Source organism: Cavia porcellus, unplaced genomic scaffold (genome assembly GCF_034190915.1).
Source record: "Cavia porcellus strain 051 isolate PalLab524CR breed Dunkin Hartley unplaced genomic scaffold, mCavPor4.1 scaffold_19, whole genome shotgun sequence".
NCBI lineage: Eukaryota > Metazoa > Chordata > Mammalia > Rodentia > Caviidae > Cavia > Cavia porcellus.
Genome location: NW_026947502.1, coordinates 16,843,415 through 16,987,593, shown reverse-complemented (window position 1 = coordinate 16,987,593; position 144,179 = coordinate 16,843,415). Strand labels below are relative to the sequence as shown.

The following is a 144,179-nucleotide window of genomic DNA, read 5'->3' as shown; positions in this document are numbered from 1 at the left end:
TGTGGGGTTGATGTATTTAAAAATTATCTTTAAATAGAAAAATTAAATTAACACGATGGATTGGTCAGTTCATAAAAATATTAGAATTTAATCATGTATCTCATCTAGGACCAATAGTTCAGATTTTGCTCATGCAGTCACAATGACTTTATATAACTACTTATATAAAGAGAATCATCTGTATCTATGCTCCTGTTGTTTTAATCTAAGTGCCAAGTACCCCTGCTTTGAAGTCAGATGACCTGTATTAAAATATACACACACTCCTGAGTTACTCTATAAACTTTCTTTCATCTGTAAATGTTAATAACAATGCCAATGTTGCTGATTTCTTTTGAGAATTAACTTTGGTTAATACAGAGTACTTGTTTCAATACCTTGTGATAGCAATACATGCCCAATAAATTAATATTTTCTAGTGATGTCTTTTTAATTTTAGAACATGGATGAAATGTTCCTTGCATTCTGTCTTAATTGGATTCAAGGTAGATCAAGCTAGAAGTGGTGGCCTAAGGCAATTGCTGTTCTGAGACCCATTTCTCCCTACTGTAGGAGAGAGAAATTTTGTTTTTTTAATAAATTTGGGGCACTCTTCTACCTTCTGGCAGATTTGTGTTTTCCCCTGACATTTTGAATGTGACACCTCTTCTCTACTCTGGCCATTGCAACTGTCAGTACATTCAAGTAAGCTTGCTGGCTAGGTCTCTTGCAAAGGAGTACTTCCAGACCTGCAGTCAATTTTTCAGTTTTAGAAAAACCTCAAAGTTTTCCTACATGGCAAAACTTTTTTTAAATCAAATGCTTACCAGTCACCTCAAATTCTAAGTAAAATCTGGGTGACATGAACATCTGCTCATTTATTTTGTGTGGAAACTGCTCCAGGAAGTCCTCGCTCTCTTAAGCTTTAATTTTGAAGACCCTTCTGGACATATTTCAGGTTGTGTGGGAAGAGAATTTTTTTAACCAACAGCACAGGATGTCACATTATTATGCTGCACCTGCTCCTTTCAGAGGCAAGGTCTCCAAAATGAGCAAAAATTTGAGTTTTATAATCATGTAGATACTTGGCCATTAAGGTGTATTTTTCTTGTTGTTTAACTAAAGACAATGACCAAAGGAGTTTAGATTTTGTTTTTAATGTGTTTTCTGGAAAAACATTATTGACACTTCAGAGTGTCTTATCTTGGGTATGTGTGTATTAAAATTATAAATATATATGTATGTGTGTATGCATATATATCATATATATTATGCATATATATATATATATATATATATATATATATATATATTATGCATTCCTTCTCTCTTTCTGCAACTCTTTTCTTTCCCAGTTATCTCCAGTAGGAACATGGAGGTATCTGTGGCTTGAATCACCAGTGGCCAGAACTTGTCCTTGACTCCTGCCATGCTACTGAGGAGGAGGAAGTCTCCCATCTCTCCCCTTTCCCCAGGACCCTCTTCTCCACTTCCTGCCATGTTTATTCCTAGCTCTTTACTGAGATAGAATTGACATGACAAATTGCACATATTTAAGAAGTACATGGGTTGTTTCAAAGCACATACACATTTTGAAATTTTGTAATCAATCTAATTAATATATACGTCTCAGAAGTACGTTTGCGTTAATCAAAATGAGAACATTAATTCTTTCTCTTTTAAAAAAATTCAAGTGTACATTAATTCTACAATAATTCTCCGGTAGCTATTCCTTTTGTGTAGCACCGAGTTTGGACTTCATGACAAATATATCTACCCATGGCCCTAACATCACCCACCTTTCTGCTTTCTGTTTGTGAGTTTGACTTAGTATCCATAGGGTAAGTGTGATAATGCAGTATTTGTCTTTCTGTGTTTCAGTATAATGTCCTGCAGGTTTATCCACATTGTGACACATAACAGAATATCCTGCTCCAACCTGAATAGTGTTAAGGTATTACATGTGTGTACACACATCTGTGTGATTTATATGTATGAATGTACTACTTCTATACATATACATACATACATGCCACATGCTATTCACTCCTTCAGGTATTGATGACAGTTAACAATCTGTTTCCATTTCTTGAAATATTGCTAATAGTGCTGCAATGAACATGGGAATGCAGATGTCCTTTGACACAGTGCTTTCATTTCATTTGTTTTTTTTTAAATTTTATTTTAAAAAAAGAAAATTTAGAAAATAAAAACAAAAAGCAAAGGGCATAAACAACAACAGAAGTTTCAAAACAATAACAATACAGGTCTTCAAAACGGAATGAAAAAATTTACGATGGTTGTTATATTGCATATTGTTTGCTTTGTTCAAATAAAGAGAAGAATATTTAAAAAAAACAAAAAAGCAGGAAAAAACAGTAGAACAATACCGAATTAAAAAAAAATTATCATGGTAGAATCTCTAGTTCTTACATTTCTCATTGTTGTCTTAAAAGTTAATTGACAAAGTCACAAAATCAAAGCATAAATAGTGGCTAGGCGCTCAAACATTGATAGTACAAATCCTTCTGTTCAGTGATCCAACAGAAATTCAGTAATATGGTCATCTATCTTATACACTATACATGCTGTTATAATCTTTAGAGCACTTCCCTTTCACTTTCACAGAATCTATTATACTTTTGGATCTCATTATTCTCAGTTTTTGTTTCTTACACTAGTGAAACAATGTTATATTTACTCATGTGAGGCTTATTTCACTAATGAGGATATTTTCAAGCTGCCTCCATTTATCTATAAAAGCCTCAAGACCATCCTTTTTTATAGTGGAGTAGTATTCTGTTGCATAAAAATACCATATTTTTTTCATCCACTCTGCAGTTGATGGGCATTTTGGTTGTTTCCAAGATTTAGCTATCACAAATTGTGCTGCTATGAACAGGGGTGCACATATATCTCTGTGACATGACCTTTTCAATTTTTCTGGGAAAATACCCAGGAAGGGAATAGCTGAATTAAATAGAACTTCCTATTCTAGCTTTTTGAGGAATCTCCATACTAATTTCAACAGTGGTTGCACCAGTGTGCACTCCCCCCAACATGGAGCAGTGTTCCTTTTCCTCACATTCTTGCCAACTCTTATTATCAATTGCTTTCTCTGTGGCAGCAATTCTTACTGGGGTGAGATGAAAACTCAATGCTGTTTTAACTTGCATTTCTCAGATGACCGGTGATGGAGAACATTTCTTCATGTATTTATTTGCTATTTGTATATCTTCATCTGAGAAATGTGTGTTCATCTCCAATGCCCATTTTTGGAGAGGGTATTTTAATTTGGGCTTTATGTTTTTCGCTTCTTTATATGTTCTGGATATAAATCCTTTGTCTGAGGAACTTGATTAAAATGCTTTCCCATTCTGTGAGGTTTCTTTTTCATTTTGTTGGTGATTTCTCTTGAACTGCAAAAACTTTTTAGTAATATGAGATCCCAGTTGTTGATTCTTTGAAGTATTTCCCATGAGATTTGCATTTTATTCATGAGTTCTCTCTCTTCCCCTATGTCTTCAAGGCCTTTACCTAATCTGTCTTCTAGTAGATTTAGTGCTTCTGTTATAATATTTAGATCCTTGATCCATTTTGACTTTAGTGCATGGTGATAGGCATGGGTCTACTTTCAGTCTTCGGCACGTGGTATGCAAATTTTTCCAGCTCCATTTATTAAAGAGGCTGTCCTTCTTCCAGTGAACGTGTTTACCACCTTTGTCAAATATAAGAGGGCTGAGTGTCTTTGTAGTGGTGTTTGCATATTCTAATCTGTTCCATTGATCCTTAGATCTATTTCTTTGCCAGTACCATGCTGATTTTATGTGGCTTTGTGATATAGCTTCAAGCTAGGAACTGAGATGCCTCCTATCTTGCCTTTGTTGCCTAGAATCACCTTTGGTACTCTAGATTTCTTCTGTTTCCAGATGAATTTTAGAAATATTTTTTCTAGATCTGTAAGGTATGTTGATGGTATTTTGATTGGGATTGTATTAAATCTGTAAAACAGTTTTGGGAGTATGGCCATTTTCACAATGTTGGTTCTTCCTAACCAAGAACAAGGAATATCCTTTCATTCTCTAATATCCTCTTCAATCTCCTTTTTTAGAGTAGTATAATTCTCAACATATAGCTCTTTAACATTCTTGGTTAGGTTAATTCCTAAGTATCTGATTTTTTTAGATACTATTGTGAAAGGTGATAGTTCCATAATTTCTCTCTCAGTGAGTTTTTTGTGTACAGAAATTTATTGATTTTTGAGTGTTGACTTTGTATCCAGCTACACTGCTGGATTTGTTTATTACCTCTAGTAGTCTTCCAATGGAGTTTTTGGGGTCTTCTATCTAGAGTATCATGTTACCTGCAAATAGTGATAATTTAACTTCTTCTTTTCCTATTCTTATTCCTTTTATTTCCTCCCTCCTGTCTGATTGCTCTGGCTAATATTTCTGGAACTATATTGAACAGGAGTGGTGATAATGGACATCCTTTTCTTGTTCCTGATTTTAGACTTAAGGTTTTCAGTTTTTGTTCATTTAGAATAATGTTGGCTGTTGGATTGTCATAAATCACCTTTATGAGATTGAGGTACATACCATCTATTCCGAGTTTCTGTAGAGTTTGTATCATGAACAGGTGTTGGACTTTATCAAAAGCTTTTTCTGTGTCTATTGAGATGATCATGTCATTTTTAGTTTTGGTTCTGTTGATGTGCTGTATTGTATTTATTGATTTGTGTATGTTGAATTATCCCTGCATTGCTGGAATAAATCCCACTTGGTCAAGGTGTATTATCTTGTTGATGATTTGCTTCATTCTATTTGACAGTATTTTATTGAGAATCTTTGCATCAGTGTTTATTAGTCAGACTGACTGTAGTTCTCCTTTTTGTTTGGGTCTTTCTATCATTTTGGTATCAAGTACTTGCCACCAAGAATGACTTAGGGAGGACTGCTTTTCTTGCAATTTCATTGAAGAGTTTAAGGAGTGTTGGCATTAAATCTTCTCTGAATTTCTTATAGAATTAAGCCATGAATCCATCAGGACCTGGGCTTTTCATTGTTGGAAACTTTTTAATCATGTTTTCAATTTCAGTAGCTGATATTGGGTTATTCAAAATTGTTATATCTTCTTGATTGAGCTTTGGTAGTTCATATGTTTCTAGAAATCTGTCCATTTCCTCTGTATTTTCCACCCTATATAAGTAGAAATTTTCAAAGTAGATGTTCATGATCTTTTGAATTTCCATGAGATCTGTAGTAATTTGCCTCTTTTTAGTCATTATTGCATGGATTTGAGGTTTTTCTTTCTTTTTATTGATAAGGTTGGCTACTAGAGGTTTATCAATTTTGTTTATCCTCTCAAAAAACCAACTCTTTGAATGATTAATTCTTTGTATTTTTTTGGTTTCAATTCCATTAATTTCTGCTCTAATCTTAACAATTTCCTCTCTCCTATGAGCTTTGTGTTTGACTTGTGCTTCCTTTTCTAGGAGCATGAGTGTAGCATTATGTTACTTGTGTTCATTCTGTTTTCTTGATGTGACTATTTATTGATATATGTTTTCCCCTTAGGACTGCTTTCCCTGTGTCCCATATGTTACAGTATGTTATGTCTGCATTTTCATTGTATTCTAGGTATTGTTTCATTTCTTCTTTAATTTCATCTGTAACCCACTGGTGGTTCAGAAGGTTGTTATTTAATTTCCATGTATGGATGCAGGTTTGGCAGGGTTTTTTTTTCTGTTGATTTCCAATTTTAGTGCACTATGATCATATATTATGCATGGGATAATTACACTCCCCTTATAGTTACTTAAGAATGTTTTATGAGTTAATATATGGTCTATTTTGGAGAATGTCCCATCTGCAGCTGAAAAGAATGTATATGCTGATGTGGTAGGCTGGAACACTGTGTAAACATTCACTAAGTCCATTTGTTCACAGGTGTGACTCAGGTCTGTTATTTCTTTGCTGACTTTTTGTCCAGTTGATCTATCTCTTTGCGACAGTTGTGTGTTAAGGTCTCCTGAAACAATTGTTATCTTGCGTTTTTGATGCACATTAGTGTTTATCTTATATAGTTGAGTGCTCCTGTATTTGGTGATATATATTTATAATTTTTAGATCTTCCTCTTGTAGTTTTCCACTGACAAGTATGCAGTGGCCTTCTTTATCTCTTTTAATTGATTTAGGTTTGCAGTTCACGTTTTCTGAAAACAGAATAGCTATCCCTGATTTTTGCTCGGTTGCTGTTGCATGGAATACTGTTTTCTACCCTTGACTTTAGTCTATGAGTTTCTTTATGAGTCAGATGAGTTTCTTGTTTACAGGATATTGTGGGGTCCTGTTTCTTGATCCATTCTGTCAACCTGCTTTTTTTGACAAGTGAATTCAGCCCATTTGCGTTTATGGATAACACTGATATGTACTGGTTTGACTTTGCCATATGATGTTCCTATTGTTGGTTTCCCACTTTCCTCCCTTGTTTAATTTCTTGTCCAGCCTGGTGGTTTCTTTCTGCTGTTGTTCTGGAGATTGTGGTCATTTTTATCTTTTTCTAGTATGTCTTTCATCTCTTTCTAGGGTTAGTTTGGTAGATATGAATTTCTTCAGTTGTTCTTTGTTATGGAAGTATCTTGTTTCTCCATTACATTTAAAAGACAATTTTTCTGGGTACATCAGTCTGGGTTGACAGTTGTTTTCTTTTAGGGCTTGAAATACTTCACTCCAAGCTCATCTTAATCTGATGGTTTGTGCTGAAAAGTCTGCTTTGATTCTACTATGCTTTCCTTGATAGGGGATTTGTGTCTTCTGTTTAACACCTTTTAGTATTGTTTTTATTCTGTATGTCTTGAGTCTTAATTATTATACATCTGGGTGTAGATTTATATTGGTTATGACTGTTTGGCATTCTATATGCCTCACTTATTGTATGTCAGATATTTTCCCCATGTTTGGGAAATGTTCTGCTATTATTTCTGTGAATAGCTTAGTTATGTCCTTTGTGTTGTCTCCTGTATCCTCACTGATGCCTATTAGTCTTACATTGTTTCTCTTGGTGTCCTATTGAAGCTGCTGCATTGTCATTTTGTGCTGCTTTGCTGTTTTTATAAGTTCTATCTTTTAATGGTCACTATCTGCAATCCTGTCATTTATATCTTAAATTCTATCCTCAGCTTCATTTAAATGGTTTTTCCAGCTTTCAATAGAATTTTTTGTTTCTTGGATATCTCTTTGATTTTGTTTCATGAATTTGGCTTGTTTTCTACATTGTTCTGCAAAAACTTCAATCAATTTCCCATGCTTCTGTATTTTTTATCTATTTCTTCCCTAGCTATGTTGAGCAAATCCCTTACTAAGGTTGTTATTTCTGTCTGTACGTAAGACATTACTTCTAATTTGATTTTCTCTATAGTCTCATGGATTTGTTTCTTTGCTTCATTTGCTATCTTTTCAGAGATTTCTGGTGTATGATTATTAAAGTCTTCCATTTCATTGTCACTTGTTCTTGCACCTGATGGACCAGATGTTTGAGATTGTATTTTGGTTTTTTGTTCAGTCACTTTCACCTTCTGGGCCAATATCTGGTTATTTAATCCCAATGGTTACAAGTGTAGACAGTGGCTGTTCCAGGGTCCCTCTATGTGGTTGATGTCAGCCTGATTATTGGGTACATTTGACTAGTACCTACTGAGATACTCCATCTGGGCAAGCGGCCACCAAGTCTCCCATCAAACCAGCATTGCCAGTCCACCACAGTTCAAGGTTCTGGGAGAAAGAGCGGGAGCAAAACGTTCATAGCAGTGCAGCGGGTGGAGCCAGGGTCTGTGTGGTGGTTCTGTGGATCTGCACATGGGAAGAGCATGCTGGGTCAATGCACAGCTCAGCAGCTTGAGCTAAGAAGGAGCACAACAGTCACCTCTGTGCAGTAGCAGGGGAGGGCATTGACGTGGGAAAGTCTGTTACAGCTGCCTGAGCCAGGGTGGAACTCTGTGTTTTTCCTCCACAAGTCAGTGTCTGCAGATGTCAGGGGTACTGAGGCCCTCAGGTACACCCAGCAGTGTGAGCTGGGGCAGAGCTTGGTGGCCTCCTCAGTGCAGCACCTCCCCCCACACAACAATGGCCAAAAACATGGGATACCCAAGCATGCAAGCTGCTTAGGAAACAGAGCAAGGAATCAGCACCTGCTTTCATTTCCTTTGGAATTGTACCCAGGAATGAGACTGAGGACCACACAGTGGTTGTATTTTCAGTTTTATGAAGATGTTCCATAGTGTTTTCCACCATGAGAGTAGTAGTGTGTTCCAAAGGTGCACAAAGGGTTCCCTTTTCATTACATCCTCACCAATGTGTGTTGTTAACAGACATCAAACTGGCATGAGATGGTATCTCATTCTGGTTTTGCTTTGCAGCTCCAGAATTTCATTCTTAATAACCAATGTGTTCACTTAATTAATGTTAATTTTCACAATAATAGATAATTACAGATCTAATATATTACTCTGCATGTCAATATTTTATCTCCTTTGGGGCTTTAGGAATAAATTAAAGCTGTGACAGATATAGCAACTTAAGAAGTAGCTACAAAACAGTAAGAATCTGTTATCCTCCATCCTGGGAAAAGATGCCTCGCTCATCTACCCATATATGTTTTTAGTTATGTAGCAATATAGGTAGCAATAGAGTTAAAATGCAAACACAGCTCCCAGTTTTCAAACTAAAAATACCTTTGGAGAGGAAATCCCAAAATAGAACTTTATTCTGAAGGCTGTAGTTTGAAAAGTAAGACTCAATACTAAAATTGTTCTATTTTGCTCTTAGAAGAACCTTGAATACTATTAAAATAATATTAACCTATTCTATAATATTAAATTAAAATATGGCTCTTTAAAAATTCTAAGAAATTAGGGTAGAAGGATTAGCATATGTTAAAAAAAACAACAAACAAGTCAAAACAAGCAAAGAAAGAATGGAAATCCTTAGACAGCTTGGGTGCTTGTGAAATAGCATATGGATGCTCAGCTTTTGCCCCACTGCACTGTTGTCTGGGGCAAATCTATGAGAGAAGGAGTCTTGGAGCCCTGGAGTCTGTCTAGCCAGCAAGCATAGTCACTCAAAAATCACAAAGGGAAGGGTTAGACCACTCTCTGTCATGGTAATTTAGGGAGCATACAGGCTCAAGTAGGAAAAGAGAACCTAAGGGACTCCCGGGAGAACATGGTGGACAGATAGCAGCAGCTACGGAGGCTCTCTGAAAGACTCAGCTTAGAATTCAGGAATGGTGCGGACTAAGGAGTCATAAGCAGGTGGAGATATGCTCTGCTGACTCCGGAACGAACTGGGCTGAGAGAAACCAACTTGGAATGCAGTCCTGGTGCTAGAACAGGAACAGAGGGGCCTCAGTGTGGAGGGTGGAGCCCACGCCATTGGAAGCCGCGATTTGGGTTTCCCGCCATGCGGCGGCTGTGTCTACATCGGCTAGGCAGGGAGACAGATGCGCGGAAGCTCTGAGAAGGGAATCGGCGAACGGAGTGGAAAACAGGATGGGCGGGGAGCCGTGCATTGACTTGCAGTGAGGTGAGTGAGAGAAATTGACACTCTTCCCACGGTTTGGGAGACTCCAACAGAGGACATTCTGGGACTAGGCAGACTTGCAGGAGCGGGGCACTGCAGCGACCTCAGCCACGTATCCCCTTCTCAAGCGGGATTGGTGAGAAATGCCTAGCCTACGTGACACTGCTGGCAGAGATCCAGTAGGCTAACACAACCCAGATCCCAGAGCCTGAGGGTGGCCTGGAGGGGCGGGCCCTGTGTAGGCTGCCTGGTCTACAATTTCCTGATGTGCTGCAGTGGGCGGGAACACCTAGCAGGCACAATTCAATCAGGCTGTGGCTGACAGGGAGGGAAGCTGGGCCTCCTATATAAGCTTGCATATATAAGGAACAAAGAATATGGGAAGAGGCAGCAACAAGAAAGGGTCCTGAGAAACAGGCAATAGCAGACACCGCACCAATAGACATAAAGCGCCATCTAGAGAGCCTCATAGATCAGTTCAGGAATGAAGTTATTATGACCTGAAGCTAGAAATAAGCAAAATAGTTAGAGAAATGCTAAGCACCACCCAAGAAAAAACAGATGGTGGAATGGAAGAACAGAAAAAGAGGGGAGAATTGTTTGATGGAGAAAATAGAGAAAGCATAGAATACGTGAAGCAGGTTCAAAGAAACTACCAGGAAACTAAAAACTCTATCGAAAACTGGCATAACAGCTTGAAAGAAACTAAGGACAGACTATCTGAACTGGAGGGCAGATTTGTAATATGGGAGAATGAAATGAAAAACTTCTTAAAAGTAACAAAGAAACAAACAGCAATAATACAAAGACTAGAAGATGATAAGAGGATCCATAACTTAAGAATTCAGAGCATACAAGAAGAAGTAGGGACACAAACAAATGAGCTACAAAAGGTACTCACAGAAATAATCCAGGAGAATTTTCCTAATTTAGCAAAAGGTAAAGATACTCAGATGTATGAGGCATACAGGACCCCAGCCACCTACAACCCAAACAGAGCAACACCCAGGCATATAATAATAAAAATTCCAGAAATTCAATACAAGAACAGAATATTAAAAGCTGTCAGAGACAAGAAACAGACCACTTACAAGGGAACACCCATCAGAATTACAGCAGATTTCTCTGCACAAACCATCAAATCACGAAGAGCGTGGGGGGGAAATAATTCAAGCTTTGCAAGATAATAATCTCCAGCCAAGACTGATATATCCTGCACAACTATCCCTGGAAATTGATGGAAAAACAAGGTGCTTCCAGGATAAAGAGGAACTAGGGGAATTTGCAACCACCAATTCAACTCTACAGAGAATACTGCAGGATATTCTAAAAAAGAAAAATACAAAGAATCCAGAAATAGTGGCAGAGAGGTCACAATGAATGGAGCAGAAAACAAATTGAAGAAGACAAAATGACAACTAATGACAGAAAAAGAGCTCAACAGAAATGAGGCAGAGAAGATTGGATGATAGGAACAGCTATTTTGAGAAAATGACATCTTAATAGGTAATACTGATTTAGTATTATCTTGTTTTGAAGTCTCATCAAGCTTTTGTTTTTCTGTCTCCATTGGTCTAAACAGGTTGTATCTTATTGGATTTTATTGTGTACGATAGTGTAAGCAAAAACTTTTAAAGACAAGGAGATTATACAGAAACCATTGTTCATTTTCTGTTAGTTGATTCTAAATACCCTGTAATGCTGTCATTCTCTTAAATGGTTTTACATTGTTTTGATATACTTGATGCTACAGTATACGAAGTTATACTCAAAGATTTTAAGGAAAGAGACAATATGGTAACTACCTTTATGTCAGGATTATCTTGTGGTGAAACACTATTCTGCTTAAATGGTTATGTTTTGATCTGCGCTGTTTTGCTGTTATGCCCTCTTTTATCTCAATCTCCACTTCATTATTTACTTTTTTATTTTTATCCTTTTAATTAAGGGAAAAATAAATTAAAAATAGCAGGATATATTATAGTAACCCACTTTGACTTTCCATTATCTTGATTTAAAGCCCTGTATTATGCTCACCATCTTGTGTTTTTTTTTTTTTTTTTTTTTTTTTTTATTTAAGAGGAAAAAGAGAAAAACACAAAACAAACCAAAGCAGTGTAAGGGTACACGTAATACAGAACTACAAAGAAAAAAACAAAACAAAACAAAACATAACATAACAGTAAGAAATCACCTGTTAGTAGATTACATATTATCATCTTGAAAATAGTTGCTCAAATCACAGTATCAAAGAATACAAGGTGGACATTCAAACAGGGAGACTGCAAACAGCTGTGTTCAATGATCCAAAAACATTGATATAGTCAGCTATTTAACACCCCTAAACACACTTGCTGTTATATCCGTTAGAGCTCTTTTTTTTCCCTCTCTTTTTTACAACAAAATTTACACATTTTGGATTTTATTACTCCTTAGTGCTTATTACTTTTTTTTGGTGGGGAGGGGGAGAATACAGTCAAATATGGCAAAACAAAGCTGTCAGTCAATACCAAGGATAGACATAGCACATGGTGTAGAACAGAGTACAAGTTTATCAACAATGGTTATCAACGTTGTCCCTTGTTTCCTTAAAAAGAATTGTCTATCTCATTAGATATTATAAAGTTGTTTTTGACTGATGTCCCCCTATTCTGTTTTGCTTGATAGTACCAGGTTCGAAAGTTTAGGCAACAGCTGTGAAGATAGTGAGATTCATTATAATGCCCATTCTCGGTGACTTTTATCTACTTTTGAAGACCTACAATGTTTCCAATATTTTGGTTTTGTCAGTTTTGTTCTTTACTGTTTTGTTCAATTTTATTATAACTGATGTTATAGGCAATTCTATTAGAGATAGCGGGAGGCATTATGGTAACGATTATTGATCACCTAGTATTATGCTTTTACATTATCTATTATGTCCACCCTTTTGATTTGATTGACTCTGTTCTGTTAGGTCACATTTGATTCTACTCCCTTCCAAAAAAGTAATAAGAATGGTGGGAGCAACAAAACCCAAAATGTGTAATTGTCATTGTACAAAAGAGAGGAAAAGAAAGTGCTCTAAACGATATAACTTCATGTATATTTAAGTGTATAAGATGGAAAATGATATCACTGAGTTTTATTGGATCATTGAACAGAACTGTTTGCAGTCTCACTGTTGGCATGTCCACTTTACAAGCTTTAATTTTGTGACTTGAACAATTATTTCTAAGATGACAATATGTAATACATTAACTAGTGATTTCCTACTGTTTATTTTTTTCTGTAAATCTGTATAACTTGTACCCTTTCTCTGCTTTTTTTTCTCTCCTTAAATTAAAAAAAAACAAAAACAAACAAACAAACAAACAAACAAACAAAAAACGGAAAAGAGAGAACCAAATCTTTTCTGGCTGGTTCACACTGGATTTCAGATACTGGTTACACAGTGCATCTCTGTCTGCAAGTCCTTCTGTGATTGCCACTGCGATACTAGCCATCTATTTTCCTCTTGTGTCAGCTGCACTTTCTTTCATTGAGTTTCTTTCATTTGCGTTAATTTACAGACGCTCCTCAACCCATAATGGGGATGCATTCTACAATCATCTGAATGTGAAAATATCATTAAATTGAAATGCATTTAACACACCTGGACTGCTGAATGTTCTCATTCAGCAAACAGTACCCAGTAAGGAGGGGGTCATGTAACCCTTGATCACGTGGCTGGATAAGAGATAAAGTTGGATCCCGTTGCTCCCCTGGTTGAAAAACTTTCATACCACTTATCGCCAGTTCTGACAAAAGTCAATGTTTGGATTTTGATTTTTTTACTGAGTATATATTGCTTTTGCACCAAAAAATAAGTCAAACCATTCTATGTCATAAGTAGGTGATCTCTATTTACTCTTCTGATTATAAATTCAATGTCTGGCTTCTTCATTTCACTTCTTGAAGACATTGCATGGTTCAAAAAACAAGGTCAGCAGTTCTTTGATAAGTTCTTTCAGAGGTGCTGCTTAAAATAGAGATCATTTAGATTAATCATGACATCTTTGCATAATTTGTCCCTGAATGTCTAAATCAATGGTGTCCAACTAAGAATGATTTTGTACTTCTCTTGAGAGAACTGTCCCCATTGTTTGAGAAATGTTGGGCTATCACTCTTCGTGAGCAGAGAAGAGAGATACCACTAAATTCTGTGCAGTGACCAGAACAGGCCCTTAGAGCAAAGACTTCCCCAACACAGTGTGTCAATGCCAAGGTTAAGAAACCTTGATCTAAATATGCTGCCTCCTTCTTCCCTTTGGCTGTCCTTTTCCAGATTCTCTTCATTATTATCCCTGTAAACTGTCCCAGACGAATTTTAATCAAATTATTGAAAGGTGTTCAGGCTCATACCGAAAGCTATTAGAATAAAAAAAAAAATACAATCATACAAGAGTACGATTTGAGAAGTACTTTTCTTATACCCAGATGGAAAAAATTAATTGTTAACCTTTTTCTAAAAGTCTGCCAGGAAGCGTATGAATGGAAGAGCTAGTTATGGGCTCAAACCTTTATTCAGAACCCCAAGCCATTTGAAACTGATTAGGAAGTTGGAAAAGGAGGTCTGAAAATTGCATCCAAAAGGAACTTTTGCTGCTGCCAATGATTAAATAATTTGTAGCTCCTTGTACGCTTGACCTTAAATGCTTCCAAGCAATATAAATGTTCCTACCTCACAGAATAGGCCTCCTGTTAACCAGTAGTAAATTAGGATTCCTCCTCCTTCAACAGGAAACTGCTCTATGTGTCTTCAGCAGCGTTTCTCAAGGAAGCCCAAATTACTTCCTGCCCATTTTATCAGCTCATCTGTATAGAAATTGGTCTCAATGCAAAAGCTTGGCATTTACAGCTTCACTGAGAGTTGCTCAGCAGCAGACATCATAAGCATGCATCCATGGAGCGTGCTGTCCATACAGAATATGCTTAGCATCCAAATGCAGCATGGGGGAAAGAACAGTGCCCACATCTGGGAGTTGTGGTATTAAACAAATACAGCTTAAAGTACCATACAATTTTCATTTATAACATCTTTCTAGTAGACACGACCTCTTAATGAGGAAAGTCTTAATTATACTTCCAAGTGAAGCATTTATCCTGATTTACCATGTATAAGATTACTAAGTAAACTTTTAGAAGCTAGTTATTTAATTAGAGGATGTACAATAGTAATTTCAGTTATTGTTATAGATCAAGCAGTACTATGATGTATGTATACCAACATTTGCAGAATGGAAAACAGGAGGAAATAATAATTGTGGTCTGTATAGCAGTCATATCCATAATGTATTACATGCTTAATGTATGTGTTACAGACTGGGGTCCTAGAAAGTGGTGACTCAGATGAAGATTAATGCGCAAGACTGTTGGGGCTGGTTGTTATGGAAAGGTAGCAAGCAGCTTTGAGCAGAGACAGATGCTAAGCTGTGATGTAGTCCAAGAAACTTCCCTAGACCTGAGAAAGCCCTTTGTTGTGATGGCAAATTAGAGGAAGGGAATGAGGCTCTCTCTCCTATTACCATTAGCCCCTAATACAGGCTACTCTTGAGAGAGACTTGAGTTTGAAGAGGAGGCCTGCTTCAGTGAATCGATCTTTTGAATGTTATCACCTGTATTCAGCCAGCAGAGAGGCACTAAATCCATCATTCCATCATGAAGACACTCCTCAGAGAACCAACCACGATGGGACTGGAACTGAGAGTTGCACCCTTTGTGTGTGTGTGTGTGTGTGTGTGTGTAGGGTTTAAATTCTGCCAGTACAGAAGGAAGGCAGTGCCCTTACCCCAGCTCTATAGAATAAAAAAGCAGGGCCCATGAATGTTTCACAACTTGGGATCAGCATCACAAAAACACGCCACGGTACACATCTCCCTCTATAAAACTGATCTCAATTACTTATGTAATCATTGGGATAAGCGGCATGTTGAGAATTGAATTGAGCCAAATTAGTGGCATCATGGCTTAGACATATGTTCCTGTTTAGACTACACCAGTGCAATTATTACTAACGCTGCCTCCACTCTCAAAATGTACCAGTTTAGAGAATAGATTACAAGGTCATCCTTGGTACAACCAGCGTTGTGGCCACCAGGGGGCAGTGCACACAAGCTGGATGTAAACGCAGCCTGGGATGGCAAGGCCAGAAGAGGACTCAAATTCAAGAACAGACCAGGGATTCTGGGAGCCAGATCCCCAGAACAGCAACCTCAGTCCCACCCATGAACTGGTTAGAAATGCAAATTACTACTTGGCTCCACCTCAGAACTATTAAATCAAACAGTTTGGGGTGACATTCTGTATTTCTATATTTTAAGGAAGCCTCAAGTCATTTGATGATTTCCCCAACTGACAGTGAAAGAATTCAGAAACTGACAAAGGCAAGACATCTGAAACTATTTTATTTTGCCTGTTTGACTTTTTCTTTTTCTTTCTTTCTTTCTTTCTTTCTTTCTTTCTTTCTTTCTTTCTTCTTTCTGTTTGCAATTGTTTTCACTACAGTCAAGAAGGATTTCCCAGCAAATACAAAAAGAATTCAAGGATGAAATGCAAGTTTTATACTTCAAAATTCCCTACAGTGCTGTGACTCACCTAACTTAGCAGATATTCACAATTTCTTCCTTCTTGTTTGTATTAACTTGGGGAGTCGGCTGTGTGGCCTCAGTAATCAGGTTTCCTATGTGAGCTGTATTAGGTAACTGCTGCAGATATGCCGTTATGCCCTTTTTCTCCTCCTTCTCCCCACCCCCCTACTCCACCCCCCACCGACCATTTTTGAGATATTTTAAATAATTGTATGACTTTAGGCAAGACATCAGACCTTTGTATCTTCCCATTCATATATACAAGGGAAGGATTAATACTGATTTTACTTATTTCATGGCTTCTTTTTAAAGATCAAATAAAATTACATGTGTGATGTTATTTATAAACTGTGAGGTGCTATGTAATCATAAGATGAGAACAGTAATAGCATGGTTCTTATCTAGACATATTTAGCTTCCAGTAGGCACAATTTGCATGTGATTAATTCATCTTTAATTAAGCAACCTTACTAAAATAATAGTTTTCTCATGAATGTTTTCACATCTTGAGAGAGAGAGAGAGAGAGAGAGAGAGAGAGAGAGAGAGAGAGAATATAACCAAAACCCAGGCATTTTTTTTTATCGAATATATCTAGTTTCCTCCTGGTGGTGAGAATAGCAGCTAAAGTTTCAACAAGCATTTACCTTGGAAAGATGCTTCTGGTCCCTAATTCTTCCTGCGCACTATGGTTTGTGCATTCACAGAGTACCAATGGAAGAAGGCAAGGTTGAGCGAATAAAGAACTGAAAAAGTCTCCCCATATTTTTAGAATTATATGGGTGTTTGTGAAGCCATCTACAATAATATAAACCAACCCATATAAACTCTTAAATCTGTGTCGGTACTAGCCACGTCCTGCACAGAGCATGCACGATAGATCAACAACATCAGCTGTCAGGACAATACACGCTGGCCCAGATGAGGGAGAGGTAGACTACAGCTAAGGACCAGCAGAAGGTGCTGGCTTTTCCTCTAAGGGAGTTCAACTGTGATGATCTACAAAGTTTTCCGGTTAATTCTTTGGTCCTTTTCCTTCAAAATGAGCTAGATGTAGTGTTTTACTTCTGATAAGTGGAATATAGTGGGATTAATGGAATGTGACCATGATGAACCATTGAGGCTTCTCTAGTGAACTCTATCTTTCTCTGTTCTCTGGTGAGAGTGAGCTGCCATGTAGTAAACAGGCTCTCATAGTAAAGAATTGAAGCTTTTGGTCAAACACCAGTCTAGTCATAAACAAATGCAATCACAGTCCAATTTTGGCAGCCCCCTACTGCCAAAGGCACCCACATAACTTAGTCCTGGATTTCTGGATCAGAAACTGTATGATTTTAAGTTTGCTTTTTCTTTTCTTTATACTGAGAATTGAACTCAGTACCTTGTATTTGCCAGGAAGGTGCTTTGCCACTGAACTATATCCCCATCCCGGGTATGCTGTTTTAAGCTATTAAATTTTGGGAAAATTTGTTACAGGGCAATACATAGCTAATACATCTTGGTACAAATATTGCTATTTCTATTAAAGTCTTTAATTTCAGCTGAAAACCAGCCCTAGAGCGATAGGAGTACATTAGACATGTAGAGATGGACATTTGCTTGTATCCAATACAAAGGTTTTTACATATGAAGTAGGAGGGTTGAAAGCTTTAAGTCTTCACAACTTGTTCTATTACCTCAGACTTTTATAAAAATATGACCCTGTGATTCATTTGTCATCACCAAATTCAAGCCTGGGAGCTCCTAGTGTATTGCACAGCCTGCTGGTCCTGGGCACTTGCTTAACAGGTGGGCACAGCTGTTGGCACCAAGGTCAGGCTGAACAAAACAGCTTCCCTCCCTTTCTCTGCACCACGCATCGTGTCTGACTTTCCCCTGTGTGCACACTGAATTCTGACACGTTTCAGAACTGTTCTGATGTAAATTCTATACCCCATGCCACGACCACTGTCTTTAACTCATCTTACAATAAAATAATCTGCAAGACAGGATAGAAACTGGACATGGTGATGCATGTTTATTTTCCCAGTTCTCCCAGAGGCTGAGGCAGGAAGAACATAAACTGAGCCCAGTCTGGGTGACCTAGTGACTTAATGAGAGCCTTCCTGCATGTCCCCACGAAAGCCTCATGCTCTCATCATGGGGGATTTGGAGAGATGATTGAATAATAGTGTGTGTGATGCATCTGCAGATTAGAGCACCGATGAGTTCATAGCTAAACGTGATATTGAGGAGTGAATCCTGGTAGAGGAGGTGAGTCACTGGGTGTTTTAGGGCTTACCTCTCTCTCCTCCTGTGACCCCTCTCACTGCTCCAGCTGCCATTGCCATGAGCATTCTCCTCTGCAAGGCCCTTCTGCCGTGCCACCCTTCCATGAATATGCAATATGCAAAGGGACCGCTGAATATGCAAAGGGGCCTTTACAAACTGTGAGCCAAAATAAACTTTTCCTCTTTTAATTATGTTTATATTGTGCCCCACTTAAGGGAAAGTGGCTGAGACAGAGATGAAAAGGGGCACAGTCACCTTAACAAGGAACGCGATCAAACAGTAATGCGGACTGCTTTTCTGAACATAGATGGAATAATTTTCATTGACTTATTTTATGTTAATGCATATCATTATGAAAAATAAAATATCACATATATCCGATGTAAAACTGGTTATAATTACAAACTTTTTCTGTCAATCTCTTCTTGAGTCTCTTTATTCTTTTTCTCAACGTTTGTGTATTGCACACAAATGACAGATGCACACAGTGACAGAGGAAAAGAGTGATCACGATTGGGAATAATTCTACGTATAATTATATATGTATATGTCTATTTATATATATATAAAACTGTTCTTGTTAAAATATTCTGGAAAATCTTTACTTTGTATAGTGTTTCATGTTTTAAAATTGTCTCAAATCAGATCCAATCACTCAGAAAATAAATGAATTTCGAAGTCTTTCAACCTAGAGAGCACATATTTCACATTTCCATGGCTATCATATTGTCTAACGTGCAACACAAACCTTACAAAGACTGAAAACATTTCTATTTTATATGGAGTAGAATAATTTCAAAGCACAGTTAATATGATTTATTCAAGTCATAGCCTTCATTTTCAGTAGATAAAGAAGCAAGACCTACTGGGATCCTCGCATGGCTCCCTCCTTTGTAAAAAGGTACTTCATTCCTCTAGAAGAAAAACTTCTGTCCTGGGCAATGGATTGGGATAGAGACCAACCACACTGTGGAGAAGAGACTGAAATTACACTTTGATCTCAGTGCTCTTCATTGTATTGGCAGCTGTTATTTTATTGGCCACTGGTCAAAGCTGAGGTTGGGTCTGAGGGGCAGTAAGTGGGGAGGACCACTCTCTCAGAGCTCTGGAATGTGCGACTTCTGGAGGAGGATGTTGCTTTTCATTTCAGAGGTGTTGTCTGCTATTGGAATACAGCAGAAAAACTTTGACTTTTTAGTGGTATTTTTTGACACAAAAGCTATTTCAGAAATCATTTCATTGCTGCATGCCCAGCCATTCATCCACAGCAGGCAGAAACTCTGTCAGAATTTGTCACTTTTATTTAAGCAAGGCCTTGACACAGAGCAACTTTATTCTAATCATGCTTATGTTTGATTTGACAGGTTCAGAATATCTTGTGGATCCATTATACATGCTCAGATAGATAATTTATCACCAAACACTTCTCTTTTAGCAAAGATGATAGATTCCCATCTTCTTTAATCCCAATTTCTAGGGAACAAAAAAACCTATATTAAAAATATTACAGTTTTCCAATTCTTTGGGGATAGTGAGAAAAAACACATTATAGAAATAAGGACAATTTATTGTTGGGGGGAATGTCAATCAACAGTAGCACAAAGTGATACAGAATCCACAGGGAATTTAATCCTGACATTTTTGTTATCTCTTTGAATCTCATATTTCCAAGGAAATAGATTGTACTCACTTAATTTTGTTGCTTGAAATTCACCCTAAAATGCAACTTTAAATGTTATATAAATAATAATACATAAACTGAACCTTCTTACCATATATAACATTACTAAATAATCACTTATAATGAGTGATGCATGAAAACACTGTCATACTTGGTTATAATTTCTCATTTATGAATATTCCCACTGATTTATATGCACTATTTCATAAAGTCTGTGCATGGATTACATGGGGTGATATTTTCTCCATGCTGCTGAAGTAGAGAGTGCGTCTCAAGAGCAGTTAAACATCTCATACAAGGTAACTTTCAAGAAAATACATCCTCATGGGTGAATTTTAATACAGACAGTTAGGTAACTTTGTGTCTATTTTCAGAGTCATAGATGCATCAGTGTATGCCTCTTTATGGTGCAGAATTCTGACCAGGCCAATGATACAAATGGACTCTAATTAGCAACCTTTTCTAAAAGTCTCAGTGAGCAACACAGTGCATCAGACATAACTAAGATAGTTGAGGTCCAGATGTGGCAACACTCATTTTTCACAGTGAGTTGAAATCAGAGTCCTCTGGATAAATATGTCCCTGAATTTTCCAAATGGATTAATTTTATTAAGTGACACAACTGTCTACAAATAGAGTAGGCAAGTGCCATTTGTTCTTAAAATACAACCATGTGAATCCCTCATTTTCTATTTTGTCTGGCAGTTGCTTAGACTCATATAATGAGTTCTGGCCAGTACTCCTGGGAGGAAATGTCTTGTGTCATTTGCAGACTGAAGCAGTAACAAAAAAGGACATTACTGAATAAATTGGTGGATTTTTAATAAAACCTGAAGTTAAGTTGATAAAACTTTACCAAGACAACTTCTTTGTCTCCATAATTATATGCACTGCTAACATCAGGGAAAACTGAGTTGGTAATTTTCTGTAAGTTTGAAATTGACTGAAAACTTTAAAAACAAATAGCGTCTTTACTCCATCTCTCACTTTTCCAATTTTTTAACCTGGCAAAACTACAAGATGGGGAAAGGTCATACTTCCAATTAAGACTTTAGGTAAAGAAAATAATAGCATTTCCATGGTGATAGGTGCTTAGATCTTTAGGGTGTTTATTGTGACAGCAAATGTTAATTAAAATAGAGGGTAAATAGCTTACTATTAGTCCCTTACTCCAGTGCTCTTCCTAAAAATACTAAAATTGGATTCAGTTTTCCATTTCCAATGCTCGTGTAAATAAGGAATACTCTCACTTGTTTTGTGTATGTGTGATAAAATCCTTACCTGTACAGTGTGAGAGAAAGACTTATTAAGAAACTCTGGGAAGTGAGGCGTTCGGTCCTTTTTGACAGGCAGTTATTTTATACCAGGAACTCCCCAAGGAAAAAAAACATTTTCAGTGTTTAGAGAATTTCCCCATTCTCATAGCTAAAGAATAACTAGGATGAGCACTGTTGCTAAGTATCTTTCAGTGTATGAGAAAAATCCCACAAAGATTTACCAAGCCCAAAATATTGATGCAGATACCTTGCTCTGATGCGTCAGATATGAAATATGGCTCTTCTGCACCCTATGACAAAGAGCCTCAGAGTGCCGACAGGTGAAAAATGGGAGGGGGAGCTAGGAAATATTTGACTTCTAAAAGGAAAAACCAAGCAACTGAAAAAGCCAGGCCTGACATCAGTTCCACTTTAAGCCATCTAGTATTTTAGAGCCCTCAATTTCTGTATTCTAAAATGCAGGTTGAGAATGAATTTCTGGTGTTTGTAGCTGAAATCATCTTAGTAAAATTTTAAATTTTATCATGAAGATTCACTAATCTGTGTGTCTGATATATATCAGTAATCACGGGTAATAGTTCTTATAATTTGTGATGGAGTGCTGAGAAACAGTCCAGTGTTTTAATGTATAACTTTTCCAAATAACCATCATGCTTAAACTGTATTTCAAATTTAAATAGAGTGTGCCTAGTAGCATTAGAATAATATTAATAATAAGGAGTAGTTGTATTGGCAGTGGTAATTTGTATATTAGTGAATTCTAGGCACTTTGCCAAGCCACAAAATAAAAATTTTATTTTAAAATTCTAACATTACTTCTATCGTGTACGATACTACTGAATGTGTGACAAATTGCTCATTTCCTTCTTATAGTAAGGAAACATTCTCAGTGGGACACCTATCCGTGACTCTAAAGATATCACTACTCTGTTTGGCTGGCACAAGTACTTTCTGAATTATACATTATCAGTGCAGGTATAATATTCTGGTTTCTTGCTTTCTGAACTTAGGAGTTTCTGTAAGATACAATCTCATTTTCCTTATTTGTTCAATGAGAAAGGTTTTTAATATAAAGTGTAAGATTCCCTTCCCACAGAGTTCTATGAAATTAATATTATATTAACCCATATATAATGATTATATTTTTTCTCTCTGTAAGTGTGTGTGTGTGTGTGTGTGTGTGTGTGTGAGAGAGAGAGAGAGAGAGAGAGAGAGAGAGAGAGAGAGAGAGAGACAGAGAGACAGAGAGAGAGAGAGAGAGCGGGAGAGAGAGAGAGCCAGATGGATGGTCACAATCCTCTCTGTACAAAGGGATTACATTGCCATTATAAATTAAGATAGTGAGAGCAGTTTATAGTTTCAGATTTGGGCATAATAATAATATATACTCTGTCATGTAAGAATGTCCCCAAGAAAGCTGGAATCATACTGAAATGAAAAGAGAAACCATTAAGAAATTAGCTTCTTTTAACAATACACAATACAATAACCATTGTTAAATTCCTCTCATCTTGTTTTAAAAATGTACATAGTTATTGTTTTTGTTGTTGTTGTTTTTTGTTTTGTTTGTTTGCTTCTTGATTTTTCTGTTTTTTTTTCCTTTTTCTCTTTAAAATTAAAAAGAAAAGAAATTAGCTTCCCGATGTACAGTTATGTCTTGCTGCATATTTCTCACATTCAGCTGACCTGTGCGTGCACTCACCTATGTGTCCTGGGAGAAAGGACTCCATAGTCTTAGATTGCATGCATGTGAGTGCAACTTCTTGCGACATTTTTGTTCTAATTTTTAAGATTTTTTAATGCCTACCTAGTTAATGGAGTACCATGGCATGATGGTACATTGTATGATGTACATTGTATGATGTCAGATGTATAGAATTTGTTGTTTCCTTATCACTAAGAGGTTTAGCTCAATTTTATGTTGACAGTGGAGAGCTTTGAAATCCTATCCTGTTCTATTCTGTCTCATCTGAGACAGTTTGTAAGAAAAGTTGAGAGCTCTGTCCTTTGAAACTACCAGAAGGTTCAACCCATACAATAACTGGCATATGCACTGGAGCACACAATTCCAGATTCACCAGCCAGCCACACTTAAAACCAAGATTTTTATGCTTCATCAAGACTTTTTTTAACCAGCTTGAGCTCTTACACCTACACTCCAGAGAAGTTCTCATTATGAACCTAATAGCTATTTTCATGTCCTTCTGATACATTACTAGTCTCAACTTGCAAATGAAATTATGGTGGTGGATACTTCCTATCCACACAGGATAACAAGAATGCCTTGTAATTTTCCTTCTATAAGTTGGGAATAACACCATCTCTTTGAAGTTTTGTTAAGAAGCAACATATAAATTCAAAAGCCACCAAGATACTAAACAAAAGTTACATTGTTCACTGCAAAGGGACAGAGTGTGTTTAAATTCCCTGGTTTCCGGGTGATATTCTGATAAAGATAAATTATAAATGAATTATTGAATATTTGGGATAAAGTTTAGCTTGAGGAAAATAGCCTCTTTTCAGAACTCAACAAGAGTAATTTTAGTGCTACTTTAACATGATAGAATGGAGAATAGTAAGAATAAATGGCAAGCTATCAAATTATATCTAAATATACATCACTGATGAAACTTTTAACCTTTAACAGAACTTGCTTTAAAACTACAGTGGTTTACTTTTAGTATCATTCAATGAAAATTATTTATTCACTATTGTGTTTTTCTCTTGATTAAAAATCTAAGTGAAATTTTCTTAAAAAGAAAGTCACTAGACAATTGCAAGAAAAATGACAAGATCAAATGCTATGTAGCTACAAAATTGAATTCTTATATTTCTTTTTTAATATACATGAAAAGATTATTATAAGCAACTCCATACTCAAATATTCAAAATATCTAATAGCCATCTGGGTAGAAGTAGCTAGCTCATGATATAAGACAAGTTATGGTTGAACAATGAAGAAATTCACAGCAATCCATTATAGCAAGTAGAAAATACATAGCAAGATTTAAAAAGAAAACTGGATAATCTTATAACTTGCCATAATGAATCACCCTGTTTTTATAATTTATATTGACAGATGATATTCTTTATATTGACTATCTCTATAAGAGCTATAGTCAAATAATAAGAACTGTAACAAGATATGTAATACTCATATTTATTCTATGTTGTTGAAATACTCTGGTTTACTTTTGTAAGAAATAAAATTATCATTAGTTAAGTTAAAAACCAATAACATTAACTGTGATCCAACCAATCAAAATGTAATTTTCTTTGCAGAACTCCCCTTTGAAACTGCTTTTCTATATGGAATTATGTTTAATCAACCAGTTAGAGGACTTAGACCATCTGATGTTGTATTACTTGTGCTTTAATGAATGCAGTTGTCTTCTAGAAATTTAACTTTTGCTGCTATATTTCCAAAACTGAGACATACTCCATGAAGAAGTGAGTTGATGCCAAAATTTCCAATTTAATTTGAGCAATTTATAAATGTAAATATCCACCAAGCATTATAAACTTCTTTTACATGAATGACTAAATTTAAAAAGTGACCAAACACCTCTTTCATGGATGTGGAGCAACTGAAACTGCCATACATTGTTAGTAAGACTGTAAAACAGGGCAACATATTTGGGAAAAGACTTAGTAGTTCATATAAAATTAAGCATACAGCTAACCTAAGACTCAACAATTTGGTTGCTAGATAGTTACATAAGATACCTGAAACTATCCCTCCAAATAATTTAAAAATAATATTCTCAGCAAGTTTATTTGTGATAGTCTTAAAACAGAAACATTTAATTTTCCTTCATAGAAAAATGGATAAAGAAATTTCATTATATTTGTACAGTAATATACCACTCAAAATACAAAGGAAAAACAACTGACACATGAGAAATCTCAATAGTGATGCCCCTCATCAAAGAAGCTGCATAAAAAGAATATACAATTTTTGTTTCCATTTGTATGACATTCTAAATCAGAAACTCACCTGTGATGAAAAGATTCAGAACAGTGGCTGTCTCTTAGTTGATAAAAGGAAGTTCTTAGGAAGAGACAGGAACAAACTCCCTGGGGGAGATGACAATGTTAGATTTCAAAATTATTTTACTTTACAATAATGCATGCATTTATCAACATTCATATAATGGTACATTTAAGATTTGTGCATTTCACTGCCAAGTGTGGTGGCACATGCTTATAATTCCAGCACTTAGGAGGCTGAAGCAGGAGGATCATTATGAGTTTGAGGACAGCCTGAGCTACACAGTGACTCCAGGGCCAACTTGAACTACATAGTGAGGCACTGGTGAAAAAAAAATCATACATTATGTAGAAATTTAAAGTAAGGCTAAGAGAATGTTGGTTAAATAGGAGGTATATATATATATTTGAATTTCTAAATAATGCATACTTAAATATATATTTACTGTATTTCAGTGTATAATTAGTGCACAGTATTAAAGCAATATTTTAAATGTATGTTTAAGCACATATGAATATACTCATCTACATATAAGCTTAGTAGCTGTGTAGTAGCATATTGAGAAGGTAGATATACCACATTTTTAATAATCCTTTTCTAATTCCTATAGCTAAGTTTACATTATTAACAAAAATGTAACAATGAATATATTATTTTTACAAATCTTTCAAGTCTTTTCATGGACATTGTGTTATATTATAGCAGGAGACCAACAAATCAATGAATCATAACAGAAATTCTTAAAAGATATACATACATACACATATGTGATGTGTGTAAAACCTTATTATGTAACAAATAACATGCATTCTAATGTTGGAAAATTAATGAATATCTTTGTTGGAATAAATACTTGTGCATATAAGTCAAATTAGCCCCCATGTTGAATTATATCATATATATATTCTAACTGGAATAATTACCTTAATGTAAAAACAATCAAAACATTAACATAATAAAAAATATCTAAATATGACTGTTGTATAAGAAACATTTTCTGAAAGAAATCTAACTATAAGGAATTAAAAACTTCCATAAAAATACAAACATTATGAAGTGAAAATTGAGTAGATTGCAAAAGATGATACTTAATATACCGCCATAGCTATAATGCATGCTAAATACATAAAGGAGAAAACAAACCCTGAGAAACAAATATCATGATAAAATAAGGAAACGAAAGGAAAGGAAAATCAACAAAGTATATTAAAAATCAATTCACAGAAGACATCTTAGTGATCACAAACACAAGAAAAGATATTTGAACTTCATGAATAACAAAGGTAAATTTCAGTTTAAAACATAGCAGCACAACTTCATACCCTAGAGAACAGGAAAAATGTTAACATCTCATATTCTTTCTGGTGGAATTGATGCAACTATTTCAGAGGATAATGTTCAATAGAAAAGAAAACTGGGGATTGGATGAACACAACCACTCAGCATTTCTTTAAAATAATATATGCCATAGGTTGGTTTGAGTCATTTGAATTTTTAAAAATGCATGTAGATTCAGAAGATTCAGTGAATTTCTAGAAATGCACTCATGAATATTCTAAGGTATCCATTAACTTCCACACCAGTGACCAATGGTACATGATTTCATTGTTTGCAAACTAATTTAACAAGTACCAATAATTAGCAGAGCCCTTAGAGAGAAACAATTCAGATATCTCAAAGGGACCAGGGAAACACAGTGTATACCTTTGTTTTAATGTCCAGCCTTGTTAAAATTGTACAGGCAAATTGTTTATAATAATATTAACTCTCACAGGTTAATTGAAAGCAGTCCAAAAAGTCAATTATTACTGTTTCAAGGAAATTAAATACAAGGAGTGATGGACAAGTATGATAAATATTTAAATTTTAAAAACATCATAAAAGACACATTACCAAAGAATAAGTATTTTCAAAGCAAGGATATTTCGAAGGGAATTAACGATAATGAATCTTTTATTGTAATATTTTTAATTAAACATTTACCTCATTTTTTATCACCAACATTGATCAAAACTTTATGGAAAGTTTGAAATTTCTGTCAAATAAAAAATATTATTGTGCTTCTTCAGCACAACTGAGAACACTCAAGGCAGAGGACTTCCAAACTGTTTTGGAAAGTGATCGATTAAGTGTGTTCAAAGAGAGAGGAAGTGTTTTGGGAGGAGTAATGACAACACAACTCTTCTCATAATAAATATTTTAAAATTTGAATATTTGCAGCATTTTTCTGATCACATCCAGTATGTTCTAAAGTTTTGTTGGGAAGAAATTCCTTATTAACCTAATCAGCATGACAACTGAAAATCATGTGTGCTGTCTGGCATATATAATATCAATCCTTGATCACCTTTTCTTTCTTGGAGCGTAAAATGCAGGGCTTGTGTGTCACTGTTTCATGGGCATTAATCCTTATGGAACAACATTTCAAGGAATCATTTTTAGCCCTCTGGAGCTGGCATATGAGGGCCACATTAGATTGAATGTTATTGTCCCCAAAATGCATTTACATCCAGAAACCTGTGAATGTGACCATATTTGGAAAAATCACCTTTGCAAATGTAATTATATTAAGGGTCTAGGAATAAAATTATTTTTGTATTATCTATAAAAGATCAAAACCTAGTGGTAAATATCTATTTCAGATATAGACAAAGAGGAGCAGAGTATACATTTGGAAAAGAAGAGAAGGCCATGTATAGGTAGAAAGACAGCACAGTGATGCAACCTCAAAATCAAAGAAGTCAATCCCTGAAGTCAGGAAAACGTGGAGCAGAACAGAAAATAAATACTTTCTCATTCCCTCGGTATGGTACTGCAGACCACCTGAATTGTGAGAAAACAAGCATGTCTTGTTTACAACCAAAGAGTTTGCAGTGACTTGTTGTTGCAACCTTGGGAAATTAATACAATGTACAGACAATCCACCTTCCTAGTCATAGGACCTCCCAAGTGATCAGGTTACACAGAGGAAAAATCTGTGCCCTGGATGACTTGTTAACATTGTTTCATTCTATAGTAATGAGGCCCACACAACTACAGTCAAATAATCGGAGAAGTATGGCTTAAATGGAAGCTATCAGTCACAGAGAGAGGAGTCTTTTCTGGAATTTACACGTGTAAAATATTTGGAAAAATATTTGAAAGCTTCATTTTAGAACATAATTTACTACACTGGTAACTTTTGTCACATAATGAAAAACTGCTTCTCCAGTTCTTTATATGTAAAATACTGAGTAGCTATAACAAAGAACAAATTATAGGGAAATTAAGAAAATTAGGACTGTTATTTAGAAAAAAAATCACTTCATTTCTCTGACTCTATTTATTCCACTTTACCAATAAATTTGTCTGGTGAGATCAGGCTATTTAATTATGAGAAAATATTCTAGGGAATTTCACATTGATGATGTTACATTAAAATAAAATAAATCAAAATAAAAGAAAGCATGGTTTTCAGTTGCCACTAAATGATTTGTGTCTCTTCTTGGGTGACATTTATGGCTCTTTCTATTTCATCTCACCATTCACAAAGAATTAAGCATCTAACTTACTGTTTTGCTCCTCCTAACCCCAAGCCCTGGAATAGCTGTTTCAAAGATTTTGTGGATCACTTTTCCAAGAACGTAGAGTTAGTCTTTTAAATATATCAGTTCTGACGGCCTTTGGCTTACGTTTCATGCCAATAACCTGGACTTTTCTATTATTATCTAGATCCATTTCATCTATTTTCACTGATCCATAATTTCATTACTTCCTCTGACTTATGCTTTAATGCCAACTAGCGTTTCCCAAACACTTCTTCACGGTCAGACCTAGTTTAATTGCATAAGAAACACTCGTAAGGTTTTAAAAGTATGGTCGTGCGTTCCACTGCCTGGAAATCTGATTCTATCTGTCTGCCTTGATTTCTGGAAACCTGTGCCATTTAAATTGACTATGAATTTTCACCACTACTAGCGTCATCCACCTTGTCTACCGTTACTCTCCTGCGAAGACCTTACGGTTCATTAGCTGGCACTGTACCCTTCACAAAGCACCGCACACCTCATTATATCTGCACCAATTCTTTTCCACTCCTTCAGTCCTGATATTAAAGATTAAAGGTGCTTTTCCTTCACCTGCATCCAGGACCCCTTGCAAGCATAGACAATAAGTGATACTATTTCTTTTCATTTTCTTCAATATTTTCTCCTTCATTGACTTCATCAACAGTGTTAAAAACAATGAAAGTCTCTCCCATCTCCCTTCACCTCATTTAGACCCTCTAGAAAAAAAATCCTCTCATCTCTTTTTCCTGTCACAACCAAGTGCCTCAAAAGAATTTTCTACAAAACCTCACTATCTTCCTTTGCTCACCTATCATTTGTGCTTCAGACAACTGCAGTCTGGCTCCTGCCACCTCTGATCAACTGAAATTGTCTACCTATAATCACCATTGACACCCTTGCCACCAAATCCAATGAAAATGTCTCAGCCCTAGCTCTGGTGAACCTCTGTGCACAAGGTCACGTCTGCGTCCACTTTGCCTTACCTTGAAGTCTATTTTAGAGGAGATACAGACACACTGAGAACCCACCCTTCTTGTCATCTACTTCTGAGCCTTTCTATTGGAATTATATTCATTGCTCCTAGCTACATCCTCGTATCAGTTTAAACACTTCTCTTCGGTGATCCTGTTCATCCTGTATTCATGCGTTATTTTACACTCTTAAAATTTAGACAACATGTCCAGTCTGTATCTCTCTCCTCGGCTGCAGTCTGAGTATCCATGCATCTATTTAATATCATAGTTTGGATGCTGATATTACTATTACACATAGGAATTGAGATAAATGAACACTGTGAAGCAGCATTTTTGAGAAGTTCATAGCATAAATTATGTCAATCTTATATGGTAACTTAAATACTACTACTTAAAGGTAAGTAAATTGAGGTTTAGGGTTTTTTAGTAAACTGTGCAGTACATATAACTAGATAGATTTGAATCCCAATCCCACATCTAACTTCTTTTCAGGTTCCAAACTGAAATCTTTCATTATTTCTTCATTAATTTATACAATGAACTTCTTTCCTCATAGAACCTATGTAATAAAGTCTTGTGCTTCTATTTTCTTACTGTCTTAAGAACACAGCACTTTCTCTCTTCCCTACTGGTCAAAACAGCACTAAGCCTGCTCTGCGTGCCCGCAGCATCTTCCTAACTGGTGTCCCTGTTTCGGGTCATGGCCCCTCCAATCCATTTTTCACAATGCAGTCTGAGTGATTTTCCGAAGTCAAATCTGATCACATCACTCTCTGCCTTTCATGGAGCTGTCAGTGTCATTCCACTGCCTTCAGGATGAAGTCCTGATCCTTAGCAGGGCCTGCAAGGTCACTTGTGGCCGAGCATCTGCTTACCTCTACGGTTTCTTTCAAAGCTACTTATTTCATCAGAAGTTCCAATCAAAGGATGCTATTTGAAAATCTTTGAGAGTGCTGCATTTTATTTCATTTCTAAGATTTGAAAAACGTCATTTTCTCTGACCTAACAATTTTACCCTCTTTCCTCATTTAAGAGGTTGACTGCATCTCATTCTGCACGGTTCAGCTTAGACCTAACTTCTTTCTCTGGCCATCTCTGTCCTGTCAAAATCCCCAATGCTCTCCCAGAGAATACTATCATTACCTGGGTTGAACTCTGCATCTTAAGTAGCTGTTTTCCTGCCTGACCTTGTCACTGCACAGCATGTCCCTTTAGGGCAGACATGGTGACTTTCTCCTAGCTTACAGAAGTAAAGCACAAGGGAAAGATTCAAGTGTAAATAAGTTTGAAAATGATCACAGCAAGCTGTTATAGCAGAATAAAGAGGAGAGAAAGACAGAGACAGTCATTAATAAAAACTTCGTGCAGTTTATTACCACTCTAGATGAGTAACTGAGGATCTCTGAGATACAGTGTCAAGTCTGTGTCCCAGAGTTGCCCACACTAGAAAGGGATTAACACTCACACTACCTAATTTGGCCAATTCTGCTGAGTATGCTCAAGCATCAACTTCAATTAGTTATTGATTGAAGACTTTTAGACTGTTGTGTAGGTGCCAAAATGAATTTTGGAGACACAGAGGACTCAAGGCAAAGAAATGCAGGAGGAGAGAATTGCAATACCTGGTGTTGTTTGCCAATGGTGGGCAATAAATATGAGCCACAGTAGCATAGCCAACAGGTTAGCTCACTACATGGGCCTTAATACTTTAAAACATAAGCATATACTACCTGTCCAAACTACTTATTAAATAATTGAATATTTAAAATCAAAAAAGGACAGTCTGTTTCTATGATTTATTCATTGTACTCACCATGAGGCATCATTTCTAGCACTTAGTGCTTACTAGTTACTTTTAAATAATGAATAATTGATGAAGTCCTCACTAAGGGAAGCAGATCATGCCAAAAGTTCCACACTATGAGATTCTAATGTTTTTGTATTTTTAAAACCTCATATGTATCTACCACCATGTCCTCATAAAACCCATTATTTTATTATCTCTGTGGGCATTGTGGAAAGCAAAACATACTCTTTCATCATTTTAACCAGTCTGCATTAAGAAAAAGTAATTTAGCAATGTTCTCTGATCAGCCTCAAGCACAGTACCTGTGACTGATGGGAAAAAGGGCCACCATGACCTAGTTAGTTTTGGGCCCTGAGTCTACAGGGACATTTAAAATCGTACAGTGGCACAGTGCTGTGTAGACTGACTATGGTCACCTGAGCCCTACAATGGTTGGAAATGAAAAGACAACTCCAGCCTCTAGAGCTATTACTCTGCCACTTCCTAGGAGCACTTTTTATATGTTTCAAAAAAAGAAAAGGGACTAAAGCTGGAGGTATGGGCGTGGGAGGGGCTGAGTCTTCAAATAGCTTCCTGAAATGCCATCCTAAAATAGGAAGGGCTTCTGAAAAGCACAAAGGAAATGTGTTTAAACAAAGGCAGAAAGGAAATCCACTCAATTTGTGGTTTTTAGAACATTTAACAGTCTATAAAAAGATTTTTTGGTGAATTAAATGTGTAGCACTATAGTCTACTTAACTGGTATCAATTTTCTTATGTAGAATTTCTTATTTTCTAAGGAAGTTCTTTATAGAGTTTTATTATAACACTTTTCTAATTTAGCAGTATATACATTTTCAGAACATAATATTGATTTGTGTTCATCACGAAGGCTTTTTTGTAAGTCAGAGATATGTTTAAAAACACAATCTCTTAAAGTTCCAAAAAGCACATATATTGTTAGTGTTTTCTTGTGTGTGTCTACCATCTTTCAGCCTAGTCTATCTCCAAACTGAAGGTTATCTTTATAATTTTTCTGATTTAAACAGTACTACTAGATGTACTATGCAGTTTTAAAAACACAAGGTTAGACTCCCAGAGCAATTCCTATTCAACCTGCTCTGTAAAGAGTGACTTTCTGTAGGTGTTCTCAGATGGGTACCAAAAGGCTTGAGAATTCTCTTTGTAGAGCTTTCTTTAGCAATTGAATATGAAAAGAGGTAAGTTCCAGTCCTGGCTAAAGGCCCTGTGACTCTGATCATAGAGGCAGCGTTATAAATCCTTAGATAACTCATATGAAAAATTGGGATTCTAGCCCCCTGGAGAAGATGCAGTCAATTTTTCTGTGTCTAATACATGATTTGCCAAGGTATATAATATCCATAAGAGTAAATAACATCAAACATTTGCTCATTTGTTGAGAGTTGCTGTGTAGACATGGTTTTACATGTCTGTGTTTACAGTGTTTGGGTTACCCTGTTCATAAAACTTGCAAAATGTGCTCATCTACTAAGATAATTTTTAAACGTATCTACTTCTAAATCCGTAGTTAAACTTGTGATCACCTGATCAAATGCACTTTGTAAACTGAATACAGGTCTATTTTATAATATAACAAAGGATCTTTGGGTATGATGAATACTGTATTCATTGCCTTTATTCTCTTTCAAATGCATATGAACACCTGGGATGATTATGTAAAAGGTTAAAACTTGAGTTAATGTTGCCCAAACCTTTTATTAGAAAACTGCTGTATTTTTTCCCAGATGTTACAATTTAGTAGTAATATCAGGCTTAGAATAAAATTGATTTGATTTTCTATAACATCTATTACATTGTGTTGCCTGCCAAAAAATGGGTGTTATCTTAATAGTAGATTAAATACAGGAAATGATAGATAGATATAAATGGTTATAGAAAATCTACAGTTTCAAATATATTCCTTTACATAGTCCTGGAATTTATTGAAATTATATAAATATATATAATTACACACACACACACACACACACACACATATATATATATATATATATATATATATATATATATATAACCATATATCTCTATCTCTGTTATCTATACATGCATAAATGATCGAATAATTTACTCGAAATGCTCCTCTTGTGGTTAGGAATTCTTTTTTCCTTCCTACACATATGCATAAGAATTTTCCTCACTTTCACATCATATAATAGTTTTGATCCTTTAAAAACTGTATCAGTGGAATCTTACTTATGTTAGCCTATTGTAACAAAATACTGCAGACCAGGTGTCCTGTAAACACAGAAACTTATTCTTCACGATTCAGAAGGCTAGAAGCTTAAGTCAAGGTAACACCCTGTTTGGTTTCTGGTGAAGCCATTTTTCTGGGTTACAGTCTGCTGTTTTTGTTGTATCCTTAGATGGTGGAAAGAAAATTTGCTAGTTTCATGAACTTTTCTTATAAAAGCACCAATCTTATTTATAAGAGCTACACCCTCATGACTTAATTACCTTTCACATACCACCTTCAAACATTATCTCTTTAAAATGAGTTTTAACCCTTGGATTTTGCAGGATAGATATCTAATCCATGTAGGTCTACACATTGTGGTTTAACTTTGACATTTTGCTCTACACTACTATAATGAAGATATAAAGATGGCCTACTTCATACCTTTATATAAAGGTTATAGAATTTCAAACTAACCCTTTGAAGGATTCAGAAATTATACTATGGAATAAGAAGAAAATATCATCCATTTATTTTTCTACATCTGATTATATATGAGAGTAAAATGCCCAGAATATTGGAACCTCTCAAAATTGATTTTGATGAGGATTCAAGTTAATTAAGACAAATGTAAATAATTGCCAGTTATCAAATCAAAGTATTTTTAGCCTTGCCTTCTTTGGGCAAATTCTACCTTGCAAAATCCCATTTAAGGAAATACTTTCTTGTTTCTACTAAAACTAATTGAGTCTATTCAATTGCCACTAATGAATAATTGGTGATAATTATGCTTTCTGAAAATTTCATTGTTTTTCAGTAGGTATTATCTTTGATAATGATCTTGCATTAACATCAGAAGTTTACTTTTGACTTTTTGTTCAGTATACCAGTGTACTTCTCTGAAAAAGAGGTTTGAAGGTATGCTTTGACAGATTTTGGTATAAATATGTATGTTCTGTTTACTGTCTCAAAAATCCAAAACAATATGGGTATGTTAAGTGAAAGTTTAATGCATGACAGTATTATTGCATCAGTTTTACCGTTTGATTTTTTATTAGTATAAATTTATGATACATATTGAGAACATTCATTGCAGGCAGCATGTTCACGTACATACATATTGCACATAAGTCCATTTTACTTTCCCCCTTTCTTTTATTTGTCTCTTTCCTTTCTCCCTATGCCCCTGCATTTTGGTCTCATTAATCAAAATGTTATTTCTCTATTTCCAGTATTTTCTCTTAAATTGTGCCATATGGTTTTCATATAAGACTAAATTATACAAGGATTCACTTTCTGCATCTGATTTATTTCATTTAGCTTTGTGATATCAAGGTAAATCCATTTTCCCACTTCTTTATGGTTTGGTGGTACTGCATTTTTCCTCCATCATTGATCCTATGATGGCAGATAGGCCAGTTCTAAGATTGAGCTATTTGTGAGTTGTGTGCTGTAAACATGGGTATGCACAAATCACTGTAATAAGATCTCCTGATTCTTTTGGGGAGATACTGACAAAAAGACAGTTAAGTCAAATGAAATTTCATTTTAAGCTTTTAGAGGAATTTCCATATGGTGGATTTACTACTTCATATTTTCACAAATAGTATAGAGAGTTTCCTTCCCCTGCAGCCTCAGCATCATTTGTTGTTGTTGAGTTCTTGATAGCCTTTCTTTCCAGAATAAGATGGAATCTCAGTGTCATTTTAATTTACATTTTTAAAATGATCAACAGTGCTGAGGATTTCTGTACTTATTTATGGGCTATTTGTACTTCTTCAGTGACATGTCTATTCATTTCATTTTCCCATGTTTCAGTTGAGTCTTTTGTACTAGGAGGCATAAAGTTTTTGAGTTCTTTATATATTCTAGATATTAGTCCTCTTTCAAGAATTATCTTACAATGTGGTTTTTAATTTTTATTTTTTTCATTTAACTCTGTTGGTTGTTTCTTTTTCTGAATAGGATCTTTATAATTTGAAATAATTCCATTTGTTGACTCTTGGTATTATTTATTATGCAATTAAGGTTCTGTTCAGAAAGTCTTTGACTAAGCCTGCATCTCCAAGAGTTCTACCTATTTTATCCTCTAGCGGATTAAATGTTTCTATTATATTTTATTATATTGGCGTTTTATCTATTTTATTTTGATTTTAATGTAGGATAAGAGATATTTGCCTAGACTCAATCTTCAACATGTAGATAATCAGTTTTTCCAGTACTGTTAGTTAACAAGGCTATCTTTTCTCCAGTGTATAGTTTTGACCTGTTGGAAAAATCAGATCCCTAAGTGTTCCTGTGGTTGTTTATGAATCTTCTAATCTGGTTCATTTGTATGAGTGTCTATTCTTATGCCAATACTAGGCTGTTTTTTTTTTTTTATCACTATAGCTTTGTGATATAACTTGAAATCTAGAATCATGATGCCTATTACTTTGCTAATGTTGTCTAGGATTTCTTTTGCTACTATAAGACTCTATTGATTCCATACATATTTTAGAATTATTTCTAGTTTTGTGAAGAATACTGTTGCTACTTTGACTGAGATTGCATTAAATCCTTGTATATAATTTGGGTCATTTTGACAATATTGGTTCTGCCTATCCAGGAACATATGATGTCTTTGGATTTTCTGATGTACTTTTTGGTTTCTTTATTCAGGATACTATAATTTTCATAATAGATGGTTTTCACTTCCTTAGCTTAATCCCTAAGTATTTGATTTAAGTAAATGTAATACATTTAATTTGTTTTAAGCTATTATGAATGAGTTTTTTTCAATTTCTTTTGCTAGTGGGTTTATTTGTGTAGATCACTGCTGATTTGTGTGTATGGGTTTTATGTCCTGATATTTTGCTGAAATTATTTATTAGGTCTAGAAGTCTTTTGGTGGTGTCTGAGTTTTATATGAAAGATCATGCTATCCACACTGATGATAGCTCAATTTCTTCCTTTCTACATATCCATTTTATTTCTTTCTTTTGCCTGATATCGGATTAAAGGTTTCAAGTATTATGCTGATAAGGATTAGTGAGAATACATGCTTTTGTCTTATTCTTAATTTTACAGACAAAGCTTTCAATTATTTCCTATTTGGAATGATGCTGCCAATGGCTTTGTCATAAATTTCTTTCCAGTGTGAGATAAAGTCCTTCTATATACTTTTCATCAGGATATTTATCACAAATAGATGGTAAATGTTTTCAGATTTTCATGGTATATATTAGGATGACTGTAATTTTTGTCCTTGTTTCTGTTCGTAAGATGTCTTATATATATTGATTTGCATATGCTGAACCATCTTTGCTTCCCTTGGATAAAGCCAATTTAAAATGTATGATCTTTGTAATTGTTTATGTTTGCCTATATGTTGTTGAGCATTTCTGTATGTGTTTATTAAGGAGAATGGCCTGCAGTTTTCCCTTTTCTTTCGTTTTCTTTCTTTCTTTCTTTCTTTCTTTCTTTCTTTCTTTCTTTCTTTCTTTCTTTCTTTTTCTTTCTTTCTTTCTTCCTTTTTCTCTTTCCTTCTTTCCTTTTTCCTTCTTTCCTTCCTTCATTTCTCCTTTTTACTAAATGCTTGTCTGATTTTAGTATAAGGGCAATGCTAGTTTCCTGAGATGAGTCTAAAAGTATTCCTTTCCTTTAATATGTTGTGTTCTCATTGTTATTTAATTATTGGAACTTTATAACCTCTGATTTCTTTTATAATTCATTGATTATTCAATAATGTAGTCCTCAATTTGTACATGTTGTATATTTTTTTTCTTTTGGTTCCTAGTTATATTCAGCTTTGATCTGATAGTATGGAGCAGATTGTTTCATTTTTGAATTTGTGTAAGTATATTTTATAGACCATAATATGGTCTATTTTATATTCCATTCTGTATGCCAATGCGACAAATGTGCATTTTTTTAAACACTCTATAGATATCTTTTAAATCCATTTGATAAGTGGTATGGTTTAACATTAACATTTATTTAACATTTACTTTTATTCTAGTTGATCTGTTTAATTGTGAGAGTGAAGTGTTAATATAGTATCCCCTGTTACAGTTATATTGGTCCTTTTATATCCAGCTTTTGCCCCATAAGGTAATGTGTGCACCAATGTTCAGTGCATAGATATCTATACATCTCATCTCTTCCTGACAGATTGTTCCCTTTACTACTGTGTAATGGCCTTTGTCTCTTCTGACCAGTTTTTGCTTTGTAGTCTGCTGTATTTGAAGGTAAGATACCTAATTCAGCATGCTTTTGGACTCTATTTTCATAGAGTATATTTTTCATCTACTCACCATTAGTCTGTGAGCTTTTATTTTGAAATGGATGTGTCTGTTATAGGTAACACATATTTACATTTTTTTTTATAACTTTTTATCGGTACCAGGGATCGAACTCACAACCGCCTGCTTGCAAGGCAGGTGCTTATGCCGCTAAGCTAAATCCCCAGGCCCTACATTTTGTTTTTTGATCCTGTTAATCTATGTCTTTTGCCTGGAAAGTAAAGGCTACTGTCATTGAGTTATTATTGTAAGATATTTACTGATTCCTCTCATTGCTTCATTTTTCCAGTACAGATCCCTTTGTGTGTGTGTGTGTGTGTGTGTGTGTGTGTGTGTGTGTGTGTGTGTGCTGTATATTTTCGGTAATGGTGATGTACTGGTCATATATGTCTTGATCTTGGAAAGTCTTTTCTTTTCTGACAATTTTGGAGCCTAATTTTGCAGATTGTAGAAGCCTAAATTAACTATTGTTTTCTTTTACGGCTTGAAAATCTTCATACCTTTCATAGCTTTGAGATTTATGCTGAGAAATCTATTATAATTCTAATAGGAATACCTTTCTGAGTGTCTTCCTACTTTTCTCTAACAGCTTTTATAATTCTTTCCCTCTGCTGAATTTCTGGGAGCTTGGTTATAATTTGATGTGGAAAATATCTTCTATGGCCATGGTCCTTTACAGTTCTGTACTCCTCTTAAATTTGAATAATGAACTCTTTTACAAAATATGGGTTTCAGTGAAAATAGTTTTTATAATTTTTGAGTCATATTTTAGTTTTTCCTTATTCCTATAATTCTGATATTTTTGCTATACAGTAACTTAGATGTAGCTCACATGGGTCTCGTCATTTTTAGAGCATTGCTGAATTTACAATCTAATATATATAATGTATTCAATTTCTGACACTGTTTCATATTGGTCAAATCTCTCAGTCATGATATTTATTGAATTTTTCTTATTTTGAGTTTCTACTTTCTTTTCTGAACGTCTAATTTTTTACTACACTGATCATTCATATTTATGTAGCCTTATTTACCTCAATTTATTTATTCTTTGTCTTTAAGTTCATTGAAAATTTTGTTAGTGAAATTATCTGTTTAACAAAATCATCCTCAAGCTTTCAAACCATCTTACAAAATTACTTATATTTTTCTTCTTTGAGCTCTTTAAACATTCTGACCATTTGGCTTTTTGAATTCTTTGCCTGAAACCTGTGCTTCAAACTATTCGTAAGATTAGATTCTGAGGGGCTAAGTTTTGGTGAGGCATCGTTTTGACTTATTTTCTTGTATTTCTGTTGTGTTGAAAATCAGTTTATGATAGAAAACTTCCTTCATAATGCATAGATGTCTTTTGTTAGGATCTATATCCCTGTGATGTGTCCTTATGAGTCATTGTTTCAGGGTTCACATTTCTCTTTAACCTACTCAGAGTAATATTTGAGGCTCTTTTTAACACCCAGCCTTCTTCTGGGAGCTTGTATTTGAGGGGACTGGTCAGTGTTTCAGACTGCATTTTTTTTCTCTCTCTGCTACATTTTATTTCTCTTTGATTTCTAGTTTTCATATAAGCTCTTACTTGACTACCAAGGTCTTCTCATCTTTCTCTTTTATAACTTGTTTTAGCCCATGTGGTTGGTTTCCAGCTCTTGGTGTGACTGTGAGATGCTGGCCTTCCCTGGCCATGTTTTCTCTTATCCAAATATTATTTCGAAAATTATATCCCTCACATATTTATTATGGGTTAGGTGCCATGTTAGGCCATACAAAGATCTAGAGTTAAAATTAGTAACCAAACTCTTAAGGAGCTTATAGCTTTGTGAATTAGATTGTATCATTTACGCATTTTACAAATGTGTAGGTGTGCATGGTGAATGTGTATTGGAATGATTCACTCAGGTTACAGTTGATCAACAATCAGCTTCTGTCTGAAAATATTAATGCAAAATTATAGACCAACCTGGTCTATTTGACAAATGGCTCAGCTGTTGTCACTTTAGATTAAGCTGTGCTAATTAAGCTTTAATTATGCTCATCTTCCATGTGTTTACAGAAATAGTACTATGACTTTGCTTTATTTAGCCTTGAACCCAAGATAGAATTATACCCTTGGGCCCCCACTGACTCAGAAGGCCTTGTCGCTTTTTAAGATCTGCAATAACAGATGATAAATATTGGCTCCGAATCACCACCCTTTGCTAAAACGGCTTAAGGTTGTGTTAACCTGCACTGGCTGAGTTGGCATCCTTGCCATGGGACTAACTGGAGGACCTTGTCTGTTTACCCACATTAACTCCCAGCAAGGAGTTTCATAACAAAACATCAGTTAACCACTGTATAACCAACTGGATGAATTTGCATGTTGAACTGACAGCTCTGCATAAAATACATAAGTTTCCAATATTCTAATGCAATACCTTTGAAAACTACTTTTTTCATGAAATAAGAATGTAATTTACAAGCCTATTTGCTTCTTACCTTTGGGAAATAATGATGGTCAGATGAATAATGATTTCTTTTCTACACAAGCACTAATTTTCTAGATATTTGATGGATAACTTCTATTTATTTTTCTCAGTCCATTCTCTACCCTTCTTCACTCGGTGTGGACGTGGAATCTCAGATCTCCAACCTATAGTATTGAGGTTTCTTGTCCTCTAGATTTCCTCCAATTTAACCTGGTAGGCTTATATCATGTAGGAGAAGAGAGAATTCTGGGTACTGCTCCTACACCTCCTTTTTTTTTTTTTGTTTTTTACTGAGGGCTGCTTTTCTAAAACCAAAGAATCTGCTTGATGCCTTTTTTTCTAGTGCCTTTTTTTTAACCCTTTGTTTTGGAGGGATATGGGGCGGGTTATGTGGCAAGTAGAATAATGATCCCCCCAAAATGTCCACATTCTAATTCCTCAAAGAGCTAATGTGATACTTTACTAATTAAAGAAACTTTGCAGGCATGATTAAGGATCTGAAGATGAGGGGATTATGTGGGTGGTTTCAGTGTATTTACAAGTGTCTTATGAGGGAGAGGCAAATGGTAAAAGATAGAGACACAATAAAGGAAATATTTAAGTGATACAATTGCTGACTTTAAAAATGAAAGAGGGCCACTATTCAAGGAATGCAGGAAAAATCAGAACATGGGGAAAGCATATAAAACCTCCAGAAAGTATGCAGCACTGCCTATATCCTGACTTTAGTCAGTGATATTTCCAACCCTCAGATATGATCCTTTGTGTATGTCCAAATCATTAAGTTCAAGGTAATATGTTAGACTGCAGTAGGAAATTTCTTCGGGTAATAATGTCGTTCACTGTTGATGGGCCCATGATACTATACTATCTTTTTACTGGCAATCTTAAATGGGCTATATGTTTGTAAGTAATTGCTTCATTATTTTGCAAATATCTCTTGGAGTATGTCATCTTTTATCTCCCAGGACTCTAATTGCTAAATGCTTGTGCACTTTTATTCAGCAAAGCCTATGTTTAGGAATGCATTGTACGGAATATAGCTGCAAAAGATATGCACAGTGTCTGACTAGATATTCACTATATTACAGAAAATAAAAAATAATGGGAATTTTCATAAATAGGAGACTAGGTAGACAAATTTTAGTATATCTCTGTAACACGTGAATGCCAGAAAACGCTGTGACTCATGGTCACATGCATAGTTGCATAAAAATCTAGCCTATAAAGAAGATATACATTTATATCTATACTTTAGTGTGTCTATATGATTAAATGGAGGAAGGAGCAGAAATAGAAGATATATATATATATATATATATATATATATATATATATATATAGAGAGAGAGAGAGAGAGAGAGAGAGAGGGAGAGAGAGAGTATTGTTTTTGTTTGGTACTGGGAATTGAATTCAGGACCTTGCACTTATGAGGTAGGTGATTGGGTGGCTGAGCTGTATTCCCAACACTGTATATGATATTTTTGAAGGTTAACCTTTGCTAATTGATTAGGAATAATATTATTTCTTTCCAGCTTTTCACATTTCACAAATTATCTACAAGTTTTTCATTAGTGATCAGAATAGAATTTTTAAATCAATGATAAAGTCTCCTTGTGTGATCAAAATACATGGTGAATGTTAAAATTTAAAAAATTTCAAGAAATAGCCATTAATGCTTTCTCTCACCTCAAACATTCCATCATTCTTTACACTTCCTATACTGGTTCAGGAAATCCCCTGCCATGGATGACTTTAGGAACTCTGATTAAAATTACGATGACTGCTGTAGCTGGGGCTGCTGGGCTGAATGCCATCCACAGAAAGACAGTCTCTAAAAACCATTCCAGTGTGATCTCATCCACTTGATGCAAGGGATCTGGACCACATGACTCCTGGTTCTTTCCAAGGTCAAAAGGACCATGAAATGTAAACATTTTGAATCAGTTCAGGAAATTGAGGCAGCCACAACAGTGAAACTAAAGATGCTCATGGAAGAGATCTTCCAAACTGTTTCAGAAAGATGGAAAGAATGATGGCATAAACCAACAGAGATTAGTAGTACAGATATCTTGTGTGTATCTATATATCATTATATATATAACCTTTTCCTTTCTTCCATCTCTCCTTTCCCCATCCCAATTGTTCTTTCCTTTTGAACACTTTTTTTCCCTTTTATTATCACAATATTTACTGTATATTTTGGATTTTATCACTCTTTCAGTAATTTTTTTATATTAGGGAGATAATACAATATTTACAAATGTGCATTTATTTCACTTATGAGTTTGGTCTCATTACCTCCCATTGTTTGATTTTTTTATCATTTCTTTTTATGCCAAAATTTTGTAATCTGAACAACTAGTTCTAGGATAGCAATATGCAATATATTAATTAGTGTTAATTCCCTATCATTTTTTGAAATTCTATCATTTCTATTTTTCTGTTTTACTTTTTTAAAACAACAAAAACCAGGCAAAAAAGAATGATAGTATAAATGCATTTGAAGCAAGCAGAGTATTTTGAGAAGAGTTAATGGCAATGTGTCTTTAATGTAATTTTTAAATTTAAACGTTCACTATTTAAATCATACCTCGTACACAGCATAATGAAATACTTTGTGTTACATAGAAATTATTTTCTGATTTTATACACAATTAGAATAATGATTTTTGCCTACCCAAAATTATTGGAGCTCTATCATAACATTCTCTTTTGTCTCCTCTGTCATATTCTGGATGTTTCAAGACAAAGAATATTGAAATCGCTGTCTTTCTGTGTTCACAGTGCCTTGTGGGATGCCTGTGGCATGTGTCTGCTGAAAGTTTTCTACTAAATTAAATTTATATGTGTTTAATCAAAATTTATTTGACATAAGACTTCATTCCAGACTCATAACACAACCAAATAACAGAAAAAACTAAAACAATTATGAGAAGAATTCATATAGCAGTGAAGATAAACAGCCTGATTTAAGATGCAAATGGATTGTGAATTATTTATATAGTATTCTCGTCACGGCATTGTTCATTTAAAATTTGTTTACTTGGAGAATTGGATGAATGTTAAGTACTTAGATTAAGTAAACCCTAGGATTAAGCCACTCAAAAACTATATTGAATACTGGAACAGATAAAAGAAAATAGCATATGATACTTTGGTAAAATAAAGACGAATTCATGGACCAGGTAGAAGCTTTAATTGAAGATGGGTGAGTCTGTGGAACAGAGAAAGAAACTGTAGAATGTGGCACTTTTTCTGGAGGCGTCTTGAATGAGAACAAATGAGAAAAATGATAGAGTAGAATAGAGTATGAATGTAAAATAAACACTGTAACATCAGACCATAATAAAGAGCAGAGAAGAGATAGCATGGATACATGCTGGAAGAGAAGGGTCAAAACCCCTAATTTTACTATGGAAAACTGGCTCCCTGAAGAAAAGAAAATTTAGGGAAATTCTCATTCAATCCGTGGTTCAGTGAGAATTTTTCTTTTTTTTTTTTTTAAGGGGAAAAATGATAATCATTTTTCTGAGGCACAGAACTCATAATTTTTGTGCCCTTTTTTTGAAACTTTACATCTATCACGAGGGAAATTATTAACATCCAATTATTTTGTGCATTAATATAATTACCTCTTACAATAAAATATGTTACAGATACCAGAATTATCTCCATTTTTCAGAGAAAACTGAAGCAGATAAAACTTACATAGGTTCAAATTCTGAACCTAAAGAATGTTATGCAAGAGCTCCTGCTTCTCCATTTTGTTGTGCAAACAATAATTAAGGGAAACTGCATCATGCATATATGCAAAAGAAAGCTACTACAGATTTTATTGAAATATAACCTCTAATTTTAGAAAGCATAATAGTAGTCACATTATTTCCCACCTCTGTGCTGAAATGGTAGAAAGTGTGAACCTGCAGAAATGGCAAGCTCCTTAGCTGTCTGTGGTTCCATGCCTAAAGGACAAATGGCAACTCCAGGTCTGGTATTTTTCAGATGACTGTTGGCTCTGTTCTGAAAGAGAATTCTGAATGTAGTACGGGTTAGATTGAATAGATTAGTCATCTTCCATAATAGGAAATATAAGATATGCAAAATCCATTCATTCCTCTGTTACTAGACATTCTAAAATTGCTCTAGTGACAATTTAAAAAAGTGAGATCAAGGTCAAAGAAAGGATTCCTTAAGTCTGCCATGTATCAATGTATTAATGGAAAGATTGGACTCCAAAATTTTACTTTCACACCCTGAAACATTATAAGATACTGCAGAAGCAGCAATGCTTAGATAGTTCTCCTTAGTCTACCACTAACTAGCTGTGTGATCTCTAGCAGTTTACTGGGTACTGAAAATATGGTAGAGCCATTGGTCTAGGTCATTTCTTCTTCTACACATTTGACAAAAATCCAAATTGATAAAGCATAAGTAGAAGTTTGTGATATAATCTCCAAAGACCACATCATTTGGTTATTTTAATTTGACCTTCATCACAGACACTACTGCTACCAGTCGGAATCATATTGAGACAAAAACGGGGGACAAACCTGTCATGAATATGCACTCACACTTAGACTGAAGACAAGTCCTATGTGAAAACTGTATTTTTACACATCTGTAAGGTGAGAACTTTTTAAACTGGACACAGAAAACCACAAGGGGCCAAGAGAATGACAGGCAGAGAAAGATTAGGGCAGCTCTGTTAGCAAAGGATCAAAGTATTTTAGTCTTTGAAGAATTTAAAAGACTTCAAGAAAATATGATATGTTCTCGGCATTTAAGCTACTAAACTCCATATATTTTGAAATTTGGGTTAGGGTTCAATATTTTGGAGTTATTTAGGTATTTAAAATAACTAATCTTCTATGTAAGCTTTTTTTTTTTTTTTTTTAATGAGAGATGTGGCTTTTCAACCTAGTTTAAGAGTCTTGATGCAAATTTTCTTTCCAAATGACACACCACGAGATTGCATCATAGTAAGGCAACTATGAATGATTGTTGCTTTTATGAGGGCTATTTTGATGGGGGTGGGATGAGCAGGGAATCTGTGCACAGGAGACATTGGAAACGAGAGAGATCTTTAACCATTTGTTGAGAGTTACTATATGGGGCAACATTGCTACACCCAGTTGAAAACTGGTAAAGAATTGGTGAGTGTTAAATTAAGGATCCAAACTGGAACTACAGAGTTCATATTTTTAACCTCAGTAAAGTCAGTATAGAAGGAGTATGAATATTAATAATATTATAACATATCTGCCTTCCTTATTTATGCTCAAGTGCATCCCTTAACTCTTTTAAAGGGAAGAAAGGTTGCTTGTGAAACATGGTCTTCAAATTCACAAATGAAGCTCATTGATATGTATAGTAAAGAGGATCACAATCCTTAAGAAAAAAGTCCAAACAGACCACTGAGATGCCACTGGGGTGAGAATGTAGAATTTTTATTGTAAAAGTTCACATTAGGCAGTTTCCTTTCTGAAATGTTTTTCAAATACATAGACAAGGAGCAGCTGATAATTAAGGATTAGAATATATAATAGATATCATGTTGCCAATACTATGCACACATTGGAAAGCTAGCTTTTTTTAGTGTCTTCATTACAGAACACATTTCAAGTTGACAGTAACAACAGTTTCTCATTTGTCAACAATTTGTCAAATTTGTCAACAACTCTCCCAAAAAGTCAACACATAATATTTTGACAATTTAGAACAAGAAAATAATTCATTCTATGTACATTTGAGGTTAAATACTACAGCACTGATACATTAAAAGTTTGTAAAATTGGCAGCTAAATGTATTTCAAGATTCAACCAGATGACTTGATGATGACTTTACATGGTTTTATATCAACAAAGCCACTCTTTCTTTTCTATTCTTTTTGTATTATCTAGAAAGTTATGCTACCTATGGTTAAGTTCTGACTCATAGAAATGATTGCCATAAAGAATATCTGACAAAAGACTCTGTTTTAGAAAAATAAGGATTCAGGATTAGTACATGAAAATTGGGCTGAACTCATCACATTTCAAGTCTATGGCAATCACTTCATTTGATTACAGTACAGTCTAGTGAGGTCACTATCCTAGGCTTAGTGGCCTCCATGTAAGCCATTCATTTGTTCTTTCAATTTTTGAATTAGTCCTTAGTACATTTTCTCAAAGTACAGAATACTTCATTCTAAACACTAGCCAGGCATGAATCTTGCTTGCGCCCGTCATAAATTCACAACCAGAATTTTGGAAGGGTCAGAACTGACTCATACCCGACCTGGAAAAATAATAAACTCTATGCCCCAGTAGTCATTTCTGTACACAAATATAGGACAGAGATATTATTTTAAAAGAAATACAGATTTTGCCTAAAACATTTTTTTCAAGATGAAAAAATAGCCACAGTTCATTGGATCCGCTGGTTGTTTCTATATGATCAAACATCACTCACTAATGCCACTGTAAATGGGTGGATCCCTCTTTCCAAGGCAAGCACAGAGAGGTTCACTAGAAGCTTATAAGAGCAACTCAACTCAAACTCTACTTACTGAGTACTGTGTGCTAGGCACTGTGCAAGGTGCTGAGAACCCTAAGAAAAATGACAGAGATTCTGCCCACAAGGCACTCACAGTCACTAAAAGCATATCTTGAGATGGAAAATAAGTTCTGTTAAGATCTATCATCCTAAAAGGAAGAAAAAATAGCAGCAAGCACATACCATTATTTGATACTCCACTTAGGAAACTGGGCTTATTTAGAGTTGGCAAGTGTTGATTATTTAGCCTATATTTTACTTAAAGTTGTAAAATGTCAAACATAGAAAAAAAAAAAAAAACCCGAATCTTCATGCATGAGGGAAAAGGCATTGAAAATTCCTCCCTCCAGTTCAAAACCCAAATCTTTGTAGTTACATTTATAATTATTTTAAAACCCAAAGACACAAAATAAAAGACAGTACATTATAATAACTTCAATCCATTTATTTTGGTTCTAAGGAGAGGCATGCATTAAACTTGAAGCATTCTGTGTTACTGAAATATTTACATCATTGTACATGTGATGTGAAGGAAATTTTCTTCCTAACTTGGGAGAAAGGCATAATAGATTTCTATACTATTTTATATTTAAACTGAGTTGTGATTTTTCTTGAATGATGGATGTATTCTATTATGTTCAACTTTATCACAACTTGACCCCAAGTGAACAAATAATATAGTATTGGATGTCTGCATCTAATTGCATTATGAATCAGGTAACAATAGCACTACTACACAAATAGCTAGAGCTTTCATTATATCAATTGCTATACCTGTAAAATAACTTGCTTGGTTTCAATGTTCTTGCCCTCATTCTACTTTGCCTTGTAGGTTCGAGACACAGCACACACTGAAGTTCAGATTACACTAATTAAAGGAGAGTTGAGCACAAACAATACATTATACAACTTATGATGTTATGACATAAAAACAAACTCAGATCATTATTGACTACATAGGGGATCTTTAATGGACTTAGAAAGCACACTTTCTTTCCATGAGATTCAGAGAAGAAGACTCACATCAATAAAACCCATATCTCTTCACAGGTAAAGATAGGAGACCCAGTAAACCAGATTGAACAAGCAGAAGGCGGTGGGGAAGAAGATCCGCGCATACGAGTCCATTTTGGCAATGCGGATGTGTATCCTCCCATGTCTCCAAGCTCCTGTCCGGCAGTCTTCAAAGCAGCAGAAGAAACTGGCACAGTCCTTGCCATCCAGACATTCATAGCCATATTCCTCATCCCTCTCTTGAAGGTGTGTAGCATTGTTCATTTGAATGGTTGCTGATCTTGGACGGATATCAATGGTAGGGGCCTGAGACAAGGGTAGGGAAAGAGAGGATCAAAGTTGGTTATACTTGAAAAATCTTAGAGTCTGTTTTCACAGTGTCACCAATGTGATGATGAATCTGAAAATGGATACTCAGGAAATTGCTATGATGTGATCTACAATGATAGAATTGAACTCAGAAAGATAGCACATTTGCAGATTTCAAGTTTGAGCTTAAGCAGTGCAGCTGAAAATAATATCAAGCTAGTAGCTACAGCAAGAATATTGAACACCAAAAGAACTCAAAGATTAAAGATTTAAATCAAGCTACATGAATCTTGTAGTAATTATTAGATGTGAAGTTGGTTAACATGAAGGCATTTAATGGTACCGCATGTGAGTGAAACAGAAATCAAAAGGCATCTATTTTGCAATCAAATTTTATATCATGCTTATTTATAGGCAAATAGAAAATTTCATTATCACACTGAGCAAATGTGTTAAATGATGTTAATAGAAAATGTTAAAATAGGTATGTAAATATAAACATTAACCTTCTTGAAGTTATATTACAAAGGCTTAAGATTTAGGGGAGTATGATACTCTGCCTAACATTCTCCAACTTTAAACTTAAGAATGGCAGCAAAGTTTACATCCATATATATGAAAATTTCAAAAAAACAAAACAAAACAAAAAAAAATAAGAGCTTATCAAACTCATTTTGGCATTTGAGGAGAAACTAGTACTACTGAGCCACATACTAACCTAACATTTACTTCCAAAGCAATAATAAAATTTCTACAGAACCAAAGGATTTATTTAGTTTTAATTTGCCTGAGTTAGTTTTAGGACAGTATAAAAACAAATCCTCGTTTCTCTTCACCAGCCATCAAAACTAAATAGAAATCTCCTTGCTGTGTTTCATACAGGCAGCAGGCTGGTAATTGCCAACGATGAAAGGACAGAGGGTTCAACTTAGTCTTTTAAAAACAGTATTTTCTTATAAAATTCACAAGTGCAGTTCAGAAAAATGGGGAGTAAATTTACAAAACCATATTTAAAGTATAATTTTCTGAATCAGGATTTACAGAGCTAAATTCAGTTTCAAGTAGTGATAGCCAGTGAAACTGCATCACATTTTAATCTGAAAAGAGAGGCTCCGATTTGACTTTCACATTTAGAGAGGCTTTGGAGCCTGTTTCTGAATCAACTTTAGAAGTTTATAGAACTTTCTCAGTCCTAAACATGTTATCATTAACAGAAAGCTTAAATGTCTACTCATTAAAAAAAAAAAAAAAAAAAAAAAAAAAAACACTATGTAAGCATCAGTACTGAAATTCAGCAGTGGCATGCAGTGAATTCCCATTCCAAAAACATTATACCTTGAAGGAAAACATCCGAAGAAGCTTTGGATTTGTAGACAGAAAAGAGAGTTGCATTGTTTTAATAAAAAAGAAGGAAAAAGGAAACAGAAAAAAAGAGAGACAAAATAAGATAAATTAAAATACATTTTGAAAACGTAGTAATTAAAACAAACTGAAATTATGAACATAGAAGAAAAGCTCTCAACTTATGTAAGGTATATGTTTAAAGCAGGACAATGGCACTTAGAAATTCTGGAGAAATCATCAATAAATTAACCCACAATGCTCTGACGGCAAAACCAATCTTTGTCAATTGTGATTGAACTTGCTTTACCTGTTGTCCCTGTATAAAAAAATAAACCACTGGTTTATTTTCTAATTGTCATCAAGAAGGCTTTAATAACTCAATCTTGACAAAATGAGCCAAGATTTATTACACAGAAAAAATGAAGTTTTAGCTTCTCACTCGCCATTTAAGCTCTCACTACCTTTTATAAATCAATGAATTTGCTTAAATGGAAAAAAAAAATTCTTGTAATTTCATTTTTGCATTTTCTTGAATCCTCTCTCTTATCTTCTTCTTTTCTTCTGTGCTACTTCTATGACCCTGGTTTAAGAAATGCAACTGTTTGTATTTCTATAACAAATCCACTCTGCAATGATATCACCAGTAGAGAAGGCCACAGGACTTTTTCTGAAGAAGGTGTTAGAAGTGGTCTGAAAGCCAGATCTCACACCCGCATTGTGGCTGGGAGATTGTAATGCAGTGTGTCAAAAGAGCCATCTTCTTGGGAGAGAATGAAATGGAAAGTAAAGGAGGAAAAACAAACAAACAAACAAATAACAAAACAGCACAACAGAGAAAATAAAATGAGGATATAAAATATGAAAAGACAGAGAGGCAAACTGACAGGAAAAGGAAGGATGGCATAACGTATAGCAACTATTTGGGGTATGAAAAAGAATCATTTCTACTTTATTAATCACCAAGGATAATATAAGTCTGTATCTCTTACAAAGTCTCATAGCCAATAAACTTGTACCATTTGCAGAATTTCATGTGTGCTTCTGGAGATGCACCATCATGATGTAACCTTGTAACAACTAGATTCCTCCTTTATGTTTCAGGCTGGAATCAGATGGCTTGTTTATGAGTCAGATAGTTTGCCACCATGTGGCTCTCATGTCTTAGGGCAAAATTCAGGCAAGGTTATAAAGCCAGGGTGTGTGGCCACTACCTTACCTTATCTCTAAGAAGGGTCCTGTGAGCCACACGGTGTGATCAGCTGGTTAAATCATAGCTATATGCTGTCTCCAAAATGCACAATGAAAGACAGGTCCTCAGATATTTATATTTGTGTCTCATCCTGCCTGTTAAAGTTTAGTATAAACCAAAGTTGTCCTACCTTTTTCCAAATCATGTAGAAATTGAAAGGAATCTAGGTTTTGAAAACTATAAATTATCATCAGTTGTCATCACCAACTACTAAAGATAAGGACTTTCATGTGATTTTATGATAATATATTTGGTTATTTTTGCTTGTTAACCTCCATTACTACAAGTCTCATAGTAAACTTATAATATTTTTTTACCAATATTCATCTCATTTTATATATAATCAGACAAGATCCAGGGACATTAAGTAACTTCTCCAAACCATAATGAGTCATTCATTTTAAAAACAAAAACACCCACGTTAATACGTATCCAACAGAAGTCCTATAGCAGCAACACACACATACAGACATACACACACATTCATATACATATGCACACATTAAGTTATGTGCCAAAGTATGATTATTCTTTGTCTTCAAGAACCCAAGGCTTCCCAGTCTTGGTTGAAAGTTTTAATTCAAAATATCCATAATTTAAAGTATATTTTAAAGCAAGCTGGACAGAATGATGAAAATCAATGGAATCTGGGATAATAGCAAATAGAATATCAATAAATTCTTCTGCAATAATTTTAACCATCAACAAAATGAAGACAGCAGATAGTTATATTAGGAAAAGGAGTCTAACTTAGAGAACAAGTCTTCTCAAGTTACTGGCAACCATAAATTTATCTTTATAGCATGACAGAAGCTCACTCATTCTGTTTTCATTTTGAAGCCCAAAGTGCTGAGCGTTCGCATACAGATAAGCTAACAAAACTAAACCAAGCCAAACCTATTCTGCACAAAAATCTCAATGGTCCCAGGGGAAATGATACATACAGGGTTTTTCTTCTTTTTGTCTTTGTCCTTGCTGGGTTTCCGATTGCTGACAAAATAGTGCAGGGTCCCATACTCCACCAGAGCAGAAAAGACGAAGATGAAGCAAACAGATACAAAAAGATCCATTGCTGTGACATAGGAGACCTTGGGGAGAGATTTCCGGGCAATGGTACTGAGGGTGGTCATTGTTAGGACAGTGGTGATACCTAAAGAGAGGCACAGGACAACAGATGATGTTATAGCATAAGCCAGTTGATGACTTAGTCACTACTGAAATGAAACTTCTTTTGTGACCTCTGATAATAACCTCAGTAATTGAGAAAGAAGCTGTAACTAGAATTTTCTCTGTACAAATATTGTATCTACTGGCTATCAGTTATGGTGGCAAGCACTGACTATATACTGGTAAATGAACTAAACATGGAAGGCCCAATTTTGGTATTATTGTATAATTCTAAGTTGGCATTTCCTATGGTAAATGGCAGTATCCCTATTCCAGATGTCCACCCATTTGCCAACACCAAGTGTGTGATATATTTCTCCAGGGAAAAAGGGTCACAGAGATGCCATCATTTAATAGCATGCAGTGACTTACTGCTGACTGAGATTCCTAGAAGATAATCAGATTCTCCTGACTCAAAAGGAGTACTGAGCAACTCACAGGGAATCAGATTAAACAGAAAAGCAGGGAGAAACTAGGTAGAAGAAAAGTAGCATCATTCAGGAAAGGAAAAAACAAACAATTTCTCTGTATTATATAGAACACTGGTAGAACATGCTCAGAAGATCAACGAGCAGAAATGAACAGTTGAAGAAGGATTAAGAGAAGGTAAAAACTGGAATATTTCTTTCTAATCTCTCAAGTTATTGTTAGAGCCATTTTTAAAACATTTAACTATGTTTCCAGGAACATGTGGCTCTCTTGGGTCATTTAATCTCAGCTTAACATTCAAGATTTTGTGGTACATATGGTGTCATGAGATCTCACTGATGGGGGAAAATGGGTGTTAGATGAAAAAACTTCACAGGAACGAACAGGCTTTAGAAAAGAAGAGGAGTAATGAAGGGAAGTATACTAATAAATGCCAATGACCTTACAATGGATTGTCTAATGATCCATCTCTCTTTCTATTTTGTATTTTTTGTGACTACAGGCATGTGTTATTTCATGGCCATTGTAAATTCACAGTTGAGCATAGTTCTGGATTTCAGTACATATTTGTTCAAATAAAATCTGATTAAAGAATCAATGAATAGTATATATGTGAATGATCCAAGAGGCTCACCCTTCACTTGAGAACAGAAATTCATGTTTATATGTACGAGATAGTTTAACAGCTCTTGCCCAGATATGACATCCAGTACTTTACATATTGTCCAACAAAGCCTTTACCATCTCCCTATGAGGAACCTTATAACTGTTATTCTTGCTTTTCCTTTTCTTTTCACATGCAAAGCACTGAACAATGAAAGAAGAAGAATTTGTCCATGGTAGTGTTAGTGATGAGGTAGAAATATAAGCAGCCTGACATCAAATGCTGAACTTCAAACCACACTGCTTTATTTCTGTAACTATATGAAAATGCACCAATAATATGCAGTAATATGCAGTTTGAAGCACCAGGCAGTTGGGAGATACTATAAACCACAGGTGAGATTTGGAGGATTGATGTGGGTCTGAGGGTCTTCTGTGTATTGGCAGGTAGTAAACCCTTTATTAGAGGATCCTAATGGAAGGAAGTTGTGCTCCTGGCATGGATCTCATGGACTATGAGCAATACAGGATGCCAGGATTTAATAAAGTCTCAATAAAAGTTAAGAATTGGTATCATTTATTTTAAGGAATAAAGTTCTCTGTCTTAAATTTAAAAGGTTTAATTAGGTTGTCTAAATATTACCTCAAATCAGAGTTCTTCATTATACCTAATTATAGCTGTTTTTATAAAAAAAAAATTAAACACTAACTTGAAACCATGACCTTTATTTCACCATCAGGCTTCAAGCCAGACTTTATCTATGATGCTTGAAAATGCCTGTACTTAACAGTGGGTAATACAGATGATTTCATTTTAGAAAGCCTGGCATGCTATAGTTTAAGCAAACAAATTCTGGCACATAAATGGTATACTCATTTTGACTACATAGAAGTTTATCACAGCCGTATAATGTGTAATTTTAAATAATTAGTTCATAATATTTTCAGGATGCTGTTTGGAGCCACAGGGAATAGAATTACTATGGGATTGAGAGTAAGTAGAGAAGTCATAGTTTTATCTGATTCACTAAACTAAAAAAATTGAAGCCTTATTATTTTTTTTAAATCTAGTTTTACTGCACAAATAGACTCTACTTTTCTTATTTGAGGTAGATGGAAACTATAACTTTTACCACGAAAATAAGCTTTGCAGGGATGTTGCCTCACATCTTATTACTTGGGTAAAAAGCACTCATTTTTGTTTTCATGCATCATCACTGAAGTATGTTACCATCACTAGCTACCATCTGTGTACCAAACTACATGCAGACCTTATCAGCTTTGGGATGACTGTTCCTCATGTGTGCTCAGAAAACAGCTGGTGTTTGTGCAGTGGGGGCCTATTTAGCTTGCTCATCAGACAAGGTGGGTCTAGCTATTCTTTAGAAACAAACTTAAAATGTGCAGGCACTCAAAACCATCTCCTCTAACTCTTGAATGTAAACACCTAGAAAGATAATGGAACTCAGTGAAAGCTAGTGCAGCATTCTACAAAGTGACTAAGCATGAGAACTATCATTCAAAAAAATTAACACCCAGGCCATGCCTTTGACAATTTAAATAAGAATCTATTAGGTTTCTTTTAATAGCAAAGTGCTAAGCCTTAATAAGAACACTTTCAAAATTGTTCTTTATTGAGCATCCCTGAGTTGTAAATAATCAAGCAAAAGGAGTACCTACATGGTATTCAGGAGTCTCTCCTTCATCCTTTAACTCACCTTGATCCTTTCCTCCAACATAATCTTTTTGCCAGTGGACAATTATTAGTATCTGATTATTTATTTATTGAATGAGCTACCTACATGCTCATATGACGGTTTTGGCAGCAGGAGTCGAGGCTTCTAGAGAAGAGATTAAAATCTTTTCTTTAAAATGCTTTTTGGGAACAAGGTTGACTGGAATATATTGATTTATTTTTCTATGTATTCATAAGCATATACATCAATTAAAAAATCATCAGAGCACCAGCTATGTGGCATGCACTATGCTGGAAATGAAAACCATCTATATTCTGACTTGAGAGATGGATAAATAAGCCTCTAATGCCACACACTCTACTCACTAGTCACAAGAAGCAGGCCTCAGTATTAGGCTCAGTATATTTTGAGGTTGCTTTGTCATGTAGCATTAGACATTTGAATTGCTGAACAGGACTTGTAACACAAAGTACTGTGTATAACAGGAAAAATTAAAATAACTTCATTGTGAAACAGATGGGAAACTAAATTAGGTTTGGAAGAGGACAGATATGCAAAAGATGCCTTCTCCAGTATCATTTCTGCCCTCAGTTTAATGACCTAGTACAATTTATTTTATCAGAAAAAGACTATAGGAGCTATCATTTCTGAAGCTTTGCTCTTTTCGATGTGCTTTGAATAGGGTAACTTTAAGCAAACACTGCAAATAAAATACAGAAAATGAAAACACATTTTACAAGAGGAAACTTGAGATTTCTAGAAAGTAGAAATGGACATTCCAATGTCACACTTTATGTGTGACTCAAATTTCAGATTTGTTAAACTTCAAAACCAAGCTTGGCAACAATTGCACAATTACGTGATTCTACTTTGTGTGTTCTAAGAATCAACAGTGAATAAAGGGGATTGTGGTATAATAATCCATCTTTTCCTTGCTTTATACTTAGTCTTTAGAATTTTGTGTAATATTCTAGACTGTAGAATTACCTAGACTGTAATGTCCCTGGGAGTCTGTTTTATTCTATGTGAGACTTCTTCAGCGTGCAGGAAATGTAGTTTTGGATGGTGAAGAAAAGATGTGAAAATACAAAATTATTATTATTATCTACAGTACACTAAACAAACATCAAGTAATGTGAAAAGCAGTTTTGTTCCTAAAATTTTATAGGTAAATGTATTTTTTTAAATATTGTTTTCCCTGGCTTTATTAAAGAACTGATTACTTATAATGTCATCAAAATAATTATGCACATTGCAATTAACCAGTGTACTGTTGTGTGTTAGGAAATGCATAGTAATTGGCAAAAGAAAACATAATAGCTTGATTTTTAGTGTTTGGATGTTTACAATGTTAATACTAGGCTGACTCCTAGCTATCTATGCAACATAACTAAACGCAGAACTAGGGAAGGATAAGCAGTTAGTTCTCGTGAGCTGGTAGGAACAAGTTCAGCATGTTAGTCAACAAAGACTGAAACAAAATTCTAGTGACATTAGGTTTTAACTTTAACAAAAGTAAATTTATTTTAAAATGTGCCAAAGAAAACCTACTGATGTAAATATGGAAAATAGAACTGCAGAACGAAGAAGGATTAAGACTGGCCTTAAAAATATGCTAGCTTTTTTTAAAATACAACACATAAACTGTGAAATTACAGACTGAATTTAAAGCACATTGATTGAGGAGGGGAAATAAAGAGTTTTTGTAGATGGTACTTACCTAGGGATACCCCAACACAAAGAAATGAATCTCACCTAAAGACGTTCTGGCTGGAACAGCATCCTTATTGATCCAGAAAGACACCCAAGACAGGACCACAATCAGCGTGCAGGGAATGTAGGTTTGGATGGTAAAGTAGCCCATTCTTCTACTCAGGTCAAAGTATACTGACATGACCACATAGTCCCCTGTGAAAGAACAAAGCACTTTCCAGGCTCATATCAAAACATGATGTGTTTAAAAACAAGTGTGTATTCAGCTCTCCTGCACACACATTTACATGGAGACTTTTAGATATGTGATATGTTGAAAACTCTTCTAAATGCTTGAAGGTAAAGTATATTTAATCAAAAGATAATGTCTCTCCTTAATTGAGTCCTGGTTTTAGAAACAATATAATTACTATAGATAGAAATATGTTTTAATATGTTGATTATATTTTCTTCTGTCAGATGACTATGTTGACTTCTCTTCATAATTGACACTCAGTGAGGGGATTTTTGTTTTGTTGTGTTTTATTTTTTGGTGGGTAAATTTCTTCTATAGGTGTTTACCTTGCTTGCCATGTGGTCTACATTTTTTAGGCATTATATGTTATGAAACTTTGTAAGAGAGAGATATCTTGTTGCTTGACGTGGATAAATGAAAATTTTACTCAGCATTTATTAAGACATTTTTCATGTTTTACTGAATCATACTTTATAGCAATTACTTAATAATATCCGTCTCTCATACTGACGTTATCTGTATATGTCAACTCAATTTATGTTACCATGGCACATTTGAAATGCAAGGTCTTTCTTTATTCCAAATAGGTATGGGTAAATTAACACCTGCAAAAACGGATCTCAAAATTTAAATTTAAAATCTACAAATCCAGGGCTGGGGATTTAGCTCAGCAGCACAGTGCTTGCCTGGCAAGTCCAAAGTTGTGAATTCAATTCCAAGTACAAAACAAACAAACAAAAACACAAAAAAAACCCACCCTGCAAATCCATAAACTATATTAAGAAACATTTGACAAAACAAAGAAATGCATATAAATAATGCACTACAGAAATAATCCCTGTAAGTACCACTTTAACATGTAAATAATAGAGAATATACTACTAAATATATATATATATATATATATATATATATATATGGCTGGGGATTTAGCTCAATGGCATAAGTGCCTGCTTGGCAAGCACAAGGTCATGAGTTCAATCCCTGGTACCACAGACAAAACAAAACAAAACAAAGCAAAAGCACTATAAAATCAAAGAATGGTCACAGAGGAATGCATGAAAATAATTTATGTAAAAAATGGGAGTCTTTGATTTTCCTATAACTGTGATGTATAAACAATTTTTAAAAGACTATCTTATCAAGAATCAGCAAATGGAATCACATCAAACTAAATAGAGTCTATACAACAAAGGAAACCACCAAGAGTTAAACGAACCTACAGAATGGGAAAAATTTTTTCCAAGTTACTCCTCAAAACTCCATCTCCAGGGCTGGGAATACATCTCAGTGGTATAAGCACCTACCTAGTAATCATAAGATTCCTAGTCCGATTCCCAGTTACCCCCACCAAATCCATCTCCATTATTTTGTAGAATGCTAAATAAAATGTAAACGTTTTAACTTTTGCAAAATATAGTATGGATTCATATGCACAATAAGTTACTATACATTTACACTTTGTATATTCACATAAAGAATATCACTTGCAGTAACCATATCAGGGCCCACAATGAGAGATGAATACATGGTACCTCTTTTCAAATGTTGCTTCTTTTTTTTTTAATAAACAATGTTTAGTTTTGAAATATATCAATAACAAAATTGAAAGCATATTTTAACTTACCTATGTGGCTTTATACCTGTGTTTCTCTACTTGGCTCCTTTAATCTAATTTGAAAATAAAATATCCTTAGAAGTCTCCTGAGGAGGGAGTTGACCAGAGTAGGCTATTACCTCTCAGTCTAGCTCCTGCCAGTAGCTTTACCTCATAACCTTCCAAGCTGCTGAGATAAAACATTCCTCATGGATTACCCTTCAGGGACCAAAGCTGTAAGATTTTCTCAGCAGGGTTTTCAGTACTATTTGGCATTGCGTTTTGGACAGTTCCCTTACAGTTACTAGTTTAAGCCTGATGATTCATCATCAAGTGAGACATTAGGCTTCCAGTAACACATCAGTGCCCACACAGAAATCAGTGAGCAATTGTGGTCAAATAATTGAAGGTTGAAATCTTTTACTACTAATGTCTAAAGTTTACATAATTCCTTGACATTATGCTGCACTGTTATCTGAATAGAAAGCCATTTATGATAAAATTTAATAATAAATTAGTTTGGCCTCTGGTTTTGTTCCAACTTCAAATATAATAGCCAGAGACTGGGACTGAGGAGTAAAATTACTTCATTGAACTTTGCTAACATCTATCTTTTTTTCACTGATCAGGACTCCTAGAAGCAAATACAAGCTCTTTGCTTCTATGTGTGAAACACAAAGAGCCATTTCTTTTGAAATAATTATATCTAAGGTAATTTTTCCTATTTTTATGTCCTCAAAATTACACCATATTTTAAATGTGTTAAAAGATACAAATGGTAATACTTTGAATACTGTGAAGTCTCCCACTTTTAGTAATTTCTTTCCTCCTTTTCATCACTGAATGAGAATTGGCACTTGCATATTAATGATCTGACTCTTGAAAGGTGAACTTTAATTCTGTCCATTGTTAACAAGGTAATTATCTCAACTCAAGTCTCCATTTCCCTTTAGGCCAGGACCTAAGCTTCTAGGGACAATTTCTCTATCAATTTCTATTACAAGCTTCTGAGCATCTTTCATCTTGACCAGTAAATCTAAAACTTTCGGACCAGTGGATTGGATTCAAACTTGGGTACAAGCTATTTAGAAGCAAAGCAGCTTCACAGTGACCGCCTGATTCCTGTCTTAGCTCCAAAGCCATGCCACGTTTTGTATTTTTAAAAACTGTTGGGTTGAGGAGGCTAGAAAATCAAATCCCTTTAAAGTGCTGCCCCAGTGATTTCCCAAGTCAAAAAGGTGTAAATGCCAACCAAGTTAAGGTGGTTATTTAAGCCTCTTCCCACTTAGGCTTTCCAATTATTTATCCTACTATACAATGATTACCATCATAATATTTAAAAGAATAATATTTCCCCTGCTTTGATCCAAACCTAATATATACAAACAGACTGCGACTAAAGAGAGGAAACATATACTCTGAAAGAGCAACCACAGTGTCCATCCTTTTCCTTTTTTAGAAAGCAAATATCAATGTCAATAAATATGAAGCTAAAAAAATAAAAATAAATAAACACGAAGCTGTAATTATTTTTAGCTGTGGTCTTAAAAATCATATTGCAGCATGAAAATCAATATTTATAAAATAGCTTCTTATTTCATACGTGAAAATATCTCCTCTCAAAAAATTAACTGTTTATTGATAGATTACTCTTTGCTTTTACTGAACCCTTAAAATAATAAAAATACTTATTTTCTAGTCACCAGTAATGAGAGACTACTATATACAAATTCTGGGTTGAATGGTTGGCACATATTGCCTTAAAATATCCTAAACAAGGAAACACTAAATCTGAAATATATCTTCACTTTGTTGTTCGTTGATAATCGTTTCTCATCTTAAATATAGAATGTATCTTATTTTACTAGGTTAACTGTGAAATCACAGTGTAATGCTCTAAATTATATATTTTCTTCATTATTTAAATCAACAAATATTTTTAATCACTGCTAAGAGGTGAGCACTGTAATAGGTAATTTGAAGATCAAGACCTATGGGATCTTACAATTGATTTCAAATTAAATTCCAAATTAAATGGGTTAAACAGGAGCCAGATTATTGTCTGCCTACAACCCAGGTAGAGATGTCTCTAGCTATCTGCCTTGACTAGGTATCTGCTTTGACTATTCCTCATTGAGTACTTGAATTTAACCCATATCCAGGGGGTTAATTTTGACCTATGGTAAGCAGGAGAATTGACTGGCTAAATTTCATATTGAGAAAATATTTTCTGAAATTAAATCTATACTTCACCTTAACACACAAAATAAATTTAAAATGTACCAAAGATGAATATGAGTGAATATAAATACTACATATGGACAATGTAGAATGTCTTTATAACATTTGCATTAAAAAGACTATCAAGCACCAATCATATAAACATAAAATATATAAAGACAAAAATTGAACATTTGCTGTGTAAAACTTAGAACTCTCATATTAAAGAATGTTATAACTAATTTTAAAAGAAAAACTGCAACACTTTAACAGAATATTTTCAAAATGAAAAAATTAAGGGGTAATATTGATATGGAAATAACCTTCATTCATTAAAACAAGAAACTTAAATATTTAAACTGAAATAACAAATGGAAAATGCATAGATACTAAATATATAAACAATATTTTCAAATTCAGTAGTGATCACTACATGCAGCATAAAATAATGTTTTATTTTAACTTGTTAGCTTGGGGAAAAATCAACTGATCACTGGCTTGCCTTGCAAGCCTGAGGTCTGGAGTTTTATTTCCGGTACACCCACCCTCATACCCCATATAAAAGAAAAAGAAACTGATCAGTACTAACAATATCTGAACCATGACACAGCTACACATGTTTGGGGACTGGCGGGCACACACAAATACAAACTTTTAGAAGATAATGTGAAAGTATATTAAAACATACCGTTTAAGATTTCTGAAATAAATATTGCTAAATATGGCTTTTCAAATATTGTCTTTCAGTTATCTCCAATATTTTTTTCTGAAGGTTCCCTGAGTTCCAGAAGTATGAGGGAAGTCCAAGTCCTTGAGCACAACCCCAGACCCTGACTTTTACCCATCCAGAATATAGTTGGAGAGAAACACCTACCAAATACAGAATTATCTGCATTTTACCTCCAAGAAAGATTGCGGCAATCACCTGATCAGCATGTCTGAGTATAGTCAGCACTGTGAGAATCGCTCAGACAGCTGCAAAGCTCAGGGACATCTAAGACACCTCAGGGCATGACAGATTATCCTATACAGGTGCACAACAGGATGCAGCTAGGTAACAACGACAGCACAGGCAAACATGCATGCACTGGTGATGGCACTGTGTAAGAATGTAAACATGAAATAACAGCCTGTATATGAATTATACAGTAAAGACACAGGCTGTACATGGGCTCTGGTGCTCTTGCACTCTTGTGGCCTTTGTCATTATGGAATGTGTGTTATATGCTAATACTTTGCAGTGGATTAACTAATGATTAATTTAACTCCCAGTGAACTGAGTTCGTATGGTTTCTGGATGTGAAAGACCCACCTGAGGATTTTTACCAATGCTATAAAAGGAGAAATGGAAGGGAAAATTGAATGCTGTTGATTTTCTTAGAGAAGTATACCATGTCTCGTTTTCCTGATAGAAACTTGACTGTTCTCATCACCAGAGGACCTTGGGTCCTTGCTGTTGCTGAGGCTGGCAGCTGTTCTTTTTGGTGGAGCTCTGGTCTTTGCCTTGTGCATTGTTTCCTGGTTCTTGTGCTGATCCCTTGGCCTACTAGACACAAACTTTTTAGCTTCCACCACTGACCTTTGGGTCTTTCTGGTGTACATGCCTGATAAGGACTTTAACAAGATATTGCTGTGAGCTCTAGACCTCTGGCTGGACTTGTGGAGGACATGGCCATGGACTGAATTCTTGTGGGACATTGTCATGGATCAAGTCCCCTGGTTGGATTCTTCAGGTCTCTAGTGTGTAGACATCTCTTAGACTCTTTTGCTTTGAACTTTTTGTTATATTATAAAGTAATCCTATAACTTATGCATCCTGTATTAAATCTAGTCCCTTGTAAACAACTGACTACAACATACTCATAGCTCAACTTCTAATATCCCCCTCTTTCTCATCTTTATAGAAGTAAATCTTCATTCTTTGGATATCAACTAATTTAGCCCATTACCAAAAAGAAGCCCTTATTCAGTTAGTGTCTTAAGTAAAATTCAATTGTAAACTATAAATAAGACAATAATAGAAAGGATATCATTAATATGAATATTAAATTTCTCTTTGGATTATAATTAACCTATGAGCTCTGTGAGAAAACTAGCTGTACCTATGTTATTTAATATTCTTTTCTTAAAATCTAGTAAATACCCATAACATAAAAGAAACTCAACAGTTATTTGTTAAAGTAATAAATTTCTTAGCTCAGAGTGACATACAAGAAATTCTGGATAAATTATAAACTGCAAATCCTTAAAACCAGGGAAGGGATTGACCTAAGCCTTTAAAATACTAAATTTATATTTTACAGATGACTGCATTTAGATTTTTTTCTGAATATCTTGCTGAATGTAATCCCCTGAGATGTGAAAATAAAATCACAGTGTGCCTTTACTAATATTAAATTCTTCCCAAGAAGAGAAAAGAGAAGGGAAATCAACTTCATCAGGTTTCAGTGTAATTAGAAAAGAATCCTTTGGCAATTTGGCTTCTTGGCCAGATGCAGTTGAGAAGGAAGAGCAAGGATGCCTGGTTGCTGAAACAGAATTATTCCTGTCTTCCATGTTAAGTCTAACGTATATGTTTTTAATTTTTAAAAATTTATCATTTTTATTTTGTTTGTTGTTGAAGTTCAAATGTTAAAGAACATGAACAGAAGAGCAACTGAGGAAAATGTAATGAAAAAGTAAAAGACATAATTAAATTAATTATCTAGGTTAAGTGTATCTTTGCAAGATCCCTTTTGAATCTCTACTGTGGGCAGGAATATCGAACTACTGCAGAAGATGGTGCACTGTTGTAAATGAATTTGCCTAGAAAAGAAGCTTCAGCCCTGTACTTTTTGTTGGGGTTAAACTCTTAGTAAAGGACAATGAGTGAAGCAGCAAAGAGTGGGAAAAAATCCTAAACACAGACTTCTGCAGCTTGAAGACAGGTTTTTGGAGGATCTGTACACTATTGTGTAAGTCCCACCTGGGGGTAGAGGCAGGAGCTGTCCATTGTTTGTTGTAGGCTGAGACTGGATGGTCTGTATCTCTGAGTTTAGAAAGCTCAATTTTGGACACAGGCAATTCCTTGCAGAAGAGGACAGTGCTGACTGGTTAACAGCCAGCTCCTAAGCACTCAGAGGATGGATGCACCAGTTCAGTGATGGTAACAGGGTGCCAGGGAACAATGACAGTGTCCATTGCAGAACTATCGTATCAGGTTAGTAGAGCTAATCTTCTTTAAGCACAGTAGCACACACCTGTAATCCCAGCCTGTGGGAAGCTAATGTAGGAGGATGAAAAGTTCAAACCTCACCTGAGCAATTTAGTAACTTTGGGGACCAGGGAGACCTGGGATATTGCTCACTGTGAAATTTCTGAATTCAGTAACCAGGACTGAGGGAGGCAAATTCCTAGTCTTGTCAGTAACTGTGTGATGTCAGGCAGTTTGAACTCCTGAGTCTCTTTTTCCTTGTAGGTAAGGCAGGGGTAGTAGTAGAGCCCATCTCATGCAATATTGTGGAAAACTGTATCTCATGCAAAACTGTATTTGGTATACATCTAGCACTAGTAAAAAGTTTGTTAACTGATTTCACTGATTTCAAAGCATATCATCTATGTAACATTAAACACCATGCTGGCCCACATTAAGCGTACAAGAAATGTTACTAGTTATTGACAGAGAATCATTTTGAAAAGGTCTTAGATTTGTCCTTTGCTATGCAATTCTGTACCCTAGAAGGATGAGTAACTAAGGCCCATGAAAGAAAAAAAGGTGGTTCATTCAAGACAGAGCTTTCTGGGGGCAGGTGCTGGAGCCTGCTCACCAAACCTGCATCTTCTAGAGAAAAATCCTTTCCAGTTTGATTTAGTAGTTGGGAATCAAAAACTACTGAATGCAGTTACTGTAGAAAGTTGTTTTGAATAACTGAGGCCAGCAATCTCAAACAATAATTGTTTTCCTATGCTCTTAAATCTCTAATAATGTACCCAGTACCTTTAAAGAACTAGGAATTTTAGATGGATTTCTGCCTACAGTAGAATTTCCTCTTGGAAAATAGTTTTAGATGGAAAGAGTTTAGTATTTACAAATCTTCCAGTGTGATTCTCTATAGGCTCACATAATGAGGCATTTGCTGACATTAGTTTCCTGTACTTCTTTATCAGACAATGCTCATTAATTAGTGCAGCAGTGTTTTTCTTGCTCTCTAAAAGTGCCCCCACAAATGACTCGCTTAGTGTAGAGTTTTGTAGTGCAATTCATTATTCTGAGTCTACATCAACGTCTAAAGTACATCAAATGAGTTCACTTGGAATGTATTTAAATACAACTACTCTAGCTGAGACATTTAAAACTACAGATACAAATGAATATATCTGTCACTTTGATCCATTAAGTGGGAATGCATTTCTCACCATAATTAAAATAACTTCTGTGAATATCTGACTATATATTAAAATCATGTTTTACATAAATGCAGAACACTTTCTAGGAGCAAATCTAGTCCCAGGATTCAAGTACCAGTATAGTGTAACAAAGAATATAGGTAACAAAGTATCTGGCCTTCGCTAATTCATTTAAGTTCCAGTAAAGTAAGGGAGCTGCATGTTACTGCTAAAGCTGTAGTGAAAAACCACATTTGCTAATGGCAAGGAAAGTGCTTTTGTAATCTTTCATTTACAATGTATAAATAAGCTTTCAGAGGCAATTTGTTTTGCACAATAACTTCTCTGACACTGGTAGGGAAACTTACTGTTGAGAGACAAGTTTTGTTTTGCTTTTTGCCTTTGTTAAAGAGCTACTTGTAATTTTCAGCAATACAGGGAAGCAGCCAATCTCGTTCTTGTTTAAACCAGTATCAGTATCTCCATGAAAACCATTGACACACCCCCTCCTTAATATACCTCACTATTTGAGCCAGTAAAATTACTGATTTTGTTCTGCTCAGACACTCAAATACAGACTAATTACATATCAACAAGGTTTGGTAGTCAAAGGTAGCAAAATACTCTTTTATGTATAGTTTCTTTGTGTGTACAGTTTTACCTGGCACTAAAAGATCTAAATTGGCCTCTTTCATGAGTCCGATTGCAGGAGACATTTTAACATGTGAATTAGGATTCCATTTTTAGCTCTTATAATACATAGAAAACATTTTCAGCATTTCAGAAGAAAGAGATCACCAGGGTGACATAGAATAATATAATTTTTGTGCTAATTTTGATTATAAGATTAGCCTTTAAAACAAGGAGTGGGACATAAAGAAATATCAGTGAGAAATCTGTGAAGCCCTGAGAAAGTGCTGTCATTTATTTCTAGTTAACTATACCTGAGTGAGTAGTAATAAACAGAAATCTCTATGCTCCTTTTAAATTAGAGATTGTAATTAATTTATCAGAGTAATATTCCCAGAACCACAGAGGAATCATCAATATATTTGCATTTAAATAATAACACTGTACCTCACAGAGGAAATGAATAAAATCCTTTCTGTTGTTACTGGGGACTGAACCCAGCACCTTCATCACACTGAGCTACATCCCCAGCCCCTTTAAATATTTTACTTTGTCTGTATGTATCTATCTAACATCTATTATCTGTCTTTATTATTTTGAAACAAGATCTCACTAAATCACTAAGTTGGTCAGGCTGGGCTGGAATTTAAGATGCTCCTGGCTTAGGCTTCCAAAGCACTGATTTTATAGGCATATATACCCCTGTGCTAGCCAGAAATCTTATTTGTGACCTCTGGAAAGGATATGATTTTCTGATAGAAAATTGTATGCAAGTCACGCTTGGAAACCAGTCTTTAGCCAGAGGCAGCCACTCATTCCATTTATTCTGAGGAGAGAAGCTTATTCTCTTGAAAAGCTGTATGGTAATCATAACTTAGGAGACAAAATGGCAAAGTCTCAGTAATAAGTGAGTTCTTGTCCTAAATTGGTGAGGAACCATTTGTAATATTAAAGGATTTTTTTTAAACTAAACAATCCAGCACTCAGTTTCTTTTTGTATTATAGATGACAAAATGTATTGTAACAACCACAGTTATTGTTATGATTAATATTTCATGTTGAGCCTCCCTTACATACCTGAGACTCTGCTATAAAAAGTCACCCAAATCCTGTGTTTCGGTATTATTAGGCAAATCTCAATGATTAGCACATAAAGTTTACCAATGTGTGGGAACTATCTGATAGTTGCTAATTTTGGAGAAAGTATATAAATAAGTTTAGGCTCTAAATACAAGGCTTGACCAATATTTTCCACTAGTTCTAAAAAGATAATGGGTACAGTAAATTTAGAAAGAAAAAAGTGTTGGAGATATTTGAATTGTGACATATCTATCCATTAGACACTTACTGCCTTATGAAATTGAAAATAAGCATTTTTATTCTTTATAAACTCTTATTCTATGTAAATTTAATGTTCATAATTTGTATTATTTGTTATCAATTATTAACATTATAAAATGCCTTCCTTTTTCTGTCGATACTGTATTTCACTCAAGATGTAACATTTCTGCCTGTGTTTTAGAACCATGAGAAAGTAGTCTATCTAAAAGAAAAGCATGAACATGATAAAGGAGTAAGAAGTAGAGATTAGCTAGAACAACCATTAAAGCAGCATTTCCAAAAATACATTTCATTGACTGCTGGTTCCGTAATAAACTAAAAGTAGCGACTTTTTCAACCGGGAACATTTGACTTTACTGCTTTGTATAGTACAGCATGGGCGAGTCACATGTGTAGCACCATCAGTGTGCTTCTGCAGACAGGAAGGTGCTTACCTATAACCTGACATTTCCCCAGCATGTTTTAACTCAGAACTAGGCTTTTAGAGAATACGTGCTAAAGCCAGTGACACAGCCGGTTACCAGGGCTCATTATGGTCCCCACTTTTCACTGGGGATTTCAGTATCCTTCATCTTCCCTCATTTCTGCCTAAAACCCAGAAATGCTGACCCTCTCAGAAATATTGGAAAGAAAATACCCATGTGTAAGTCTTCTGTTTATATTCTGTGTTTTCTGACAGGTAAAATCAAGACAATTACACCATGACTCTGTTGCTTCTATATGCTTTTCAGTGACCTCTCTTGTGTCACAACATGCATTGAAGGCTAGGATTGATTTGATAGTCCCAATCTACCCCTGCTGTAAGCACTCAGGAGGTATCAATCTGTTATTCTCAGCAGGTATGTGGATCTTGCACACCTGCCCTTTGAGTTGATTAGTACTAAAATCAGGCTTGGAAAATACGTAGTAACAACCCACATAGTAATTAAAGGCTAATCCTACAAAATAATTCTACTCTCAATAAAGCTGATATTTGAACATCATTTGTACAAATTATGACCATGCCACACAAATAATTCCAAAACCTGAAGACAGAGAACTGTTGACCTAAATTACTATAACTCTAAAGCCCGAAATGTTTTTCTGATGAAATAAGCATGTTAATAGAAAACCTTTATCTTCTCTGTTGTTTTCATCCTTTTGGAGACTTATTTAACTTTGTGTTTGAGTGATCTTACACAGAAATTGACATTTTCTTAAAGAAAAGACTCCATAGAGGTTGAGGTAACTCATGTTATCAGAGTCCCAAGATTTCTAAAATGGTGTTGAAAGAGAAATGTTCAAATTCAGGAAACTGTAGGCAGTGGTTGCAAAAGGTCGAATAATAAAATGTTCCCAAGCTGCTGAATCACTCTTGGTGATTTTCTAAAAAATCACAGGCTTAACAGTTTTACTCTCTATGCCTAAGCGTTCATTTTCAAAGTCCCTCTTCACCCATTCTGTGGAATGTGTTCATCCAGGAGAATGTATTTCTACAGTAGTTGGGATAGTGCTTTAAAATATGCATTAAAATCATTCCCATTCATTACTACAATATCTATTATCCAAAAGTCCTCTAAAATATATAACTGTATGCATGTTTATGCATGCAAGATAGATGACCATGTTACTGTTTTGGTTAGTTTATCAAACAGAATAGTTTGTTCTGTCATTGTCTGTCCATTTTTGTGCCTTGATTTTGTAACTTGAACAACTACTTCTAAGATAAAAACATGCAATTTATCAACGAGTGATTTTTACTGTTATTTTTTTGAAAATCTGCATTATTTCTATCCTTTTTTCTGTTTTGCTTTTTCTCTAAATAAAAAATCACTTGCAATATTTACTTTCACAAATTCTGTAAATTGCATCATATTACAAATATTCCCTCAGTAAGGAAACTTTCTGTGTTGGGAAAAGTACAGAGCTCAAAGCCAGAGGAACTAGATTCTAACTCCTGCTGGACTCTGGTTTACTTGGGTAAATATTTTCATCTCTTTGGTTTCTTTTTTTTTTTTTTTTTTTTTTTTTTTTGTCTTTTTCATTTTTATTGGTACCAGGGATCGAACTCATGACTGCCTGCTTGCAAGGCAGGCGCTTATGCCGCTGAGCTAAATCCCGAGCCCCTTCTCTTTGGTTTCTTTTTATCTCCTCATAAAATGTAGCAAATTGAGCTGGATCATGGACCTACTAGAAATACTTTTAAATGTTAAAATATGATGGGGGAGGAGGATACTGGGAATTGATCTCATGACCTTGAGTTTACCAGGCAGGTGCCAAGCCACTGAGCTATATGCCTGGCCCTAAAATATTATTTTAATACTTAACCATTATTGATAGTATATTTACATAAGTTTGCAGAGTTGAAATGTATGTAGAACTACCAGTGGTAGTTTATTTTTAAAAGACTAAGATGTAAGACATTTGGGAAAATTAAAACCAACTCTCTCTTAGTTTGATATTCATTTGTTTTGTAACTTTGAGTGGGTTATTACATTTCTCCGCTCTGAGATTTTATACTGAAAAAAAAAATGGAGATAATCAAATAGTCTTCCTTAAACAGTTGAAATAAGGACTAAATAAAATGGTTCCTGTGGAGTATACCTAAAAGGTATGAGATATACTAGGTACTTAACAAACAGTATAGCATGTTGTTATTTCTTTCCTTATAAGAGGGAAAACATGTTTTTTCATAACAAGGAGGATCTCTGAATCTTGAAAATCTAGTCATATCTCACAGCTACCCATTTCAATTGTAATCACAATGAATGCCTTTATGTTTTTATATACAGGTCATGTCAAAAAGTCAAAACCTTATTCCCCTCTTTCCTCTTTCAGTTTTAAATCTATGGATGTTGTTGCTACACATCTGACAGGATTCTTGTAAATCCCGATTTGGAATCAAAGATGAAAAGAAAACAATTCATGTTCTTCCTTCCACTAAGAAAGCGCTGTTCTAGTGGTAAAAATAGGAGAAAGCCAACACCAGACCCAGGGTAAGAAGACTCTCCGTAAGACAAGGCAGGGAATGTCTCCATGTGAGGCTCTGCAAAGGATCCCCTTCAAGAAGATGGCGCGTGGGAGTGGGGTGGGGAGGAGGAAGAGGATTTAGCTCAGTGGCATAAACCTCTGCCTGTGAGTTCTATCCCCAGTATAAAAAATAATAAAAAAGCCATCTGGACGGATGGCATCTGTTCTATCTATCCCACAGGTAGACACAATGGCCTTCTCCTATCCATCATAAGTCTTTGTTGTGTCTTGATTATACAATTAAGTACAATAATATGAAGAAAGGGAATGATATGCAAGCACAGGCATTTCCAGACTGTGTTTGGATTTCAAAACTCAAGGTCATCTCAGGTTTTAATTTTTAAGTCTAAGAAAGAATTCTGGCATCAGTATGCCAGTTTGGTTTGTCCTATCTCTTTCATTTATAAAGGGTAGGTCAGCGCAGCTTGGAGTCAAGCATTTTCTGTCTGTAGAGAAGATGTGAATCACAATGCTTAGTAGAACGGGCCTCTGGGCCTAACTACTCTGAATGGATTGGGTAGACAGAGGTGTTTAGGCAGCTGCCCTGTATCTTGCATTTGCTATTGCAGGATTCATAGAGGGGATTAGCAAAGACCTTCCAAATCCATTCTCTTGAGCTGGCACTTAGTTTTTGGGTTTTTTTTTTTTTTTTTCCCCACAGATGGCATTCTGTGCCTAATCAGCATCATAAACAATGGCCTAATGCTCTGCTCAACAAAGCTGAAGCTGTCTCTGGCCTCATTATATAGAGAATTTTGAGGGCTTTCATTGCTGAATTTGGACTCAATCCTACAGAGTCAGAACTGAAAGGAAACTTAGAGATCTGGACATCTCTTTCACTTCACAGGTTGTAAGGAAGGCCTATGAGGTAAAGGAGTCTACCAGAGGTCACAGCTCATGACAGAGAACCTAAAATTGGAGTGGCATTTCTCAGTTCATCCCCAATGCCTTTTTCTCCCACAAATACTGTCATTTAAAATGAATAAACTATGAGTTATAAAATTGAACTATGGTTCACACATTAAATATTTAATAGATTTTTCTTTCTCCTTTCCCATGCCTAAGTTTCTGAATTAAACTTCAGAGTCAATCAGTTTTGATGTGGAATAACAGCTTTTGTGATTTGCAAAGAATGAAAAGAGAAAATAGTCATTAATTTTAAAGGCCATCTTATTTGCCAAAGCATTACTGTTCTCGCAGGATTAAGACAACAGCTTCTCAGTCAGCTGTATCAGAAAGAGCTCTCAAGGAGAAATTGATTTCAGTGCTAAGGAATTTGTTACCACTTACAATACGGTTTTTAAGTAATGAGCAAAATTAAGCTCCTTTTTTCCCCATAGAACCTTTCATTCAGTTAGGAAAACAATTTTACCCCCTTTTTTTCGTCAGCAGTTTCTGCAGGATTCCATTTTTAGAATTCATGTACATTAATTTATGAATTAATTTTCAGTGATACAAGAACATAATAGAATTCAGTTGCAAAGGAATAGTAATTGAAATAAACTGTGAAAGATTGTTTATTAGATGTAAGACATTGTAGAAAGAAAAAATGTTTGTTTTAAATCATACTATCCAATCTTTGCCATGATAGAGAAGATACGCTTGATATTATTTTGTGTTTTATTCTAAAAAGAGGGAAAACCCTTTTGTTTTCTTGTTTGCCAGCCATCAGCTTATGTCACCAAACATGTACAGTTTATCTTTTACAGAAAGATAAAAATTTCTTGTGCTCTTAACATTCCTTGCATACCATCAGGCATTCTTATGACAATTTGGTTATTATTCTGACTCAGACACTGATCAGTAAATTTCCCTTTTCTTTTAGTTCTAAAAACTATTCCTTTGAACCACTATCACTATAAAATATATTAAAGGTATATTAAGTGAAAAAGTGAAAATATACAGCTTAGAATCTCTGTACCTAAAAAGACTGTCATATAATTCAACTATAATTTAAACTTAAACCCAAAATTGTACACTCAGAATCACACAGTGAATGACAATCTAGGATGTAGAATTCCAGTTATTTGAATCTGAATTCAGAAATATTCTCAGATATTCCATTGAATCTTCGTACCTATTTAATGGCACATGTAACTAAAATAACACAAGAAGTTCACAATTTCAATATCAAGTTTTCAATTCTTTTATTTCAGAAATAAGAAAACTAAAGCACTTCATTCTCCATCCTACCTCCCGGAGAATGTGACCTACGAGTCTCCCGTGTCCCAGCTTATCAATGAGATGTGGCAGAAGAGAGAAAGCATAGGCAAGAGGGGCACTTGAATATGGGAAAAACTGTCCATCGCCTGTAAGAGCTCAGCTTAAAGTAAACATTTTGCAAATGCTCCTATTTCCCTTCCAGATCTCAAGAGAAGGTTAGCCAGGGCTGATGCTGGCACTGTTCTCGGAAGGGCTATGGCATGTGATTATGTACCATGAATCTGGATAACAGAAGAAGTGCTGGCAGCAGTCTCCCCACATTTAGTCAACTGTCCTCCAGGGAGACACTAACAGTGTCTCTCTGTCTCTCGGAGTAAAAGAGCACTACTTGCTGAATGTAGCTTGAAACTCTCAAATGAGACTCTGAGATTAAATCAATACCCTATCACTGTATCTCAGCCAAGAAAAGAACATGAGATAGCTAATTAGAGGAGAGGCTTGGCTTGGCATATAACCATGTGCTGTGATCTCCAGACAAGACAGGGCATTCAGGGTTTGAACTTGTAGTTTAAGAATAGTGGGTTTAATACAGAGGACATAAATAGCACCACAATAAAAACTGAATTTATATATACTATTTCTCATTTTTTCTGCCCATTTCTTTTTTAAACCTTCAGTTCAGTGAAAACAGAATTTTTTTCTATGTTCAGTTTCACATATCTCTGCCAGATCAGTTTACTTTGAGGTCTCCCTTTGTGAATTCTGTAAAAAAAAATGTGGGAATTGAGATCAGTATGCATTTCTACCCTGACTCTGCTTCTTACTATGTGTACCACCTTAATGGAATGTCTTTTTTTTTTTTTTTTTTTTTTTTTTTTTTTTTTTTTTTTTTTACCTATACTCCCTCCTGTGTGGAATTTCCTTCCTCTGTCTGGTCTTATGGGAAAACAAACACAATGGACTAGATGTATAACAATTGCTTTTCCTTTGCATATAATAGAAGATTCTAAGACAATATTGAACTCAGTAAACCAGATGCTTAATGGTAAAGATTCTGGCATCATAACAGAGGAGGATGGAAACATTTTCAGACTTGAAATTCACATGATAAGATGACTCACTGTTTAATTTCACCCTCAAAGCCAAATGTCTTTTCTATTGCTATCTGGACATGTGAGTTTTCATTCTTCATTCGACTATATGACAAGAATGTGCCCAATTCTACAATGTTACAAACATCTTAAGGTTTAGTGAACTCTAAAACACACTAGATGGATGGTTAAGTGAAGAGATAAGGTAAAGTTACCTAGTATGAGTAAAGTGATCTTAATTTTTTTCTTACAATATTTTAATTTGGAGGAGAAAATCTGTTTATTTTAAATATTTGTAATGCAACCATTAATGACTTTCATGCAAAAAATACATGCCTATTCAAAATGTAATTTTTCCAGTATAGAAATGTTCAATAACTTTTCTTAAAAATGCTCAAAACAATCACAAATAAGCAATTCTGCTGTTTTAATCTCAATTACTTATGTGCCTATACTTTCTTTCCCTGTCTCTCTGTCTCTGTCTCTGTCTCTCTCTGTCTCTCTCTGTCTCTCTCTCTCTCTCTCTGTGTCTCTCTCTCTCCCCTCTTCTTTCTATCTTCTTCATTCATCTCCTTATTTCTTCATCCATACTACAAGTAAATGCTAATGATCTTAAATGTACAGAGGTCTTGGTTCCTAGAAACTTCTAGAATTGTATTGCTATGAATTTGAACATTTAAAGGTAAGACACATCAAATAACACTGGATATCTAATGGTTTTATAGCAGCAACCAGTGTTTATCGGTCACCACTCCCTTTGGTGAGCACTAGAGATATAATAACTTCTTTCTACAATGAGGATGGAGCCACAGCTAATCCTCCTCAGACATACCCTCAACACCAGCTTTAAGACTGGTGGCTTTGAATCTTCCATGTTCAATTTAAATATAACCAGGTCATTGATCTCTTCATTTCTTCAAGATTTTAACTGATTGTCATAAATTCCCATATCTCTTTTCTATTGATTCCTAAAGTTTTCAAAGTTCACTGTAAGGCATACAAATCTCCATCATCTAAATTCCTTGAATCCCTCTAGCATGATGGGGCAGTGATGTTGGCATCAGCACTATGTCTACTCAAATAAAATTCCCAACTGTTAGTTGCTTTAAATTCACACCAATTTTACAAACTTTATCATGCTATAAATGCTTATTTGTTTCAAAAAGCTTCCTCTAGTAATCTGATTTCCAGATCTTTCTCTTGATGGTCTTTTAATCCCTTAGCCCATAACCTTTTTCACTCTCCCTTTGCCTTCAGTGTTTTCATCGTCCTGACTGTAAATTCTTTGATTGATCATTACAACCACTCTGTGACCCTCTCCCAATTCTATTATAATTTATCATGTTCAGCCAAGAACTGCCACCTTGATAAAACCCAAATTTTTCACTGTCCAATGCCTTCTGACTCAGCCAAACCAAATTTTTGCCATTCTTCAAACATTGCAGGCTTAGTATCTATCTTAGTATCTCTGTCTTAGTATCTCTGAAGTAATAAGTAGTAGGTAGAAATTTCCAAAAGGATCCCAACAAATTTTAAGTGTCCTTAAATATGTGGAATAAAATTCAACTGAATTCTTTTCAAATTTACAGAATTTAACAGATTCTATACTCAAATGTCAGTGTTTAATCTCAGTTTCGTTAGTAGATTCTATAAGGCCACTCATGGGCATGTGACTTAAAGAATATATTTGTAGTGTGGTAATTCAAAAGGGAAAAATAAGCTCATGAAGTATTTTTAAAATGTTTTACATTTATGATGCAAGTCTCAATAGATAATATGACTGCTAGAGTGAAAGAACACTGCTTAGAAGCCAATAAGCTGTTAAGACAAAGACATCGAAGACTGATGTTTGCAGTGGGTGCTCCTCTGCAATACTGTGGGAGACTGAGCAGGAAGATGGCAAGTTCAAGCCTACCCTGGGCAACTTAGTGACTGGGGGAAGATCCTGTCCAATAAAAATCTGTTTAATGGCTGGGGATGTACTTCAGTGTGAAGGCTTTGAGTTCAATCCTTGCTGCCTCCCCACCTCACATAAAAAGATTAAAAGAAAAAGCATAAAAATTCATAAGATGGACTGATTTTTAAGTGAAAAATACATGGAAAATACTTGATTGAAAAAAATTGACAAAGCTCCATATGAAACTACGTAGTTTTGAAAAGAAAGCAAAATGACAAAGTAGTTAGTCTATGGAGGTGCTTCTTGAAACTTGTGATCATTGGTATTATCTGATGATGGAGACCACCACATTTTCACATATCTCTTAAAAAATTTCTCAGATATTGTATGGTGAACACCTATTGCAACTGTATAGTATTTTTTATTCCAAGCAATTTATAATAAAAAACAAGAATTGCTTTTATATTCCTTTCTGCCTCTGGTTTAATTTTCTGAAAACAGTTAATGTATTCTATTTTTCCAGGAACTGTTCCAGTCTGCTGTTTAGAAAGCCCAGGTAGTGACTACTGGCAACATAGAAGCTAGAGCTAAATGTTCCAAGAGACTAAAAAGCACATCAAATGCAATAGAAAAGCCTTCAAATGATGCTTCTGGAATTGGAATACAGACGGTATAAGGAGAAATTTGAGGTCAACCAAATTGTTTAGCATGAAGAAATAAAAACATCAGCTTATCGTTAGCAATAGAGGCAGCATTTCTTTAACTTTCATTATGTCTCACAATCACTGTGGGGTGCTACTTAAAACATTGATTCAAAGGCCACATCTCTAGACATTCTGATCTTCAAGCACGGGAGCAGGGATGCTGCATTCAGTATGTGGCAAGAGGAGACAAAACTTTTATTCCATGAGATCCGCTAAACTCTCTAGGTTGGAATATATGTCACAACTTTCTTTGAAACACTAACACATTGTTCTAGCTGTTAAAAATATGTTAAATAATGAATTAAACTTAAAATTTCACTTTCCACAAAGTGATATTTTTCTTTTCTTTTTTTTTTTTTTTTTTTACAAATTTGACCATTTGAGTACAGCATCTAAGGTTGAACATAAGTTTGGGTGAGGTTAGACAAAGGAACAGTGTTTTCTGCACCTATTTTCCTAAGTTTATCATGTGATCTTGCTTCTGTCTTCTTTTTATATGGTTCATTCATATCTGAATGAATGTTAACCTGAGGAATGATATTTATCTCCAAAATATATTGTATTAAAAACAGGACTGTTATAATGTGCAGTTAGATAAGAGAAGATGGTTAGATGGAACTCTCATGGGCCTTTAACCAGTTTTCTAAGTGCTGACCCCTATTATTTTTATACCTGATGTCCTCTTTATTTTTTATAATTTTGTTTTAATGAATATGTATATTTATGTAGTAAATAATATTTACACTCCTTGAGGGAAGTTAGTGCAGTGTATAACGCATCATGATCCCCTTTTCAGCCTTTTCCCATCCCCTCCCTAAACTTCCAGGCATCTCTTTATCCTTTTTTGTTTTGCTTTGTTTTATAAAATTTATAGAACATGATATTTACGCTCCTTATATGGAGTACATATGCAAACATATCATTAAAATGGGATGAAATCAACTGTGTTGGCATTCATTTTCCTCAAGAATGGAGTCATTTTTCTTAATAACCATGTTCTCCCAATGGTATCTTTTCTCTGTATCTCTGAAACCTAGAAGGTTCTGAATGACCTCAAATGCCAAAAGTCTTTTACTCTTCACATTAGAAAATCTTTTTCTTGGAAAATTACTGAAAGCTATAGCATCATCCCTGATAATTGAATGTTTTTTTATATAAGGATACTGGATCCCAAAGGAGGTCCTGAGCAAAAGGAACAGGGCCATGACCCCATTCTGCACAGAACTTAAAGAACTATGCCATAGAGATTTGTACAATATCAGATCAAGGAACGGGATACCTACCTTGTATTTTAGTTACTCTGAGATTAAGCAAATGTAGCAACGTGATAACTAGGCCCTTTTGGTTTAATTAGGATTATCTTCCTTCCCCCCAGACTTCCCCCCTCGGAAATCTTAGAGCTGTTTAATGGCATGAGAATAAGAAGTGGTACTGAAGGGTCCCTCCCTTAGGGGTGGCTGCCTATTGCACATGTTTTTCACAAGTGACTTTCCTGAGGAAGGCTCAAGTCTACTAAAGGCACTGGCAAATACAAAACAGGCTTAGAGAGTTTTCCAAGCAGAAAGATTGAGGCAAGCCATTATTTTTAATTGACTGACTCTTATCTTAACCACAAGATCAGCACAGAAAAGAACCATAAACAATTACAGCCTTTCCTAAACTATATTCTGTAACTACTAGTGATATAGGTAACTCCCAACCTTCTAGATGTCAGATACACAGAGTTCGTGTTCTCCAAAATCAAAGAATGAATTTTAAGGAACAACAGAGATTAAGAGGTGGCAAACCTGACAGAGAAAGCTCCTGAGACTCAGGAAAAGACCCAAAGGGTTGCCAATGAGCCCACTTCTCAGAGGAAGTTTCATAGAGCAAAATCTCAAGATGGGTACAGCATGAGTCAAAACTATGATCAACCAATAAAATATCAAGTGTAACTGCTTTAAGTAACATTGATCCAGTGGGAAAGAAGGTCATGTTGTAAATATACATGGAAAGAACAAAGACCTTTAGGAAGGGATGGATCAGGGGGCCTTGGTCACACATTGGGGTGACTGATGTCTATGTAAACTGTATTGGACCAGGAGATAGCAATTGTCTTATTCCTTGAGGAAGTATGTAGGCCTGTTCATTCTGTCTTTAGCTTGAGGCCCAGCCTCCAACAGATAGGCTCTTGGTCACATCTGCACTGTGTTCTCATCCTCTGCAATCTCTGCACTGACTCCCTCAAGGGCCTAGCCCTGTTTGTCTGTAATACTTCTGCCTAACTTAGCTTTTTATAATGTGAGAGTTTGAGGGATAATTTTAAATGCTAATTTTAATAATTACTTTGTAAAATGTGTCTTGATAAAATATGAGTTTGTGTCTTCAACCTGAATCCAGCAATTTGTTTATAGGAATTTTAATAACAAAAAAATACTGGGAAGTCATGTAACTACTTCTCCTAATTTTTTATTTAATATTTATAACAATTCTATAAGGTTATATTATTATTTACCTCTTATTTCAGGTGAATAAATAGAGGCACATAAATGACAGCAGCTTGTATAAAGTCAGTGCTAGATGAGTCCGGGCAGTTTGGCTTCAGATACTATGCTCTTTCAACATCACATTATATTGCATGTTATCAGAGTTTTAAATTATTTGTATAAACATATTAAATAAATAAAAGAATACATGATATTTAACTATGGTGAAAGAAGCAGTGAAGGACTGTTTCAATACTAGTAAATTACTAGTTTGTTTAGTTTTGGTTTTGTTTAGTCTTTATAGGTATAAAACTCTAGCAGAAGTATAACTCTTATTAGGATACGGAATCCATGGTTTGCATTTAAATATTCCACATTCTCAACTGTGGCCAATGTAACTTCCTTTTAACTCAGAATAATTCAAAATCCATAAGATTGTATGATAACCCTGTGTACCAGTGTTTCATGTGTGTGCCTGTGTGCACATGCATATGTATGTCTGTGCATGTCCCTTATAGATTGAGCAAAATATTTCAAGTTCCAATCTAGGAGAATAAGGAGCAGCATTTATTAAACTTACTTATTTCATGGATTCTCTTATACTTCTTTGTACAACTCAAACAACATTTGTCAAACGTTATTCTTGCCTTTAGTAACACCAAGACATGGAAAAATTAGGGAAAGCACTAACTTATCCATACATACAGTCCAGATGATCCCACAGTTTGTCATGTTTTTCAGTGACAAAGTGATTGTCATATGCTATAATCCCATCTAATTATTTTAAGGATTTTGTATGTTTGGCTACATTGAAATTTTGATCATTGTTGAAAGGAATGTTAGACAGTGTTCCAAGTTCATGAAGCTTGCAAAGATGGTACCAGAATGCAGTTTATCTGTCTTATCCAATATGCTCCTAATGCAGTATATAAATTAGAAATATGCGCTATTCAGGCAAATGCTGGAATGGTACAGGGCTGCCTGTAACTTCTCCACTGCATAAAGAACCCAAGTAGGTAAAACCTCATGTTAAAGCCTACACTACAACACTAGAGTAATGATCACAATGAGTGCTCAATATCTCCCTCCTCTGCGATTTATCATATTCTCCCAAATTTAAACAAAGACTTCAGTTGACTGAGAGTAGATAGAAGATGGGATAAATATCAGATGACTATCATATCTACAGCCCTGGACAGATCAGGTTTGTCTAGATGTAACATGTACACAATTTTTGTTATTGTGAAAAATGTATATTGGTTCCAAATTTCCACTGAGAATAAATTTTGATAACTTTTCCAATTTATTTCCAGATATAACAGAGAAATTCAACTGTGCAAAACTTGAAAGTTAAATAATATTACAGAGGATTGGAAGCAAAAACCATATACTATCTGACTCAGTATTGTGGGAGACTGGGGTAACAGCTATTGAAACACCACCTTTGCTGCTGTCTGATGTTTTAGCAAAGCCCTAACCACCAAGTAACCACCAGGAATCAGGATGTGGGCCTGGCAGTTGGAATCTGAAGACATCCTTCTCCCACAAGCCACTGTCTGGGAGGAACCAGGCCTCACAGACATGGGGAGGAGAATCTCAACTGCCAGGAAGAGAGGCGAAGGGAAGTAGGCACCAAAGTAAGTCCCTGAAATAGTAACAATTACGTACTACAATAACTCTTAAACAGGATAATGACTGTTCTGAGATCTTCAAATTGTATTCCAGACATATGCAGGTATTTTAAGAATTTCAGGTATCTTTAGAATAATTTCATTCAAAAAAAGTGCAAAGAAGGATGACATGCAATTGAAGCACATCTACATTGATTTGCTCCACTGTAGTACAAAAAAAATATTGATTTTTGTACATGATGAATGCTTTATAGACCTGTTGTATAAATTCATGTATTTTTTTTCTTTTTAAATTCATTGAAATGCAACTCATTGTCATTCCACTGGGCTATGGTTTGCTCTGTCGTCAACCCAATTAGTGATGCTTGGAACACAAGAGTTCTTAAATAAATAGTCATGAACTGAATTGAACAGACTCAAAAAAAGTAGCTAACCAAAGCGTTTGGATCCTAACAAAGGCATTTCACATGGTTCCACAAATGTGTGCAGCAGTCTTTTCAGATGAAACTGAGTCTGAATCTCAGTTCTTCTACCCACTAGCAGGGAACCTTGCACTGTTTACTAATCTCTTGGAACTTCTATTTCACCATTTGTGGAATGGCAGATTAAAATCCACACTGAAGAGCATTTTAAAGAATTAAAATTGTTACTAACAATCAATTACTATTTAAATAGCATAGCACAAATATTTTCCACACATTTTCTTTAGGGAAATGAACATCCTGAATGAGTTAATAGTGAAAAAACCACCATTCGGTTTGAAGTCTTGACTGGGTTCACTGACTTAATTCACAAGAATCCCCTGTGCATACTGAGTCTCTCATTAGTCCTCAAGTGAGTGAAATTCCTCAGCAAATATACTTTAAGAAATAAGAAAGCTGATACAGTCAAGTGTCCGTTACATGACCCTTAAAATGTTTTTTATCACCAGTGAACACTGGTGAGGGGGCCTGTCTGAGGAACTGATGAACAACCTTGATTATAGACAGCTGTTTTTAGAAATAGTATAGGCAGACAGACAGGGCCAGGTCTTGATAAAAGATCAGTGCAGCGGACACCTGTGGCTGGAGGCACATTTGTTAAAGGTCAGGCTTCAGGATAAATGACTAAACCCATATACTTCCCCCAAGGATGACAGTAGTGACTGATATTCTAAATTCAGCATCAATCACCATGAGTGGGTGACCTCTCCCTTCCAGAAAAAGTCCTTGTTCTTTTCAGTGTATACCTGCTAAGAGACTTACTTCCCCATTTTATCCCCATTTAATAAATATTACCTTAGCAATTATATTTATAATCTTATTGATTGACCATAGTTTTATTCCACCTCATACCTACCTTACGATTTCCCATTGGATTAATGTAACATGAGTGACTGCACTTATAATCTTATTAGTTGAGTACAGTTTTCCTCTCCTTACACCCACCTCACTTCACAGTTTCTCTCCATAAAACTCCCTTAAGAAGCAAGGGGCAACTTATTTAGGAACCCTTTCTGTCTTTCTTAGAAGTTATCTGTGAAAGGTTTCTGCCTTAGTATAAATTACTGGATATTATGACAGTGGCCTAACATGGTGGAAATCCAAAGCAAAATGAACACTTGGCCTGGCAACTGCTTCCTCCTCCTTCCCCTTCAGCCCTGATTACAACTTCCTCTTTCCTTTGCCATGTGCATGAAGAGAGTTCCAATCAGGTGGTCCTCGCACATCATTAATCTTGTCCCAAGCACTGCTCCTGGTCAGAGGTCACATAACCCGGAGCCCCGCTGCATCTGGCAGAAGAGAAAGTGGAGCCCCATGCATTGTATGCTCCTTTCCACCTCCTCAATAAAGGCCATTTTTTTTCTTTCCTTTTGCTTCTCTGTTGCTGAGGAAACCTCTAGCTATCTGGTTTTTAACAAATACTTCCTACTCAACCTCCGTTAATCCTAGAATTCACACTGCAATTTCACAGAACACAAACTTGGTCTATGGGACATCTAGTCAGGCGTTTTATTTCCCCTGTACTATTTGGACTCTGGAGGTCCTAAATCATAATCCCAATTTCACCTTTGGAAAACTCTAATGGCAGTTTGGTAAGAACATCCAAGTATACTGATCTGAATTCACACTGGTTTCTATAGTAAAATTTTCAATTATAAAAATAATTTTCCTTTTCTCCCTCATACTTTATTTGCAAATACTTTTACCAAAGTCATTCTCACCAAGAATACTAGAGAAAAGGTTGTTAAAAACTTAGGATTTATAGCCAGTTGAATCTACATTTCTGCAGTATTAGTTTTTATTGGCTAGGAGGGTTGAACTGTTTACCTAACTTCCTTAAGTTATAGTGTTCTTATTTCTGAAAGAAGGAAAATAATAATGTCTACTTTGAGATTTTTAATGTGGACTACAAAAAGACTTCATTGAAACTGGTCAGATGCTGCACACAGCATGTTTTGAAAAATAGAGTATGTTACTGGTTACTGCAAACACTGGGTAACAAGACTTCTGTAAATATATATAAACAGCAAATATTCAACCAGGTTTTCAAATTTTCGTGGAGAAATATGCATTGTTTCTCTCAGTCTCAAACAATGGAAGGTAGTATTGACGCACTTTACTAATCTTCATTGCATTCCACTGAGAGGAAAGAAAATTATTGGTTACTTTGAAATTAAAGGACAATTCTCTTTAAATCTGTTTCTAAATCTCTATGTGGGGTCTAAATTCAGTTGCTTCCCAGACTGCATTCCCCATCTGAAAGTTTCGTTTCTGGTTCCAAAAGGAGTTGAAAGACTGCATTTAACCTAGCACAGTCCTTCACTGCATTCTCGGGGACTCTAAAACTGTGTAAGACTAAGGGTTCCTAGTATTGGGTCTGGGCAAAAACACATCACAAGGTCCTCGAGGCCATCCAAATCCAACTTTCCCATCTTTCTCTGAGTGTGACTTCCTTCATCTGTTCCCATCCACATTTAGACTTGAGCTTTTAATAGAAATATTCCTCCCTGAGTAGCAGAAAAAGTCAGAATTTTGCCTTTTGCATTGCTGTGAAAATATCCTTGGGTGCTACTGTTTGTCATCTTCCTTAAATCCCGATGACGAAGTCTGATCACAGGATCTCAGGAGTGAGAAACAGGAGCTTGAGTCACACTCTCAGCCTAGTTCCATTTGGACTTTTACAGATGATCATTATGTCATGTTTCACGTCCCTTATTGGCACAAAAATGCATATAAATGTATCTGTGCATGTATGTGTGTCTGAGCCTTAACTCCAAAGCATGATTTAAGAATAACAGACCTTCAGAGCATCTTAGCAGATAATTATTTTTTAAATGCCCATGACAATACTTTTGACATGGACTACATTGTTGGTATGTTACCAAGTGTTTTCACTTCCGTTGTCTCCTTGGCTTCTTTCTATATATAAATATCTTGGACACAGAAATCCAGCTGATATCATGTACCTCTTTTACCTCTTATATAAACTGAAGCCCAAAGGATGAATGGATTTGATCAAGGTGATTTAACAAGTTAGAGGCAGCTTGGGTCTGGTAACTGTGTTTTTCTTTTAATGTTCTCTAGTATTCCATCTCATAGGTAGAAATGCTATCAAAATCCTAGGCCATTTGTAAATTCACAAAGTATTTAAGGTTGAAATCTTGCAGTAAATGTCATTTTCTTACCTCATTCATTTTCTTCCTCTTAATTTTTAGTTTTTTTCATTTTGCTTTGCCTTGACATCTATCGAATATAAGAAAAAAGTCATACTAGAGCAAATTTATGCTCTAGAATTTATCCAGGAGACTCGAGAGAGTTCTGTTGTCATGAGATTTAGAAAACAGTTTTTACATGCTGCATTTTCCATGAAATTACTTAGTAGATGATATGTGACCATTTTACTTTTCTATGCTCCAATCTTAAAGCATAAAACTACAAAAGTCAAGGATTTCATTGAGTTGCCTCCTTTTGTCTTCATAACTATGGCATAGAGTACTGTTAGTAATGTGGAATGCAAAATAACAAATTCTAAAAGTGTGTGTGTGTGTGTGTGTGTACATGTGTGTGCGGCCTCCAAATTATTTACCCACAAGTCTATTTAACTCCCCTCTCCTAAGTACTTAGGTACTTTTCTTCCAAAGTCACTTTGTGGAGCAGCTATTAAGAGTACTCCCACTGCCTTTCTGAATTCTAAGTAGAAGTAGAAGTAGGCCATTGAATTAATCATTAGTTTCATAAACTTTTCAATACATTGCAAATATATAAATGTTTTACGCAAATATGATCATATAATAGATACTATATGAATTATGTGTGTATGTAGTATTATATAAAACATTACATATCAATATGTTTTTAAGTATTTTATTAAAGTGTTTATAAAGTATGCATCTTTTTTATCTTAAGGACACTAAACTAAAGGTTGAAATTGTGTTTTTACACAGGGCACAGTGGATTTGAGATTCAAATACTTGTGGTTAGTTCTACAGCTAGGGTACCTAGCCACGTAGTGCTGCTCTAGCTTATTGATGGTAATACAATTTACGTACTTCATATATAAAATAGAAGAGCAAGAACTCATTTTAAGTATATTTCACATAATGTAAAAATAAAGGCATACCTCATTATTCAGAATAAATTGAGAAAATCATTTAATTTTGCTTGAAACTACTCTGCCTATGTTTTCTTCTTATCAGGATTATTAGAAACATTAAGAATTTCTTACTAAACTTAACAGCCATCTGGATAGTCTGACCTTTTCATTTTGTTGTGGCCATTCTTTATTAAATTATTTCCAATTATTTTCTCTTACTGAAAAGATAAGTGTACTGAGTCTTAGAAGTTACCACTGACTGATGTCTGTAAAATTGAATTTACTACCGTACAATATTTATGGTGTTTCTTTTGTTGTAATAAATAAAGCGATCCCAGTTATAAAGCAGAAGAACTCTTGCCATCATTATAAGACATGACAGTTCCCATGACCCTACAAAAATTTTCATGGTAATATTGTGTCTTCTCATCTGTTCCTGCTGAAAACAATTTATGCAAATAAGAAGTCATAGCTGTAGGTCACTGGTAAAATGGAGCAAATCTGAACCCTAACAGTCTATTTGCTAGCACATAATTCTCAGAGTGAGACATTGTCATGCCTGGGCTGTGTTTTCTCTGAGGGTTAGGTAGCCTTGTCTCTTTTCAAGGGTAACTTATCCCGACATGTGAACTTGAGCTTTGAAGACCAAAAGAAACCAGAGCTGACAAGGCACCAGCCAAGGACTTCATTCCTCACATACATTTAAAGGTCTTTGTGACACCACACTTACAGCGTATACTGCAGGGTTAGCTGGCTCTGTGTACGTACAGTAAGCACAACTGCTCATAAAGCAGATATCATGAGAACAGATGACTGGATCCTCCTGACTTCCCACTCGTGCTAATATGATCAGGTAGGGGGGCAGTCACAGCACTAAGAACTACACTAATACAATGCTTGCTTATGTTTTTAGTTCTAAGTATTTGTTATCCCTTTCTCTTGAGTCCATCCCTGCAGAAGCCTCTCCACTGGCCTTTTATATAAACAGAATATGCCTCTCATCTCATGAATATCACACTTCCACTGTGATTGCCCTTGTGATATAAACCAAATGAATTTGTCTATCAAAGCAGAAGCTCTCAGAATTGTCTTTTGTCATTCTTCCTTCTTCTATAAGAATGGCATGTCACAGAATAAAGCACAGGAAGGGCAGCAATGTGAACCATTTTTGCTTTAATACATTGAAATTTTGAGTAGTGTTTGATTCTCAGGCATAGTCCTACAAAAACGAATCAGTACAGATCGCTACTATCATACTTGTATACAAAAAATATACAAAAAAGCTTCAGATAATACATGACATAAAATAGCTAGGTGAACGATGGAGAGATGCCTTAACAACAACCAAAATCCAATATACACAATGAAGAAATCGGTCTAAAAGCATGTCCTTTACAAAGAGAAATTCAGGAACAACTCTAGTGTATGAGTCATCACTTGATTGGTAACAGAGTATTACCAGAAAGGAAAATACCTTTTCAGTCATGCCCTTCATGATCTTGGAAAATATCCTCACCTTTTTAGAATAATTGGCAAGATTATTGCACATAATAACCTCATGTGAGTAATGAACTTCACGTTGCAAACTAGCTATAGAAAGGAAACGAGATGATAAATGGAAAGGGATTGTGGACAATAGCATGCCATCACTATTATTGTTACTGCCTCTGTTAGTTTTGTAGAGGTAACATCACGGTTACTTTTTAATGGAGTTCTGATCCATAAGATCACACAGATTCACCAAAATTTACAAAATGAAGCTATTTACTTACTTTAGTAAGTAAATAAATGAAGGCCCTTTTAACACTTCTACCGAAAGCATCTTTTCTCTTTGAAGATGAAGTCATGCTCATGCTCCATTGCAAACTCCTTGTCACAATCATTGTCCTACCTTTCCCTCCTCCCAATTTCTCCATTTATAGTAACTTAAATTATGAATTACTTTAACTCCTCCCACCCAAAGTGGGCCTCTAGTCCTCATGCCAGATTCATGTTATTAGACCTTAACTAACTCATCAGCAGTTTTTAGAACAATGTTCTGGATCTCCCCCCTCCCCTACAGTAGCCAATGAAGACTTTGACATTTGGCAAACAAAATACCTTTGTTAATTTTTTAGTGAGACATAATAAGAAAACAAGGGAAAATAGGTATAAAGCCTTGTCCTTTGGTAGAGTAAAATTTAGAAATAACCTAGTGTTTGAGGCATCACTTGGTTGGTATCAGCATCAGTAAGTAAATAAAAATACCTTTTGGTCATGTCTCCATGATCATGGAGAAGGCCTTCACCCTTTCAGGATACATTTCTGTTAGAATTTCTTGGAGATATAGAATTCCTAAATTCCACCAGAATTTTGTTTTGTAAGAGAGCCTCTAAATATTAGGAAGTATAGTGTAGCAAATTAATAGAATGCAGAACCTTCAAAATCAGCCTGCTCTGATTACATAAGGTGAGAAGCCGTGGGCCAAAGCAGACAATTACTTGCTCAAGGTCGTCCAAACACATGGCAGTAGGACCAAAACAGCAACCCTCAAAGAAGAATGATAATTTTTTGCCTTATACCCAGCTGCCTGGTTTTATTATAGAAAGTGAAGAATAGGATTTTGTTGTAGAACAATAACGTGAGATCTTCAGAAAACTACAAAGGGACAAAGTGTTAATTGGCAACACAAGGGTGCTAATCAGCAATGTGCAGGAAACTGCAACAAAGCATTCAGTTCCTTGGATGTGAGTGAAAAAAGAAATACAAAGACTTGAGGCACAGATGTCCATATCTAGAACTTTGTAAGATTATTTTGATTCAAAATGCATTTTTCATGAAAGTGCATAGTAATGATAAACTGAATGAGCTCAAAATCAATTTAGCTTCTTTTACACTACATATCTCTGATTCATCAGCCCAGGTGTGGAAGGTAAAAGGAAGTCATATAGACGGTGGGCACATTCTGACACATCTGTGCAACTCAAGTGTCTATTTTCAGGCAACCTTGCTTGAGTCATGATTTTCACATTGTCTTTCAGTGTAGTTCTGTTGTAGAATTTATCTTTACCTCTTCGGATAACAGTCTCCATTTCTATAGATATCTACTCAGTGTCATTTGGGAATTATCTTTACATTCCTCTATTTTGATAAGGCTGTGCATACATATTGCTTTCTAAAATAAGGAAGCCTATAATTAAAAAATAGAAACCTGGATAGTGTATGTCCCTACCTGCTGAGATAGCTGATAGACTCAGCTTTACAAACTTGTTTTCACAGGGAAATAGGGTACAAAAGATATTTGAGATGCGAAGGAATTTGATACCATCCTATGGAATTTCTCATTGTTTAATGTTGATTAAAATGAATAAAATTTAACTTTGTCTCTAACTAATGATATCTGTGCTAGGTGGGAGGTAGACAACTGGATATCGATGCATATTTTCTTATTTCACTTCTTTGGAGTCATTTCTCTGCAAGTAAGATTACAATTGGCATTGAACTTTAAGATTTACCCCTACATTTTTAATGTTGTATCAATCTAATTTCACTCTCAGTCACTGATATGGTAACAAGAGAACACTAAGTAAAGAAAATGATTATTAGGTAGTTACAACTGCTGTCTGTGATTGTATTACCTCTGTTACAAGGAACTATTACACAGCTCATGAATTAAACATTATGCTTTGTATTTCATAGCTCTTCATATTTACCAGTGAACAATAGACACAAATGATGAAAATCAACGTACCAGATCTTCTTAGCCATGTAAGCACAGGCAGATAAGAAACTAAGGTTGGATTTACTGTTACAGTAAACTTAGTTGTCTAATTAGAGATTTTCATCTTTAAGCTTTGCCATCGTATCACTTACCTGTTATACCCTGTATTCATAAGTAAAAATATCATTAGGTAGCCAGCAGTAAAATGTTTATGAGGAAAACAATTACATATTTTTTGAAAATGGGAAAAATGTGCATTTTTAAGAAAATGGTACTTTTTTAGCATTTCTTTTTTTTATCATTTTAAAATGGTGTTTTCAAAGAGGGCGTAAGTTTGGAATGGATGAACTAGAAGACAGAGAAATGTGAAAAACTGAACATTTATGTTGAAGCTTTGGTGTTAAGTGCAAAATATTTTAACTTCATCACAGACATCCTATAATGACCTACACCTTAAATGTTTACATTTGCTTTGGGACAGTGGCTGGACAGGAGGGATCTATGAGTTACATCTGATTACAACAGGATAAACACATTTTAAATGTAGCCAAACAATGACAGTTTCAATAGTTATGAAGAAACAACATAATAAAAATACTGTTTTGACCAGGTTGGTTTTAATATACAATAATTTAAGACATTAATTCTCAAGTTCATTTTAAATAGCAGTCATGCAAATCTTCTGACATGTTTTTACTCAAATGGTGGAACAAATTTGTACTATGTTCCTGTGCTTGCACTGGATTCCTGCAAAGAAATGAACCCTTCAGAGCCTCAGTTTTCCCTTCACTGTAATCCCATCAGTGTTGAAAGCAGATGTGAGATGGTTCTGACAAAGTTGGCCAGTTAGGCAAACTGCTTTAGGATTTCAGAATGCATAGTGTGAGCCTTCATCATCAGCGTGGTAAGCAAAGGCTGCATAAAGGAGAGACTAACAGTAGGCCCTTAAATTAATTAGCTACCGACAGAGTCTAGCTAAGAACAGATGAAATCATGAACTAGCAATGATGAGCAGAAAAGAGGACAGTTACACAAGATTTTTCAGAGGCACAAATGCTTCCGTGATTCATTAAATGTGGGAGGCAAAGACATGACTCTCAGTGTTCATGCCTGGCTTGTTGGGGCAGTGGTGGTGTTTTTGACAGATCTAGAACAGTCAGAAAATGATGCAGGCTTGAAGGATAAACTGTAAACTCACAATGTGTTCTGCTATATTGACTATGACTTAAAGTAATCCTTAAGTGTTACTGATCTACCTCTAAGGGAGTTTTTTTCCCCAAGTGTGATAAAATAAAACTGGTAGTGAATAAGATGATTCTGGTGGTGGATGACAGGGCTATCAAATAGACTTTAATTAGGAGCTAAGCAAATCTTTTCTTGTGAAGTACTCCCTCTGTGTTGTTTACATTAAATCGAATGTTCTACTTTGGTAATAGTTGTACTTAGTATACCTCCAGTATCTCTTTTTCTCTTTCCCTTTTTAATACCTTTGAACCCACTGTATGCACTTACAGAATATTTGTTTATTTTTAAATTATATTTTATATGAATTTATATTTATGCTCATTGGTTCTGCTTTACTACATTATCTATTTTGGGAAAAATATTCGGTTACTAAAAACAATGTATCAATTTAAAGGAACAAATTACTAAACATAGGGAGCCAGCTTGATCTGACCACAGCCTTGATTTGTAACTGACGCTATTACCCCCGGAGTAACCCTCCTCTCTTTCCCCTGCATAATTTCTCACACAATATAAATTAACCAATAGAGTAGTACCAGAGTTTTACCATCAGGTCTGGTACCACCCATCCTAGGTATGTCCCTGACATGCTTGATGCTAGTTTGGGATAAATCAGGTAGATTCTGTCAGTTTTTGTGCTGAGCATCAAATAAGCCCACCTCTTTGATCCAAATCACAATGATCCCCTAGACTTGCTGCTGAGTTTGACCATGATTCTGTCAGTGAATGTTCAGAAATTATACTCTGCAGTTCTAAATCTGGCCAAGTCTTTCTTTGGTCTCAGAGGCTGTGAGGTTCATTCTTGTCACCATATTCTCCTGGAGCATTAAGGAACTAGCAGCTTACCCCCATGTAAGATACAATAAAGTCAAGTGACTAAAGGTTAGAAAATAGCTGTCACATTTTAAGCGACACTCCTGTCCAATCAGAATGGAAGTGACTTAAAGGAGATATGGTTACTATAAGTCTACAAGAAAGCCACGTTACCGTAATGGCTAAATTTCAAAAAGCTTATAATTTAAACTTCTGATAATTTCCAAAAAAAGCTCACTAATACACTGTCTTGTCAGTATCAACTATGGGTTTTGCTTCAAAAAAAGAATTTCATCAGAAACCAAGCAAGATACAAGATGAGACCTTCCACTCAATATAAAACCAGCTGTCACAAAGATCAGGCTACCTCTCTGTTACTAATACCACTTTCAATTCAGCCCTTTTTTGTCATAGAAGAAACTGAAATAATATTGCACACAGCATACAAAAACCAAGACCAAATGTGAAGCCAAACAACCATAAGAAAATTCACAAAGGAGTTCATGAGTTCTATTAATTGATATTTCTCAAATCACATCTGTTTTTTTTTTTTAAATTTTGCTGTGATTTCCTTAGAAAGATTAATAGCCTTGTAGAATCCTGGGAATGCTTTTTCATAAGCTTAAAGTAAGTAGATGATTTTCTCCTAGAAATATTTCTCAATAATAAATGTTCATGATCATTCCCCATGTGAACATTGAACCAAGAATAAGATTAGATCATTTTATGCACAATTCAATCCTTTCTGTACTCTCACTTGGTTTTAATGTAATTCTGGGCTCAAAATGACTATATAAAAAGTCTGCTAGTGATAAGCTTATGTGTTCTGTTTTAGAGTACAGGAATAATTATATAAATATGAATGTACAGCAAAATGTATTGCCCAATTCTTCATTCTGTAAGCATAAAAAAATAAGATATATGTATAAATGGTCTTCTTTCATAGTTAAAAGGCCTCAGTTCTAAAGCAACTCTGTTTATTCCCCTCAGGTTAAATGAAAGATTCTTCTAGTATTTGATGGTCAGAAACTCTTGCATATAAAGAAACATAAGGCCATTTTTTTCCAAACATACTCAAACATTGCTGTGACCTTTTGCTAAGAAAGAAATCCTTTGGAAGAACTTGTGAATACTAAGGCCAGATACCTCCATTACAGAGAATAATGGTTTTGAAGGCTGTATCTTAACTTGTCATCTTTGTGTAGACCCTTAATTTGCTTCTCTCTGTAAAATGTACCAAACTCCATTCCAACATTATCCAAAACAAAAATAGAAAAAAATAAGATACGTTTGGATAAATCAACAGAAATCTGCTTGGATTGTGGAAGTCTGTTTCAAATGATAAATCTTAATAGATAATAAGCTAAGAACAAAATGTTCACAATGTAAATTGGAACATATTTAAACTTATACACTATAAGAGGATTAGTTGGGGTAATCTGCATGGAATATATATATATATATATATATATATATATATACTCAGCATTGCAGAGAGTTCAAACTGGACATACATGTGATAGATATAGTTGGGAATTATGTCTTAACTTTCTCTACATGGGATTTTAATTAAATTAAATAGTACTAGTAAAATAATAAATCATTATTTCATATAAAATGCTGATTTTTAGCTTCATTTGAAATATCTAAAATATTGAGTATATTATGCCTTATACACATCTGATAATTATAACCAATTTAGTAATAGATCTGCCATTGACTGAGTATTCATCATGTGTTAGGGATCATTCTAAGTAGTTTATTTCTTAAATATATAAACATAGTAGTTGTGAACAGTTGCTTTTATCCGTTTTGGGTTTTGCAAAAGCAGATGCCCTCAGAGGTTCCATCAGTTTTTTCAGTATCTGTAGATGCACCCCAGCTGATGGAGGAAAGCTCTAAACCCAGCCTTGCCTGATATCAAATCATGGTCTGTTATCCACTAACAGAGGCAGTTTGTAGCAATAAATTACTGAAAGGACACTGGGTCTATATTGACAACAATATTTTTTCTGCATTTGTAGAATATCCATTACCTCTATTTGATTAGGATAAATGACATTTCAACATATTAGAAAGGTATTCCACAAACGAAACAACAAATCTGCACCTAATAAATGTTTTCAACTGCCATTAATTTTTTTCTTAAAAATTAGCAGATAATTTACTAATCAAATTTGTTTCAAATTGATAGAATACATTCATGTTTGTCTATTCTACTAGAATATCAATTATAATTTTCTCTAGGAAATCAAAAGACTTCACTGAATTTCTGAATGTCATTCATAGACAAAAAGCCTTTCAACTCACACATACCAAAATTTGAAGTCTGGAAGGGTCACTTAAAATTTATGTCAAGTGCATCTTACCAGAAGTCGTCTTGACCACTTCAGTGGTGTTTCTGAGTCCAACAAATGAGAATTGGTAGAGCCTCCAAGATCTCGTGTCACCCACTTCAACAGAACTACGCTTCCATTGGTAGACAATTTCTTCACGCGGGTAGCCATCTGCAGTGAGGTGGAAAAGTTCACATTGCAAACAACAATAAATGAACATGCGTGGCAGCCACCTTGTATACACAGGACACTGAGGTAACTAAGGAGAAAGTCGTAAGTCAGATGAACATCTTGGACTAAGAGTTATTGACTAAGATGACTATAATAGCATCATGTCTTCATGTAAGGTAAGACTCAAAAATTAGAATGTCAATGTTACCCAGGAAAATGAGGTTAAAAGGTGTAGAAGAGATACCGTATCCATATTTTACATCATCTGAGGTAACTTGTAAGTGACTGATATAAACTAACAAGTAAGTACATTGTTTTGCAGTGAATAATGATCAACAGGAAGTTACAGAGAGGCGTAACTCAGCAACATTGCTAGTTTGTTAAACGTTTAAAGACTATTTGTAATTCCTGATAAAACTGATCTATTTTCCCCACTGAGACCAATTGTAGTTATGAAAAAAAGAGACATTGCCAAGATATTCAGTAAGTAAAAACTAAAAAAAAAAAAAAAAATATAGATTCAATTCCTCCAGAGAGAAAAATAATTGTGAAAAATTTCAACTCTTTACATCATTATCTCTTCATCTGTTTAGGCTAATTTAATATATTACATATACCCAAAACAATAGGGAGGAATGCTAAGGGGAAGACATTAATTATGTTGATAACAAGACAAGGAAAATTCTTCATGAAAAGGGATTACAATGAAAGGTGGGAAGATGTAATGGTTATGATGACAACTTTCCAAGCCAGAATACTCTGGAAAAATTTCTTAATGTTTTTGTAACTTGTTTCTATTTAAGCATGATAATACTACTTGATGTGAAGAATATTTTTCTGGAATGAAAAGCATTGTTAAACCAAATGTGGAATAAACTCTCTCAAATATAAATAAGTGAAAGAAAACTAAAAGTCACCTCAACTATTTATCCATTAATAATGCTATGTAAGGATGCTACTTCATTGTATGGTATAATTCATGATGTAGTAAAATCTCATAGTTCCACTTCTTTTGCTTTTGATTTAATTCTTATGCTCAGGTAAATCAGGACAAAAATCATGCTCAGAGAAGTATTGGACATAGATATGTTAAAATGGATTAAAAACTGAGGAAAATAACAAATTATAATAGGGAATGTTTTTATGATGAATGACCTGTTGACTGATTTTGCTACAACAATAAGTAATATTTCCCTATACTTAGGCTCAGAGTAATTCATCCAGAAACTGAAGGCACAGAAATTTCCAGTTCTTGAGACTTAAGATTACTCAGGAGACAAGCAGTCTCATTTAGAAAATTAAAAGATAAGAGGGTTAATCTCATTAAAGCTCATGGAAGTGTTAAATTTATAATTAAATGTGTCCTATTCTTAGATGAAGCAAAGTAGGCAAAACACTTTACAATGAGAATTTTTATAAATATATCTGAGGTACACTTAACAATGTCTTCTGATTTATACTGGATTCTAAATAATGATGAATAAGTAATTGCTTCTCTGGTCATTCATTTTTATTTTTATTTATAACATGGATTTAGTTGTTACTATGAGCTTTTCTAAATATCTGGCTGAAAATTATGCTTATAAACATATACTTAAAGTGTCCATATTTTTTACTTTGCCTAATATGCACAACTAGCACATTATAAGTAAAGAGGAGATGAACAATCCAAAGAGATTCTGAACAAACAATAAAGCAAACATTTTTCGGAGCCTAATCTTACTTGTTGAGGTTCTGATATCTGTGATTATGATTAAAACTTAGCCTGAGTCACACTGGACCATCTCTATATATTGCGTTGTTTAATGATAATAGTTATTAATAAGAAGTCATGCTTTTATTGACTCTGTGTGAATCAAGTATTCTACATAAGAGATAACAATAAAACTATTTTTGGATGGGAGGTGTTCATTAGCAACACAGCCATCGCACACTTCCTTTTGAGTCCTGCTATGTAAATGCAACCCATTTCAACAAAGAGCTCTGAGCAACATTGCTAGTTTGTTAAACGTTTAAAGACTATTTGTAATTCCTGATAAAATTGATCTATTTTCCCCAATGAGACCAATTGGAGTTATGAAAAAAAGAGACATTGCCAAGATATTCAGTCAATAGCACAGATTAATGCCATTTTGCAATTGTTGGCAATTTCACCAATTAATGAAATTACAATCGAAGACTACAGGTATCAGGTGATATAAAATGCAACAGGAATATTACTTACAGCTGGAGAACTCTAGTGGGCAGGAGTGTTCATCCATTGGGAAGTTGTGCAACTGTAATTGGCACTCAGCATCAATTGTCAACCTAAGGAGAAAAGTATTAAAAATAAATAGTACGTGTAATTTTTAAAATTGCTCTCCTGAACCAGGGGACTTGCAATGAGTTTGAGGTGAGTCTGGGCTGCATAGTGAGTGCAAGGCCAGCCTGGAATAGAAGGCGACCCTCTTTTTTGGTGGAAGAGGGAGGGGTGGAGAAGACTAAATTAGATTATTCACTTTTCCCAATCATCACATCAGTTCCACTTATTCAAAATCTGTATTACTTAAGTTTTTTTTTGAAAAATTACTTTCACAGTAAGAATATTCAGTGAATATATTTAATTCAACAAACTTTTAAGTACTTAAGCTCATTTAGCATTTGCAAGTAAATGAGAAGGGACTAGTCTCAGATTTTATCTGCTAATTAAATCAGGGCTCTTAAAAACTTTGTATTTGCTGCTTTTAAGTTTATTGGTACACTCTAGGTATACATAAAGACCCCAATCATTAATTAGATGGATTTCTTGTCTCTACATAGTATAGCTTTATCCCTCTTTCTCTCACTCCCATTCCCATCCATTCTTTTCAAACTCTCTTCCCCACTTTTCACAAAGCTCGATTTTCATTTTATCCTTCTTTTCTATTTTTTTCTTTTCCTTTCCTTTCCCTCTTCCCCTCCCTAGTTCCCTTTTCCTTCCAAACAATTTTTTCTAATTGTAAAAATTTGTTAGTTTTTAGCTGCACAGTTCTACTAGTTTAAAAATGCACATATTGTACAATAAAGTTTTATACATTTTTATTACTGAACACTCCGAACTCAGGAGAGAGAGAGAGATAGAGAGAGAAAATCTGAAGTCCTGAGCTAGGATTTTAGGAGGACAAATAAAGCAGTCCAGATTTCATTTTGGAGAATTGTAGATATAATGCCAAATTGTAATGGTAATAGGTTGAATTTTTAAATTTTTTATATTATGAACTATTTCCTTATAAGATGCAGATAACACTATTCAAATTACAAAAATACTTTATAAAATTTTATTTTAAAAGATTCTTCAATTTACATAACTTTTAATTGGGTAGATATTATAGTTCCTCAGAATCATAGAGTAATAACAGAACTTGGACTATATCTTTAATTGTCCATGTAAATGTGAATAAAGTGAACTGTTGCCTCATTTAGTAAGTATCATTAAGACTTTATTGTATTTAATCTTTTTCAAAGCCAAATAACTATTGGCACATTTGAAAGAAGAACATAGATTTATTTGTCTCCAAACTAGAAGTTTTAATAATTGTCCCTTCATAATCATATGATCTTAAAAAGTAAAGATTAGTTTTGTTTATAAATGAAATAATAATTAAATTTGATATTTGTTAGCATTATCTCTCCAGATTAAACTGGAATTACTAAAATTGCTAGCAATATAGTTAGATTTCTCATTCAAACATTGACACAGACACATATTTATGCATACATGCCTGAACACATACAGATAGCTCATTATTGCTATAGCGACCTTAATAAAATCTCTAACTATAGACTGATAATGTTCAAGTCTTAATTGAATCTCATGGGTGACATTTTAGGAAGTTTCTATAATTGAAAATTGTAATGATACTTCAAATTAATAAAGTCAGAAATGACAATTTTATGAGAACAATAAAAAGGCTTGAGATAAGGTGACTGTCGTCACATTTCAACATCTAGACTGAGATACGCTTTATCATACAGACTGTGATCTCCACTAGCTTCGTATTCCAGACACTACCTTTAATTAAATAAACCCTGATGAACACAAAATAGACGCAACAAATTTCTTTTGTAATTGTGATCATCTTATAATATAATTTTGATAAAGGACTTGGAGCCATTTTACAGCATATTGTATATATCAAGCATTATATAAAGCATAGATAATATGCCACATGAATATAGTATTACTAATTTGCAAGCTAGAAGATGTAGAATGCTATTAATTTTTTTACTGAAAATATACACAAATAATTTTAATACCTTCTCTGATTACTGTGAATCAGGCAGTATGTTAAGCATTTATATATTGCCCCACTTTATCTCTGTAACAATCCTGCAAGGTAAGAATGACTATGTTTTATAGAAATTTAGCAATGCAAGGTAAAAGTTTGTTCAGTTGTGGCAAAGGAAGGGTAGATGTACTGTGGCATGATGACTGCTGTCTTTCCTAAAAAATTATATCAGTTCTCATTTAATTCATCTAAATAAAAATGTAATGAATAAAATCATCACGTTTATTATGCAAACAAAGCTTTGAGATGAGACGTCTTCTAGAACTAAGAACCTATTACATATTGATTCTCCTTAGTCCCTGTCAAAAGAAATTCTGGAAAGTTGCTCTAGTTCGTTAGATAGCAAGATAGAGAGCAAAGAATCATAGCCAGATCGGTCTGATTCGTAAGCATATTTCCTTATCGAGTATGCTATTTAATAATATAATGTTATCCACAGTGCAAAAGTATTTCACATGCAGATGAATAAGAGATGGGATAAAATGTCATACAATAATTTAAATAGCAAAATTTCCGATGTTACTTAATATCTAAGTTCAGGAGATGTAGCTTCCATCAACTTTTCCCACAAGATGACTGTGCCCCAAATAGACAACAAATTAATTCACACAGGCCTATGTCAATCGGGATGGGGGGTGGAGATGGAAGATAATAAATTCTGGGTTTCTGTCATTGTGTAGTTAAAAAGAGATTGCGTGGAGACTTCTACATCAAAAGTTCTCCTTTAGTGATGATTTCCTTAAAAATGAAATCATCTCCATTGTGGGAACTGGTTGTCCTGCCTGTTAGAGCATCCGTAGTCTCATGCAGCAGGACACACACTCCAAAGCCACGATTGGCACAAAGCTCAGGTGATCTCACAAAAACAAGGGCAATTTCATGTCAATTGTGAGAAACTAACCTTTTCACTTCGCATTAGTCATGGGACAAAAGTTTTACCCATGTTTATATGCTGTGTGCTTTGAAAAGCTTACTGATAATAGAGAAAAGTAATTTTTCTATGCCACTTGACATTTTAATCAAGCACAGCGAGCCCTCTGTGGGTTTGAAATGGCATTTTTTAAAAGGATTGTGGTGTATTTTTGTTCCATTGGTTGCAGTTACTCTTTTCTTTTCCCAAGAGAGTACCTTAGCGTGTAGAGCACTCTGCCATCATTCCAAATCCTCAGCATCCTGTTGGGAGTGGTTATCCAATGGGCATCTGCCTTTTTGGAGTTCCTGAAAAAAGTGTCCGGAATCCAGATTTTCCCAACCATATTGCTATTTAGTCGCAGGACTTTAATGGTGCTGTTAAATTTCAAGCGTCTGTCATACCATGTTTGGGCAAAAAATATATCAATTGTATATTCCTGTTTTAAAGAAAAAGATAAAGCAGAACGTTTTTAGCACAATCAGAATGCATTGTGGAGTGTTTGAGTATCTCATTCTTGTGCAATTGTCAATATGAGGCAAAGCTATTTTGGTTTTGAATAATCCAAAGGAAAGGAATACCTCAGTTGATAAGGCTATTATTTCATTTGATTTATAGACAAGTTATTTTTATGAAAAATTAAAATTTTCTCAATCAGTTAGGACAAAAGATCATAGTTCAGACATAGTCTTTTGTTCTCCATATCTATAGAAAATTTTGTAACAATATTTTGCACAAGCTAATCGTTTGCTATGCAGATCAGCCCTATGTACTGCAGAATGTTTGTCTGCGTCCTTGGCTTCTACATCCTAAATGTCAGTAAAACCCTTCCACCTTACCCTACTCCTGCCAGTGAATTAAAACAAGCAAGATAAAATCACCGTGGATATTACCAAAAATATTCTTTTGCTATGCTCAGAAGCATTGTGATAGAGTGAAATAAGAGCTAGAATACTAAAAATAAATATATGATAATAAGCTACCGAAGTGGAGGTTCAGTGGCCTTATAACAAAATAGAGATAGTAAGAAACTGAACAGGTTAGATAATATGAAACTGGAAAAGAGAAATACACACCAAGTGCTTTGCACCACACTCAAACAGCATGCAACCAGCAAAACAAACAAAATTCATTTTTTTACTATTCATTATTGCTGCTTTTCTTCCCTTTATAACAAGATATAATTGAACAATTAAAAGTAATTTTTATACCTCATACATCTCTATCAGGAAATATATTATTAAATAATATGATGAAAAAGCACTATGACAGTTCTCTCATGTATATATCACTAAACTAAAAAGTGGTTGACTTCAGTCAAAGTAAAGCAAGTATCAAGTGAAATTCACACTACTGGCTTTAGAGTCAGAATATGAGCTCCAGTGTGACTAGCCTAGGTACAGATATTCTTTGAGGAAAACATCTTTAGTCTTTAGCCTCATTTTCCTCATCTTTACAAATGAAGAATTAACACAAATACAGGAATAGGTCCCCTTCAGCTCTAAAATTAAGCCTCTGCTTCTCAATTTCATCATCATTATCATCATCTTAATTGTTAATCAATAGGCTAGTATAACTTTATTTTTGTTTTTATCATTAAGCAAGTACTTATTTGTGTCAATTCTCTGGCCAAACACTGCATGTCATCTCGTTTAATAAATCCCTTTGTGTCAACAATACAAGCAAAGAAAAAAACTAGTGTAGTAAACAACTGATTCAATGATTTTACATTGCCATGACTCCCAATAACTTGACGTAGGTACAACTCATATTATTTTATATCTTGAATTTAATCACGTATATAAAGGGCAGAATTAAACATAAATTGAAAATTAAATAGAATTAAAAATAAAAGCAACTCATTCTTACTAAAATACAAGAACTTGGAGGAAAGGCCATTTACATTTCCTAGTCTAGATCCCTACGCTTCATTTTATATTGGAAAACATGAAGAGCCATGAAAATGCTTGATTTGTCAAAGCACATGCGGATTGCTGCATCTGCTCCTTCATGTGATCCGCTCCATCATACTGTCTCTGTGCCACCTGCTACCGGCTGCTTGGGATGAACTGCATCTCAACGGTGGGAAGCCAGGCTTCTTTTGCTCACCACTTAGTTCCCCATTTGAAGTCTAGGAGTAACAAGAAGGCAACCTATTCTGTGAAATCATCTGTCAACTAATTGATGATGTACCAGAAGGTAAAATAATTTTGGATATATTTTAGGAAAAATCCCCACCAACAAAAACAACACAAAACAAACAACAACAACAAAAATAAAATATTTGAGGATCATATTCAATATCTCACATAAACATTGATGCTGATACAGTTCTGGAAACTGGTCTCTCTTAAAAATATAAATTTTCAAGACTTAAATTAACAGCCTCTAACAGTAAAGTTAGATTGATATACCTACAAGTTCTCCTTAAATATTTACAGCTCATATTAGCATATTAAAGAGTCTGAGAACTTAGTTAGAAGGATGAAAAGTTATCCCTTATCATTTATCATTAAATTTATCATTAATGCTTAAACAAGAGAGCTTATTCTCATGAACTATACAGGCAGTAGTACTTTTATTACCATAATTGTGAAAAATTAAAGTTTCTTATCTCTCACTGTGTTACCAAAGAATACTGTGAACTTTGTAAGCACTGCTTTTAAATTATAGCATTATCATACTCTGTCACATACTATATTATATCATGCAATACAAAATACTAATATTTATGTTACATTATGTTGACTCCATTCTATTCTGCCCTTCTCTCTTTTGCTTCATTATATTCTTATCTCATATTTCAGTGCAAAATGTTGTGTAAAAACAAACTTACATTTATGATTACAGCTGATGCACTATTTCCTTTGAGAAATATTTCTAGTTTGGAGCAAACCATGCCACACCGCACTATAAATATTCTAAAAATTTGTGGAGTGTTACATTTTATTTTGTTATGGTTAGTGCTGAGAAGTACACAGTCATCGTTACATTTCAATAACAACGTTCTTACACAAGTTACTTTTACATGGGATCATATTTAGTTCTTACAATCTAAAATTTGACTTTCTGTTCCAAAATCTTGAATCTAATATATTGTTAATGTGGTTCTTGTTCTTCATGCTTATAAAATAGAAATTTTATTATGAAACTCACCATATTGATAGCATTCACAGGACCAATGCTATTCACATACATGTCTGTGTGAATTAATGTTGGTTTTACTGTAAAAAGAACCATAAATATATGTTTGCATGAAAAGACACAAAAATTTATTTTCTTAGTCTATGGTTTCTAGAATAGATTTATTTCACTGCATTAGTATTGATTTATTTATAACTAGTTTGGCACTAGTTACTAACCACATTTGAATAACAATTTTTTTAAAGACATATCTCCTTTTAAGCATGTAATTGTTATAAAAAGCATTGTGGCATCTTGAAACTGATTGTCTTTTAAATAAATAAATAAATAAATAAATAAATAAATAAATATTATATACATATAAAATGAAATTAAAACACAATATTCTCAGCTGCTGTTCATTCTCTTGTATTTTAAATGTCACCATTTTCCCTTCAGGATCTGGAATCTATTTGCATATTTTATTTTGACTTGACCCAAATAGAGAGCAGAAATATTTTGCTACTTAGGAAAAAACTATTCATTAGAAATATGAAGTGGACACAAAGAACAAAAGTATCACACATTGTTTCTGAAACACTGTCCCCTATTGATTTTTTAATGACCACTTTACCCTTAAGGTCATCTCCCACGCAAAATCTGTCTTCCTTTCAACTTCTTAGATGATGTGGCTACATAGATAATATGACAAAATCATATGGTAGCCCATTATATACCTATTTGTTAGGCAGGACCACTGTTAAAACTCTGTACTACAACATTCATGAACACTCCATTTTCATTTGACAATTAATGAACCAAGATTCATCACATTTTTCTGGATCTAAATTCATACATTTTCCCTCATCTTTACCCATTTCCTTTTAAAGTACTTTGCCTAAAACCGTGGTTGATTGAATTCTTCATGAATGCCAACATGTACACCCTCACCTTTGCCTCGGTGTGGTTGTTTCTCCACTTATGAATATTGTGCTTCACTGAACTTGCTTTGGTTAATAATACATAGACAAGAGTCAGTGTGCTAATTCTAAATTTATAAGTTAAGCTTTAGGAAAACCTGCTTTCTGTTTTATTATCTTCTATCGTCATGAAAGATGCTTCTAGCTAGTGCACGGGCTCCAGAAGGAGAATGTGAGGCACTTGAAACGTTGCCTGCCTAAGTGAGCAGGCTCAGTTTGCTTAGTTACTTCGGCCTCCACAAAGTGCTAAATGAAAGTTCAATGTTATTATTACACTAAGATTCCATGATTGATTGTTTGTCATGCAGCACTAGGTAACCAATATTGCCTGTCTATTTTCTATTTTTATTTTAGAAGTTGCTGCATAAAACATTGTAATTTATTTCTCTTGCCTGGTCTGGGATAGCTGAGAAATTTTAAGTTTTAACTCTCAAGCTTCACTTGAAAATACTATTTTTTTTTTCCATTGAACTTATCGTCACCAATGCCTCCTCCAGGGTGGAATGCTCTTCATACACACTTTGTTGGTTATAATGTACAGTAGAAATATAATTTAATTTTTCTGGCTCTAGAAAGATGCTAATATTTTGTTCTAACAAAATTAATAATGTAGACACAGTTATACGTTCCTCTCTGCAGCATGGCACAAATACTGTAGCATACCTCCTATATCAGGTCGAAGCTTATTGTCATATCCTTCCAGCAAGTTGTTTAAGATGACAGTGACATCACCCTCAGGAACTTTTGGAGTCAAGACCCATGTTTTGTTAGAAGCATAATCTTCATAGTCATCATCAGACTTTTGGCTAGTGAAGCTAGAAAAACAAAAATATCAGCCAAGAAACGCTCATTACATCAAGTTCTCTTTTACAACAGCACATTGGCAGAAAAGGTAAAATTAAGAACGTGAAATGGCAAAAAATTTTACCTGATGCTGAATAAAACTAATTAAATCATGCTGATGGAGATTAAAACATATTAATATTCTTGCCTATTCCCCAACATGTTCTGTCCTCGTATCTATAAATATATCATATATATATATTTTTATTTTTTGCCCTTTTCATATTTGATGTTTAATATATACACTTGCCCTATCTCATAAAAGACTTACGAAAAAAAGTACTTTTTGTGAACACACTGCTTCAATGATTAGAAAGTAGTCTAATAACTGAAACATAATGTCTTCTTATCTTGCTCCAACTTATTAATGAACTAAGAGGATAATGAGTAGATTCATCCCATGAACACTCAGACTTGGCTGTTCTTACCCCTCAGCTGAACTACTGGGGAGAGCTCAATCTTGCTGTCTTTTGCTGGGCTGTGTATATTTGGGTTTTTCCCTTTTCTTGCACAGAAGGCAAGAGTGGTTTGTTTATCTTTCATTGTTAAGAACCTCACACTATGGACAAAAAATGGTTCCTAAGCTATAATTTCATCCAAATGTTGATGTACTACCATCATATAAGTAAACTCATATATTTCAGCTGATCAAAAGAGTCACATAATATTCTAGAATTTAATCTCATATGCCCTAACCTGTCAGAATTCCCCCACCCAACAATCTGGATGGAAACTACATTAGGGTAAATATGATGCTGAGTAGAATTCTTAGGAGTTTATTTCTTCTCATGCCTCCAATTCCAACATCCATCTTCTCACTCACACAGTAGGGTTATATTTTCCTGATCTAGGGACAATGCAAAGTCTTACAAAAGCTACCAGTTTAACATTTTTATCAGTATTCAGGGAAGTTGTAATGTAGGATGCCATTTTTTAAAAATACAAACTTAAATGTACTGCTTCCTTCCCTCATTTCCTTTTTTTTTCACTGTGCAGTTCAGGCTGGCCTTCTACTCACACTGATCCTCCTGCCTCAGTCTCCCAAGTGCTGAAATTACAGGCATGTGCCACTACAAGCATGTGCCCAGCACTTCTTTCCTAAATATATGTATGTCCTCAACTGAAATTCTTTTTTTCAGTCAGAGTCATTGAAATACTTGTATATGCATAGTTTGACCATATATATTTACATACATATGCTTATGGATATATACACCTTCAATATGCATGCTTGCACACATGTGTGTACCCATATGTGTATGTGTGTAAATATTAAAGAGGAACAGATAGTGTATATGTAATGTGATTTGGTAGTATGGATAGAAAATGAAGTTTTAAAGATAGTCCTTGGTTGAGGCTGGGGATTTAGCTCAGTGGTACAAGCCTGGCAAGTGCCTGGCACCTGCCTGGCAAGTGCAAAGCTGTGAGTTCAATTCCTGGTACCAAAAAATAAAAAAGAACAATCATTGGTGTGGATCTGTTGGTAAACAAATACAACAGCCTCCAATTTTGTTATTGTTGTTTGGTTTTTTGACACGGGTCTTGCTTTGTAGTTTAGGCTAGTCTTCAACTCACTGTGTGGCCCAGCCTGGCCTCAAACTCATGGAAATCCTCTGGCCTCAGCTTCCCATATGCTGAGATTACAGGCATGTACCACCACACCTGGCTACACTCATTATTTTTTTGACTTTTAGGAAATACTATACAAATACCTTTATTAAAAAAAAAAACACGTAGTGTCTTACATCATGCATTTCAGCAAATGTAGGTTCTTTAAACTAGCATGAATTTCATCATGTCTGTTGTAAATAGGATGAGTTAGGCAATGTTTCCATCTGCTCTCAAAGAGAACAATCTCATTTTAGGAGCAGAAACTAGTTCTGTCAAGAAGAATCCCTCTAGGTCCTTAATCCATCTTTTCTCTAGTGTATTGCTAAAGCCTGCCTAATAGAGCTTTAATCCTATGACCCAAATCTACTAGTTTAAGAAAACAAAATAAGGCATTGCAAAGAAAATTTCAAGTTCTCTAATTCATACGATATCTGCCCCAACACATATCAGGATTAAGGAAAAGTACATTTTCAAGCCCCCCATCTCCATCTCTGTCTCTCTTGTCTCAGATACATGTGCCCAATTAAGTTTTCCTTAATCGGAGGGGGTATATATTACACTGTTTGATTTGATTGTTTGTAGTACCTCCTACACTAACAGACAAATAATGCAAACATGATGGTGCGGTTTTACTATTAGTGCTCCTGTGTGAGTAATGAAGTGGGAAAATGTACTGAGTGAAATAACGGGTACGAACTACTTGCTTAGAATGAAAGCCTTATTCCAGATTTGCACCACATTTTTCTGAATTAATACTCATTGGATGCTGAAACACTAGTCTAGTTAATTATTTCAAGTAAACATATCAGTGACAGATTTCTTTCACATTTAAAAAGGTCTACTTTGTCATAGAGTGATAAAATAACAGCCAAGAAATTCAGAGAATATGCTTGACAGCAAAAAGATGTTAGGTTTACTTTCTATATTCAAGTCCTTTGTCACTTAACTTTTTCATGGTCTTAAGCAAGATACTTTACCTTACTAAGCCTCAAAATTCTCATGTTAAAATAGAATTAATGCTACTACTCATATCACAATTTTGTGGAACATTAAGATAATGCTTAAGAAGTGCTTAGCAAATACCTGACACAGCCCTGCAAGCAGATCCATTGAAATCACTGTTACGTAGTGATCTCTACTAGATTTATAACAGCAGCTCTAACCATACTCCTAAGTAAGTAAAATTGAATGTTTAGATGCTTCTGCATGGATTTTGTCTAATAGGAGCTGAGAAAAACTAAAAGCAGATGTTTTCTAAGACGAGTCCCTATATTATAAATGAAGTTTTTCTTCTCTGCAGTTCTCTCTGTTGAGTCTAAATTAAAGGGGCTGATGCATAATCTGGGATTGCTTCCAGATTTTTCTTTTAAAAAAAGATCTCCTCTCCTTCAAGGTTGGCTGTTTCTTTCTCTGTGATTCTTTGGAAGTAAAACTTCTGTATTCACAGATAGGCTATTTAGGAATAATAAAGTCTGCCCATTAAGTGTTCTGTGCACTTGTGAACTCCAGGAGAATGCCCAGGCAGAAATAAACTGACAGTGACTCAAGAAAATTGATTTAGCTTTTGTGTGGACTGAAAGCAACGTAAACTTGAACTTCTGATGTGGGGCACCAGGCTGAATGGCGCAGCTGGGTGCTGCGGCCGTAGGTTATTACTCCTCCTGCTGCCTTTTAGTTTAAAAAAGGAAAGAAAGAAAAGAAATAAGAAATTTTTAGAAGACAAGAAGCAAAATGAAATTAATCTTTATATCATTTTTAAAGAGCATTTTTTGCCTTCTGAATAATATCTGAGAGACAGTGACAGTTGTGCGGGTTTCATTTCTTTAAAGAGTCAAAACTTTGTAACAAAATCATCTGTCCAAGAGCTTAGGAAATAGCATCAATGTCTCCTGGAGCTTTCAGAAATACAGATATGAGCATCTCCTACATTTCTAAATCAGAGTCTAGTTTTGAGCAAGTTCTGCAAAAGATTCATATAAATACGGAAATTTGAGGCTTTCAGTGGTTAGGTTGGTGACACTTCATCTCAGCTGCGTTGGTTTGTGAGTGTGTGGGTGTGTGAGTGTGCAATCCTAATAGGCTTTTTAAAAGTGCAGATTGCTTGGTTCCTGCCTTATCTCTTAATGTGAAAGTCAGTGCCGTAAATTAAATTATTCATTTACATTTTCATGTTTATAGTTTTATGCATAATTGGAATTTAGGCATTATTATAAATATAAACTCCATTTCAACTCAATAAAATTGATTTTCTTTAGTAATAAAAGAAGCTTGTGAAACAAAATATAGACATTATTCAATAAGAGTGTGCTTACAATCACACAGAAGAGTCTCAGTACTTTAATTTGGTAATGATTTTGGATGTTTGTCAAGTGAAAATTAACTGTGTTTATGAAATTTTCATTTTCATCTAGATATTTTATACTCCTATAGATTTAATATGCCTCTGTATTTTTTGGGGTCAAACTTAGCTGTTGTACTCTTCCATGATAGTAAAATAATGAAAAATATGTATTTTTTCACTGATATATCTTTTAAGCACAATAATACAAAGCATCATAAAAACAATACAAATTGTGGCATGAGAATTCCAAGTTGAAGACCAGTCTAGACAACCAAGTAAGACCTTGTCTCAAAATAAAAAATAAAAATAAAAGTTTAGAGATAAAGCTTAGTGGTAGAATGTCACTATATTTAATCCTCAGGAACAAAAATGTATGTAAGATATTTGAATTTTTTTAAAAAACTCACTTTTTGCTTAAAGTATTTTTAAATCACAGATGTTTCACTTTTTCATAGCATTAATTTTACTAATACTTGGTATGTGTGCTACCAAAAGGAGCACAACTTTACTCATATTTGAGATACAATTTTGGTTAAAATATTTTACAGATGCAATGAATCATATACAGTCTTTTATATAAAGAAATCAAGTATGTGTCTCAAAATTATATTAATATATTCATAAAAGGTGCAAGGTTGTTCATAGCAGTTTCATTAACAGTGGCCAACGGTCTGGAAAAATGCAAATGTACACTAATAAGAACTTGATTAACACATTGTGATGTAATGACTTAAAAATGACACTGTCTTTTCTATTAAAATTATTGTATATTTTTTTTGCTTTTTTAATATTACCTTTTAACTGTTTATACCCACTTCATCTTTTTCTATATTTTTTGCTTCTTTGAGACAAGGTCTCACTATGTAGCCCAAGCTAGCCATGAACTCACCACGTAACCCAGACTGGTCTTGAACTCACAGTGATCAGCTTTTCTCAGCCTCCCAAGTTCTGGAATCACAAGCGTGTAAGACCCCACCCAGAATCATATATACATATACATATTTGTAACTTTTTTAGCCACACTTACAGTCATTCCCCTGTTCCCTATTAGTTGCCTCAGGCTGGAGAGCCCAAAGGTAATCTCCTGCTGCAAAAGCATCTTCAACATGGGAAGTTCTTACATCCTCACATTACCTGAGAGTCGATCACATTGTCCCAGAAACCAGGTCAAACTGCACTGGCTTTGCACATATTCTCTTCCCTTTCTGCAACTTTTCCTTTCCTGCACCCTTCAGCCTAATATGTGGCATGGTTTATTTTGCAAATAATTTCTTAAATAGAACTACGATTATATGAGAAACAACAGCAAGAACCAAACAAATATGATAACATCAAATTAAATATGCTTCTATTGAACAAGGAATCAATTAGTAGAATTGAAGACATAGCCTACAGAATGGAAAAAAAAAAAACTTTTTCCAGCTATTACCCAAACAGAGGACTAATATCTAAAATATATAAAGAAGGGCTGGGGATATAGCTCAGTGGCACAGCGCCTACCTGGCAAGTGTGAGGTCATGAGTTCAGTTCCAGATACCAAACAAAACAAAACTAACAAACAAACAAAAAAACCTAAAACATATAAAGAAGTTTAAAAAAAAAGGAACACTTTTTAAAAAATCAAGAAATAGTAAAGTGAAATGAATGAGCACTTCTCAGAGGAAGAACGAATGGCCAACGAACATAAGAAACAATATTCAACATTGGCTATTAGAAAAATGTAAATCAAAAATAATGTTAAGATTCCATCTTACTGCAGAAAGAATAACAATAATCAAGAAATAAATGAATATCAAATATTTGCATAAAAAGGAACCATCCTACATAGTTGATGGAAATGTGAACTGATCCTTTGAATTTCAAAACAAGTATCAGTCACACAAGACCTGCCTGTCTTAACCTCTATTACGTGCCAATTCCTTCCTTCTTATGCTCTGCATAGATGACTGGCCTTTTCACAGTGTTAACGATAACATACAGTAACCTATGTGCCTATTTTCAGTTAAACTACAAATTCCATGAGCATGTATTTAATAAGGATTTGTGGTAAGAATTATTTTTTTGTTATTTTGAACCAATTACTTTTTGATATTTCCTCAGAGAAATAATAATACCAAGAATCACAGTTATATATTAATTGTATTATAGAAGGAACTTGAAAGGCTTAAATGCTTCTCTAGTTTAAAACTTGAACACTGACATAATTGTCTTCCTTTTACACAAAAGATGCACAATTTAAATTAATAGTAGGCATTTTCATTTGTTACAATCAAAACTGAAAGACTTTGAAAAAAATTGGGACCAAGTTATCTTCTAATATATATTTATCAAACAATAAAAGCATCAAAAATAAATGGTCACTTTAGCTCGTAGCCCCTTAGAAGAATAAATAAGCTTATGCCTGATCCCAATAAAGGAAATGGCAGTTCAGCATAAAGTTAATAGCAGAGTCCAAAAACATGCCATAGCATATACCAATTATTTGACCTCTTCTTGCAGAGGAGTAACAGCAAAACTCCCAAATTACTTAATAATAGATGCCCTAATAGTCTCATTTAAACTCTTCCTCTGTAGAGAAAACAATACAATAGCAAGAGTAGGATGGACATATAATAGAGTTCATTTTAAAGGTGGAGACTTTGATAGAAGGCGTAGGAGATGAGAGTATAGTGCAGTTTACATTCTCAGAGAGCACTGGGAATCCAGTTATACAAAAATGGGATGAGGGTTTCCACTCTGTATTCCCAGGAGGATTAGGAGGTCTTTAAAGATAGTGTTTAGTGAACAGAACTGGTGTGCCAGTTGATCCTTTTGTAGAATCCATCAGTAGCCTCCGACTTTCTGTAAATCCCAGTGAGGACGCATAAGCGATATACGAAGCACCTACTGAGCATACCTGAGCAAAGCAGGTGGGATTAGGACAGGAAAATAAAACATCTGAGAGTGATCGAATGCTGAATGAATGAATCCCTGATCTCAAATCTAGTTTAATTCTTTGATTTTGGGTTAATAGCTTAAAACATACTCTATGACTGAAACAATTATCCAAAATATATATTCCAATATTTAGAATGCAAACTGTACTTTAATGATAGTCACCAGTGACACATTTCAAATAAGTGTTTATGTAGTTTCATTTGTCAAGATGAATTTTTATTGCAAATATCAGAACAGTCATACTAAGTTAGGAAGCATTGGCACATATAAAAACCAAAAATGACTGTGAAGGTGCTTTGATTCTGCTTCTTGATGTACTTTTAACTTCAGATTGTGTGTGTCTGTTTGTGTGTGTGTGTGTGTGTGTGTGTGTGTGTTCTATCCTCGATAACGTCAGATTCAACCCAGACTTAGCTTGACAATGTTGTTTTACACTTCCTATGAAATCAGGGTGGAAGCTTTCTTGATTCCACATTTCTCACATTCTGGATGCCAGTGAAACCAGTAACATATAGATGATACCAAGTTTGGCTGCCAGCGAGAGTCATAGTCAGACTTCCTTGCCCCACTGCAGGGGCCTCTGAGTGTGAGCATGGTTAGGCATAGTGAAATGATTCATAGGGGAACAATTTCCTAGGAAGACATTCTTGGCTTGCATGCTAATGATGTTCCTCAAATGAAAGGTTTACAGTTTTGTACTCTTTAAACTGCTATGACTTGGGTTTTGCTGATTCTGAGATAGCATGAAAGCATCTTTCTTGTTAATGCTGTACAAAGTGGTTTATTTTTTAAAAATTGTTTTAATTCTTCCACAACCATAATTCCTTTAGCCCCAATTTCATATGTTGAGATTTATGGGCTGAAAGTTAAGTTTCTCTTAAGCTTTTGGTCTACTGTTTGTACTTGATTCTCACTATAAGTCAGGCTTATACCATCTTTATGTGGAGCTATCTTGAAATTTCTTCCACCCATTGACTGGTCTATCTCGTTTAATCTCTGTCTTATGAAAAAACCTCAGAATATGGTTAAAATTAGGATACGTTTTATGGAAATGTAATATGCATAATCTCTAGGACAAATGTCAATGGAATTCATGTTCTCAGCTGAAACTTTTTGATCCTGGCCTCTGCTATATACGTTCCTATCAATATTTTGGTCTTCTAAGTCCCAACCATAATTATCCATCAAATATTTCTCACAACTTATATTTCTCACAACTTAATAATTTTTCTCTACCTAGTGTCTACAAATTTGTCCAGTTTTATTCCACAAACCTGTTCTTCATGGTGGGTTATAGTCAAAGGAATGGCCCTCCTTCTTTAGCTCCAATTTTCTGTATCACTCAGCTTTCCCATTGGACAAATGCCTAATGCTCAAATTTTAAAGGAGTAGATGTTTGGTTGATGGTTTGGGGTTTCAGCCTATGATTGGCTGGCTCCAACACAGAAATAACATGTTAGAAGGGCACAGTAGAAGAAAGCTCATTCTGTTATGTCAGCCATGAAGAACAGAAAGAAAGCCCTAGTGACACTCTTTAACCATCCAGGTACTCCCTGCTAACAGCAGTCAATCATGAACTTACCAAGAAACTCTATGATCCAATCATCTTCCGAAAGCCCTACCTCTAAATGTGTGAGATCTTTTAAGTGCATTTTGGGCCTAAGAAATAAAGTTTGATTATGATTGGCTTACACTGACAATACAGTGGTAAGGTAAGTCAATATAATTTGGTGAAATTCTCTTCCTCATTCCAGACACACACACTGACTGCATTTATTGATGCATTCTTACTGTAGAATCCTAAGACCAATCTTAACTACAGAAGACATGCAGCCATAAAAGACAATGATGGAGAATTATATAATTATTTACCACCAAGTAATAGTTCTAAAATGAAATACTTTGTATTTCTTCATTTACACAATGACTGTTGTGCATTATGAATTCATGATGTCCAACACACACTCAAAGTTGAAACAAAATACAGACCAGTTAGCCTTAACCTTGGTTAAATACCTGGAGAGTTTTGTGAAAGTAAGAGCCAGTGTGGAAGGTCAACTTCTTAATATACTAATCTAATTGGTCTGGGGTGGGACCAAGACATTTGTTTCCAACAAATTTAAAAGTGCAGAAAGAATTGAGAGTTACTGCAATAGAATTTGACAGGGTCATGGCAGCTTTCTTTTCTAAGAATAAACAATCACTGGAGTAACTGCCCTTAGGCAAGTCAGATGTCAGATCTATCTCAAAATATTTTCACAATTCAAAATAGCACCATCCTCAATATTTATGTCTTGTTGAGTTAACCCCGTTTGACCTAAGACAGTTTGGGACACCTGTCCCTATATCACAAAATGATTTAAATGTCACAGAAGCATAGTATTAAAGACATTAAGTATATAGTGAGAAAGTTTTACCCACTCTAATGTTCTTTCAACATATATTATTACAAGGCAAAAGTCTCAGGTTATTTGTAATTTATCTTTTGCCACTCTCTCCAGTATGCTAATCTACTTAGAAAGGAGTGTGATAATAAACTCAACACACCTGCTAAATAAAAATACGTAATATAAATTTGAAAACATTGTATTAGTATATTGAATTTGCTTGTCAATTATCTTCTCTTATGAAAAGTACCATAAACTTACCAGTATTACTTTCCTTAAATCTACTAAGTGAAATGATTACATTGAAAGATATAGTAGTTGATATTATGCAAAAATCTGGTAAATGATAGAACAGATATCATTTTGATGTGGCCAAAAAACAAAGAGAGAAAAAAAAATCAAATGACCTGCTAAATTTTGGGAACAATACATTATGGATTTAGATTTTGTAATCTCTTAATTAATCATCTTATACTTGATATTCTTTTATATAAGATATTTGCAAATTGGAAGAAGTCCAAAGTACATACTAATCTAACACTACCTCTTGTCTATTGAAGGAGAAGAACAAATATGTAAACAGAAAGAAGAAGGTTAACACTTAAAAATCAATAGCAGATAATAATAAAATATTCTCACATGCTAGAATATGACTAATTTCTTTGGCACCTCCTACTTAGCATTAAGGTTATATCAATTGATCAGTGTGCCTCCATATTTGTTTCCAAATCTCAGTCTTCATGGGTATGAAGAATATTTTCTTCTAGAAATACTTAGGATTATTCACAGGCATCTCTTTTGAGCAGTATTCTCAGAAATTAGCATTACTAATTTTAAAAACTCTGTCCTCCTTCCTCCAAAGTCAGGAGGGCTTCAGCGTCAGGATCTCTGTGCAGGTGTGAGGCTAAGGGGTTGCCACATCTTTCCCTGACCTTTCCCTGGGCTCCCAGTTCCATACAGGTCCTTGTCTGTCCCTCAGCACTTCCTCCTTACGGAAGCAGTTTTGGTTTCCTCTGCAGCTATGATATGTAAAGGTCCTCAGAGCCCAGAGCTTTTGTTGAAGGGGAACCTGGTCTGCAAGGATCCATGAAGGAGCCTCCAGGCAGAAGGCAGGCAACAGGGCAGCAGGGACAAGGCATAGCTGGCTGTTCCCTGAGAGGATGGTCACACACAAGAACCCACAGGAACAAGCCATATGTTCAGCAATCGGGAATAGGGAGCTGGGGTTCAGGAGGGTTAAAAGTGTGAAACCACCACTCGACTGTTTGATTTCTAAGACATGTCATTACTATTAGGTGTGACACATAGTTGGTGACAAGGTCAGGAAGTCGTACATATTCATTGAAGTATTGAGGGCTACTTGGGAAGATGCATGAGATTTGGTGTTTAAAACTCCAAGAAAAAAGGAGGAAGGTAAACAGTATTCTCTACATGTAATAAGCCTCTATGTATATAATATTCAACTCTCAACAGTAAAGGATAGAGTTGGATATTGTGTACATATAGGTTTGCTATATCATTCTCTTCATATTGTACATTTTTGTAACTTTCCACTGATAGAAAGAAATCCTTCAAAAACACATGCTGCCATGAAGGAAGATGGGGAAGAAAATATACCAGTTTGTTAACTTTGGCTTCCTTGTAGACACCAGAATAATGAAATGTGGAGAGAGAGTCTTAAAACATTTTATATCTTTGTGTATGTTTAAGTGATTATAAGCATGTATTCCTTTTGTAAGTCAAAAAATAAAGAAATATTTACTATTAAAATTTTTCCATCTCTGACAAAAAGTACAAATTAGTGGCCTATGAATGTATTTTTTACCAGGAATTCTTGAACAATGTTTCTTAAAAAGATCTAATGAAATTTTAAATAATTCTGATTTAATATCAAGTGTCAGCATTATTTAACTCCATGAATTTATTTACATGTAAGTAAAAAGTTTATATAATATAAAAAGCTTTTTTCATTGTAGATTTACAAGTTTATATCTTTTATCATACAATAAGATTAGAATCCTTAAATCATTTTGGATTCATGCTATAAAGAGAATGCTTCAGTGGAAAAAACAGATGACTTGTTTTAGTTTTTTTTTTTTTTTTTTTTTTTTTTGAGCTATATATCATTTCTTTCTTCAAAAGTGTACAACTAGTGTTTAAATTGTAAAACTAGATGCCCATGGAATCCATACTTCTTCACATCTTCTCTGCAATTATCTTTTCTAGTCTTTCCAACATCAGTAGGTACATAATCACCAGTATTACCAAAGCACAACATATGATCACTGAAGAGCTCACTGTCAACACATGGTCTCGTTTATACATGGTCTCAAAATAAAAAAAAAAAAAAAAAAAAAAACACTCCTATTTTGGCTAGAAAATTTATTGTGATTATTTTATGTGAGTGTCACCAAAAGAATTAACTAGGCAATCACTGGCTTTCAAAGCTATTATTCTAGAATATTGCATAACAGTTTAAATTACTCTATGTAATACTTAGAAAAGGAGTTGCTGAGTAATAAATATGGTAGGTGTTTGTTAACCTTATAAGAAATTGTCAAATTGTTTTTTAGAGTAAACTATATATCATTATTTTAATTCCCACTAGCAACATATGAGATATCCAGTTATCTCACATTTCTACTGATATTTGATCTTTCCAGTATTTTTAAATTTTATGTATTCTAATTCACGTGTGGTGATATCATATCGTGCTTTTAATTCGTATTTATCTGGTGACTCATGGTAAGGGATTCATCTCTTTATGCATTTGACATTTCAATAACTTAGATGAATGTCAAAGGTGAACCGTATGACTCTATTTATAATATTTTTTGAAAAAAGACTTTTCAGCGATGAATAATAGACTAGTTTACAGGAATTAAGGATGAGAGGAAAGTACAAGCCAGCTAAAAAAGAAAAGAATGAGGAAGCTTTTGGGGAGGAGATTGGGTAGTAAATTCTTAGAAGAATTTATATGTGTAAGAAAGTGTGGTACCTACTTATAATACCAGCACTCAAAAGGCCAATACAGAAAGATTATGAATTCTTCCTATCCTGAGCTACATAGTGAATTCAATGACAGTCTAAACTCATAGGGAGATCCTGCTTCCCTTCCCCCAAAAACCATAAACACCTGTATGCAAAATATTTACAATTAGACCTCAAAAGATACCAATTTTGTTTTTGTTTAAAATTTAAAACTACTGATCTACTAATTAAATCATTGATTTTTTTACAATATTCTCTAACATGACATCTTCTGAAATGCCCTTATACTAAAAGATGTCATAATTGAGCCAAATATTTGTTTATTGACAATCCCCTGGGAAGAAAAATATTATTAGTGAAGTATTTAGATGGTTTTTAGTTAATTGAATACACAGTATTCATATGTATTTTTTTGTTGTTGTTGTTTCTTTGGCTTTTATTTGGTATATTACTTTCTCTGGTACTTCTAATGTACGAAGCTAAGCAATACATTATTTTGAGACAGATTGTAGATAAATCTGCTAACTTGTTCAGGATGGGTTTAAACTTTTGATCTTTTTGCCTATGCCTCCTAAGAGTACAGGGATTGCAGGAATTTGTCCCCAGCTCAGCTATAAATATTCTTATGTTAATGTTCTCTTTGAGAATCCTTTAATATTTTAAAGCAATCAATTAATGTCAAAACAATCCGTTTGGAATTTAGGGGTAGTTTCACGATTTATTAGACACAAAGCATTTAGGTCTATAAAACAAAACCTCTATACACACATTAAATAAATATAGTGCAATAATTTAATTACTACCATAAAATCCTTATTCTTTTCAAATAATTGATACAATAGCAAGATCAAGAACTGATTCTTGGCCTTGCTTTGTTATACTATGACACTAAATTTTGAGAAAGTTAAAGTCAACAATTCAGACAGATGTCAAGCAAATGAAAATTGTAGCTAAATTGCAGTGCTCAGCATTCCTCAAATCAAACAGATATACCTTTTCCTTAAGAGTGAAACTGATGTTATTAATACATGTAGTATTTCCTAGGCTCAAGTCTCTGATGAGGAGTAAAATTCACATCATTTACTATGGCTCTGACAAACCGTGTTTCTCAGATTCTGCCTCCTGATGCTTTAATGCTGGATCACTGTTCTTCAGACATCTTGGTCTTCCTTTAAGTTCTCAAATTATACCAAGCTACCAAACCCTTACTCTTCTCAGGACCATTATACCTATGATTACATCTGCCTATTGTCATTGTAAGTATGGGACCTGGTAGCTACATTTCCCACACCCCATTTATAACTTCAAACTTCTTGGGTTGTTTTTTGCTTTGTTTTGTTTTCGGCACTTACAGAGATTGAATTTCACATGCTAGGCTAGCACTGTACCGTGGAGACACATCCCCAGAATTCCACTGCTTTTTTAATTTCAAAAATTATGTAAACTAACTGTGTGTGCAGAACTAGGAACTGAACCCAAGACCACCTCCTCTCTGAACCACGTGTTCAGCCCCTAAACTCCTTTTTCTCTCTGCATGTTCTGAGACAGTATCCAGGTAGGTCAGAAAACCATCCAGGCTGACCCTGAGCTCCTGCCTCGCCTCATAGCTGGGATTACAATGCATCAGCATCCAGTGCTTCAGTTCTTGTCCATTATTCATGATGGCCTTTCTTGATCCCTATGGGAAATTTTCTTGGGTTTTCTTCCTTCACCACACATGTTAGTTATTTCTGAAACATTTAACAAAAATTGAAAGTTTCATTTTGTTGTTGTTCATTTCTTTATGGTCTGCTCTCCCTCAAATCAGCAGGGACTCTGAGGATAAAGATGTCTCTCTTTCTCATTGCTTTAGCCCCAGCATAAAATAGGGCAAGAAAATTTTAGAATCTCAATAAATATGATTTGAAGGAAGGAAAGGAGCAATTAGGTAAGAGAGAATTTGTTTACTTTTCATTTATTTTCATTCCATATTTAGCAGAGTACTGCAGAGCTCAACTACAGTCAAATAATGCCCGTGTTAGTCTGGGTACAATGGACAGAGCATTTGGAGTTATATAGATAAAAATAGTGAAACATAAAAGGTGTATCAGGTTACCAATTCCTCTAAATCAGAAGCAATAAGCAAAACAAACCAATACATGAAAATACTAGTAACTGTAAAATAGGCTTATCACATACTATTACATTTAATGTGCTACTGTCTTTTAAAATCCATGTATTTAGAATATAAGTTCTGAAAGAGCCAGAAAGTTGCTTGATATGTGCATAGCTGTATCTCTGGCATTTAGCATAGTATTAGGAACATAGTGGATAGGTAAGCAAGGGTGACTGATACCATAAATAGAAATTCAAGAGTGTACAGTTTAGTCACCTGTGCCACAGTGTGCTAACTTGTCTTCAGTCTTCTGCTTTGCCTTCACTTGCGTATTTCTGATATATTTCATTGTAACTTAAACATTAGTTAAGCAAGCAAAATTAACTCAAATCAAAAAAGAATAAAACTGAATGAAAATATCCATATGGCTTTGTATTGCAGTTTTGGTTGTTTGTTTTAAACAGTGAATTGTTCTGCAAATGAGAACTGCAAGTGTTTAAAGATGAATTCCATCTCGGACAGGGAAAATATTCCACTATAAATGACTCACTGACAACAAAAGTACTTGGAAATTTTGAGTTAACTGTGATCGTTATTTTGAGATCTCTTTTCTTGCTCACATATTCTTCATTTTAGGGAACTAAGTTCACTTTGTTGACTATGTATTTTTAATCTGTAAAGGGTTTTTCATGAAATGATGTGCAATGTGACTGAAAGCTGTTCCCTCCCACGCCACCATGACTATCACTTTTATTACTGCATGTTCTCAAAAGTAAAAATTAGCTTAGATAAAAATCATTCTCCTTATAACCTCTCTTATTAAATTAAGAGATGGAAACATGTGTGAAAACATTATCTCTCAAATCTTAAATTATCTGTGTCTTGTAATTTTCATGTTGGGGATGAATATGTTTCAAAACAACATCCAAAGAAGTTCAGAGGCTCTGAAAGCAACACCAGTAACAGAGTTAGAAAGATGAGTCTCATGTTTCAAGGGATCTAATGAGATTTTTGTGAGAGCAAGTAACTGTGCATATGCATAAGAGAGCAGTTTGTGGCCTCTTCAAAGAAGAGCCTCTTCAAAACCAGCCTCTCTGGTAGTCTGGTCTCAGACCTCTAGCATGTAGGACTGAAAAATTACCATCATCTATTAGCCACCCAGCCTCTGGTATTTTACTATAGCAGGCCAAACATACTACATTTGTTCCATAATGTATAGGTTAACCTATGTTACCCTCAGTACATGGCATAAGCATAATGTTTGAAATTTCATTACATAAACTTATCTCTCTCAATCTCTCTCTCTCTCTCTCTCTCTCTCTCTTTCTCTCTCTCTCTCTCTCTCTCCCCCCCCCCTTCGGTCTGTCTCTGTCTCTGTCTCTCTCTGTCTCTCTTCTTTCTTTGTCTGTATCTCTGTCTCTCTGTCTCTGTCTCTTTCGCCTCAGCCTCTTGAAGAGATCACAATGTCTGGAGAGCCCTATTCCACAACTTGATTGTAATCTCATGAGAGACTCTGACCCATAATCACTCAGCTAAACTACTCCTGTATTCCTGTTCTTCAAATCATTCTCCTTATAAGGAGAATGATTCTCCTTATTTTAGATAAGCAATATTTCTTATTTAAAAACTCTTAACTTTTGGCTAACTAGTTATGTAGAAAACCTCTGCAAAGACAGATAATATCTATAGGCATTGGTATTGGTAACAACTTTGTCTGAGTGTGTAATTCGGGGGATGTCTCTTTGCTATGTAATAAATAACTGAAAGAGAGGAAAACTGGTGTCAAATGTGTTTTGGATGGTTGATAAAGAAACCTCAGTAACAGATGCTGGTTTTCCTATGATCAGATCAGTGAGATACATAGAAAAGGAAGTCAGTCATGACCTTAAATAGTAAGATATCAACCTGCATTTTTCTTTCCCCAATATTCTTTAGCAGACTCAAGTCGCTGCTTTAATTCCTTGCTGATAAAAATAAATTGACTTCAAAACTAGCAATCTATATTTGTTGTGAATACTGACTTGAATAATTTTGCTTTGTTTAACTTCAATGGTTCTACACTCTCTTTTGAAGAAATTATTTTTCTTTACATATAGTTCAAGAAGCTAGGCCTGGTAGCGAGTCTCATTCAATGGCATATATTTCCTCATTAGGGCCTAATCCACACTATTAGTGACATTATTGATTTGCACAAGTGATATGCTTAAAATGAATCAGAAATATTAAGAATTCTACAAATTTGCACCCAAATTGCTTATCTCATTCAAGTTAAGAGAAGGGAATAAGCAATTAGCAATTTTTCTAGTTTGAGAAGTAAGAAAAATCATTTTCTCTGTGCTTCCCAAATTTAGGGTTCTGCAATAATAAAGAGGATACTTGTGCTTCTACCTCTATCCTTAGGAAATTATAACTCAATAAAAATAAGAATAACAACCCATGGAATGGTAGAGTGCTTGCCTAGCTTGCCTAGCATGTGCAAGGCCCAGGGTTGTAAAATGTTAATCTTTATAAAGAGAACCCCAACTGATGAAATGGTACAATTCTGCAAAACATCAGAAGTGTACAGAAGGAAGAGGTTTCTCCATAGAAACTATGTGACACTCCACCCGCACCACCATAAGAGAATGATTCAGCCTGTACCATCTGGTACCAGATAGTAAAAATTAAGATCTTTTTGTCTCTTTTACTTTTTCCTCACCTACTTTCCACCATAATCATGGAAAAAAACAAAAGCAGCATATGAGAAGATAGGACAACCTGAAAAGTCAAGAAATAGATCCAGGCTGCTGACATCTTTAGCCAGACCGGAATAGAAAACAGAGATTTAAACTGAATAAGAGCTTCAAGGATTAATTTAGATGAGACTTTAACACCAGAAAATGATTGATTCTAAACCCTAGAGTGGATGGAAAATCTTTGGGATTTACTGAGATGTTAGCCAAATGAGGGGAAGATATATTCATTCAACAGATCATGCTTGAGGACAAACATAATTTCTAGAACACATCCTTCTAAATTCAACTTTTGCAATAAGCCAGTTGTAGGGAAAGTCAAGCAGATTAAGTATATCAAAACTGAGTGTATAACATTAAATATGTGAATTCATATTAATATTTAAACATGAGAACAAGTCAATTATCATATACTGTCCACAGTTTTGAGGAAGATATAGGATCAGTTTGCTATCTTATAGATACAAATCCTGATTATAGTGTTAAGGAACTTTACAGAAATTACTTGCATGTAAAATAAACTAAAAATATGTAAATGCTTAGAATTACTTATAATTTGGTAAGACCCATGTCTGTAAGAGTTAGGAAGTAATAACAAATAATATAAAATATTACTTAAGGAATTTTTAGTTGAATTGAACCAAGAAATATCAATTTCAAATGTACATATTTGAAAAATAAAAGGTGTTTTATTAAAATGTTTTATAAGTTTAAAATATAAAAAATGCAGGCATTTATAAGCAAAGAAGATTTTCAAAAGAGATGACTCAGTTGAATGAGTTTCCACTGGGAAGCAGCACTATGTGGCATTAATTCTAAAATTTAGCCCCTATTTAATATTATTCTTATTTTTTGTACTAAGAAGAGGGAAATCTCTAGTATATTAAGAAATGGTACACGTTTGAATGTGTGAATTAGAGTTCTGTTTGTTATTTCATTTGAACAATTTTCTTTGTTTTTTTGTTTGTTTGTTTGTTTGTTTGTACCAGGGATTGAACTCACGACCTTGCACTTGCCAGGCAGGCACACGGCGCTGAGATAAATCCCCAGCCCACTTTGAACAAATTTAAAAGCAATTCATAGGGTACTCAAACTTATGAATATATTTTAAAATTATTTTAATACTCTTTTGTGAGGTAAAAATGAAATTATGCTTAAGTGTACAACTTTGTCCATTTAGAGTAATGAATATTTCAAAAAATTAATTTTATCCCCATAGAATAAGTTGAAGGAGGAATTTGGAAGAAAGCAGATTTTAAAAAGTAGCTGATAATTTATCAACACAGTTACTATCATCTATTAATTTACTAAATCTCTTCTTATGTGTATGTTACAGGTCACTATAAGGTATGTTTTGCACTTAACACAAAAACTTCTAACATAATTCACTGTATTTCTTTAATCTATTGTATTCAGTAATACAGGCTTAATATTTCTGAAGTTAATTTCAATTTACAACTGATAGTAATCTGTAAGGTAATCTATTTCATTAGCTTGTAGTATTTATATTAAATTTCCAAAATCTCAGAGAAGGTGTCTCAGAAGAAGGTATTAATAAGAAAATAGATCCTTTTTCATGCATATAACTCCAAGATCTGAACCTTCTATGCTCATAAACCAGTGGATAGGGAATTTGTAGAACAAAAGTCACCAATGAACTATTGATTGATAAATTGTCTCTGTATAAATAATGTGATATAACACAACATTCCTTCATTCAGTTGTCCTTAATAAAATTCTTTGTCTGTTAAGCAGATATTTTCAGATACAAAAGAAAAATAGTCCTCAGAACATTTCAAAATTTTTTACTTCTTCAAAAACATTTCATTTATTTGCAAGTGAAAACCTCTACAATGGGTGGCAACAAATTCATCTAAAACTAGTAACCAACAAGAGAATGTCAGAACATTAAGACTATGCATTTAAATGATTGTGGATGAATTTTAGCTGGCTTTTATATCTCAAATCCTCTGTCCTAGTCTTTCTCACACTAGAAATATGGTATATTTCCTCACAGCACCATGTCATTGTCCTGTGCAGAACTTACCTGAGTTAAAATTCAGTAATTATTTGTATTCCTTTTGACTATTGCTGGTCATCTCATGCATGTAGTTGCTATTCCATGATGGCAGACAGCATGATTTCAGCTTCTGGGTACTTATTCACCTAATCTCTAGAGCAGACAACTCAAATAGTAGGTGTTTTATGAGTCAAGAAATTATATATATATATATATATATATATATATATATATATATATGCTTTTTATGTATCTAGAGTTGCCTTTGCCAGTTATGGATCTGTAAGTTGTTTTCAATACCAGTTTATTAAAAGAATGAATAGCTGGTAAAAAACATCTTTTTTTTTTCTTTCAAAAAATACTTTGAATATGGATATGGTATATTTAGTTTGTTTTGTCCATTTTACTTAAATGCACATAAAGTATTTGTGCAGTTCACTGAATATTTGCTTCAATGTGAAATTATAGCTTCTTATTCTGCTAGACATTAAAACTTCAGGGCTTTGATACTGTTCTCCTGTAGTAAACAAATCTACTTATAGATTTTGATTCTACAACTAAAGAGATTTGTGACAGGGTTTCAATAATCACAAAGGATCTTTGCTTTGTAAACATTGCCTGTTTTCTCCCACTGTTCTGTTTTTTATATGGCTTTCTTTATTAATTGGTGTAAAGTATAATATCAGTGCTAGTTAGTTAGCATTTACATGGCACTTTCTATGCAAAGTTATCAAATGATTTTTATAATAATATAGAATTATTACCATATTTTGTACTCTTGTACTATAATACTATAGGGATTAATATTATTTGGAGTTAAATTTTATTTTTACCCTAAGCTGCTAATGTATAACTTTAAAAATGCTCTTTATTTCCTTTGAAAAGATATTTATTCTCTAGTAAATGGGACAAATGAATAAGAAATAAACTTCCCTGTAAGGCAGTAGAGAGGCCTTTTGTGTCTCAAAACAATCCAGGTCTTACATTTAGAAAGAAAAAGATTGACTATGCATGTGAAGTATATTGTACACACTAGGAAAACATTAAGAAGAATTTCCATCTTTCCAGATAGGTAATATTCAGAGTCCTGGACAAGTTCCCTAAATTTATTTTATGTCATGTTTGACAATTCTTGAAGGAGAAAATACTTTTTTGTTTTACTCACCAGTCAATTGAGAGAATAGGAAACTGAACGCAAAAGTTTTTGTATAAAGTAAACATCGATCACTTTCTAGGAATTATAACTTCTTATCCCTCTAGAAATTAAAAGTTCAACATTTTAATACTAAGCAATCTTATAATACAGACAACTAAGCTGGGTCTTATATGATTGCGGGGATTGAAATGTTTAAAATATCTGTGAATTCCAAATAGATAGATAGATAGATAGATAGATAGATAGATAGATAGATAGATATTGCGGTGGTATAAGATTATTTTTACTTTAATTTGATTCAAATTTGTCTTTTACTTTTCTGGAAATTTCTTTAATAAACTGAAGGACAATATTGATCAAGTTATGCTGCAAAATTGCTGAACAGAGAGAGAGTAAGTAAGGTCTCTTCTTTAAAACTAGGATGGCGTGCAATAGTTAAGTTCCTGGGTTATAAATGAATTGCAGGTTGAAGTATGTTTTACCTACACAGACATAGTCATTAAGAAAATATATTTTCTAACTATAGTTGCTTTGATCTAATAGTTTCATTTAATATGCTTCTGAGATTGTAGAGCTACGTAGTAGAAAACTATTTCTAAGGATTTCTGTGTAGAGTTTTCAACAATGCAATAAGATATAATTTAACAATGTTAAATCAATGAAAGTGAGTATCTCAAAGCATTCCCATGATAAATTAGATGGGATAACACAAAACATTTCATTTACTGGACCAGCTGGATCTTTAGTATATTTCTAAATTCTCCCATCAGAAAATAGAAGCAAAGTATTATCAATACCAAACCAATATTCCTATAGTAGGCTTTACTAGAGTGACAGGTATTTGTTTTCTCCAAATTACTTTTGCCAGATTGACTGATCAAAAGAAACTGATTAAAAATTATAATTAAAGATGTCTGAAGGTTTGACCACTATTGGTATCTGTATAATGTTAGTGCTGAGAGAGTCAGAGTTTCAGTACTTCAATTCAGGGGAACACACCAAATATGGTGTTTTATTCAAGTAGACATGAAGACAAGAATGCATCTGTCTGATACTGCGCTTAACAATAAAACACCTGCTTAGTATGCCCAAGGCCCTGGATTAGATCCTCAACTCCAGGAAAACAAACGGCATTATAAAGGATCTACATGACATCTCAAAATCAGGAAAAATATAGTTATATTTTCAAATAAACTTTTGTCATATATCTACAGATACCAAATTATATTTACATATATAAAATATTCGTACAGAATATACCTACATTTAATCTTCACAATCACTGTGCATTAGTTATTATAAACTGCACTTGATAAACAAGAAAATCAAGAATAAGAATGGATATTAAATGATCTGCTTAAAGGCAACAGCTAATTAAAAGTTACATATTATTAATAAGTGTTTCTGTAAATAGATATAGGTATGCATACATAATGATAAGAATAATGTACAATTTGTATATACATAATAGCTGATTATATTTTAGTTCATACTAATTACATTCTCTTTTGACAATTCTTCAACTAATCAATTGCAGCTAATTAGTACTCTTTTTTATAAGTGGAGGGGTTTGAGTAATTTATCTACACAACATTTACACTAAGCACAGAAAAGACTGTTTTCTACAGGTTAGGAACTTGTAACACACTTACAAGTCCCGACTAAAATAATATTTGCAAGAGTGATAAAGTCACTGAAATCAGTCTTTAATCTCATTCCAATTTGGATAACATAAAACAAAATTTAAAGCATGTACAACGACTTCTGTCAATAAATTCAGTATTTCATGATTTTATAATTTTGAGATGGCCCATTGTAAAATGAGCCTAAAATATCAAAGAAAACGTTTTTTAACAAATATTTTAAATGAAAAGCCAATTTTAGTTTTTCTTTCTTATTATCTAAGTGTTTTGCCTAGATGCCAATGAGCAATTGATTTCTAGAAATTTCTGGCTCAATTGATTTCTAGAAAATTCTGGCCCTAAATAGACTATTTGGAAAACTGTGTGTAAAAGTAAGGCAATGAAATATGTTGTGGAAGATTTTGTGTGTGTGTGTGTGTGTGTGTGTGTGTGTGTGTGTGTGTGGAAATAACTATGTGAAGTATTTGTAAATGTAAGGAGTAACAAGGTTGCTGTAATAGGGTTATATTGAAAAGCATTACAGAATTTCCTGTAAGATCATAGTCATCACCTGCCAAAGTTAAAAAAATCTGTATAAAATGTAATTATGGGATAAAAGATTACTTTAACACCTCTTTAAAAATCAACTTAAAACATTCCCATTTAGCAGCAATCAGGAACAGGAAATATTTATGAATCTTTAATTCATCTCTTTTAGAGAAAGAATTAAGCTGATTATCTAACTTCAATATGCTTTTGTTCAATCTAGCCCTTGTAGAGGAACTCTTAGATATTATGTGTTATGAGATATTCTCTTTATCCTAAGGAAAACAAAACTGGGATTTTTAGCACTTACTCCTTATTATAAGCAATGTTCTTCTGAATTTTAATGTGTCTTCTAATTAGTATTTTTTAGTCTAAGAAGTTAAATTGAAATATGTATTTTACAAAATTTGTCTCAAAACCTACATGTGTCCCTATAGGTATGTAGAATTTATACAGTTTTTAAATACACTGACATTGTATTCATGTAAGTACATTTGGTGCTTCATATATGATTTGAATTTATTAAGATTCTTTAGACTATTCCTTATCCTTGTGGGTTGAATGTTACACTCAATTATATATATATTCTGGGTGTACAATTGATTCATTTTGTACAGTTGAATGATAAAGTAGCAGAAACCAAAATGCTCGTAAATATTAGGTAGAGTGAAGAAAAAATTTTTGGAAATTAGCAAAGGAAAGAAACATTTCTTCAAGGCCAGGGATTTAGCTCAGTGGCTTGGGTGCTTGCCTGGAGAGTATGAGGTCATGAGTTTGATCCCTGGAACAAAATAAATAAATAAATAAATAAATAAACTTCAGAGTGAGGCCTACTGAACTTGTTAAAAGTGAGTATTTCTGTATTTTACTGCACCCATAGTGATTTAGAGTCCTATAATGTATGATTTAGGAATCTTGTCAAATCAATAAGTTTTCAGGTGATTGTTATGATAGTACCACAGATAAAATATGTGACAGTTTAGAAAATTTCAAGTTTATGAAACTCATTCACCTCAAAGAAGAAATAGTTGCTAATATGCTTAATCTAGTGCTTTATTTTCCTCCTTGTTTTAAATTTATACCAATACAACCTAATGAATTTAGTATATAATTTATGCTAAATATATTTTTTTATATTTAGCATATAAATCCACATATGCTATAACCCATCTCAGAAGAGAAAGAATTTATTCTTGGAAATCTCTTAAATTCAAAAAGTCAACTTAAAAAATGTTTTATTAACTTCTATATTATCTTACTATTACTAATTAGTTACCAAAAACGTTTTTAGGATCCTCAAGTTTTTCCACTGACATGTTGTTTTTACTCAGATTCAGCTTCAGAAATCAAAGATTCTATTTTCCTCTGTCCCTATTCAGAAACTCAAATGGCTTTTTTATGAGATTGCAGCAAACTGAAACTCTGATCACATCCCTGCACCAATCTGCAGTGATTCCATTTGTATAGCTATTCAGAAAAAAAAAAAAAAAAAAAAAAAAAAAAAAACCAAAAAAAACAAAACTATTGGGAGTTTTTATGAGGTGCGATTTCCATTACTTAAAGCTACTTTACATGCTCATACACAAATAGAAAAGTAAACTATATCTTCAAGTTTTGATTTTTATATATTATTGTAATAAAAAGATCAAACTTATGATAAGGATGCCCTTTCAGTACTATAATATTATGAACAATAAAAAGTAAGCATGTTTGACTAAAATAGGATGGTGGGAGATAAAATGCATAAGAATATGTTCATCCAATTAGTCATAAAATTGTTTACTAATATACTCATGAAAGATATCCTCTCCATATCTTGTCTAGATTTAATCCACAGGTTTCATAATTCATGATAATACAACAAAGACATTTTCTATCAGTAAGCAATAATAAATTCTCTACTCTTCTGAAACAGATGAAGATTAAAAACTTTATACGTTTAATTTAAACATATTTGTGGGGTTATTTTTGAAGTGAAAAATTATTTTTCCAGGATTTAACTAAAATACATACAAAACCTCTTCAGAAAAAGGCCCACTTCTTCTGAGAAAACTTCTTAATCTGATACTTTTAATGAGATTAGGTTTTATTTTTGTAGTAGAGGAGTAAGATATGAAAAGTTCTGGAAAATTTAAACAATCCTTATCTTTGCTTCAAAACTACAAAGTTAGTATTTGACTCCTTATGTTGACTTAATTTCTTAGTCAGAAAGCCACATATCCTAGAAGAGGAGGAACCATCTATATTGACTAGAAGTTCCAGTAATATCTTCTAACTTACTTGAAGTAATAATGAGGTGTGTGCTATGTACATGGGTAGAAGAATATTGTAGCGTACTGTGTACAGGGATTCTCCACTGACACTCTTAAAGGAACTCAGAGAACCTTTAGATGTAGAGCATTTCAGAGTACACACATGCTTAGGAGTTACAGAGGCCACCCCTACACCACTTCCCTACTTAGTGTAGCAAGGCCACAGCATTAAGGCACACTTTAGAATTTTGGCATTACATTTACTTAATTCAGCATGATTTTCAACAGTGTAGGAAGGCCAACACTTTTTTACATGTATATATTCCCCAAGCCATGCCCAACGACCCCTTTGCTCCCCAGGCAGGAGGTAGCAATGATCACTGTAAGGTCTCCTTGGCTCCACGGGCCTTCATTTGGAGTGGAAGCATGTCCTGTCTAGATTTAGAGAGGTCTAGTCAGCCCCACAAGTCCCTTTCCTTGGGCCACAATCAAATGCGCTGTCCTTGGTGCTGAACCATGTTTGGCTATCGGGCTGCTGGGTCAAAGAGGCTGGATAGAAAACCTGGCTGAGCAAATGTCCAGATGCGAGAGCAAGGCATACTTTATTGTACAGAAACAGAGCTGCCCCCATCCCCAAATTCTCCCTCATACATATCTCCCCGAAGGCGCTAAGACCCGATTTGCAATGTTCTCCCCCAGACCCCCACCCAAAAGCCTTCAACATGGCCTCAAATTCAAGCGGGTATCAACATAGCCCAACTCCACATCTGACTGCAGTAATACGAAAATGATATTCTCAAACGCAAAGTCTTTCATGAGGTTTGCTTTTCCACTCCAAAACAAAACAAATAATAAATTCCAATACATGAATATTTAAACAAACGTGACCTTCTTTTTTCATACCTCCCATTCCCGTCCCATGTATTCAGTCTTCCCTAAATTACAAACCAAAAATCCCAGGAGAACGTTTTAAATCTGGGTGGTCTCCACAATTCCACATCTCTACCCCTTCCCCCACCTCTCCACAACAAAACGACGTGAAAATAGCACATCTTACCCTGGGTAGAGAGACAGCAGGAGCAGAATCCACACGGTCATTTTCTGTGAAAATACAGGAGTCCAGTAGACTGAGCTGCCTGTGCTCCATATATTTGGCGAACTCATCGCTTTTTTTCTCCCTCTTGCTTCTTGTCTCCTGCTCGCAGAAGAATCCCTCCCCTTTGTATTATTATTATGCTTATGATTTGAGGGTGGCTCCCCCCACCTGCCTCTCGCAGGGACCAGCACTGAAGAGGTTATCGCCACCAGCTTCAGGAATTAATATTCAGGGGGCAGAAATAAGATCTGCACAAACGCTTGCAGATAACATCAAAGCGTCAGCTCCTGAAGCTGGCTTCCAAATGTAGGGGAATAATATAATTGAGCCAGGGGGAGGGTACAGGGAGAGACTCACACTGAGACAAATAAAAAAGGGAGAGAAAGAAAAGCGCGCATAATCACGATGCTCACACTCACGCGAACTCCCCCAGGTCCATTGTTTTAGGTTTATGTTTTAGCTCTTTCTTTCTTTCTTTCTTTCTTTCTTTCTTTCTTTCTTTCTTTCTTTCTTTTAAAACTGTGTGTGTGTGTGTGTGTGTGTGTGTGTGTGTGTGTGTGTGTGTTTAAAAAAGAGAAAAAAACTCACTAAAGGCTTTGCGTGATTATCACGCAGCAAATTAACTGTGAGGTCAAAGTGGAAGAGATGCGCGCTGCTGCTGCAGGAATTAACACATGCGTGGTGTCTTGCTTGCGCTTTTTAACCCTTCTCTGCACACACAGCCTAGAACTGGTGTTCCTGGAGCAAACAAATACTTTAACAAGCCTAGAAACTGTACCACTAATGCCAGAGGATTTATTTTGTCAGTTCTGCCAAGGATAATTATTCTTAAATCGTGCAGTTTTAGAAATCCGTGATTGCATTGTTGGGGGTGGGGGAGCAGCAGTGGGGGAGGAGCGGCTGTCTCTCCAGCCCATCCTGCGGGAAGAGGTATTTGGCGAGTTTAGTTTGAATGAAAGGAAATACAAACTGATAAATTAAAAGGCACAGGGAAATTCTGTGATCAGCATGATTCTATACGACCTGTCTGTTCCCTATCCCCAGTAAAAATGTAAAACATACAAACTTCTTGAAGTTTGAAGCACCTATTGCTTGGGAATCTTTGTGTGTGTGTAAAGACTATAGACCACAGCACAGGGGTGATTTTTGAATGAAGCCAGGGCAAAAGAAGATGGCCAGGAGGGCATTCGACATTACAGAAGGATTTCTGATTCTTGTGAGAAGGTTCACTTTTATTGGCCTTTGGTAACTGTCCTGAACATCCCTGGGGTAGGGGGGTGTAGTTAGTATGCTTCCTTCTTGGTTAGAAAGTTACCATGGATACTGATACCAAGCAGAAACCTATTCTGTCAACCTATTTCATGAGCTGCAGAGGAAATTCAATTCACTCTTCAAGGGAAAGAGAGTAGAGGAGGGTTGCATGAGTCAACAGTGACTCAACATACCACCACCAAGATGTTTATGAAGAGATACAAATGAAGAGAATGAAGCAGACCCCTTATTGGAAAATGTCAGGGAATCATCTCTAAACCAGTACCTGTTCTGCCAGAGGAATGACACTGCACTCTGAAGCCCATAAGTTAGGAGAGAGATACAAGATAATCCACCTTCCACTGCAAACTATATGAAATATATCCCAGAAAAGCAGAGACCATTACTGGCATCTGCATCTTAAGACTGAGGCTGAAGAGATGCATTCTGACAATTAAGCAAAAGAGGCCTGACAAACACACCTGGAAATCTGTATGCATTTAGATCTCTGCCTTAAGCAAAATTATCTTATGAAATCTGGGCAAAATTCAATAAAAAACAACATTCATATGCAGTCAGTTGATTTCCTTGTGGGTGACTGGACTAAAGGCAGAGCATATGTAAATCCCTTTTCTTTGAAATTCTCCTGCTTTGTGTTGCAATGAGAGGAACATTTACCCCTCATTTTAGTCCTATTTGAATTTTTAAGAGTCTATGTTGTTATAACTATATTTATTTTTAGCAACAATAGCTAATTATTTTTATAGACTAAGGCCTATTGCCCATGTTGTCATATAATCAGATGACTACAAAAATCAAACAAGTAAGATAAAGGAAAGAAAAGGGGCTGACGAACTGATTTTAGCAACAGGATATATCTTCCAATGTATTAAAAGAATCTGTAAAGGAAATTAAACTTTTTAATCACATCTGGACATAATTTTAATCGTAATCTTCAGGATCCTTCAGCAAGCCTTTGTGGATCTTTCTTACTCAATGAATAGTCTATAAAATAACCTTTAAAAATTTGTCTTCTAAACCTTGGTATGCTAAATTTCCTGGTTTTTATAAGAAATCTATTCACAGTATTTGATAATCAACTTTTAGTTATTCTTATCCATTTTGAAAAGTTGTATATAGCATATATAAGTAATCATTATTTTACATGTATGATGCTTATATTTTCATTGAAAATAGTACATGTGTACATATATGTGTGTAAAATTATATTAACATTTGAAAACTATTGGAACATGGAAACAAGAAAACTACCACCAACACATCCTTCACTAAATGAGGCACTGTTATTATATTATAGAGCAGTTTTACAAATCAATTCTTTTTAAATGTAGTTTTAATTTTATTTTTAACTTGAAATTTAATATGTTGTTAGTAATATTACTGTTTGATCCCTATGCTTAAAAGCAAGTTATAAGTATAAAAGTTGGATGATGCACAACATTTCTCATTATTGGGGAATTAGTGTACATTTTCCTTTTAATTACTTAGGTTCAAGTTCTTAGAACATCAACAATGATATCTACCATGCAGATAATAACTATAACTTTGAAAAATTAGACACATCAAATATATGAATTACTAGAAAGCCTGAAAATTTTCTAGAAAATATAAAATGTTGAGGTTGAAAAAGAAATGGAATTCGATGAGATCTAAGATTATGTGGCTTTTCCCTTTCAAAGTACTATAAGGGTGACCAGTTATTCTCTGTTTTCCTGGGATTTTCATGATTTTAGCATGCAGAGTCCCACTTCCCAGGAACCATCTTAATGCCAAAAGTGCAGGGTGTTTAGAAGCAGCAGAAGGCAGTGATCTTCCTGGCACAGGGTTTCAGATGAGAACTGGGGTGATCAAAACAGCTCAAAATGAGGAGGAAATCTCAAACTAAATAGCAGCAGAACAGTAAGACGCCATATCTGAATTTAAACTTCCCTTCAATATTTGTTTTTGCTCAATGTGAGAAGCAAGAATAAATATCAAGGAGCCTGAAAGAATGCAAAAATAGACAGGAGGACTGAGAAATCTGAGCCAGTATTTTCACTGCCACTCATTTCAGAGTCTGAACCCCAGCAAGGTTAGAATTTGAATCTTAACACGTTCTAGGATCTTCCTAAATCCCTGAGATTTAGTTCAAATTTCTGGGTGAACAAAAACCTTTTGTTTTCAGATTAGTAACTTGCTCCAAGTGTAAGGACAAAACTGCAACTAAATATCCTGAAAACTGTAAGTCTAATCATTCAGCATATGTAAATCAATAAATGTAATCCACACCAAGGTGAGCCCCTTACAGCAAAAACCATTGATCTTCAGAACATAACAAATCTGAATGTCATCAATATACTATATAAAATGCCTGGCAAAAAAAAAATCACAAGATACATAAAGTATAAGAAAATAAAACACATATTAGAAAACAATTCCACTCAAGAGAAACATAAGACTCAAAATGACCAATATTGCAATTAGCATAAAACAACATTCAGTTAACCATTAAAAATAGATCAAGAACTTAGAGAAAATAGACTTATTTTGTTTGTGTGGTCAAAAGAATGAACAGTATAGAATCTCAGCATGGAAATGAAACTTTTTAAATAAAGGAAAATGGAAATTCTTCAACTTGAATTTAGGTCTGATGAAATTTGCTGTTTGGATTTTAATAGCAGGAAGAACTTTCAGTAAGCTAGAAGACATCTATAAAAATATCTAGTATGAAAAGCATTGGGAACAATATCAAAAACCAATATTATCTCAAGTATGTGGTAATATCAAGCATATAAATGAAGTTTTATGTACAGAGAAGATAGAATTAAGCAGATATATATATATATATATATATATATATACACACACACACACACACACACACACACACAAAATACACCAAAGTTGGAGTTAAATGAAATTGTTTTCTTGCACATTTCCTGCATATTATGAAGTGGTGACATATTAACTTTAAACAGACTTTGATAAGTTAAAGATGAAAGTATTAATCCTTAAGGAAGCAACAGAAAAATACTAAAAAGATAGTTCTTACATCATTAAATTAAAATCTAATATTATAAACAATTTAATAAATGCTGCAAAACAAACAGAAAAATAGAATGAAGGAATAAACAAGGAAAATAGAAAAATACTTGGTGGAAGTAGATGTGAATATTAGAACTTTATGAGTGATAAAGAATGTTTACTTTTACAATGAAACTCAATTGACCAGCAACATAGCAATAAGAAGTTCATGAGATGATAACAGAGTTTCAGCATAGGTGAAGCAAAAGTTGACAGGCAGCAGGCAAATCTCCACCTTAATACCTGGATATATTAAAATAAGCCATTTAGTTTGACATTTACAGGACATAATATTCAGTAATTACAAAAAATCTGCAAAATTTATGGCTCATAAAAGAACCATCAATAAGTTCCAAACTTCTGAAAGCTTATAACAGAATTCATTTAGAAATCAATAATATAAAACAGAAGCCTGAGGTTGTGGTGGTTCACGCCTTTACCCAGCACTTGGGAGGCTAAGGTGAGAGGATCATTGTGAGTTCGAGACCAGCCTGGGCTACAAAGTCAGCTCAAGGCTAGCCTGAATTGCATAGCGGGACCCTGTCTCAAAAAAAAAAAAAATAAATAAATAAAAATTTAAATAAATAAATAAAACAGAAAATCTCCAAAATTTTTAAAGCTAAACAATATACTTCTGAAACGTACATGGATCAAAGATGATCTACTGGAATGGCCAGAAACTTTTAAGTAATCATAATGAAAATACAGCATATCAAAGTATGGATTGTGAGTCTAAATCAGATCAAATAAAAACATTTATAGCAATTAATTGAATTCTACAAGAAATACAAAGAAAATCTACTGCCTACAAGCCTCAAACTCTTCAATGAAATTGAAAGGGAAGCAATCCTTCCTAAATCAATCCTGGAAGCAAATATTACTCTAGTACAAAAACCTGAAAAAGATCCAACTAAAAAGAGAACTATAGACCAATCTGCCTAATAAACACAGATGCAAAAATCCTCACTAAAATATTGTCAAATAGGATGCAGCAAATCATCAAGAAGATTATACACCATGACCAAGTGGGATTCATCCCAAGCATGCAGGGATGGTTCAGCATATGTAAATCAATAAATGTAATCCACCATATCAATAAAGCCAAAAGTAAGAATCACATGATCATTTCTACAGATGCAGAAAAAGCTTTTGACAACGTTCAACATTCATTCGTGATAACAAATTTACAGAAAATTGGAATAGATGGTTTTTACCTCAATAAAATAAAAGCCATCTATAACAAACCAACAGTCAGTATCATACTAAATGACCAAAAATTGAAGGCCTTTACTTTAAAATCAGGCACAAAACAAGGATGTCCTTTATCACCACTCCTATTTAATATTGTACTGGAAACATGAGCCAGAGCAATTAGACAAGAGAGAGAAATAAAAGGGGTAAAGACAGGAAAAAAAAAGAAGTTAAATTATCATCGTTTGCAGATAACATGATACTCTACATAGAAGATCCTCTAAACTCCATTGAAAGACTCTTAGATATAATAAATAAATTCGGTAATGTAGCTGGATACAAAATCAATACTCAAAAATCAATAGCATTCCTATACACTAACAACAAAATCACAGTGAGAGAACTAAGAGATGCCACACCCTTCACACTACCAAACAAAAAAATGAAATATTTAGGAATTATTCTTACAAAAGAAGTGAAAGACCCATACAGGGAAAATTATAATACACTGAAAAAAGAAATTGAAGATGATCTCAGAAAATAGAAAGACATCCCTTGCTCATGGATAGCAAGAATAAATATTGTGAAAATGGCCAGTCTCCCAAAACTCTTACACAGATTCAATGCAATCCCAATAAAATACCATCAACATATCTCATAGATCTAGAGAAATCACTCCTAAAATTCATCTGGAGCGAGAAGAGAGCTAGACTAGCAAAGACAGTTCTAAGCAACAAAGGCAAAGCAGGAGACACCACAATCCCTGACTTGAAGTTATACTTCAAAGCAACCGTAGTAAAATCAACATGGTACTGTAATCAAAACAGAGCCGAAGATCAATGGAATAGATTAGATGACACAACCACAACTACAAACACACTCAACCACTTTATCTTTGATAAAGGAGCCAAACAGTTTCACTGGAAGAACAATCATCTCTTTAATAAATTGTTTTGGAAAAACTGGCTTCCCATAGGCCGAAAACTAAAACTAGACTCATGCCTATCACCATGTACTAAATTAAAATCTAAATGGATCAAATATCTGAATATTAAAACAGAAACACTAAATCTATTGGAAGACAAATTGGGTAGAAACCTTGAAGACATAGGGGTAGGTAGAGAATTCATGAATAGGACTCAAACCACAGGGGAAATACTTCCCAGAATCAATAACTGGGACCACCTCTTATTAAAAAGTTTCTGCATGTCAAAAGAAATCTCCAGCATAGTGAAAAGAAAACCCACAAACTGGGAAAAAATCTTAGTGAACTCTCCCTCAGACAAAGGACTTCTGTCTAAAATATATAAAGAATTAGAAAAAATCAGACCCCCAAAATTCAAAGATCCAATCCAAAAATGGGCATCTGAGATGAATGCACACTTCTCAGATGAAGAAATACAAATGGCAAATAAATACATGAAAAAATGTTCATCATCATTACTCATTAGAGAAATGCAAATTAAAACCACACTGAGATACCATCTCATTCCTGAAAAAAATGTCCAAGATCAAGAAAACCAAGAATAACAAATGCTGGAGAGGTTGTGGGGAAAAAGGAACACTCTTGCGCTGTTGATGGGAGGGTAGACTGGTGCAACCATTGTGTAGGTCAGTCTGGAGATTTCTCAAAAAGCTGGAATTGGAAGTCTCATTTGTTCCAGCTATTCCACTTTAGGCATATTCCCAGAAGAACATAAAGCATCATACCACAGTGATATATGTGCACCCATTTTTATAGCAGCACAATTTGTAATTGCCAGATCTTGGAGACAACCTAAATGTCCATCAACTGAGGAATGGATAAAAATTGTGGTATTTTTATACAATGGAGTACTACTCAGCTATAAAGAAGGATCACATTGAGATATTTATTAATAAATGGGTGCAGCTTGAGACCATACTCATAAGTGAAATAAATCAAACTCCTATGTATAAATACCAAATAGTTTCCCTACCATAAGAAATGATTCAAATATATAAAAGTATTTGGTAATCATGATTCCCCATTATGTGGCTTTGAATCCTTATAAGGTTTTCACTCATTAATTGGAATGGCTTTATTGTGGGCTGTTTGATATTATTGCCTGTGATGATATGAACAGATATTTTGAAGAAAACAAGACATCATAATAGGTAGTGCTGATTTAATATCATCTTGCTTCAAAGTCCCACCAAACTGTTGTTCTTCTGTCTCTTGATTTTATCATGTTGTATCTTACTGGATTTTATTATATGTGACAGTATAAACAAAAATTTTTATAGACAAAGAGAAAATATAGAAACCGTTGTTCATTTTCTGTTAGCTGGTTCTAAATACCCTGTAATACTTTCATCCTCTTGAGTGGTTTCACACTGCCTTGATGTGTTTAAAGCCACAGAATACCAAGTTATACTCAAATATTTCAAGAAAAGAGACACTATGGTTATTATTATTAAGTCAAGTTATCTTGTGGTGAAGCACTAGGTTGCTGAAATTGTCATGCTTTGACTGGTATTGTTATGTTGTTATGTTTCTTTTATCTCAATCTCTCCCCTTTTTTTTTAAAAAAAATTATTTTTTATCATTTTTTAATTAAGGGGAAAAATCAAAAAAATTAGCAGGATATATTATAGTAACTTTTTTGATTTCCTATTAACTTTATTTGAAGCCCTGTATTGCTCCCACCATCTTGTTTCGACTGATTTTACTCTGTTCTGTTCTGTTTGATATTATCAAGTTTGAGTATAGGCAACTAGTTTGAAGGGAATAAGATTCACTACAATGCCCATTCTGGTTTGACTATTATCTTCTTTTGAATTCCTGTAATGTCTCCAATGTTTAGGTCTTATTGGTCTTGTTCTGTACCATTTTGTTCAATTTTCTTATACCTAATGATATAGGCAATTCTTTTTAAGGTAGCAAGAGGCATTATGGTAACCATTGTTGTTTACCTTGTATTCTGTTTTTATATCATGTACTATGTCCATCCTTTGTTTTGACCAACTGCTTTGTTTTGTCATATTTGGCTTTATTCTCTTCCCCCAAAAAAAGAACTATGTGAGTAATAAAACCCAAAATGTATAAATGTTGTTGTAAGAAATAGAGGAAACAAAAAGTGCTCTAAAGGATAAAACTGCAAGTGTGTTTAGGTGTCTTAGGATAGATGACCATATTACTAAGTTTTTGTTGGATCATTGAACACAACTGTTTACAGTCTCAGTGTTTGAATGTCCACCTTGCATGCTTTAATCCTGTAACTTGAACAACTATTTTTAAGATGACAATACGTAATGTATTAATTAATGATTTCTTACTGTTTTTTTTTTTTTTTTTTGAAATTCTGTATTACTTGTACCCTTATACTGTTTTGGTTTTTTTTCCCTTTAAATAAAAAAAGTCTATTAAAATATATAAAGAAAAAATTTAAATTAATAATCAAAACTTTCAGCTTTAGAAGTTAGAAAAAAGTGTAAGGTAGACCAGAATTCAGAAGAGAAAATAATGAGAATATCTGTAGGGTGATTGTATATATGCACAGACACGAGTGTGTGTGTGTGTGTGTGTGTGTGTGTGTGTGTGTGTGTTGATGTGTATGTATTTTCAGAATGAGCCACTCACACTCTGATATGTGATAAAATTGAAGTTTCTTAGCATAAACAAGCCTGGCCTAGTCTAATCTCAGCCACCCGTCTATGTTCATCAAAGGTCATTTTCAGAACTCTGTCGAATGCTGTAGCCACTCTCCTATTTCATTCTGGGTAAAACACACTGGGATTTTCCGGTTCCCGGCCTTTGCACACATGCCACTCTCTCTGCATTACAATGCCATTCTGTTTGCTGTAATCTTCCTGTGACGCGGATCTGTTTACATACGTTGTCTTCAGACTAGTCTTCCTTGACACCACAAAGGAGTTTAAGTTTCCAGGTCCAGCAGAAAATATGGCTTCCACTCATCCTGAAATATTGTTTTATTTTTTTCTTTTTTTGATTTTTCCTTTGGCATTCTGAACAATGAAATTCAAGGCCTTGTTGATTCTAGCCATGTGCTATACCTCTGAACTCCGCATCCAGCTCTATCCTAAAATTTTCACTGCTTCAATATGTGTGGTTACAATAGCATACTTAATTATGCTAATTTAGTGTTTTTCTCTCCAGCTGTACTATAATTTTCCTGAAGGTAGACACTCTATTTATTACTGTTTACATATTGAAATAAAGGTTAGATGTCTAAGTACCATCTGTTTAAATCCCATTCTTTGTTTTAAATTGCATTGGTAAGTTTTTTGATTCAATTTGCACATCAAAGAATTTTTATTAGGATTGGGATTAAAAATAAGGATAAAGATTGCATATTCTAACCGGGGATTTAGCTCAGGGGTAAAAATGTCTGCCTGGAAAGTGTGAGGTCGTGAGTTCAATCTCCAGTCCAAAAAAAAAAAAAAAAAAAAAAAATGCGTATTATGCGTGTAACAAAAATTGGAAATTTGAAAATGCCTTAGCACCAATGGACATTATATATCACATTGGAACTATAAGTAGGGGGCAATTATTAGGAAAAAAAGTTTATTGATTTAGAGTTTTTGTACTGTTGAATACTGATTCACTTTTATGTTTTTAAAATTGATCCTATTTACTTGAGTCTTATTTCTAACAGGAAACTTTTAGTACTTGATTAAAAAAAAAACTGGACAAAACAGTATACTTTCAGGTTAACTATTATTCATTCATTAATTCATCTAAAAGTTATTATTTGTCAAATATGATGTCAGACACCATCCCAGGTACTGGACAATATAGATTACATTCTTAGGAGTACATGTACATCTTAGAAAAATAATGTAAGAACGTGAAGTATTCATCAACATCCTAAGCTATCACTTATGGCTATTTTGGGGGGTTTGATATTGCAACTAAAGCATTTTCAAATTAGTGAAGCTTGATAATGTAGTGTTCATGAAATTACATGGTTTGATAACTTTTCCCACACTGTTATTCATCAATTTAATATGTAACAAAAAGTATTGAATGTAATTTTGGGTCTGAAATTGACTTTAGGAAATATCTGATCAAACCTGCTTCCTTGGTAAAGAAGAAAGAGAGGAAAAGAAAAAGAAAAAAAAGAAAGAAAGAAAGAAAGAAAGAAAGAAAGAAAGAAAGAAAGAAAGAAAGAAAAGAAAAGAAAAGAAAAGAAAACAAGGTGGAAAAAAAAACTGAAATGTTTGCCTATATAAGAGTAATAGTATTAATGATTGATCCAAATGTTCTAAGCAGATGAATAATAGGACAAAGACGTAAAATTTGATTCACTGAATACCAGGGTTTGTTTAACCTCATATATGAAAAATAAGTTCAGTTTATAAATTATGACAAAATGAACATTATTGTCATAAAGTATTTGAGTCTCATTCTTTACTGAATGCTCTGAAATATTAATCTGTTCCCGATATATACCAGTTTTCAAAGTATGCTTTACTATTTTGACTCCTGTTATGTAACTGTTCAACTATCTACCAGTACTCTACTTATCCAAACTTACAATGTTGAGGATGTAAGAGTTGAATTCTTATTGTTGCAAAGTTTGGAGGTAGACTTAGTTTTGATTGGCAAAGAGTTGGGTTTAACATCAAAACTTGGTTTGAACCATGAAGCACGTAACATTTTGAACCTCCTACTCCTTGCTTCAGAAAGATAGTCTTTCTTAGAATCTTGATTATATCCTGACAATTATGCAACTAACAAAAATTTTATTTTTGTTACTTTTTTAAAAGTATCTCATACATGTGAAGTATATAGGAATGTAAGCAGTTATTATGTTTTATTTTTATTTGAGGAAAATACATTAACTTCAAATAAACTCATACGAAGTGTTAAGTATGAGCAAAACAAGAAAAAGAGTATCAAAGTGTTCTTTTTGGACGTTAAAGTCTATGCTTTCAAACATTTTAGATTTTTCTTTAGACCATATTAACCTTGTCAGTTCCAGCTACTTAAGGAAAAGCACTTAACTCACTTATAATTCTATTTTAGATTTTGGATCTCAGGCTTTCAATGAATGAAAACTTTTTGGAAAATTCATATTCTAGTGAGATAAATGCTACTTAAAGGGGCTTTAGAAATATAATTAACTTGTGAAAATGTAATTCTATTCCAGGCTATATTTTATTTTATGAAAAGCTATTAAATAAAAAAGCCATACTCTTCCTTTCTCACCAAACTGTAAGCTTAGTTCATGTTAAGGGAAAAAGTAAAAGAAGAAAAAAAAAAGGAGCTTATTTTGGTTGAAACAGTTAAATAATATTAAAGCTGAAGTAATATACATATATCATTACGATGATATTAAGTTATTTAATGACATGGAAAATTATGGTGATATGTTGCTAATTTTTTCTGAATAATACACAGAATTTTTCTAAATAGACCATATGTTATACCATAAAGTATGCTTAACAAATATGAAACATTATAATAGGCCCATACATACAATGATTGCAATGGAATGAACTTAAAATCAACAGCTAAAGAAATCACAAAACCTGTGAAGATTAAATAATACATTATCAAATAATGAAGATTAACAAAATATACACTATATTATTTTGAGAGTTATAGCATTAGACGGATGGATTGATGGAAAGATACTAAACACTTGAAATGAATTGTGACTGTCAGAAGATTGAATGTTCAGTAGTTCTAATATTATAGTTTAATACTTATTAATTAATCATGTCAAACCTCAGCTTTCTCATCTGTAAAATGTAAATAACTAAGTCACAGGCCATTATGAGTGAAATAAGATCATGTCAAGTGAGTACTGACAATCATGTCAGGCACAGAACTACCCATATCATAACAATTAGGACTTATTGTTATATTGCTATTATCACACACTTAAATGAATTTTGGCACAAAATTATTTGACATGTATATATTTATAATACAAATTTAAGCCTTACTGTGAACACCATCTTTGAATTTGCATTTCAGTTTTCATTAAGCACTTATTAATTGCCAACTATATATAGATTTATGGAAGAAATATGGAAATATGTATATATCATGATACAATTAAGGTACAGAAAAATGAAAGTTTGATCAAAGTTTATGAACAGTAAAAACAGGTTGGAAAATGAAAAGTCAAAGAAGCAAGAATCCCTATGACTCTCTCTCAGTCTCTTTCAGAATGAAGTGAGTTGTTTACTGTGTTATTCATCTCTATTTCCCACATTCCACTCATATTCAGAGCACCTTATCTAGTTCAATGTAACTCCATTATTTAATCCAATGAATTATTTAATCCAGTCAATTGAATCCAATTAATTTAATCCAATGAATGGGTAGTTTTGGTACCTTCAAAGTCAGTCTTAAGATTACCTTACAGACAAAATTCAAACCCTATTTTCTCAGCTTTCAGAAATATGAACTATGAAATGTTTATTATATAGTTTTTTGAATGAACTATGGTGACAGAAAATTCAGTTCCATCTCTTTTTATTAGGTAGCATAACTTGAAATATGAAAATGTCAAATACTTGCCAAAATCACACAATAAATGTATAATAAAACCAAATAATAACCTTTCAGTCTTCCTGTAATGCTAGACTTTGAGCATCTCTGTTAATAAAATTTATGCCCAATCTTCTCTCATAATTTAAAACATTCTCTTCTGGGACTCCATCCTATCACAGCAGTCACCATTCAAACAACAAAAGAACCTATATTTCTTATTCAACTATGTGTATAAAAGGAGAAAATACATACATATTGAGCTATAGAGCAAGTAATGTTTCATACATATTAACAAATATCAGTTTCAAACTTTGAAAAGGCAATATGAAAAATAACCTTAAATATTAGCAAACATTAAAATATAACATACTGATAAGGAGAAAGTTGCATATCTATAAATAAGTATGCATATACACTTGTGTATATAGATATGAGAAAACTATACTCTTCAAATTAAATGTTAAAGTTTATCAATATATTTTATAATCTTTCCAAGAAATTAAAAAATGTTTAAAAGCAGAGATTGTACCAAACATTTTAAAAAATCCGTCATTTGTTTAGGGGTTGAACAGAATTATTTTTCTTCCTCCATTCAATTGGTTTATTTTCTTGAGACAGACATATAGCTTTTTATGAGTAAACAATTATTATATGGGAGACTTCACCCATAAAGTCTGTATTCAAAGGTAATTATTACCATTTAACTAAGATCAAGAAGTCCAAAGACATGAAATAATGATTAAATAACATTTGTAAATATGGATAATAACTTATGAGAAGCAAGGAAAAAAATGATTCTGAATATTCTTTCTTCAAAGATTTCTGTAATGTTCTAGAATATATTGAAATTAATTGATTTTTCCTATTTATACTGGTCAAAGTAGTAAGGGAAATAATGAATTCAGGGATTTGAATGCCTAGCACAAGTTCCACCTAAAGAATTTGAACATTTCTTTGAGTGCACTGAAGGAGACCTATAATTACAGACTGCAGATTGTTGAAAATTCACATGCACAATCCCTTTTTCCTTTAATTGTTGCATTTAAGGTTATAGAAACTTTCCAGCCTCCTGTCACAAAAATCTTCATTGTTTTTCTTCCCACAGGCTACTATACTTTTCTATTACAGTGACAACATTATATTCATTGAACTTAATGAGCAAAAAGTAGCAGCTTCTCTAGACTTATTGGTAAGGCAATAATGTGTTATAATTTGGAAATAATCAGACAAAAAGTCAGGAACCTTTCACATCAGTGAAATTTCAAGAGGTTCATTTCAACAGAGCATGTCAAAATATCCCCTCTAAGGCTAAGGCTAAGTCACTGTATCTGGCACCTCTACAATAGCAACAAAAGATTTGTCTAATGGGCAATTTGGACTTTGGAGAAAAAATTGCACATTAGGATGTGTAAGTAGGATCTCTCCTACTTACTGAGTTGGCTCCCAGTGCTAACCTTGATAGGCTTCAGAATGAGGCAAACTTCAGTAGTTCTATGCCATGGTACAAATTGCTTCTGGCTTAAGTTACAGGAAAATCTAGTGGTCTTTGAAGTCCTAGTGGGTGACAAGGGTACTATTTTTCCTACTTTTAGAGGCCTCTATAAGAGGAACATGCATATAACTTTCTATTTAGGGTTCATACCTGGAACAGAACTTTGCCCTAGGAGGAATCATACCTGAGGTCTTGCACATACTGGTTTATATAATATTTCTATGAACTTTAAGCCTTAGTCCTCAGAGCTGTTGGTGGAGGAAGGTAAAGCTTTGGGGACTATTGGGACTGAACATGCATGCTTTTTTCTTGTAAGAATGACATGAATTTTAGGGAGCTAGCTGTACAATGTTATAGATTGAATGTGTTCCTTATTAATATGTTGAATCCTATGGGCCCAATGGGATGGTATTAAGAGTAGACACCTTAAGGTTTCTAAAAATCATTTCATGTAAAATTAATTGGGTTATTCATGTTATAAAATATACATATTACACTATATATTTTTTTTTCTGTTTCATTTCTCAATCCCATATTCTTTATTTTTCCAATTTGAGTCAATAAAAAGAAATTTAAATAGCCACTTAAGAACTGGAGTATTTCTTCAGCTTTATAACAGGTGAGGTTTTTCCTCTTTCTCTCTGTCTCTCTCTCTCTCTCTCTCTCTCTCTCTCTCTCTCTCTCTCTCTCTCTCTTTCTCTCTCCCTCCCTGTCTCTCTCTCTCTTTAAATTTGTTTTGTTAAAGCTTGTGGAGCCAACTTGTGCCAACTCACACAGTACAAAAATACTAGATTTCTTTCTTGTATCTTATGGACACA

At 34.4% G+C, this 144,179-nt stretch overlaps 1 protein-coding gene across 2 annotated transcripts; it reads right to left on the bottom strand.

Annotated features, from left to right (window-relative positions):
• Nucleotides 1–46,083: 46,083 nt before the first annotated feature.
• On the bottom strand, nucleotides 46,084–129,510 carry Gabrg2 (gamma-aminobutyric acid type A receptor subunit gamma2). 2 transcript variants are annotated; one of them, XM_003473353.5, is made up of 10 exons: nucleotides 128,816–129,509; nucleotides 102,889–103,040; nucleotides 101,279–101,346; nucleotides 98,341–98,561; nucleotides 95,130–95,212; nucleotides 92,768–92,905; nucleotides 56,760–56,912; nucleotides 52,053–52,258; nucleotides 49,851–49,874; nucleotides 46,084–48,512 (listed from the first exon to the last, which is right to left on the bottom strand). In XM_003473353.5, the coding sequence occupies exons 1-10, from the start codon at nucleotides 128,920–128,922 to the stop codon at nucleotides 48,237–48,239; spliced, it is 1,428 nt and encodes a 475-aa protein (XP_003473401.1). In that variant the 5' UTR covers nucleotides 128,923–129,509; the 3' UTR covers nucleotides 46,084–48,236. The 2 variants fall into 2 exon arrangements, with proteins under 2 accessions (XP_003473401.1, XP_003473402.1); XM_003473354.5 differs by lacking the exon at nucleotides 49,851–49,874 and having other exon boundaries at nucleotides 128,816–129,510.
• Nucleotides 129,511–144,179: the final 14,669 nt, after the last annotated feature.

What these genes read in the sequence shown, in the direction of transcription:
- Gabrg2 (XM_003473353.5), bottom strand. Translation starts at nt 128,922, where the DNA reads ATGAGTTCGCCAAATATATGGAGCACAGGCAGCTCAGTCTACTGGACT. An exon ending in AGTGGTCAAGACGACTTCTG is followed by an intron (nt 56,913 to 92,767) that starts GTAAGATGCACT and finishes GTTCTTTCACAG; the next exon opens with GGGACTATGTGGTCATGTCA. An exon ending in TTCGGATGTTTTCCTTCAAG is followed by an intron (nt 48,513 to 49,850) that starts GTATAATGTTTT and finishes CCCTTGTCTCAG; the next exon opens with GCCCCTACCATTGATATCCG.